The sequence below is a fragment of the Dermacentor albipictus genome, chromosome 7, assembly GCF_038994185.2.
Source record: "Dermacentor albipictus isolate Rhodes 1998 colony chromosome 7, USDA_Dalb.pri_finalv2, whole genome shotgun sequence".
Taxonomy (NCBI): domain Eukaryota; kingdom Metazoa; phylum Arthropoda; class Arachnida; order Ixodida; family Ixodidae; genus Dermacentor; species Dermacentor albipictus.
The window spans coordinates 101,334,817-101,457,163 of record NC_091827.1 but is presented as its reverse complement, the minus strand read 5'-3'; the positions used below and the strand labels follow the sequence as shown (position 1 = coordinate 101,457,163).

At 45.9% G+C, this 122,347-nt stretch overlaps 2 protein-coding genes across 3 annotated transcripts; both read right to left on the bottom strand.

The window, feature by feature from the left end:
- Positions 1 to 18,075: 18,075 nt before the first annotated feature.
- LOC135917195 (uncharacterized) lies at positions 18,076 to 26,855 on the bottom strand. Of its 2 annotated transcripts, none has more exons than XM_065450707.2 (5): positions 26,656 to 26,855; positions 25,369 to 25,430; positions 22,979 to 23,071; positions 19,393 to 19,419; positions 18,076 to 18,248 (listed from the first exon to the last, which is right to left on the bottom strand). In XM_065450707.2, the coding sequence occupies exons 1-5, from the start codon at positions 26,804 to 26,806 to the stop codon at positions 18,141 to 18,143; spliced, it is 441 nt and encodes a 146-aa protein (XP_065306779.1). In that variant the 5' UTR covers positions 26,807 to 26,855; the 3' UTR covers positions 18,076 to 18,140. The 2 variants fall into 2 exon arrangements, with proteins under 2 accessions (XP_065306779.1, XP_065306780.1); XM_065450708.2 differs by having other exon boundaries at positions 25,369 to 25,512; positions 26,656 to 26,852.
- A 13,507-nt stretch (positions 26,856 to 40,362) lies between these two features.
- Positions 40,363 to 108,464, bottom strand: LOC135917198 (AB hydrolase superfamily protein YfhM-like). The gene is made up of 7 exons (XM_065450710.2): positions 108,291 to 108,464; positions 92,861 to 93,089; positions 77,526 to 77,662; positions 72,430 to 72,542; positions 63,459 to 63,636; positions 43,957 to 44,093; positions 40,363 to 41,063 (listed from the first exon to the last, which is right to left on the bottom strand). Exons 2-7 carry the CDS (start codon positions 93,047 to 93,049, stop codon positions 40,645 to 40,647), a joined length of 1,173 nt encoding a protein of 390 aa, XP_065306782.1. The 5' UTR covers positions 93,050 to 93,089; positions 108,291 to 108,464; the 3' UTR covers positions 40,363 to 40,644.
- Between the last annotated feature and the right edge of the window lie 13,883 nt (positions 108,465 to 122,347).

Here is a 122,347-nt window from a genome sequence, read left to right as displayed (position 1 = left end):
ATGTCTTTTTGCTTTTGAACATTGACATGTTTACTTGTCGGGTAGACAGTTCACACTACGAAATAATTACCAAGCTCTTGTTACATTCCTGTCTTCAAAGGGTTCTCGACAGCGTCCATTAGGATTTCACGGTGGAGTGTAAGATTACTGTATTACAATTTCACCATTGAGTACTGGAAAGTTGACAAAAACGTCATAGCGGACGCATCGTCACGCCCACTTGTTCCTCCCGAATCTGAACCAGGACTAGATGAGGAAATAGTGTCTTGTTTCAACATGCCCCACAAACGAAGAGTGCCAAGCCGCTACAAAGCCTAATTCAGTTCGGCAAGCGTTAAAGAAATAGTCAAACGATGGACAAATGTGGCAGATTTTCCGTCAGATATACAGCGATATTCTTCCGTACAGACTCAATTATGCGATGGGGATAATCTGCTTCTCCAAGGCGAACGTATCGTTCCTCCTGCGTCCTTGCGTCAGAAACTCCTGTCCATTGCTGATTTGGGTAATTTAGGTATCACTAAAACAACGCTCAGACTTAGAGTCATCTACTGGTGGCCTCACATCGGTAGACAAGTTGAGAAGCTTCTGCGAAACTGCTTTGGGTGTTAATAAGCAGATAAATCTGCCCAACCTTCTCTTGCTCCACTACGACCTGTAGAATGGCCGTTAGGGCCATGGAAAAATTATCCATAAACGTAATAGACCTTCTAGTGCTCCACAGTATGCACGTTTTATTTTAGTCATTGTTGACTATAATTTAATACGGTCCAAAGTTTCTTTTATGCCTTCAGTCACATCCGAAGCTGTCATAGGTGGTTGTCGTGGATGCAGTCTAAAAAGAAGCCCGAAAATTAGAAACGTGCCAATGAAAACAAAAATTTAATGGCACGTAACCCAAGGCCTTTTTCTAGGCATACTATGAAACAGGACAAGCAAAAGAAGTGCCAGAGATCGCACGCTTTGTAGTGCAACCTTTAATTAGGTAAAATTACGCTAGTTTATGAAGCCGATAAAATAACATATGCGTACCATTCTCTGCCTCCTCTAAGGTGAATCATTTGTGCATCTTGTCAAAGACAGCGAAATACCTCATCAAGGTATAGTTCTGATTGGTTTCAGGGTGCTGAAACGGCCGCATAGACCTGGGATAAAGTCACTTGTTTTTAAGGCGCTATTTCTCATAAATCTATTATTCAGTCTCGTAGCTAGCTTTTTAATATTTCACATAGGTCTCTCACGCCTCCATGTCTGCTCGTTAGAAGTGGAGTTACTGTAATGACTCTTGAAGAAATGCTGTGGGAAAATAGGGGCAACCGCAAGGACGCCCCCATGTTACTTCCTCTTAAATTTGTAAACTTAAAAATTATCATTATATGATGAAAAATCAAACATTTGCGCAGGTAGGTACGCATAGACAATGGGTAAAATTAATTCCGCGTCGACTTCTAGAAATATATAATGACTATGTATAAAATTTTGCGTAAAATTTACTGTGCGTGAAAGGTTGCGTGTGGAGGCAGTTGAACTATAAATGGCGCCACAATACCGGGGTAGGCACGGGATTGCATTGATTACGTGTCCTGCCTGAATTGTATCTCGCTGTGTGCGCCTCCGCAAATGGCAACATGCTGGCTCCTTTGTGGTTGCTGATCTAAATAGATGGGCGCTACAGAAGCTTTTCCTCTAGTGTTGGTTATATGAACTGATTCAGTACGAGAATACAGAATAATATTCCTTAGGCGGCGCTGGCCGCTAAGCATGATATCACGGGATTGAGTCCCGGCCACGGTGGCCGCATTTCGACAGGGGCGAAATGATACGACACCCGTGTACTTAGATATAGGTGCACGTTAAAGAACGTCAGGTGGATCAAAATATTCCGCAGGCCCCCACTGCGGTATGTCCCATAATCAGATCGTGGTGTTGCAGCGTAATAACCCATAATTTTGATCATCAGGCGACGTGCAAATATTTTCTAGCCACAGACTCTTTCGCAAGTGTCGATGTCATCATAAACAACAGGTGAGGCAGGGGCACGACATCGCATCCAAGATGTCGCACTCACGCTGGTTATTATTACAGGCTACGATAACGCTCATGGTATCGTCCATGTGTCTTCGCCCCGGATCGACAACCGCCTGCCGACCTGCTGCTGCCGCCTGGCAATCCGCATCAACGATTGCTAACTTCAGCACATCACCCGCCAGTTACAGATGAATCCAAGTGGTCCACCTGGCAACCTGGGATTATACGCGCGTTCACGGCGGCCGAGGCAGGATATAAAGGACAGCAGGCTGGCTCCCACTTCGGGCACGACATCGCATCCAAGATGTCGCACTCACGCTGGTTATTATTACAGGCTACGATAACGCTCGTGGTATCGTTCATGTGTCATCGCCCGGATCGACAACCGCCTGCCGACCAACTGCTGCCGCCTGCCAATCCGCATCAACGATTGCTAACTTTAGCACATCACCCGCCAGTTACAGATGAATCCAAGTGGTCCAGCTGGCAACCTGGGATTAAACGTGCGTTCACGGTGGCCGAGGCAGGATATAAAGGACAGCTGGCTGGCTCCCACTTCGGGCACGACATCGCATCCAAGATGTCGCGCTCACGCTGGTTATTATTACAGGTTAGTTACCTGAAAGCTGTGCATTGTTTTAGAAGTAGTAATTGCTCTTTGTTGGCGGTGTCGTGCCCACCACAGTCTGTTGAAAGATTGAAGTTTTTGATGGCTCTGTTTACTTGCAAATTTCGTTCCTTGTCTGCTATTTTACTATTGCTTTCGGGAGATATAGAATCTAATCCTGGCCCTATGACAAAAGGTGAGGCAGATTCACTTGCCCAAGCTATAGATGCTATCCGGTGGCTTGAAGAGGGTCAAGCTTCCCTGATAGCCGATTTGAAGTCTGCCAGGGAGAAGCAAGTGGAAGCTGACGACAAAATTAAAATTTTAAGTGATAAGATTGTGTCTTTGGAAAAGGCAATGGAGTTAAATTGCACAATTAAAGCTGGGACAGATTCCGACGCCGTACGCGTGGTGTCTGAGCAGGTGGCGGTTATTAAGGCACGCTGTAACGACTCCGAGAATAGGCTGCGACGTTTGAATCTGCTTTTCTTCGGTTTGGAAGATAACCCTAGAGAAGACTGGATAAAGTCGGAGCAAAAAATAATTGACTTCTGTGGGGATAAGCTAGGCATCAAAATAAGTGAACAACAATTTGAGCGGGTGCATCGGTTGGGAAGATACAGCGAGAACAAACGGAGACCAATCATAACCAAGCTCACCGTCTTTAAGGACAAAGATCGCATTCTCTCTTCGGCACACAAACTGAAGGGAACGTCATATTCCATTCGTGAAGATTTTTCACCGAAAACTCGACGTGCGAGACAAAAGCTAATTGAATTTGCGAAAACCCAGAATAAGGCTTTCAAGCTTTCAGTGGACAAGCTGCGTATTGAATCAAGAACTTATATCTACGATGGTTCTGCAAGTGCAGTTGTCCCGCTGAATAGATAGCTACGGTTCGGAGCATGCGCACAGAGTCACCAAGTACTAAAGCTAACCCCTACTTCACCCTCGCTATCATTATCGTACGCCAACATACGAAGCATATTATCAAAGCGCGATGTCATCTCTTCCTTCTTGGAAGACAGTAAATCGGACATTATCGCTTTCAAAGAGACATGGCTGCATTCTGCAGTAACAAATAATGAAATCTTTTCATCTTCAAACTTGTACGACATATATAGGTGGGACCGCTCTATTAAAAGAGGAGGTGGTGTCTTGATTGGTGTAAAGAAAACCATTACGTCATTTTTAGTCAACACTAATTCTGATCTCGAGATTGTTTGGGTGGCCTACACGATGTCATCTTCTAGAATACTAATAGGTAATTGTTACCATGCACCAGATTCTAACAATTCTTTCATTAATGCCCTCCGCGACACAATCAACAAAGCCATTGAACTCTTCCCGGCTGATTTAATTTATCTTCTTGGGGATTTCAATTATCCACTAATCGATTGGACGAATTTATGATCTCCTTGTCATATATCGTCTGAACTCATCAACTTGTCTTTAGACTTTAATCTCTTTCAAGCTGTCACGAAACCCACACGTGGTGCCAATGTTCTAGATCTCATTCTTAGTACAGCACCTGAAACAATAGGTCACATAGAATATTTGGATGGTTTCAGCGACCACCATTTGCTCCAAATAACGATAAACACAACGCCACCAGTTACGGGTAAAACGACAAAACAAATTCGTGATTACAATAAAGGCAATTATAAAACAATAATCTCAGAATTTGAAACTTTCTTCGAAAACACAATGTGGCCATCATTTTACGATAGATCCGTTGAAGAAAACTGGCTCATGTTTAAAAATACACTGTGCGCATTAGTAGACAAGTATGTTCCACTCGTTAATATAACTAATGATAAGTTGCACCCTTGGTTTACTAAAAAGCTTCATCGCATGAGGAACAAGAAGAAACGCTTGTATAATATCGCTAATCTAGATCGCACATCAGCAGCGTGGCAGAATTACAAAACGTGCCTTAAATCGTACTGCTCAGCTTTAGGCGAAGCTAAAGATAAATATTTTTCTAATGATCTTCCTGAGCTGCTTAAGAACAATCCTGCCAAGTTTTGGAAAATAATAAAGCCTAACAATGAATCAGATCAATCATCATTACATAACAGCAGCAATATTTCTATTCCAGTCAGCGAATGTTCGGAGGTCTTTATTTCATTCTTCAGCTCTGTATTTACACAAGAGAACACTTCAAATATACCTTTTGTTTCAGAATTAGGCCACCAATACATGGAACCTATTGAAGTCACTTTGGAGGGCCTCTCTTCTCTCATAAATAACCTTAAAATGTCTTCTTCATGTGGCATAGATGGTATAAACTCAAAGATTTTAAAAAATAGGGTAGAAATATCTAGCAAAATTCTTTTTTACATATTCAGACAATCACTTGCGACAGGCCACCTTCCCGCAGATTGGAAGATGGCGAAAGTTATACCTGTATTTAAAAATGGCAACAGGAACTCCTGTGAGAATTATCGTCCCATTTCATTGACATGCATTCCCTGCATGTTGCTTGAACACATTATCGCTTCGCAGATTTACCGACATCTTGAGACTAACAACTTTCGTTTTCATAATCAGCATGGCTTTAGGAAGGGCCTCTCGTGCGATACACAATTATTTGAATTTACAACAGACCTACACACTAACTTAAATTATAACTTACAAATTGATTGCTTGTTCCTTGATTTTTCGAAGGCATTCGACCGTGTCGCACATTGTCGCCTAATATCAAAACTCTCCGCACTTAAATTAGACTGTCTTACCTTGTCATGGCTCCGAAATTTCCTGTCTAATCGTCAGCAGTTTACTATTGCAAATAACTACTCTTCCTCCGTAACAGACGTTTCTTCTGGTGTACCACAGGGTAGCGTCCTCGGTCCCTTGCTTTTTATAATATTTATTAACGACTTGCCTCAAAATTTGTCCTCCACCATCAGAATATTCGCCGACGACTGCATAATTTATCGCCCAATTAAAAACTCAGATGATCTTCTCGTTCTTCAGCAAGACCTTCAACAAATCAATAACTGGTGCAATAAATGGCTAATGACTTTAAATACCACAAAATGCAAAGTAATGTCTTTTACCCGGAAGTCGGCAACCTCACAGTATCCCTACCATATTAACCATTACACTGTTACAACAGCTACACAATATAAGTATTTAGGGGTTCTATTCACATCAAATCTTTCTTGGACAGAGCATATCACGTCCATTTCAGCTAATGCCTCCCAATCGTTGGGGTACTTGCGACGCAACTTAAAAAATGTTCCTTCCAATGTTCGCAAGCTAGCTTACCTAACTCTCGTTCGTCCCAAACTCGAGTATGCATCCCCCATTTGGTCCCCTCACCAGAAATACCTAATTGAAACGCTAGAACGGATCCAGAATAGAGCAAGCCGCTTCATCATAAACGATTACAGCTACCAGTCTAGTGTTACACAAATAAAACTTAAGCTTTCATTACAATCCTTGAGCACTCGCCGAGACATTGCCCTTTTAACACTGTTCCACAAATTCCTTCACTCCACTCGAACACCCGCATGCTTGAAACGACCCTACTCCACGTCACATAGGCTTCATAATCATTTCAGCTATGCCCGCCTTTACGGGTCTACAAAGGCATTCCATTTCTCTGCTCTTCCTCGTGCTATCAGAATATGGAATTCGCTCCCTGACAGCATTGCAAGCCAATCTAACTACGATTCATTCCGTGATGCCTTGACTGAATACATGACTAAAGAAAAGTGAAGTTTGACGTTTGTCGCACAATGCTTTCTATACTTGCAGTATATTTACAGCTTATTTTCGCATTATTACTGTTATGTCGCTATGTTTACCGTTTCGTTGGAATGTCGCGTCTGTAACTTTTCTGTCATTGTTTTTCATCATTACTGTTGTTATTAATTACACGACTTCATTGAAAACAATCTGTGTGATTTATTACTTGTTATTATATTAGGTTTTTTATGTTTATTCTTTTCCCTAGTGAATCGTGATCTAAATAATTCTTTAGTCATCTCAGTTGTACTTTGGTTGTAGGTTGTAAACAGATACGGTTTATAGATGTCTTGTATTCAATGTATTTTCTATGTACTGCCCCCCTTACTCAATGCCTCACTTTGAGGCCTGTAAGGTATTTTTAAATAAATAAATAAATAAATAAATATGTATTGAAACGTGCGAGCAGAGTTTGGAGGAGTTTGCTTTGGCTGAGCGATACCTTTGAATTCTTCATCTTCTAAACGCCCGCGATCCATAGTCACATTGTTGTGGAGGTGCTAGGTAAGCCAGCAACTATCTAGGGCTACCTAGGTAGTAGCTGCATGACAGGAGCCCAAGAGCTTCGCCACACCCGTCGACTTTCGGGCTTGGCACTGCTACCTGAAGAAATGAGCTTAAACAGAGACACCCAGCCACCGTCCGTGAGGGCATCTCGTTACCTCTACAGGGAACCGCGGCCCTTCACAGGAAAACTCTACGACGACGTGGATGAGTGGCTCAGCCACTATCAGCGGGTGAGCCGATGCAATGGTTGGAATGACGCTAGCAAGTTGTCTAGCATTAGGTGGTTGCTTCATTTCACTGCATCGATATGGTTTGAGAACCATGAAGACACTGTGACAACCCGTGAACTATTAGTGGAGGAAATTAGGAATGCTTTGGAGTCCCAGCAACGAAGAAGAAAAGTGCGGAGTAGACGTTATCGCAGAAGGATCAAGTCATCGGGAGACTTGAAGAACATGCATTGAAGAGATACTGAAGTTGTGCAAGTCGATGGACGCCCATATCGTGGAAGACAAGGTGGGTCATATTCTCAAAGGTATTGCCGAGGATCACTTCCTCATCGCCAAGGAGCGTTGTAATCCGTGGCTGACGTGATTTCTCCCGCCGAACTTTCGAGGCCCTTAAAACACGTAGCATCACGTCGAATTTCGGACGTCTCGCCAACGTTACGATGGTCGCCGTCGTCAGTGTGGTCCAGGGTTCCCTAACTTCCGAACTTTCGTCCAGCATTCTCCTCATCGTACGCTTGAAATACGTCGCTATGCTTCACTTCCTTTGCAAGCTAGTGACACGAAGTGTGATATGCCATCCGTAACTATGAATGCTGCAAGTTTCGACGAGCGCACGTACTTCAACAGCGGGTCCCGGCTGAGGGCTCCACTACCAATGGCGTGTAACGTCGAGCCGCCTTGTACGCGCCGTGACAGTGACAGCCACAACAGCAGACCGTTTCCTTTCATTCCAGAGTGGGAACAGTGTGCCGAGTACACTCACAATGCTACCACTTTTGGTATGCCGCGTGAACGCCCCGTGTGCTACCAGTGCGGTGGTCGTAGACGCATCGCCCGGATCTGGCCTCCGCCAGGTCACCCGCGTACATTTTCCGTGTGATCTGCGGCATTCCCATTGCGAGGTCAATAGCCCTATTACACCTACTATCCTTCGAATACAACTGCCCAGCAGCCCCAGTACAGGTAGAAGGTCCTTAGTGATTTTCCCGCCTTTCTGAGAATCATGACGCCGCCTACATCTCGCCAGCGACGGTCAACATCTCGACGGCCCCGGTCAAGGCTTTCATCTCAGCTACCAGGAAACTAGCCTTGGCGGCCGATGGAGGTGGCGTTCCCCATTGCACACAAGTATGCCTCCACCACTTTCAATGTTTCAGAACAAGGTTCATGTGCCTGTTGACGATCCTCCCACTTGATAGACACCGGAGGAACTGTTTCTGTGAAGTGCTTAGTTTTCAAGGAAGGACTTGGCCGCAAGGTTTTATTGTGACAAACCTACTACGGGTCCGGCAGTGAGCTGCGCGTCTTTGCGTCCAATCGGTGTATGCATCGTGCCTGTTTCCGTCGCTGGCAAGGCCTTCAAGGCAGTATTTCAGGACTTGCTCATTCCATGCATGACGTTATCCTTGGCATCGACTTGTTGCAAGGCTGTCGTGCGAATGTGGACTGCGGAGCAGGTGAACTTCTGTTGCCCACTCTCGCCAGCATCCTCCCTATTAAAGCGGTCACCTTCTTGTAGTAAAAGATTGTGTTCTTTCGGCCAGGTCGACGTCCAGCATGCTAGCTAATTCTTGGACAACCGACCCGAGTACATGTTTATTTGACATTGTGATTGAACCGTTCCGTTTGCCTAGTGCCAAGAAAAACATGTTTGTGCCTGGCTGCCTTGTATAACTGAGCACGTGCTGGTGGGCGAGTTGGTTATACATGATTGCAGCGAAGGCACCAAATAAAACAACGGACGAAGGAAGATGACACGGGGCACCAGCACGACAGCGCCTGCGTGGTTGTCCCGCATCGTATCGCTTACTGGTGGCAAAACAAAGTTAAGGGTGGCGAACTGTACAGCTGAGTTACTAATGCTCCCGGAGGGTATGCGCCTTGGCCTGCTTAAAAGGGGTGTGCCATCTGCATTGGAGCCCTAAGCGACTGCGCTAAGTCTGACCCTGCTGATGTCTATGTTACAGAATCAGAGTACTTAAAAATGATTACCCAGTCTCTTCCCTCGCAAAAAAGAAGAGCCTTAGATACATTGTTGGTTAGACACGCTTAACTATTTCATTTTGCACGGAAGGCGCACATAGCTCAGGTACCGAGCTCACGCACTCGTCACAAGGTTGACACCGGATCTGCGCATCCTCTCTGACAGAAGCCTCACCGAGTTGCCGCGTCGGAGCGCAATGTAATTTCAGAGCAGGTGAGCGAGATGTTAACCACTGGTGTTATTGAAGAGTCGTCGAGTCCTTGGGCTACGCCTGTTATCTTCGTAAGAAAAAGGACGAGTCATGGAGGTTGTGTGTTGACGACAGATTTCTCAACTCCATAACAAACAAAGAGACCTGTCCACATCCTCGCATCAATGTTTGTTATCGATTGCTTGCATTGGGCATCTTATTTTCCTCGGTAGAGTTGCGATCCGGGTATTGGCAAATTCCTATAGATCCAGTTGACAAGAAAAATAGAGCTTTTGTAACGCCAGACGGCTTGTTTTAATTTGATGTCCTGGTTTTGTAATTCCTCCGCATCGTTCGAAGGATATATGGACACAATTTAGTGGGGCTCAAATGGGAAATCAGGTTATGTTACCTGGACGATGAGGGGATGTTTGGCCCAACATTACAGGAAACATAACCATCGCCTTGGTGTTGTTCTAACGTGCCTGGAGAAAGCTGCATTGACATTGAACTCCAAAAAATGTAGTTTTGGAGAACACGAAGCACTGGTTCTGGGACACCTTGTGGACAACAAATGGCGTTAGATCGGATCTGCAAGAAGGTCATCGCTATCAGAAACTTCAAGAAGCCTCAATCTCTCCCTGGTCTACGAGGTTTTCTGTGTTTAGGCTCATACTTCCTCCGCTTTGTTCCATACTTTGCTGATAAGGCGCAACCACTGGCTGACTTGCTAAAAAAAGATGTGGCTTTCCACTGCACACCTGATTGTGACTGCATTTCTGCAGCTAAAGTTCATACTAATATCGGGGCCCGGGCTGTGCTACTTTGATTCTGCTGCTACAGAAATTCGTACCGATGGCAGCGGAATCGGCCTCGGCGCTGTGCTCGTCCAAGATCATGACAACGCAGAACACATGCGTTGACATGATCTGCAAGCTATTCATTGAGCAAGGCACAGCGTAACCACACAATGACAGGAGTGCCTAGCAGTCGTTTTCTTCGTTAATAGGTTTCGCCCGCACTTCTACCGCCCTCGTTTCTCAGTCATCGCCTACCACCCATCTCACATGCTTGTGCGATGGGCCCCGTGCTTACAAGAGTGACATTGTTGTACGCTACAAAAGCGGTAAGCGCCACGCAGATGATGACTGCCTATCGCGCCTACCAGTACCTGCGACTGAATGCGAAGCCGACAACTTCGATCAGTATATCGATGCTATGGACAAATCTCTAGCGACATTCCGGAAAGCCCAATGTGACGACCGTGGTTTAGATCCTCTGTTCGCCTCTGCGAATGAGTATGCCAAGCCAATATATTTTGTGGTCCTCGACGACATACTCTACAAGAAATAATATACAAACAAAGGAGCCCGCCTGCTTCCCGTCGTTGCAGGCACTTTACGTTCGGACGTTTTTCGCTTCATGCACGCCGGCGCTACCTGCTGCTACATGGACTTTTCCCAAACCTTTCACCACATCCAGCAAAGGTTCTACCGGGCCAGGATACGACACGACGCGGAAAAATACGTGTCGGCTTGCTAACAATGCCAACGTCAGAAGTGTCCGGTGATTACGCCGCCCGTACTTCTTCATCCCGTATCACCTCCTAACTCTCCCTTCGAGGCTGTTGGTGCCGATCATCTTGGCCCATTTCCGCGATCAAACAGTGCCGATCGATAGGTAGTCTGTGTCGACCTACTGATGTGCTATGGAGAAACTGTGGCAGTACCTGCAGCAAAGGCTTTCCACGGATCACAGTTTAAGCTTCGCTTTGTAACTCCGCCTCAACTGTGGTTGCGGCGCACGCGAGCTCTCCTTTTCAATGCTTCGACATGTTATCAGGCATGCGACGCAGCTGGTGAAGCGAGCGGAGGCGAACGCAACGACGAGGAACGCGGTGTGACGAGGAACACGGTGTGACGTCGTGTGCCTCCTCGGAGCGCGGCCATGGCGAAATCGCAAGTTCGCGGCCAGTAAAGCTTTCGCTTTAAAAATAATTATTTCTAATTAGACGCCTTTCTGGTCATGGTACTATGCCATTGATCAAATGTTTCCGTGCTGCGCCCACTTCGCCTGTCTGTCACCCCAGATAACAAAACCGCCAGAACTCACCTCGTCAAAGTGACGTGTACGTATTAAATAGGCATGAATATGCCGAACAAAACGGAATTTTTTTCTTAATAGCCAGAGGCTGCTCCGTTCCGAAAGGAATAGAAAATGGCTGCCCACCGATTGCTCTGGCACTAGCTACTCGGAGTGGCCTGGCAGCATGGATCTATTTGCGTATAATAAACATTTGTTCCGTGGCCGTGTAACATTATCGAGCTCTTTCGGCACATATACGACGCCACTTTGCCAACTCTTCTTTGCTGAGGATCCGTTCAAGTGGTATTTTTAACGCTCCGTTCCTCGGCGCCGCGATTTTCCACTAGCCACCGCAAGCTAAGTAAGGGGAAACGGGTAAATCACAGACGCCGGAACCACCTTCCTTATCCGGTTATTTACTTTCATTGGGCTGGCTCTGCCCTATCGAACCCCTCCCCACTTCAGCGTAATCCTCGCCTGTTTTCAGCCAGTTGTATAAGAAAATCTGCTGAATATAGACGATTTTATTCGCTTTTAAAGAAAAGAAAAAAATCCCCTTCTATAAACAAGGAGCTCGTTTGATTGGGCTTTTCAAGTAACGCTGCGGGTTACCGCCCGATGGTTGCGTAGGTGGCAACGTAAACTTGACATCAGGAAATTGCAATAAAAACAGATTGGAATCGTTTTACGCTACATAAGGCCCTATAACGTAAAACTATTCCAATATGTTTTTATTCCAATCTGCAGACGTCAAATGTGCGTAATCGCCGACGCCAGCACCGGGCGGTCACCCGCAGGCTTGTCTGAACAGACAAATCAAGCGCTCTCCACTTTCATAGGAGGTCACTTTTGTTTGCTTGAAAAATGAATAACATATTGCCTACACTGAGCAGCTTGTCTTATCTAATTGGCCGACAAGAAGCGAGGAGCATGCTCAAGTGGAGAGGGATTCGATGGGGCAGCGCCAGTGCGCTGATAGTCGATAACCGGATGAAGAGGGTGGTGCCGGCGTATGCGATTGGTACGCTTTCCTTTGCTTAGCTTGCAGTGGCTGGTCGAAAATCGCGGCGGCATGCAACGGAAGCTTAAGAATGACGCTAAAACGGATTCTCAGCAAAGAAGAGTTAGCACAATGAGGTCTTAAACGTGCCGAAAGTGCGCGAAAACGTTACACGGCCACGCATGAAGATTTATTATACGCAAATAAACCCATGCTCTCCGGCATCTGCGGGTGGTCAGCGCCTGAGCGATTGGCGGCAGCCATCTTTTATTCCTTTCGGAATGAGGCAGCCTGCGGATATTCAGAAGAAAATTCATTTTTGTTCGGCATATTAATGCATCTTTAATGTGTACACGTCACTATGACGCGGGAGTTTTTTCGGTTTTGTGACGTCGCGTGACAGGCACGTGAAGTGGGAGCAGCCCGAATACGTTTGACCAATAGCCCGGGGCTAATGGCGAAAAGGCCTCAAATCAGAAATATCTATCTATCTATCTATCTATCTATCTATCTATCTATCTATCTATCTATCTATCTATCTATCTATCTATCTATCTATCTATCTATCTATCTATCTATCTATCTATCTATCTATCTATCTATCTATCTATCTATCTATCTATCTATCTATCTATCTATCTATCTATCTATCTATCTATCTATCTATCTATCTATCTATCTATCTATCTATCTATCTATCTATCTATCTATCTATCTATCTATCTATCTATCTATCTATCTATCTATCTATCTATCTATCTATCTATCTATCTATCTGTCTATCTATCTAGGGCGAACCAGAATGGCTTTGCCCCTATTTTTTCTTAGCCAAAATAAAGTACATACAGGCGAATATCACTATATGAAATATTCTACCTACCTTACAATGTGTTTCTACATAGTCCCCACACCGGTTTAGGCATTTGCCCCATCGTAGCACTAAATTTGGGATACGCTTGTGCTAGAACTCATTCGGCTGACTGTGGAGCTACCGCCGGACTGCTGTCTTGATTTGACCGTTGCATGTGAATCGTTGTACTGCCATGAACTATTTCATCATCATCATCATCATCCTGGTTACGACCACTGCAGGGCAAAGGCTTCTCCCATACTTCTCCAACTACCCGGTCATGTACTAATTGTGGCCATGTTCTCCCTGCAAACTTCTTAATCTCATCCACCCACCTAACTTTCTGCCGCCCCCTGCTACGCTTCCCTTCCCTTGGAATCCAGTCCGTAACCCTTAATGACCATCGGTTATCTTCTCCCCTGATGTCCTGCCCATGCCCATTTATTTTTCCTGATTTCAACTAAGATATCATTTACTCGTGTTTGTTCTCTCACCCAATCTGCTCTTTTCTTATCCCTTAACGTTACACCTATCATTCTTCTTTCCATAGCTCGTTGCGTCGTCCTCAATTTAAGTAGAACTCTCTTCGTAAGCCTCCAGGTATCTGCCCCGTAGCTTTGTACTGATAAGACATAGCTATTATGTACTTTTCTCTTGAGGGATAATGGCAGCCTGCTGTTCATGATCTGACAATGCCTGCCAAACGCACGCCAGCCCATTCTTATTCTTCAGTGGATCCAAACGTGGAAATCACTAGGGGTGAAGACCGTACTATGTGGTTGGTGGTCTAGACTCTTCCAGTGAAACAGCCGGTGCTTGTCGGCGGATCTCATAGCCCCATCTGTCCTCGTATTGTAATGGAGGGTAACCGCGTCGTTCCCATCGAGCATCCCTCGGCGTTTTCGCCTAATTGGCTGCCCGCAGACCTGACGGTCTGGAACAATAACTGTCAGCCAGGATCGTAGCCAGTGGGTGGGGGGGGGGTGCATGGGGCTTCAGCCACTTCGCGCCCCCCCCCCCCCTAAATAGTTTCGTGCTGTCATGCGCCACCATCCAAAACAACCTAAGGCGCCAGAAATCATCCTGGATTTTGTCTAGAATGGAATTCTCACGCTCAAAAAGACATTTCAGCGTGAACGTTGCGAGCTCGGGCTGGATTTCGTGGCAACGCCCATGCATCGGAGTCATATAACGCAAGGAGCCCCATCCGAGCCCGAGCACAAAGTTTCAAGGCCGTTGTGATGGCGAGCGGGCTAGTCGTGGCATCTCGCAGAGGCCGCGAAATCGATACGGAGCGCATGAATTTCTATTACGAATCTATATGGACATAAAGTTCTCATAAACTTTTGATGCGAAAGGTGCATTGATGTTTCCAAACTAGTGCGTTAGATTTTCAATTCCGGAAATTAGTGGGTTTATTGTTGCTATAAAAATTTGATGCCAAAGGTGCATTGACTTGTCTGAAGCCATACATCAGACCATACAACGAGACAAGCCAAATCAACACACTTTCAAACAAGTTGACAAAACACGCAGCGAAATCCGATGAGCCGAAGCGTTGTGGTGGTTCATATGTGCCTACATGTGACAGAAAAGAATGTCAAATTTTTTTTTCACCTATGCGAAAGCATCCATGTCAAGGCGCTAAAGCCAGCAAAGGTAAGTGCATTCTTATCTATTTTTCTACGTTGACTTTTCTTCGCGAGGACGCGTTGAGCCTCTTCAATTTTCTTATTCTCGCTACCCGCGGGCTGCCAGAGCCAGCGAAAGCACATGCGTTTTTCTCGTGTTGCCCCGGCCACCACGCAGCGCACTTTGGTGCGCGCTCGTTTTTATTTATTTGTTCATTTATTTCCAATACTGTTAGCCCTTGCGGGCTGTTACAGCATGGTGTCCTGTACCGGTGAGCGACAATCCACCAGGCCGAGTGCATTTTCGCCTGGTAGTTTTGGACGCTTTCTGGCTAGCAGTCGAGAAAAAGAAACATTGGTCACACGACGGCATCACTCTGGGGACTCGACGGATTGAAACGCGTTCGCTTGAGCGTACCGACTACGGAAAGTCTTGTCTCACCGGTGTAAGATACCGAGCAGTATGCGTATGCTTTTCTGTGGACCAAACGTTTAACGTTTTCTTCGATATTCTTTCGGTAGCCACATTAGCTGCCAAAAGTAGGCGTTCGATTGTGGGCAATTTGCTTTTCGGGTTTTTTTTCATTTCGGTGTTCCCGTCCCACAAAAGACAAAAAGACATAGTTGCGGGGCAGCGAACTGTCGCATGATGAAAGTTTGATTTGGTTACTTCTTTTTTTAAGGTTACTTCTTTTTACGCTTCAATTGCCGGATACTATTATTGTATTATTGCGATAGCGACTCTATGGACACTCCAGGTGCATTCCTGCCGTTGCCGTCGCCCTCATATTGCGTATAAAGTCCTATGCGATAACGTCGTGACCACGTGCCGCATGCTGTATGTGCGAGTAAAAGCGTAGGAGGGTGATGGTGGCGTGGGTGAACCGACGATGGTGCCTCACTATTGTGTGCGCAAGGAAGAAAAGCGGGGAGGAAGCGCGCCGCCTTCTATCGCGCGCGATACAGCAGGGGGAGTGGAGGGAGAGGTGGCGGGCCTTAGGATTTCGTGATCTGCGAATCTTTGATTGCGCAACATGTTTACTGGCCCTGTTTGACGCATTATACACAGTGACTTTTTCTTAGATGATTAGATTTATTGGAGACTTATACGTATATTTAAATATCTTGATGCGTGGTTTTGTATATACCTGCAGTGAACTTTGTTTTCAGTTACACTTCTTGCCCTTTATCAAGCTATATCTTCGCATTTGTATATTCCATTGCAACTTCGGGTTTCTAATGCATGAAGGCGAGTCAAGTCAAAGTGACTGAACGCACCCCGCGCAATAATGGTTCGGTTTTTCATGTGCGAGGCGTGCGCGAAGTACACAGGCATCTCTCATTTACAAAACTGACACGCCGGTGTGAGGATAAATGTTCTTGAATGCGCTCATACACTGGGTTGAATATGATTGTGTGACATAGTGGACGCTCCAAAAGTTGAATAGCGTGGTGTCGTGAGGTTTTTGACAGCTGAAGGTGTTTCCCTAAAAGAAATTAGTAGGCGCATGGCTGCCGTGTACGTGGAACATTGCATTTCATTGGCCACTGTGAAGAGTTGGAGCAAACTGTTAAAGCAAGCACGTGGAACCTGCGAGGACTATCCAAGACCGGGCTAAAGCCACCGCGGAATCACATCCAACGCAATTGCTAAGGTTGAAGAGATGATAAGACAAGAGCGGTGGATAAGCATCGATGAACTGGCAGAGCGTGTGATGACATCAGTCGCGTTTATTTTCGCAGGCTAATGCATGAATGTCTCTGTTTTCGGTTCTTGTGTGCGCAATGGCGGCCCAATATTTTGAACCACCGCCAGAAGGCGGAGAGGTTCGGACTCATCTCATTCGATGTCACAACGAGGGTGGCGACTTCTTGTCTGCAGCTGTGAGGGCGCGAATCACGGTGCCACTACTACGAGCCTGAAACAGGACGACAAAGCTCACTGCGGAAACATTTGAATTCCCCACCCCCAAAGAAAGCAAAGGCCGTCGTTTCCGCCGGAAATGTGGTGTTGACTTTTCCTTTTCGATCGTCAGGGGACATTACTGATCGAATTTGCTAAACCTGGAGAGATTATCAATCGCTTGCAATATTGTGAAACGCTGGATCGGCTGCGTGTCGCAATCAAGAACAAACGGCGTGGAAAATTGACGAACGGGGTCATATTGCCCCACGACAACGCCCGTCCGCCCGTCGCTGTTGTGGTTAGCGCGAAACCGGCAAAGTTTATATGTGGCAGAACTGCTTTTTATATGGGCTTGCGGCTGTTACTTTCAGTGCAATTGCACAACCGGCGACAGCTTCTCCAGCGAAATACGCTGGAACAAAGGACAACGCGATTGAGATTTTTTCCCTGGCGGTTGCATATGTACAAAAATGTAAACGAAGTTCTTGAATGAGAGAGCTTCATCAAAATATTTGTCCTCAACTTGTTCAATTAATGGCCTTTACATTTTTCATATCAGCTGCATGCACTGCTTTGCTGTTTTCGAACTGATACGGTTCTAAAGTTCGTGTGATATTTTCTTAACTTATTAAATAGACAAAACATGGTAGCATTGATATCAGTTATTTCGGGTACAATTTTTGGGACATACGAGTGCATTCTTTCATAAAAAATACATATGTTATTTGCCTTGACAGCGGACAGCGTTTAAGAATTCGTTTGCAGCATCTGTGGCAATGGCAGTGCAGTTATTATTTATGTACTTGATCCCTTGACAAATTTTATGAAGAGGCCGAACTGCAACGTGAGATTCCCCCCTCCTCCCCCCCCCCCCCCCCCCCCCGAGCGCTATTTGTGGACTGCTGTCGGCATTGATGAGTGCACCTTGTGGCAGGAAATCCAGCATTAGTGGTTCTCGGCGATTCCAGAAGACCCTTAGCATCCCTTTCCCAACAGATGGCATTGAACGGTTCTTTTTTTTTTGTCACAGGCGAACCTGGATACTTCACCACTATGGTCTGCTGCTTCGATTCCGGCGTGAAAGGCACTATCCAGGTTTCATTGCAAGTAACAATGTGATCCAGGAAACTTTCACCCTCCTCGGTATGCCGTTTCAGATGATTCAGTGAAGCATTAATTCGCTTGCATTTCAAGATGTCATCCAACTTGCTAGGCACCCGCCAACATGAAACCTTCCGGTTTCTTATGTTCATGATGGTGCGTCCGGAACAGAACACAAGCATGCTAAGAAACGCATGGGATGCGCGTTCTCGTATTTATTTGAGCTTTAAATAAACGCGTGTTGGTTCAACGTTATTTACAGAATTCAGGCTTCAGATGTGACTTCGCTGACCTCCTGGGGTGCTTCACTGGTGACCACTTGCTGGGGCCGACAGCCATAGAAGGCTACACGGAGCTCCTGGTTCTGCTCAGTCTGAAAGCAGAAAAAAGCAGAAAATTATGTATTACAACATTTGGGAATCAATGCCGAATTACGACCTTCATGCAGCTTTTACTACTTTGAACTGTAATTTTTTCACGATTAAATTTGTCACTCGCGGCATAAACCACCTTGCACGTCTTCCAGCCATTTCAATGTTTAAGTAGAAAGAAAAAAATTGCTTTTATAGCAAATCGAAAATCTTGAAGCAGGTGTTCTGATAACGACACTCCAGCGTTTAGCAAAATTTAATGGAACAGCCGCGTATTTCGTCACGGCAGGCCGCATCACCTAAATTTCTTCTAACGGGCCCCTGCAACACTTTAGCTAATCACAAGATGACCTCACTATTAAAAAACGTTGTCTCATGAATCTCACACCACAAAAATTTTTCGAATCCTTCAACTAATGTGGAGCTATCGCACCAATACGTGGCTTTCTCTCTATTTTCGTCTCGGCTAGCGCGCTTGAAGCTACACAGCGGATAAGCCAAGAGGGCAAAGCCCCGGCCAAAAGTTGAGTGTCACGGTGGCAGCCGCAGTGGATTGCGCAGCGCAGCACGTCCCTGCCATCTCGGAGACCACATCCAGCTGACGCAGCTACGCGCAGTGCAAAGATTAACTGATCGTCTGTTCTTTTTTTCTTTCTTTTTTTGAAATCACATACACAGATATTTTTTCATTTATTTAGCTCAAGTTTAGCAGTTACTTATTAATAACAATGCTCTCGCGATCACAAGATAAGCCAATAGCGTTGGCGCACCTGATTCTTTCGATAACGCGGCCTGACGGCATTGCGGAATGCGAGAGCAAGCGATTGTTAGTTGCTTTTGACACGAGATTGTAAATTACCTGCTCGATGCAGTGCAACAATATTTGGCTCACATGTTCACAGTAGCCTCATTAACGGATCGGCAGCGTCTTTTGGTATGCTAAAGAAGGTTTTCCAGGTACCCTTTAATATAACATCGGGTTGGCCTTTGTAATTTCAAGTGATACATAATCTTCATCGAATATTACTTTTACAACCCCTAATACACAGCGACTTATTTAAAGGTGAAAGTAAACATGTAAACGTGCGAGGTATCCTTCACGCAAAAGAAAATAGGTTATTCTTTGTTCAGATTAAACAAACTCACCGTGAAAATGTCGGTTCGGTTGTTTTCCTGCAAAATGTGAAGAAAAAGTATTCAGTTTCTTTTCACTTGCATTGATTAGAGGTACTTTAGTATTTATCGGTGGCAACCGTAGCCCTAAGCAACCTTCCGCATTATACAACATTGAGACACACTTTCAAGCTTAAGAGGAAGCTTTAGCTCGGGTACTCCTATCTAAATACACGTAAACGGAGGGTTCGTTTTTCTCGGCAACCACTGCACCAAATTTGACCAAGTTTATTGCATTTAAAAGAAAAACTTAAAATCTAGTGACTGTTGGTTTCAAATTTTCGATTTAGGCTGTCAAGTTTTTTTAAATATTAGTAAAAATCGCAAATTTTCAGAAAACGAAACTTTCAAGTTTACAACTCCGTAACTCAGCAAGAAAAAATGATATCGAAATTCTGTGAATTGTACCTAACAGCACATCTAATGCGGACAAATTTGACATTTTACACATGAATCTAGAAAAATTGATTATTATGTAATTACAACTTTTGCAGAACCCTCGTAAACAACGTAACAAATTCACGTAAGATGTAAAATGACTTATGAAATTTGTCCGCTTTGAATGATATAATGGATTCCGTTTACAGAACCACGATATCTGTTCTTGATGCAGAGCTAGTAGTTTGTAAGCTTCGTGTTCTATTTTTTTCAGACTTCTGAATTTTTGAAAATCTTTTTAGCAAAATTCAAGCCCTAAATAAAAATTCCACTTCCAACAATCACACGAATTTAGCTTTCTCTCTCAAATGCGACAAAATTCATTAAAATCGGTGCAGGGGTTGTTTCAGAAAAACGCTTTTGCGTTTTACATGTGTTTGAACAGGCCGCGTTGGAGTTGGGCCCGAGCTGAAGCTTCCTCTTAAGCTCGCATGCAATCAATGATCTATACTAGTCTTTTAGGCCGCTGTTACGAAGTGGGATTTTATTTAATGAATTCATCAACGTAGAGTGAGGATGCCCTTTTTATTCGCTGTTAGCTTAGTATGTGTCCTGGTGATGACTCAGATTCCAAGGCAGCGGCAACGTAGTCGCTTATAGTATTCTCGTTGGCTCCAAAAATGTTTGTTCCTCGCAAACCGCGGCATCATGCGGCGCTGATATATTTTTTTTCAGACATAGGTGTGAGGCGTACGCTGCGAGCTGCCATAGGTGGTGTTCAAAAGACACGTGCCATTTCGCCATTAGTGGTACCCTCCCTCACTGTCTCGCATTGCCACGATACGCTGGTAGCAACGAGTGCATGGGAGTTGGCTGTTAAGTGTACACTCCTCTGACGACCTGAATTTATTGCAATGAAACGAACTCCGTTTTTATTGTTTGTTCCACCTCGCACGCCGCGCAGCTGGTACTCAGTCGAGCGGCAACACTGCAGTGCATCAAAAGCGTGGCCATCGATGTCGTGGCGGAACAGGGGAACGCCAGAGTTTCGAAAGTAATGCAAAAGCCTGATGCACATACAGATCTTTGTCGCAGTGTTGTGAAGTTGCACAGAGCTTAATAAAAAATGTAACACTTGCATATCACATACCTGTCTAAGTAATTTGTGGCGACAAAGCAAAGCCAACCCTACATTTATTTCTCCCGACTTTCAGTGCTACGTACTTTTGGTGAACATTACTGAAAGCATAGTGATTTCCTCCTTACCCTAAGGCTCCCAGGAAGCCTTAGCTCCCGACTGGCAGAAAATAGAGAGAGGTTAATGATGGTGCGATGTGGACACCACATGTTGGTTAGGCGCGCAGTCGGTTTGTGCGTCTTTTATACTGAACAAAGAAGTAAACAATCAATTTCCTTAAATTTTGCACCAGTTTCATGTAACAAAAAAGCAAGCACCAAAAAATAAAATGTCAAAATATACGAAAGATTCAATTGTCACACGGATGGAGCTACGGCTGGCACTGCCGACGACTTCAAGTGATATCGAACGAGATTTCGCTTTCTCTGGAAGGACTAAACCTAGCTTGCTTATCGAAGCACGTTTCATCCTGACTCCATCGTTCAAAGCGCACACACGTGCTCGGATAGTTTAGTGGGCGCAATGAATTTCATAATTTTTAAAAAACTCATACTGTTATACCAGTTAGGCTTGAGGGTGTCAAATAAAGCACGCTGCAGGGGGGTCGAACTAGAGGGCAGTTAAAATGCCATTAGTGCCATCTTGTAATTGCTCAGGATTGGACGTCTTCGGGACGCTTAGTGCAGGATGACCTCTTTTGGCGCCACTGGTTGCCGTTTCATTTGATTTTCTTGACTACCAACGGGGCCGCACGCGTGTTTTTGCGCACCCTCAACTTTATTTACGCTGATCTTTCTGTCTCTATTCCCCGATCATCAGTGCAAGGTTGCAAACCTGATTTTTTATTCTGGTAGATCTTTAGTTGTTTCTTGAACATGCATGATTAGGCTAACTTGAATTGACCTGTCCTCCTTTAGTCTATTTTTCCCTCTCCTAGGGTGAATTATAAAAAGAATGTAACGTTCTATTAGTTTTTTTTTTCGTGCAATGCCACGGGTTTGTTCAAAGACTTACGTACATGCTTGAATAATTCTACATGTTGCATTAAACAGCTAAGAAAAAAATTATTGACGCCAGTGGCATTGTAGGCAGCTATTAGGATTGCCTCTTCTAAGAATGCCTACTAAGTAAAAAAAAAAGGTTTCGTTCATATTGGTGTACTGTCTTTTTTTGTGGTAAAGAAGTGTCGGTTGGCATAGGCAGAAATGTTTTTTTTTCGGGGCAGGGGGCGCGAACATGATAGGTGTCCCTCCCCAGCTATTTCGCAATGCTGCTTTGAAAGCTTCCCTGAACATACTTATGCTTTTTCGTTATTGTTGTAATGTCCATTTGTGTGTAATAAGTACTTCAACCTCATTTTGCTACTCAAGGTATGTGCGTAAGTATGGGTAACTATGTATACGATACTATTTGTTCATGAAAAAAATAGTAACCGTGGTCGTACTTGTGGGCCACCATCACCTTTCTTTTGTTATGTCTACGAAAAATAGGCGCTTTCGACTGTATCTTGAAGAAAAAAATCGTTTTTGTATTATTTTCGGCTAATTTAAAAACGCCTGACGCTTTGGCCAGGTGCTTTTGAGATACAACAGTCAATATTCAATGTGCTCTGGTCGAACTCCATGTCGTCGGATGGCGCCGGCGCCGCTGCTGGTCATGTCTACGTTCTCGGTTATTTGGTGTTCCGTAAATGGTAATACTTTGGCCTCACGTGAGAGTATAGATGCCCACTGGGACATCGTACTTGAAGGATACGTTGTACCTACTGACGCAAAAGGCTTGTGTTTACCACCACACATTTATATAGCGTACAATTTTTGTGGTTGCCACAGCTCCCTCAAAGGCGGACATATTTTCCTGTCCTTTGCGTTAGGTGTCAGGATAACCACAAGCCCAAAAATATATATAAAAACCTGTGCTATAGGTAGTTCCTTAGAGGTATGCTTCTTCCGACAGTATAACAATTTCCTTGCCAAACCATATTTTGTATCTACGAAGTACAACATGTAGATAACGGTAGTAAAGAACAAATAGAAGACTTACCAGAGTGCCGTCTCTCTCACAAAACTTCCTGATTCCACAGAGGATGGTGTCGCACTCAACGCTCTCGCTCACTCGGTTCAGCTTCTGCAGGACCTGCATAGTATTGCTCACCCATACTAATTGCCCCAGTAATTTCACTTTGCATACGTACTACGTGCGTTGAGCAAGCAACAGCATTATGTTTCATTGCTCACTAGTTGACTCAAGCCTAGGGGCCGTATTGTTTGTTTGAAAACGTCCTTTTGTTTAGAGGGATACTTCCGCTCTCTATTATTCATCTTCCACTGGAAGCGAATGGGAAGGGATGCGTACAGGTGCCCTAAGCACCAGGAGGGGGACGTAGGAGTTTGGCTTCTTTGTGCTTGCTTGATGGTGATAGCACTGTTTTCTCCATTGGAAACCTAGGGCCCATATTTTATACCAATTCTTTTGATTTTCTATTCTTTTCACCCATGAAATCGACATGGACAATGCCGCGCCTCCGCTATCACATTACTAACATAAAATATTGCTCTGTGTGCCAAATTGCACATTCGCGACGCTCCAGTCTCTGATGGTACTTAGTATATAGCTTGTTTTATAATCAGAAGTAGACTGACATGGCCCATGCATATTGCTCGTGTTTGTTGTCCACGTGTCGCAAGCTTTGTATCCTGAAGCACGAACTGTGCTTCAGAATACAAACTGTATTAATTTGCTAATGTTAAAATACGGTCTTAAAGCACCTTATCAAGTCACGACTGGAATGTTCATGCAATACATGGGACCCCTACACAAAGGAGGACGTTAAGAAGCATCAATATAGAGAAAGACTATCAGATCGCTTTATATTTAACAGTGATAACCGAAGGTCATACCCTAGCAACCTCATGAATACTAATAATATTGTAATAATATGGCAATAATAATGTAACTCTACGAAGAAACTAAAATCATTGCCAACCATGGCATCATCCGCTCACTCCTGCATCTTCTGTGCAAGTGTTGCCGACTAGAAACACCCGGTATACTCTACACTCTAAAAACAGTTGCACCGTTTGGGGTGTATATTTGCCACACAACGATAATCGTCGTCTGTCTTGTCTTCATTTCCTTTCTTTAACGATGCGAGCCCGGTACTTTCCAGTAACGAACGGCATGCGCGTTATCAGCATGACATAGCATTCCCGACAGGAAAGTAAGGAGCGCAGCGTTTTCAAGAAGGGAAATGCGGGGAAGATAGATGACGATTATCGTTGTATGGCAAATATACACTCCAAAGGGTTTAAGCGTTTCTTACACTCTTAAAACGATTGCACCCATTGGGGTGTATATTTGCCCCATAACGATAATCGTTATTTGCCTTGCTTGCGTTTCCTTTCTTGAAAACTCGGCGCTCGCTACTTTCCTGTCGAGAATGCTGCGTCACACTGATAACGCGCATGGCGTTCGTGACTGGGAAGTACCGGGCTCGCCGCGTTAAAACAAGGAAACGTGGGCAAGACAGATGACGATTATTGTTTTGGGACAAGATAAGCCCCGAAGGGTGTAAATTTTTCTAAGAGTGTAGACTGTAAGAAAAGTTTCATCCTTATATGGCGCGCGAGATTGAGCCGCCATTGTCAGTTCCCTTTGCGGCCGATCGCGATATGCGCAGTTCACGCCGGAACAAACGCGACTGCCCCCCCCCCCCCCTACCGCTTATAGCGCGACGGAAGACGCGGCGCGTCTGTTATGCGCTTTCTTCGCGCGCGCCAGCTTGCGCTGCGATCGTCGGCTGCATGCGCATGATTTTACTCGCCCATACGGCATACGATGAGCGGTGACGGTGTTATCGCCCTTGGGCTCCGTGCCGAATATCGCGGCGGTGGCGAAGGCGACGCCAATGGTGACGGCAAGAATGCACCTGAAGTGTCCATAGAACTGATATCGCAACAAAATAAATATATAAAATATGGGCATGCGTTCAGAAAGCGGTACGTGCTCTAGAAGGTTCTTTGAAACCAGGCGCTGGCCAATCGCGATAGCGAACATGCTATTAGTGGAGACAAGTTGACGAATGACGAGCAGTATTTAAGAAGAAAAAGCGCTCTGAATTCGCCCCTCATCTTTTGCAAGCGCGCACCTCACTCATAGCAGCTTATGGCGTCGTTGTCAGAACAGCAGTCCGATGGCTCGTCGCACGCGCGCATTGACGCCAGTACCGTAGCTTGGGTGCCTGTGTGACGCAATTGCACGCGGGCTAGAATAGTCTTCCGTCATAAAGCGAAAGCGAAAATCCGCTGAAAGCGTATGGAGTACAAGTGAGTATTTTAGAATAGCGTGCAGATGGTGTGTGACTTGTCTTCAACAACTTCATACTAGCCAACGGCCGACTAGGAATACGAAAAAAATAAAACTGGAAAGCGTACCTCCTGAGTGACGTTTTGTTGAACGCACTCCACCACAGCAGCAAGCGACTCCGCTGGCAGGTCTGAAGAGAGAGAGAGATGAAGAGGAACAGCAGGGAGGTTAACTGCAGACGTTGGTCTCCGGTTTGCTACCTTACACAGGAGCTGGGAGATGGGATTAAAAAGAGAACAGAGATGAAACGGTTAAAAAACTTCACACACAGGGACACACACATGAAGGGAGTTCCAGTTAGAGACGTTCACAAAGGCCGGTAGATCGCAAGAAATGCAGTAGCACTTGCGCGGCGTTCTTCTGTGACGTCAGCTCCTCTCGGTGGTGTAGAACTCCTTCTTCCTATAGGGCTGGCCAAGAAGACATTACAGTTATCGCGCAGAATTATCGTGCAGCTTAGTCATGGTTGCAGGTTCACATTCGTAGTTACAGTGTACTTAAGAACACAGGCAATAAAGAATATAAATAAATAAATAAACAATATAAATTAATAAATTAATAAATTATTAGAACTACCTTGCTAAATCGCGTTCTAAAAGCTTCCATGATGCTGTGTCTCCTAGACATAGCTTCATTGTAGCGCTTACGTTTCTCACAGTGATTACAGATACAGTAACTACTTTCCCGGGCAAAAGAATCATCTTCCGCGATGGAGTCCTTGAAGCGGAGAAATGTAATTTGAAAACTTCAGAATATATTATTCTTATGATTGTATAACATTGAAATGGCAGAGATCAAGAGCAGGAAACTACCTGAGAGTGATACTTTATTTTGATGAACGAAATTTAGAGTTATCCGCAAAGTTCGGGCACATAATCTTGGGAACTTCTGTGTGTCTAAGATGGAAACTGTATTGAGCTGAAATAAAAGAGGTCATTGCTGGTTATTCGAAGCAAATCAAATAAGATATCCTAATATCGCAGGCATAAAATGACGATGCTCAAAAAGGTACTGAAGAAAAAAAATACTTAATGAAAATATTCCCTGATATTATTGATGCTTCGACCTGCGCAATCTTCTTGAGGTACTCTCTGAGAATGAGTCAAGTTGATTTTTTGTTTACATTGTATGCGCAGTGCGCTACTGCATGACAGTGCAAGTGCACTCATTGTGTGCATTGTGCATTTCGCTAAAGAAGCCAGAAGGCTGGGTTCTTCCTTTTTTTCCACAAAGACGACTAACGGACTGAAATAACACCGCAGCTATTTTACATTATTCGAGGGATATACTTTGCATACGTTGCACCTTTCAATTTGGCAACTGAAGTGCACTAGCAAAACCACGACGAGACTCACTGCAGACAGATCCATGGTGTCCATGATGGTGGCCATGGTGGTGTGCATGGTGGTGGCCATGGTGGCCTTCGTGCTGCTCTTCGTTGTGGCCTTCCTCGTGATCGGCGTAGGCAACGACGCAAAGTATGGCGAGGAACAGAACTACCTTCATGTTGGCTTAGTCTCAAGACGTTTCCGAAAGAAAGACTACTCAACGCTTCCTACACCTCGCCTAAATAGGGCTAACCCTTGCCATTTGTTTCAAGTCTTTCCCTTTCTCTTTCCTGCCGGCAGAAAAGATAAAGGGTATATGATAGGGCGTGAGCTTGCACCACTGACGTGGCGTGCTCATCATGGTGGGCCTCACGCCATACTTGCATCACAACGGACATTACGGGCGCGATAAAGATATTCGAGCACGAAAGTGAAACATTCCCTTAGGCCGTGTCAAGGCTCCCTAGTATATTCTTTTCAACTGTTAGCTATCAACTTCTGTGCAATCTCTCTGACATGTCCTCTTTATCGTTCCTTCTTGTCATCTTGCGTTTTTCGTGTTTCTTTCGTATGGCATTCAGCAATTCTGGCAGGCTTGATAAGCGTCTCGCTTTCCCCCGCTGATCTCTGAAGTTGACACCGCTGGCCTCCGTGGATACGGCCCTCGCATGGCGCATAAAGCCTTGCCATGATTCTAAGTTAGACCTGCGATAGTGTTTCCCAAGTCACAGAAGAAGCCGCAAGAGCGAAAAGATATAACCGTGTCAGAAGCTCGTGGCCCTGATAATGCAGCCTAAATTCCAAATAATTTGGTGTAACCCACATTGCGCCATGATATACAACACGTACAATACACTAATAACTGCTACAGTGCGTACAATAGATTGGCACTTCATACAGGATTAATGTCCGTTCCCCAAATCGTAGTTCACCCGCAGTAGCAACTATGAGTATATGAACAAAATGAAAGCATTTACAATATATATATATATATATATATATATATATATATATATATATATATATATATATATATATATATATATATATATATATATATATATATATATATATATGTAAACACATCTAAAAGGTGCTGTTCGGTGCAATGCCAATTGAAAGTTGTAGCTCCTTTGTTTCTCTCTTTGTCTTGTTTTTTTGGTGACAGTAGGGGGGCACTACTGAACGGATCTTCTCTAACTCACCCGCTCGTATTTCAACAGACGCGCCACTTTGGTATCATTGCAGGTTTCCATTTATTTATTTCTAGCATGCAGACTGACTACATTACAAGAAATTTACCTCGACACCAACAAACCGTCTTCCCTCCTTCCGACACTTCGAAATATGCGTAATTTTCAACAAGATCTGAATTACATCGACGAATACAAATCTGTTTATCGAATGCGTTAAGAGGGCGTTTCAGGAAAAGTTAAGTAGAGCTTCAAAGAAGCAATGGAGTACGTTAGTTTCAGGGATCATTTAAGTGCTTCAGGTGGGACCTCTATAATTGAGTCTGTGCTTGACTCAGGGCTGCCATGAGCGGTTTTTTATTTTTACTATTGTATTTATTACACAAGGTAAAAAAACTTTTCAAGACGCGGTATTCTTGCCCGCGAGCATGACAAACTGTGCCGTAATCGATGATGAATTTTTTATAAATTATATCCCTTATTTTTATGGTAGGCTAACATTATTTACGCCAGAAAACTTGCGATTAGGAAAACGAGGTCCGTCAATACTCAAGGTGTGAACACTTAATGAGTATTCGGAGGTTAGCCGTACTTCCAAGATTTTAGTTCATTACTTTAGGGTAAAATGTGGTGGCAATCTACTTATTGCGTTTTCAAGAGGGGGCTTCTTTAAGCACTGAGGGACTATCCGCCATAGTGGCTCAGTGCCAACGGCATTGTGCTGATGAACACAAGTCGCGTGGTTCTGTGTCCCGGCCACGAAGCAATACTTCGACAGCGACAGACTGAGCGCTCGTGTACCGTGAGCTTGGTGCACGTCGGAGACTCCCAGGTACGTAGTCAAATTTAACCGGTACCCTCCACCCTTCCAACACAGCATCTGTTGTTGCCCTCATGTCGCTTTATGACGTTAAACCCGATAAACCAACCCGTCAACTGCGGCAAACAATTAGGCAGAACACCCTGTTGAAGAATTTTGTGGTCCTTACGAGTAAAGTGCTCGCAGTCACTGGTTTGAAACGGAATAGACGTTATTCCAGTACGTTTCAGCTTCAATTACGCAACTGCAAGCCCTATATAAGGAAATATGGACATTTTAGTTGAAAGGAAGGTGAACCGGGTACCACATAATTCACGATGCTCACTGAGACGTGGCTGCAGCCAGCCTGGCCAACGACCAAGGTTCCCACGCTGTCCTAACGGCGCATATTGTGTTTGCATGGTTTTGAACACACCATTTCCATGCTCACGTTAACCAAAATAGTATGCCGAGCGTTATACGGAAGAAGTAAAACCGCATTGCAAAATGTTTTTCAGAAATGTATTTTTGGTAAAAAGAAAAAAAAATCTTACAGAGTTCAATATAATTTCTACGGCAACAAAGACGCAAGCACCAATCTGATCCACAGCGTTCGAACAAAGGATGTCTCAGGCTAGAGCCAGCGTTTTGAGACATCCCTTGTGCGACCACTGTTTATGACTTCGAACTCTTAGCTTTATGAGGACTTCTGTCTTGTTTATGTTCGACATTATAAGTTACTGCTCGGGGTACTCTAGTGCCAGTAGCCGCTCACTCACGCGATAAGTATTCGAGATAAACTGTTGCTGATTCTATGAGTATTTTATTAAAGATCTCGTTATACTGACCACACCTATCATTATACGCGGTAAAGTCTGTCGGCAGCCTGTAGCTCCGTCACCCTGCGAACGCTGTCGCCACGAAGGATCATCGCAACCATCGTTGATTCAATAGGGCTGTGATCTCTATGTAGAATGGGATAGCGTACAGATATATCTGGGCTCAAGGGGCTGCCATGATTGTGCACGTGATAGTTTAAGGCAGCCGGATAAAGCCCCCCCCCCCCCCCCCCCGACATGCATTCGAACAGCGCAATCTCTGTGACGCCCGCATAGCCCTTATGCGTCACAGCCGACACCATTGCGAGTAACCGGAGAAGCCACAGTCTGGAGGGCATCGCGGCTGGCCTTCGGCTTGTTGATTCACGCGACTATCTAATTCCGGGAATAACTGGAACAAAATACAGCCTTGCCAAACGACGTAACCCTCTCGGGAAATGTCTCGCATATCGAGATAAGGCTACCAGTACCGCAATAGAAGTGAGCCCAGCTATACGCGTGTCTTGTCTGAGTCTATAGGGGTACTTCGCTCAGTATGTCACCTTCACACCAGCTTTTTTTTAAACCGACTGTTCTCTTTAAACGCAGTCAGATATCATTAATAGTATTGCTGAATGAGAGAGTTGGCGCATCATATCATTGTCTTGCTTCAGCGAAACTCAGTTCGAGTATGAAGGTAAAGAACAGCGCTCATCCTGTAACCTGTCCTTTTTTGTACTTGAACTCAATAGCGCTAGAGCAAGGGAAGAACTCATTAGTAGCCTACTGGTGTCCGCCCTCGACTTTCTCGTTGAAATCAGCGTTGAAACTCCGTTCAGAAACGGTTGCTTCCTGGACAACTTGCCACCGCGGATCAGTGGCTGTCTGTGGCGTTCCAGTGCTGAGCAACGAGTGCGCAATTTACATTCTCTGCCGAGGAAGTAGCATTCTAACGGCACGGAATGCACGAACGCTCGTTTACCGCGCATCGGTTACGAGTCGAGCAATCTCGAATGGTCAGAATCAGAACACCCACATTACGGCGTGTTGCCTGATCGGTGTTTAAAGGGACACTAAAGATAAACTCTAAGTTAGTTTAAACTGACAAATGATTCTTTCAAGAGTCTATTTTTGTCAATATTGTGATAATAGGTTGATTGTGAGACGAGAAAATGAAGGTCACAATTTGATTTTTTTTTGTTGTTGTGCGCCGAAACTCGTGGTGCCGGCAGGATGTTGTGAAGTCACAGATCTCATTTTTTTCCACATCTGCTCGGCAAAAGTTCCCGAAACGGGCCAGGTTCAATCTCTTGCTTATGTAGAACATAGTGTAGCATGTTTTTTTTTACCGATAAACAACTGATTAGGCCCCAGCAGATGTCATCAAAATTTATGACACGGCCTACAGCTGCCACGAGTTCAGTGCTCGGTGACACCGGACGCATTTACAGGCAGCGTCATGAGCTCAACTTTGGGTAGACAGGCACATAGTCAAAACTACTCCAGAACCAGCACCACGCCAAGCGCCCGATGCTCCGGAAAATACCACGATGTATGCTTTTCTTCTTTGTTGATACAGACTTTAAAAAGCGAAGCCTTGTCACTCGTACTAGAGCCTATAAATGAATCATTAAGATACATAATGAATCTGGTCGGGGTGAGAGGGCGTCCTGTTCAGCAAGGCTCTAAATTTTGGCACTTCTTTGCGTCCGGTTGCAGAGGTAGGCGCTTATCACGGCGGTAATAAGTCCTTTGCATAATTTCACTCAGACCTTTCTTATGAGCTTTTTTATATGACAGCAGATCACTCACTTTCGGAAAGTCAGGTAAAATAAGAACTTTCTGCTACTGATGATCGACTGCTAATTAAATATAATGTATCTCATGATAATGTATCTCATTATATATCTATATTATAGATTCATATCTCAATATCTCAACATAATGTATCTCATAAATGATATCCAAATTTCTTGTCATAATTTTCCGTGCAAGCCTATCAACTAGCAGTGTTCCTTCGGATTGGAGAGTTAAGAAAAGTACTGCAATACTTAAGAAAGGTACCGCATCATCTGTTACAAATTTTCGTCTAATATCGCTTACATCTTCTTCTTGTAAACTTCTTGAGCACATTGTAGCAGCATATATAACTACCTTTTTAAGTGACAGAGACATTATATCTCCATTTCAACGCGGATTTAGAAAGGGACTTTGTACAGTCACCCAACTAACATCTGTAGTTCATAGCTTTGCTGATACACTAAACGGGTCTGGGCAGATTGACGTTATTTTTCTAGATTTTAAGAAAGCGTTTGACCTTGTTCCACATGACAAACTAATATATAAGCTTGAAGCTACTGGGCGTCCTTCTTTCCTATTTAACTGGGTGTCTGCTTACCTTTCTAACTGCACACAGTTCGTCAGTATCGAGTCTCATTTTTCGAGCCACCTCCGAGTCACTTTTGGCGTACGCAGGGAAGTGTGCTGGGACCATTACTCTTCCTAATATACATAAATGACATTGTTGATATGATTATTGAACCAATTCAGATTAGTCCTTTTTCCGACGACTGTGTATTGGTTAATGATATAAGGTCTTCTGAAGATCAAGTCATCCTTAATTCTAACCTTCGGAACATTCATTCTTGGTGCAATCGATGGGACATGAAGCCTAACAATGGCAAAACAGTGTTCATGAAAGTTACCAATAAAAAGAGTAGCTTATCATTTTCGTATAACCTTCAATCTCACCCGCTCGAGGAAGGTAATGAATGCACTTACGTAGGTGTTAATATAACCAATAATCTTGGTTGGAATAAACATATATCAAACATATTCACGTCAGCTTTTAAGAAACTTTGCCTCCTCAGGCACAAATTAAAAACTGCCCCTACTAGCGCAAAGCTCTTAGCCTACACCTCAATCATCAGACCTAAACTCGAGTACGCATGCACCGTCTGGAACCCTTACACAAAACATGACATTGAGGTGTTGGAAATGATCCAGAGAAAATATGTTCTATTTATCTTTAACAAATACCGCTCTACTGACTCCCCCACCACTCTCACGGCACAACATAACATACAGACACTGGAAATACGAAGAAAAATTCAAAGATTGAAGTTACTTTTCTTAATCAAAAATAACAAACTCTCCATGAATCCTGGTGCATTTATTAAGTCCACCACAACACGCCTAAGAAGAAATCATCACGCGGAACCCCTAACACCGTACAACGCTAGAGTCAATGTTTTTAAATACTCTTTCCTTCCGCGCACAATAACTCAATGGAATTCACTACCGACTGGTCCACTAACCAGTATTGATGCCATTGACAAAATTACTTATCCACAGTTGCACAGTTATTGCTTTGTGTTCCTGCTATGTGTCTTTGTTTATATATTCTTAACTGCAATGAGTTTTTGCTGGGTTTTTTTTGCAGTTGTTATTGTCATTCTCTTCTTGTTTTGCCCCTCCTGCGAGGACCCATCTAAGGTCTGTAGTATGCTGTAAATGAAATAAATAAATACAGATGTAACTAGGTGCTGCAGCGCAAGCTGCACGAAAAAAAAGTAAAGGTGTAAGTTTTCTAATTTTCCATAGGTCGTTACGAAAACCGTGTTAAAATAGCGGCAGGATGCATTCCTTCCTAAGGAAGCGTAACATCATCGAGGTATTTTGCCAAAGGGCACTTTAGTGACGATGGGCGAAAGTTAAACACCTTGAGGGTTTAGCTCAATTTCGTAACTGCAATTACCCTTGCCACCTTCCATTCTTCAGAAACGCAAGCCGTTAGCGCTTTATGAACGAGTATCGTGCTGCAAATTGAGTTTAGCGCGTTAGACATTCTTTCGGTATAAATCTCCTGCTCATATTTCAGATAATGACAAAACAAGCTTATTTTGTATAAAAGTCAATGGAACCAGAGAAACGGGGAAACACTAGCATGATGATCTGCCGATGCTATCGTGACAAAAGGCAGGCCGTCACCATCTGCCGGAATACGTAACCTTCTAGAGAGTATGCTGAGGCGTGCCGTGGATGGGACGCCACTACACTGGTTCATCCAGTCCCTTCTGTGGATTTCTGGACCTTTCGCTTCTTTCTGTTTCACCACAGTTGAGTGTTTTTGCCTGTAAGCTAAGCAGACCCGCTTATCTCTTGGAGACACCCTTTCTCAGAGCTGATTGTAGCCCTATACCCCCCAGTGCGCGTTTTCGTCTTTTTGTTCACTTGTAAGCAGAAGTGGACATTGTGTTCAGCATGACTAGCTTGTTTGCGGACGAGTAGTTACCCTCGTCACACCACGTGATAAGGAAAGCAGCTGTAGCTGGATAGAGGCTTCACCGATGGTGACGTTTCGAGAGGATATTGATGGTGGCCCCCAACGATCTTGATAAAAGCCTTCCACAATGTAACGGTGTTGTAAGGCTTCGTAGCATGTGTTTGCAGATATTTAGAAAGGTTTCTAAATTACAGCGCCTCCTGTGGAATTGTCCCCGACTGCACTTATCAAGGCGTCACTACCTGTCAAAAGGGAGGCTACACCCAAGCCGCCCACCTCTATGGCCCGCACCATAATCTTTGTGAAATTTCATGCAACAGAACCAACTACAAGTATATATATATATATATATATATATATAACTGCTATGCCTCAGGGCTATCTTTAGAATAAAAAAAATGATCTAAGCGATATCCGCGGTGTACATGCAACCAACACTTCGCGATTTCAGTGCCTTGCACCCTCATTGAAATATTGTACATATGGGGTAATAAAAGAAACGCACACACGCAATCAAAACAAACCCGCCTTATTCCCATGGCCCAGTCGTACGAAGGATGAATATTACGAATCCTCAAAAGTGTGTGTGTTTGTCGACTTGGTGTATAGAGTGGCCATACGAATAAATTCTTCATGGAGTTGACAAACATTTCGAATACTAGGCAGACCATTAGGTTCCACGATACATCGACATCATCTTAGAAGGATCGACATTTGGGCGAGTTGGCACTGGTTGAACATCTTGAAGGGGCAACGCAAAAAGACGATGACAGAAGGCAGGAACACACAGGACAGCGCTGAACTCACAACTAATTTTATTCGAAGTCATACATACACTTACGTAGACAACCCATGGCCACGTGCTATCCCATCTATGGCGTCATTATCAGTGCGCAGGCAAAAAAACATGCAAAACCATTTGATATAATGGTACGTTATGAACCGGCTTAAAAATTCAAATTCACTATCATGCAAGTTAATCGACGGCATGCTTACACAACGCGACCCTTTTTTCCTGATCAGACTACGAGGGAGAAGATTGAGGCCTTCTATATCAGGATATCTCGACCGGGTGAAGGGGGTCTTCAGCGCAAGAATAAGGAAACGGCGACAAAGGCGGGAATGGTGATGAAAAAAAAAATTATAGAAAAGATTGTATTCTCTTTATGGGTACATGGTTGTGTCTCTATGCGAGTTTGCAGCTGTTCTGATTAACTCGTAGGCCAGGAAGGCCTTACACAACCCCTTGCGGTCTTGTGTCGTCGATGCCTTCTTGGGAAACTTGGGAAGCCTGTAGAAATATCAGTGCCTTCGTCAGGTTCTGCCGTCGGCGAGCTCCTGCCCTTGGGGTTTTCTTCTCTTCATCCTTCCCTTTGTGTATGCTCAGGGTGCAAAGGGGTGACGCTTTTTCGGGGAAGAAGGCAATTATCCCGTCATGGGAACGCACGTCTATACATTTCTCGCACTTGACAGGTCAATATCCAAGCTTATCCTAACCCAACTTTTCTGGAACGAGGCAAATCATCTTGTTTCATCATCTTTTTTCAGCAAATCATCTTGTCATCTATCGCTACTTGTTTAAGTAACGATAATCGACGCCAAAACGCCAGGTACCACCTTTCTTTTTCCCAAGGACGACAGGCGAAGCCCAAGGAATGGCTGATGGCTCGATGACCCCTTTGCGGAGCATTTTGCTCACTTCTGATTGGATGACTCGACGTTCAGCATGCAATACCTGACGAGGGCGCCGACAAATACGATTCGTGTGTCCAGTGTTTATATGGTGGTGAACAACAGATGTTTGGCCTAAAGGCTTGTCAGCCAAATAAAAAATGGGCCTGTATGATTCAAGCAGGAGATATATGTCCATGGCGTGTGCAGAGGTAAGGTCAAATGCAATAATTTTCGCGAATTCTTAGGTTAAGGAAGCAGAGCTGTGAGCTGCAATTGGTCCTAATAAACCACTCTCGGCATTCAGACTCTCAATGCCAAATTCGGAAGTATTAGAAACGCTCGCCAAGAACATGCCGACCGCAATCACTTGAGGGCACAGGCTGAAATTCAGAAGCGGTAGAACGACGTCGTTATTAGTAACCGTGACCAACAACGTTCCGGTTCAAAAGCACGTCGATGATGGGGAAGCACATATTCACCGTCAGGATGCTGTGGCTGGGTGGCCAAAATGACGTAAGTAACTGCCTCGGGTGACTGACGCACATCGTGAAACGAGCAAAAGTGTGGTGGGGCGGTGCTCGAGCATGGGCGAGTCTAGGGGGTTCTAACTGGAGAACGCCGGTTGCGCAGTCGATGAGAACAGAATCAGTGGATAAAAAGTCCAATCCAAGGATAACGTCGTGAGGGCCGGCAGTTCTCGTTCACAGCAAAAGAGAAGAGAAGTAGGACGGCCGGCTATAATTAAACGTGCTGTACACGTTCCAAGAACAACCAGCACGCCACTGTCGGCCACACGAAGCACCCGGGTAGCTGCTGGGGTAACGACCTTCTTTAAACGACTACGTAGGCAAGCACTCATCACAGAAACGTGGGCTCCAGTGTCGATGAGTGCTTGGACAGTACGCCGTCTATTTTAACGTCTATTAGCCTTCTTGCGGGCACAGACGGAAGATTTGCTGCAGTAGTAGGCAATGCAGCATCACCTCCGAGGGCTGCATTTCTTACTTTTCCGAAAGGGTGCGGCCAAACGCCAGAGGGGGCGAAAGGCTACAAGGCTGCGGCGAACGGGAAGATGGACGATGTGTTTGCGGTGAACGAGACTGGTGTGTGCGCGGCGATGGGGAGCGGCTGTACTACGTGTTCCTAGCTGAGTTGTCGGCACTGTTAGACTCGGCGGTGGGCGAAACATTGCGAGCATTTGCATCAAAACGGCTCAGGTTGGTCGGCGTGCGTGGTGCTGAGGGCCACGAGTAGCGACAGTATCGGGTGACATGACCAATGCGGTGACAGGTGAAACAGATCGGCTGATCATCTATAGTTCTCCACTCAGACGGGTTGCAATAACGCAGAGAGAAACGTCGGAGTGGAGCGAAAATAGCAGAAGGGCGTTCGTTAGGTCTGGGATTGGCGACAGCAGATGCAGAATGTAAACCAATGTTTTCAAGTTCCAGGGCAACGATGGCTTGTATGCGAGGAACGGAAAATGTGGTAGCATCAGGGCTACGTGAACAGAAAGCTGCGGGCGCCATCGCTTCCAGTTCACGTCGAACGATTCGCACCACGTCCTCTGATGACGATGCATGCCGTTGGGCCGGTTGATCTTCACACGTCGACGTTGCGGCAGTATTCGGAAGTCTGGCGAATAGGTGCAAGACGCATCGGCTTTCTGCCTGCTCGAATTGTCGGCACTCTTTAACGATTGCATCAACTGTTGAGCAGCTTTCGCCCATGAGTAGATTAAAGGCATCGTCAGCACTGCCCTTTAGCACGTGCCCGACCTTCTAAGCTTCTGTCATGTCGTGGTCGGCTTTACGACAAAGTTCCAGCATGTCCTGGATGTAGGAGACATAGGACTCCATGACGGATTCAGCACGGGAGGCAAGTTCGTGCTTTGCGGCAATTTTACGCCCGGCTGCTTGCCAAAGAACTCTGTCAACTTCTGTTTGCATTGGCCCCAGCTGGTTAGCTCCTCTTCGTGGTTTTCGTACCGCACCTTTGCCGTGGCTCTTATGTAGATCAACAGGTTAGCTAGCATTAGCGTTGGGTGCCATCTGTTGATTCCACTCACGCGTTCGTACATAGCCACCCACTCTACGATGTCGGCGCCATCGTTCCCGCAGAAATTCCAGGATTCTTGGCTTGCACAACCACAACCGAAGGTGACAGCGATGTAGCTGGCGACAGTGACGTTGGAGGCGGCTACGATGTTGATCCCGCGTGCTCATCGTCATTCATGTTGCGGACGGTGATGCGACGTCCACTGCGGAGCTCCTTTTCCAGCCCTGGTACCCCACACCTCCCGCCAATATGTTACGGAGATGTTGCGAGTATAGAAGGACTATATATATATATATATATATATATATATATATATATATATATATATATATATATATATATATATATATATATATATATATATATATATATATATACAATCGGAATCAGACTAACAACACGCAGCAGCCAGCGTCTCCGATCCGTCTTCGTCCACTCTCTTCTTTCATCCTTCTGTAAGAAATAGCTGGTGTGCGTTTTCTGAAAAGCGTTTTATTATCTATGAAAAGAGGTTACTCATTTTATAGACAATAAACGACAGATTGGAGGGTGCCACCGCGAAAATGCATTTAATGTTAGGCTAAAAGGCTACTTCCTAAGGCATATAAAAATTTATATATACGCAATAGTTTGCACAACACAACGCCAAGAACAAGCTGATCTATATGCCCTGCCATGGCACAATAATGAAACAGTTATGCAATCGAAGGCACACATCCCAACCAGAAAGGCCCATTAAGACCCACTTCTTTCTTTCCGCAATGCTGTCGAGAATTCAACCGGTCACATGGACGAATGTAGAGCTAATCCAGCTGCTTATATACGTCGGTCTGTTATGTATGTATGTTGCCGTGTGTGCAGCAACTCTGCAAGTCAGCAGAAGCAACGGTCAGCAAAGTTGTGGAAGATTCACAATGAAGGCTTCCTTTTGAAGCTTTTTTATAAACATGTCGTCATGTCACATTACCGGTGCGCAGGACAAAGTGCTGAGTGTCACAGGGATGTTGCCGAGCGCTGGATGTGCAGCCTGCCGCAGAGTGCAGCAGGCTTCAAACTCGTCGGGCTACAGAAATTCTTAAACTGGCACAGCGCAACACAGAAAGGAAAGAAGAAACAAGCTGAGCCAGCCAGGTGAAATGATGTTCTTTTGTCTGGCTGGATCGGATAGTTCCTTTCTTTCTGTGTTGCGCTGTACCAGTCTTAGAATACAATACCAACTTACCCAATCCTCAACCCTAGTGGGCTAAAGAAAGCTATTTGTGTCTCCCATCACAGCGCTTATTAAATAAAATATTTCTTTGACTCTTCTCCCGACCTTCCGGGTGCTGCTGCTGTTGTAAGGTGGATAGCGCGGGCCACTGGGTTTCTTGCAACGCCACCAGATGGCGCTGGCCTCCGCGCAACCCTAAACGCAAACCGGCTGGTGCCGCCGCGGTAGCGTTGCATACTATGGCACATACTGTGCTTGCTTTTCCATGCGACAAAAATGGAGGTGATGGACTGTGGGGTTCGCGTGCTGGGCTGTGATAGTGCAAACGTTACAATCGTCGAAACCCTGAAGAGCTTGGAGCTGGCGTCACAAAAGCGTGCAGACCACGTATGCAGAGGGAGTACGCAAACACGCGCCAGAAAAATGGCTCTAGAGCGCGCACTTAGCGTCGACGATAACCAGCCCCGAATGAAGCGTCGCGCGGAACGGGAGCGACTTCGCTACGCAGAGAAACGTTGTGCAGACCACTGCTGCCCCGATGCGACATCCCATGTGTGGCAATGATAATGATCTACCGTCTAAGACAGTATAAGCAATGGCGCAGAACAACGCCTGAAGCAAACACCTCTTCCTGTGTGTTCTGTGAAGTACGCCGAAGAACAACAGTGGTTCACGCAAGGTAACGTTCAACATCAACTCACCACTCTCGTATTGGACTAAACGGTCTCGTCAATCAAAGCAAATAGCATAGAAAGCTTCGGTTACATCAATTACTTCAATGCGTGCCATCCATAGATTTTCTTAAAATCTATGTGAATCAAAGCTTTCGTGAAGTGGGTATTTAGCTGCGATAAATTTTCATCTATATGCCGAAGGTTTCGCAGCATAGGGATTACATGCCAGACTGGCAAGACGTGGAGACGCCTCCAAGTGACCCACACGTGATCCTCACGTCACGCACATGAAACACGTCACCTATGCAAGCGTGTGATACACTTTCTCCTGGATCAGTTCACTTTAGCCGGCTAGAAACCTACCGAGCAAATGAGCTAGTTTTCGGACGTGGAGGCATAAATGTTTTACTTTAAATCAATTGCTATGTGCTTCAAAGGGTATAATTGTAGTAGTGAGAATATAAATGCAGGTCCGCTTAGTTATTTCATTGCGTAATTCTTTGGAGAACGCAGGCGCTCACTGCCACCTATGTGGGAAGTGCAAATTGCTGTAGATCATCAGTTTTGTTTTGCGAGGGTTCGCTTGCTTTGAGTCATTCGGGCAGACAGCAGAAGGCACAGTCTGAAAACTTTGAGAAGATTCGGAAAAAAAACTTCGGTTTAAGGTTACGTCCTGCTGTGATCGTTATATAACTAAGTAAATGTTCTTCAAACGTTTCGTAATAACAGTAGTTCTAAACCTGCTTACAGATGCATAAAATCATTTCAACTTGGATCACTTCATGTTTAGAGGGCTAATCAAGACAGCGCTTGACAATTGGGATCCCAAAGTTATGAAAAATGGCACTTAAAAAGCAGAAGCGAAACTCGGGGTATACATACCTTAGCCAGCATTTCACAGAATAAAACGTTTCCTATAACAACCTCTCGACGAAGGCCTACGTCTATGTGACCGATGAGGTAAGCGACTTTCGACTTTTACATCACAAGGTAGGTGGCACACAGAAAGAGCCGTTGTTGTTTTACTTGAAGAGATAATTTTATTGATTTTTCCAGACATGTGTGCTGGCCGAACGCCTTCGTAAACTATAGCTTCATTGGGGCAATTTAGCCAAAGCCAAAATGTTTATTACATAAATGGTAACACGCATATTATATACTTTATTAACATAATGTTTCAATCCTGTAAATTGTCCCATGAATTCTTATATCGCGCGAAATACATTCTGAACACTCTACCAACTCCTTTCTTTACATTAAAGGAAACCAAAACACCGAGAAAGAGAGCTCGCGGTGAAGGTTGTATTAATGCGCGAAATTGGGGACGAATACACTGCTTGGAAGAAACGCAAACGAAGGTTCTTTTTTCTTCTTGCCCGATTTCATGGACACGGCGCATGGATTGTCAGCTGGTTTCCATGCCTGCAGGCTCCTTTCCTCTGGTGCTACATCCTCCCATTCGTCCATCGCGAAATTGCGAATGTGCTCGTTGACCTCGGTGGCGCACTCCCGGAGCACCCAGTGACTTGCCCGCGTGTAGTAAACTACCTTGGAATTTCTCAACCACTTCTGGTTGTACGTCGCAATGCGTGTGGTGAGAAACTGGTCGTTCTCTCCCCATAGAATAATGGTGGTAACGTTGATCTTGCGGTACGGTAGTTTCTTGAGTTGGTCTTGGTCTTTGTTGAAGGCCCGATAGTAGTTGAGGGCGGCAGTCAGCGAGCCTGTGCAGTGAAGCCAAAGGAATAGACAAGCGACAAAAAACACATTTAGCAAGTTTGCTATACGCATGACGTAAACAGCATGCTAATGCTTGATATTTCTCATCGCACGGTCGCTCGGTCAGAAAACACTGTGTGACTACTCGAGTGTTCGGGCCTTGCCACCCGGTTGGTCTACGTTACCTCTAACTGATAAACACAATAGCGTGCTCCTTCTAAACAAGCACACAATTGCTAGCCGTTTGAGCGCCTATCATGGCGTTTTCTCGAGCGCATATGACTGTGCGCCTTTACGTCACCAGCAAATGGGCATAAATAAACCCCTTATCCTGACCAACATATTACTGCCGATAAGCGCACTTCTATTCTTTTTGTCAGTTTTAAAGCATTTGTACGGCACATCAACCGCATTTATTTGCACACAGCGCAAATAAATGTGCAGTTCTTTATCTTGCTCCGGTGACCGCCTTTCACCGGCTAACAAAGTTTAAACCTTATCGCTCGACGCAGGAGGCACCTGCATGTGTCGGAAGTGACTCGAATGTTATCGATGGCTCTGTCCGTTGCCTCTTGTCACCGAAGCTTTCGTAATCTGATTGTGTGAGCTGCGAGAATTGTTTAGTACTTCCTTGAAGGGACGCGGGCAAAAGTGATTACGCTGGACGATCGCCGTCTGCGTTCGCCGCTATCGTTGCTGTTCGAGTTTCACTTGCTTTTGTGAGCACAAAACCGCCCAATAAATAGTTTCGCGATTCACAGTTTTGATATGTCGCTCAACACCACTTTGCCGAAGCGATCTTCGGCCTGTGGCGTCGGGTGCGTCTGCTATGTGCAAGGGCACAGGCGCTGCTGCGTTTTTTGAAACGCGCCAGCCTGAATGACCACCTGTGAGTAACCCAGCGATGAGTGCTTGTCTGTATACCTGAGGAAAGCGTGAACTGTTCTCTTCCTTCTCGTACTTCAATTCATTCTCCCCGTTTCCCAGTGCAGAGTAGCCTACCGGGTTCAGCCTGGTTAACGATCTGTCTCTCCCGTATAAGTTCTCTCTATCTCTCCCTATTAATCATTTTGTTTAACCATTCGGTGTCTACAACTGTGGGTGTGCCTATTCGTGGGCAATACTGCAGAGGGCGAATCTGTCACTCTGACAATAGAGGTACACAGTACCTAAATGTAGCTGAACAGGTGTCGTACATAGCTCTACGTACACTTATAGCCGCCATTTTCCCTTCGACAAACATAATAAACCACCTCTGTCCTGGTGTCATCTCTCCGTAGAGGTACACAGGGTATCCACATGATTCGGTGTTTGCATGTCGCCATATATTTGAGCGATTTAAAGCCGAGACATAAAAGTAGCACGAGATTGACGGTGTGTTCGACACAAACATAAATGCATAATATTACACATTCACAGGATAAAAATAAACACCATTGTGTTGCTCGCTGTTACTTGCATAGCGTTGATCAGCTTCAATAAAACTTCGCCTCGCATACATCCAAACTTGTGGGTTGTATCTGCATAAGGTTTTTTAATGCGAAACCACCGAGACCCTAAGAGATATTATTAGAAACGCTTAAGAGACTTCGCAGAAACACCCAGTGTTTGTATTCTGTTTTAATCTGATTTATATTTATTACATGTACCTAAATGTTACGTTTATATATCGTGCTTCTCTCGATTTTCCTCTTCTGCCTCAGCCAATGGTAACTAAAGTATCGTGGGAATAAAGAAATTTTCAATTGACATGCTTCTTTTTAATTAATATGAAACTGCACAAGGACTTTCAGCAATAGAATTGTTCGAAACAGTGCACAAAGTTTGCTTCGCTAGCTCTATACTTACTTAATTGCTGCCAGGTATATAATTATGAGCGGTGGGCAAGAAATACTCGTTGCTTATTTATGTAGTTATCGCTTCGGCGGCTGTGTATTTCAGATGTTACATAATTGATCTGCATATGGCAGCATTTGCTACCGAAATTTTGTAAATATACTCATTTATTGGTGGGAAACAAAATATCGCGTGCATGCACCAATAGCACAGATAGAGGTCGTGTTACTGACCTTCATTATCTTTAAGCGCTGTGGGGTACACTGAAAGGTTCACTGAAGACGTCGCTAATATGTTTCGCATTACTGCTTATTTGTTGAAATGCTTTCTGCAAATATAAACTTTTTTAAACAGGGTTGAAGTACCTCAGACAGGCTGGCCGGCTGGCAGGCTGGACAGGCTTGCAAATATGTAACGTACGCTTTATGGCATGGCTACGGGTTGAAAAATGTTAAAGTTTTGTCGTTTAAGCCTGTATTAATGATTTCGTTGGTAAGCAACCTGCAATCCATAGAAAATTGAGCAAACGTGGTACTGAGGGTGACCACTCAGTAGAGGCGACCGCCCGATGCCTCAGTAAGAGCGGCCCGAGCCCGATTTCACACTCTTTTGTTCTTAAGTGCACTTCGTCGTTAACAGGTCTCCTGTGCTAATAATATGTTTACCATCAGGACTGGCTCAAATTTCGTCTTACGAATAATTCTAACTAAAGAGAATTTTGTGAATACCGGTACCAAGTTTTATATAAAACTCAATAAAGTGTTGTAAATCAAGGGTGCATAACAGTGCCTTCTGCGATCTTGAGTAGATTGTAAACGCCACTGATTACAGAATAAGCAATAAATTACATTGTTCTGGACCCAGTCTAAAAAGTACCCCGAAAACTAGGAACTTGCCATTGAAAACAAAAATTTCATGGCACTTAAGTCAACGCCGTTTTCGAGGCATCCTACGAAACAAGAGAAGCAAAAGCAGCGCTAGCGATAGTACGCTCTGTAGTTCGACATTTGTCGTGGTCAAAATCCGCTGGCTTATGAAGCCGATAAAATAACATATGCGTACCATTCTGTGAGAACATGTACTTGTGGGCCTCTTCCTCCTCAAATGTGAATCCTTTGTGCAACTTGTCAAAGAGAGCGAAATCTTTCATCATGATATACTTCTCAGGGATTTCAGGGTGCTGGAACGGCCGCATAAACCTGCAATAAGATCACTTGTTTTTAAAAGCACTGTTGCTCATAAATCTATTCAGTCGTGAATCTTTTTAATATTTCACTAAGGTCTCTCAAGCCTCAATGTCTCGTCGTTATCGGTGAAGTTACTATAATGATTCTAGAGGAAATGCTATGCGAACATAGGGGCAACCACATGGATGTCCCCATGTTGCTACATCTCATATTTGTAAGCATAAAACTAATCATTATATGATGCAAAATCAAACATTTACGCTGGAAAGTACGCATGGAGAATATGTAAAATTCATTCCTTGTCTATGTTTAGAAATATCTGATGACTATGTATAAAATTTTGAGTAACATTTACGGTGCATAAAAGGGTGCGTTTTGCAGGCCGTTCAACTACATGGCGCCCCAATGCTGAGGTAGGCTCGGGATTGTATTGATTGCGCGTGTTGTCTCAATCGCATCTCGTCGTCTGTGCACCTGCGCAGAGTGGCCACATGTTGGCTCCGTTGTGGTTGCTGATTTAAATATATGGACGCTACGGGAGCTTTTCCTCTAGTGTTGGTTATATGAACTGATTCAGTACGAGAATATTGAATACTCATCTTTAGGCGGCGCTGGGTTGCTAAGAGCGAGGTCGAGGAATCGAATCTCGGCCATGGCGGCCACATTTCGACGGAGTGAAATGCGAGAACACCCGTGTACTTATATATAGACGTACGTTGCCGAAAGCCAGGTGGTTCAGATTATTCCGCATTCCCGAACTACGGCATGTACCCTAATAAGCTCTTGGTGTTACCACGTAAAACCCCTACTTTTTATCCTTAAGCGGCCTGAAAATATTTTCTAGCCACAGGTTCTTTCGTAAGTGTCGATGTCATGATGGCCAACATATATACTGAAACGTGCGAGCGAAGTTCGGAGGAGTTTTCTTTCGCTGAGCGACACCTTTGCATTCTTCATCTTCTAAATAAACGCGGTCCATCGTAACATTTGTGATGGAGGTGCTGGGCAAGCCAGCTACTACCTAGGGTTACCTAGGTAGTAGCTGCACGACGGCAGCCCAACACTACGAGCTTCGCAACAGCCGTGAGACTTGCGGGCTTGGCGCCACTACCTCAAGAAATGATCTCAAACGAAGACATCCAGCAAGTGTCTGCGAGGGCATCATCTTACTTCTACAGGATGCTGCGGACCTTTATTAGAAAACCCGGCGATGACTGGGATGAATGGTTTAGCCACTACACCTGGTGAGCGATCCAGTGGTTGGAATGACGCTAGCTAGTTGTCTAACGTTGGGTTGTTCGTTCATTTCACTGCGTCGGCATTGTTTGATAACCATGAAGACATTTTGACAACCTGTGAAAAAGTTTGGAGTAAATTAGGAATCCTTTGGAGACCCAGCAATGAAGAAGAAACGTGCGGAGCTGACGTTGTCGCAGAGGGCTCGTCACCGGGGAGATTTGCCGAACGTAGGAGTACATTGAACGGTTACTGAAGTGGTGCAAGTCAGTTGACGCCCAGAGGGTGAAAGGAGACAAGGTGGGCCATGTTTTGAAAGGTATTGCCGAGCATGTTTATCACTTCCTTATCAGCAAGGAGAGCCTGTACTGAGTGGCTGACGTGATTAGTGCCGTCGAACCCTCGAGACCCTTAAAAGACATCACTTGGAAGTTTGGACGTCCGGCACACGTCACGGCGGTCATCACCGTCGATGTATACCATGATTCACTAACTGCCGGCGTTTCTTCCACCATTCTTCACAACTTACGCTAGGAACTACGTCGACATACTTCTGTTCCTGTGCAAGCTAGAAACACGCAGTGTGATATAACAGCTATCAAAACTGCAAGTTTCGACGAGCGCAGCTTCTCCAACCGCGGGCCCCGGCTGAGGGCTCCACCACCAATGGCGTTAACGTCGAACTGCCTTGTGCGCGCCGTGACAGTTACACCTGCAACAGCCGACCGTTTCCTTTCGGTCCAGAGTGGAAGCAGCGTGCCAAGTACAGTCGCAATACCGCGACTTTTGGTATGCCGCGTGAACGCCCCATGTGCTACCAGAGTGGTGTTCGCTGTCAGGATTGAGGGCTCAATACCATCGCTCGTGATCCGTTGTCAAGATTGGAGTCGGGCGTGAATTAGAAGGTAGCTGGCCCATGCCGACGTCCAACTTATCCACGCTGAGGACGTTGATGAAGGGAAGGACTGCTTCTCACCGAGAACGAGGAATATGGGTTTATTTACAGTATTTATATCGGTCTAACATTACTGTTTGGGAAAGTACATCAGTCTAACATGACTGCTTGAGAGAGAGTGTCCTGAGCAGCCGCACAACAGCGGTTTTTAAACACTCGGTCCTCTCCCAATACAAGGTGATGCGAACGTTCGTTTCGTCATCGCAAACTAGCCGCCCCCCCCGCAGGACGGCCCACACACACAAATGCACACACGTTCGAATGTCCGGAGCCGACGTCAGAGGGGCCCCGTAGAACTCGGAGCCGTTCCGGGTAGCGCGTTGGGGAGTTTGGGAACAATAGTTGGCCCGCCGAACTCATTCCGTCACAACGGCGAAGAGGCTAGAGGTTGGTGGGGGTTTCAGCACAAAGCCTGCTTCATCGAACGCATCCTAGCTGAAGCGACGGAGAGTGGGGGATGCCCTCATTGTTCCCCGACACAAAGTTGATTTAGTCACGCTGTGGCTAGAAGTTGGCGGCGACGCGCCCAGAAAGTTGCCGCCATAGTTGAAACTGGGTGGCAAACTTGCACTGCAGCTGGCCATTCTTAACATCGTGGACACATCGCCCGGCTCTGCCCTCCACGACGTGGTCCACATACATTTTCTGAGTGATATGCGGCATTCCCACGGTGAAGCCAATTGCTCGATTACGACTACTGGTCTTCGGATACAACTTCCCAGCAGCCGCTGTGCAGGCAGAACGTGCATAGTGATTGTTTCGCCTTTGTGAGAAGCCTGACGCCGCCTACAACCCGCCAGCGATGGTAACCATCTCCACGGCCCTGGCCGCTGTTTTCGTCTCCGCTACCCGGAATCTAGCCGGCGCGACCGATGGAGGTGAGGCCGCTGGACGTACCGCAGTGCATACAAGTATGCCTGCACCAGTTTCAACGCTTCAGAACAAGGTCCGTATGCCTGTTGACGATGGTCCCGCTTGATAGACACCGGAGCAACTGTTTCTGTAATCTGTTTAGTTCTGAAGAAACGACTTGGCCGTAAAGTTATGTTTTATTGTGACAAACCTACTACGGGCAGTGAGTAGCGCATCTTTCCGTCCAGTCGGTGTATGCATCCTGTCTGTTTCTGTCGCGGCAAGGCCTTCAATGCAGAATTTCAGTACTTGCTTCTTCCATGCACGACGGTATCCTTGGCATCGACTTTTTGCAAGACTGCCGTGCGACTGTGGACTGCAGAGCAGGCGAAGTTCCGTTGCCCGCTCTCATCAACAGCCTCCCTTTGAAGCGACGACCTGGTTGTAATAAAAGATTCTGTTCTTCCGGTCTCGTCCACGTCCAGCGTGCTAGTTAAAGCATCGACAACCGACCCGAGTACACGTTTAGTTGACATTGTGACTGAGCCGTTCCGCTTGCCTAGCGTGAAGAAAAAACATGTTTATGCATTGCTGCCTTGTATCACTTACTGGCGGAAAAACACAGTTATGGGCGGTGAACTCTACAGCCGTGTCACTTATGCTACCGGAGCATATGCGCCTTGCCTTGTTTGAAAAGAAGTGTGCCATCTGCACTGGAGCCCTAAGCGACTGCGCTGAGTCTGACCCTGCTGATGTCTATGTTACAGAATCGGAGTACTTAAAATTGATTAGTAAGTCTCTTCCCTCACAGAAAAGGAGAGCCTTAGTTACAATGTTGGCCAGACATGCTAAACTGATTCATTTTGCACGGAAGGCGCACGTAACTCAGGTGCCGAGCTCACGCACTTGTCACAAGGTTGACACCGTATCTGCGTATCTTCTCTGACAGAAGCCTTACCGAGCTTCCAGTCGAGACGCAAAGTCATTTCAGAGCAAGCCAGCGAGATGCTAACCACCGGCGTTATTCAAGAGTCGTCGAGTCCCTGGGCTATGACTGTTATCTTCGTTAAGAAAAAGGACGAGTCATGGAGGTTGTGTGCTGACAATCGACGTCTCAACTCCATAACCAACAAGGAGGTCTACCCACTTCCGCGCATTGATGACGTTATCGATTGCTTGCATTGATAACGTGTATTGTCTTATTTTCCTCGGTAGACTTGCAATCCGGGTATTGACAAATTCCTATGGATACAACTGACAACGAAGAGACAGCTTTTCTAACGCCAGACGGTTAGTTTTAATTTAATTTTATGTCGTTCGCGTTTGGTAATGCCCACGCATCGTTTGAAGGATAAATGGACAACATTTAGTGGCGCTTCAAATGGGAAATCAGCATATGTTACTTGGACGATGCGGTGATGTTTGGCCCAACATTACTGGCACATAACCATCGCCTTGCTCTTGTTCTAACTTGCCTGGAGAAAGCTGCACTGACATTGAACTCCAAGAAATGTCGCTTTGGAGAACGCGAAGCACTGCTTCTGGGACACCTTGTGGACAGAAAATGGCGGTAGATCGGATCTTCCAGAAGGCTGCCGTTGTAAGAAACTTCAAGAAGCCTCAATCTCTCCGTGGCCTACGAAATTTTCTTTGCCTAGGCTCATACTTCCGCCGCTTTGTTCCATACTTTGCTGATAAGGCGCAACCACTGCCTGACTTGCTGATAAAAGATGTGCCTTTCTCCAGGCCGCCGGATTGTGACTCTGCACCCAGGCAGCTAAAGTTCGTGCTGACATTGGGGTCCGGGCTGTGCAACTTTGATTCTTCTGCTCCTACAGAAATTCATACCGATGGCAGCGGAATCGGCCTTGGCGCGGTGGCCATCCAACGTCATCGCAATGCTGAACGCGTGGTTGCAAGCCGTTCATTGAACAAGGCAGAGTGCAACCACACACTGACAGAACAGGAGTATGGTATGGTATGAATAACTTTATTCAGGTGCTGAGGGATTAGTCTGGGACTGATGCGGGCCGCCCCCACGTCGGTACAGAGAGGCCGAGCCCCTCTGCCGTCACATGGGCCCTCTGGACAGCCCTGAGTTGGTCCGCCAGCACTTCACTGTGCAGCATCCGCTGCCACCACTGTTCACCTCGAGAACCATCACTGGCCAACGCCAAGCAGCGCCAAAGCACGTGTTCTAAATCGAGCGAACCCCCACACTTACTACAATAGAGTGAAACCCCGCACTCCGGATTAATTTTGTTCATGATGACCGGGTTAGTGTACGTACGTGTCTGCAGAAGCCTTAATGTAATCGCCTGTGGCCTATTTAATTTAGAATGTGGCAGGGGGAATGCCCTGCGCCCTAGGTAATAGTGCTTGGTGATTTCGTTGTAGGTTAACAGCTGGTCCCTGTACTCAGGAGCGGGAGATCCAGCCCCTTCAGGGAGCACACGGCACACTAATCCTCGTGCCTCCCTGTGCGCCACGTCGTTGAGGTTACGCGGGGCTCCCTCCACTGTCCCCATGTGCGCGGGGAACCAAGTAACGGTATGCGAAGTGATATCCCTACCCTGCAGCAGTCTGTTAGCCGGTTCCGCAACAAGTCCTCTCGAGAAGGCTTTAATCGCAGATCGCGAGTCACTAAACACCAAAACTCTTCTTGAATCTATTAGTGCTGGAGCAATAGCCACCTGTTCGGCAACCCCCGGATCTTTGGTATAAATGGAAGCAGCATTTCTAACGCTCCCTTTGCCATCTACCACCACCACCGAATAAGCATTTTTACCATTAATCCATGCGGCGTCAACAAAAGCAGACTCCTCCTCCTGATCCTTTGCCTCTCGCAACAAAGCCCTAGCTCTCGCGACCCGCCTCCCTACATTGTGCACGGGGCGCACATTCCGCGGAAACGCACGAACCATGATATTTGCCCTAAGGTTCACGTTCAACTCGTGTAGCGGCGCCCTATCGTGTGACACAGCCACCGATTCTTCAATCGACTCTAAAATATACCTACCCGCGGGTGTACCTAGCAACCGCTCCCTCTGTGCAGTACGCTGAGCCTCGGCAATTTCATCTAAAGTACTATGCAAACCGAGTCGTAACAACATATCGTTCGACGTAGTCATAGGCAGACCAAGCGCAGCCTTGGCGGCTTTTCTGATTAATGCTTCCAATTTATTTTTCTCCACCCTATTCCAATTTAGCATAGCTGCCACATACGAGAAATGACACATAATAAATGCGTGAACTAAGCGCATCGCACCTTCTTCTCCTAAACCCCTATGCCTATTAGAAATCCTTCTTATAAGTCTTATCGCCTCCTCCGTCTCCTTGGTAATACGCTGAATGGTTCTAATGTTCGACCCGTTCGCTTCAAGTACAAAACCTAGGACCCTGATTGCTTCAACTTTGGGTATCACCGACCTTCCCCTAATATGAATTCTAATGCAAGGCTCAACTTCCGGTATCCGACCCTTCGGCATACGACATAGCTTCTTAGATTTTAAGATCAACAACTCCGACTTTTTAGTGGAGCACTTGAGCCCCATGAGACCCAGATACTCCTCCGCAAGCGTTACCACCTTCTGCAGCCTAGCCTCAAGCTCTCCATCACTACCACCGACACTCCATATAGTAATGTCATCCGCGTAGATAGAATAGCCAATATTCTGGACAGTGTCCAGTGTATTTGTCAACTTCGACATCGCCAGATTGAATAACATAGGCGAGAGTACGGATCCCTGCGGAGTACCACAGCAACCCAATTTAAAGACTTCCGACTTTATCTCCCCAAACTTCAGACATGTGCTTCTATCCATGAGGAGAGCCTTGACAAAATGGAAAAGCCGCTGCCCCATGTTCAAGTCCGATAGCGCCTGTAGAATGAAAGAATGTCGGATTTTATCGAAAGCTTTTTCCACATCAAGTCCAATTAGTGCCTTAGTATCCCTAGTCCGCCAGTCAAGTAGCTGATGCTTAATCCTGATCATAGCATCCTGAGTCGAGAGGCCGGGCCAAAATCCTATCATCGAGTGCGGAAAGACCCAATTGCCCTCAACATAACGCGTTAGCCTATTTAAAATGACATGCTCAGCGACTTTCCCCAAACTCGATGTCAGGGAAATGCGTCTGAGATTTTCAAACCCTATGGCCTTCCCCGGTTTGGGTATCAGAACAGTAGTTGCAAGTTTCCACTCTTCCGGGAAAGAGCCTTCCTTCCATCGGTAATTGATCTCCCGCGTAAGGAACTCAACTCAATTCCGTAACATTTTATTCGTAATGCCATCCGGCCCTAATGCCGATCGATCATTAAGATTCTGCAGCGCCATCCTGATATCGCTTTCAGTAAATTCCTCATCCATAGCTGCATTTTCGTCCCCGCCATATTCCAACATCACGTCAGGTGTATCGTGCCAGGTCTCCAACGGAAGGTATCTCTCAGCCAAATCCTTCAGCAACTCCTGCTCCGTGGAGTCCCTACACGCCTGATCGACCAGCTTACCTATCACAGTCCTCTGATTAGATTTAGTGTTTGTCTCATCTAGCAAATGTCTGATCAGACTCCATGCGCCTCCCCTCTTAATGCGACCATCAATAGAATTGCATACTTCATCCCATTGCTGCTTGCACAGTACCCGACAATGGTCTTCAATTTCCTGATTAACCAGTGATGTACGCTTTCTAAGCATTCTATTCAATCTCTGACCCTTCCATCTGGCTAACATCGACTGCTTCGCTTCCAACAAATGCGCCAAGCGACTATCCATGTGTTCCGTGTCAATATCGGTCTGAACCTCTCTAGTGGACGCCTCAACGTCACTTTTAAGCTGACTGGTCCACTGCTCCAAGGTCAACTCATTTCCCTCATCGTCGATCCTCTACGCTCTTCGTTTCCTAAATGCATCCCAGTCCACCATTCTGAATGTGCGCTCCTTTTTATTAGCCACTACCAAAGTAATCATAAGTATGTAATGATCGCTACCAAAATCTATATTAGAATTGGACCAGGACGAATCCACCACCCCCCGAACAAAAGTGAGATCAGGTGTCGAATCTCTACATGTCGACGTGCCACATCTGGTGGGATACGAAGGGTCTGTAATCAGAGTTAAATTCAAGTCTAGTGCCTGCTTCCATAGTCTCTCCCCCTTAATAGTGCTATAAGCATACTTCCACACATGATACGGTGCATTGAAGTCCCCTCCAATAAGCAACGGTGCATCCTTAGCCAGATTGGTTGCCTTGGTCAAGAGAGATTTCAAACTCTGCTTCGTGTCCCGGGGGCTACTTACAGGTTAAGCAGGTAAACGCTCCTCTGACATGACCTTTGCCGACCTAAAATTACCTTCACCACAATATATTCAATCTTGCGATCCGCCATGTGAAGATTATGTCTAATATACGGCAACCTCCTATTAATGAGAGTAGCGAGTCCTCTGCCCTGTTCATTATCCTTAACCTCCGCTTTGAAATCCGTTAAGGTCCCGTTAGACGTCAGTGTTTCCTGTAACATGATAACTTGAGGTTTCACACCATGCGTTCTAACAAACTGCTGCAGAGACGCCTTCTTATGATTGAACCCCCTACAATTCCACTGCCAAATACTAAATGAACTATTTAATACAGCCATCTTGACCACGGAAATTTGGTGAACTAGTTTTGAGCTCAAGTCCACTCGGAGACTTACCCTGCTGGGCTAGCGGCCGAGTGCACTCCTGCTCCATAACAGGGACCACCGTCTCGTTTAGATATATTTCAATTTTGCCTAATCTTTGATCTGTGATATTTTCCCGTTCTTCTATCCACTCCAGTCTACGAATGATCTCATTTACATTTTCTTGCAATGCCGCCATCATTGCTTTAAGCTCGGAACCGACTTTGCCCTGAATCCGCGCGGTCGAGGATAAGGCCCCCTTTTTCGGAGCAGGCGTCTCCTCGTCCGCCATGGTCTCTTCTGCGACCTCCACAGACCTTGGTACCTCAACCGAGTCATCATGTTTCCTAGCCTGTCCTAAGCTACCGCTGTTACCGGAAGGCGAGCCGTTCCTAAGTTCAGCTATCTCTTTGATAAGCCCGTCAGTGTCTGCTTTTAAGCTAAGATTCTATATCTCCAATTGCGCGATCCTATCCCTATCCCTATTACCATTCACATGCTCCTGGCGCTGCTCGCGCACTTGGCCGGCGCTGATGCCACCCTTGACCTTGTCAGCCCAGGTGGTCTGGCTTCCAGCTGCGCCGCCTTCTCCACCAGCTGCAGGAAAGCGCATCCGCGCCTCCCTAGAAACCGATCGGCTCCTGGTCGTTGGAGTCCCAGTGGATGGCCGCTGTCGAGACCTGGAGCGGCTCCTAGAGCGCGAGCGTCCCTTAGAGCGTTGGTTGGACGCTCACCAGCTGCACCATCTCGGCTGCCTCCTGTACCACCGTTAGCTCCGCCCTGGCTCTGTCCTGTCGTCGAACACGCACGACATAGGGAAGCTGGTATCGTTGTCTGCATTGTTTATCCGCGGTCAGGTGTCGTCCGTCACAAAGCTTGCAATAAGGCACACAGTTGTGATCCTCTTCAGGGTTCCGAGCACCGCATCCTCGGCATTCAAAACAATCGGGCGCCGGGCAGACATCCGCCCGATGTCCAAGCTTGCCACACACATAACACACATCCAACTGCTTTCGATACAGGAAGCACCGGACCAGAGTTGGCCCATATGTGACGAAATTGGGCACTTTTAACCCGTCGAAAACAATGATGACTGATCCTGCGTTTTTTTATTCGTTTGGCCGCCATAGCCAGCGGGTTGAGATCGTTAACAATGTTCCGCTCAAGTGTCGCGGGGCCATCCGTAACGTCTACATTGCGAATGACCCCTTTACACGTAGTGTGTGGGGCCGTCTCGTACGCACTGACTTCAAAATCCTTGTCTGCCACTCTGATTGACCTGAGTCTCACATATCGTTCAGCGTTGCTCCTTTCTGGCGTACTAGCCACCAAGATATTTTGCATAAAGTTAGGGCAAATAACATCTTCCCTAATCTGCTCAATACTGAGGCCTGCCGCCTCTACAATTGCCTTGCCCACCACTGTAGAGCTAACTTTCTCCAAATTCAGTCCACCCCGTGGGCAAATGACTATTTTGATGTGTTCTTGTGGCATCGGTGGCATGCGCGACGCCTTCACAAAGCGATTCTTGATTGCCGAGCCTCCGCGCCGTTCACCTGCACCCCGTCGTTCAGGCATTTCGCTTGGCGAACCGCCGTCACCTAATCCAGGCCTCGTCATAGCTCTAGATTTTCGGCTAGACACTGTCCGCCATCCCAGGTCTTCAGAAAAGTCCTCGGCCGGGAGCACTTCCCCTTCAACGTACATTGCTGCCATGCCGCGCCAGGTCTACCAGACGCTAGCTCTCGGCCAGCGTGGCGTGAGCACAAAAGTTCCAATAAAGTCCAAAAAAATGGGTGGCCCACCCCAAGGTCAGGTATGCGCTGACTCTTCTCGTCTTCACGGATCCGATGATATCAAGTTTGCACCACTGGATGACCAAAAAAAGGCTCGAAAGCTTTGAAAAAGACGGACCCATAAAAGCCCGCAAGCCTCCTTCCACAGAACAGGATAGCCTGGCGTTCTTTTTTGCCGTTCACAAGTTTCGCCGTCAACGGCCGTTGTTTCTCAGTCAGGATCGACCATCATTCCCTTTGTTGGTTGGGGGCCCTACGTGACTCATCAGGCTGACTTGCGGGATGGGCAGCGCGCTTTGAAGGGTTTGACCTTATGGTACGCTTAAAAGGCGGTAACCGCCACGCAGACGTTGACTGCCTCTTGCGCCTACCCCTACCTACGACTGACTGCGACGCCGACAACTTCGAGCAGTGTATCGAGGTTATCGACGCCCCGTTCCCTGATGTCACGATATTCCGGAAAGCCCAACATGACGACCGGGGCTTATAGCCTATGTTCGCCTCTGAGAATGAGTAGGCCAATCCCAGATATTTCATGGTCCTCGACGACATCCCCTAGAAGAAAAATTATTCAAGCCAAGGAGCCCACCTGCTTCCCGCTGTTTCATGCACTTTGCGTTCGGACTTTCTTCGCTTCATGCACGACGACGCTACCTGCTGCTACACGGGCTTTGCCCGAATGTTTCACCACATCCAGCAAAGGTTCTACTGCGCCAAGATACGACACGACACGGAAAGATACGTGTTGGCTTGGGAACAATGCTAGCGTCACAAGTGTCTGACGGCTACGCCACCCGTACTCCATCCTGTATTGCCTCCTAACTCTCCCTTCGAGGCTTTTGATGTCGATTTCCTCAGCCCATTTCCGCGATTAAACAAATCGATGCGTAGTCTGTGTCGACCATCTGACGCGTTACGCAGAAACTGCGGCATTACATGCAGCAAAGGCCTTCTACACATCACTGTTTATGCTTCGCTATGTAATTCTACGCCATGGTCCTCCACGAGTCATCATCAGTGATCGCGGGCGCCGTTGAGACAATCTTGCGTCTGTCTGCCTGCTGATTCCGCCATGCCACTCCGTATCACCCGCTTGGTAATGAACTCTAGAGCGCAGGAACAAGACTCGTGCGAACATGTCATCCTAAATGGATACCATTGTCCATTGATTCCAGATACAAATACTGGGACGAAGTGCTACCTTATGTCACTTACGCTTACAACACCCCGAAGCCCGAGACCACAGGGTGCGCAACATTTTATCGGCTCTACGCTCGCTCTCCTCGCAGCTGTCTCGACAGGATTCTTCGTATTATGCTAGGCGTGGAAATTTGGGTTGCAGAAACATTGTACGGAGAAGGAGGAGCCCGCCGGTTTCCATGCTCCATACTGTTATACTACAGACGCTTTTGTTTATTCCCTTTACTGTATAGAAAAAAACACACAATACCTATTTACAAGCAATATGTACACACATAGTAACCCGGTAGGTAAGCACATGCATCTAACAAAGACATCAACTCAGGCTGCCGCTCTTGAACTGAACACGCTACGCACCATTGCGCTCAGTGTGAGCTACAACGCGCGACCCCTTTGCCACGCGATAACGCGTTGTAGCTCATTCTAGTACATAAGCTACTGTCTCCCTCAAGAAAAGGAAAAAAAAATTATTTCGATCTTCGAGGTATTTCTCCATGTCTACGCACAACCTACTTTTCCAGAGTCTGTGTAATCCAATTATTACGCACATGTCCTATGAGGAATCTTCCCGAATTTTGTAAGGCAAGAATAGAATGCAGATTGGTGTTAGGTCAACTCGCTTCTTCAGCTTTCCTTGAATGGCATCGCAGGAAAACATGCCTCGCTGCAGTCTATGAAGCAATGCTCTATAGCATATTCACGTGGACATAGACCACACACATGCTTGGAAAGGTGGCATAGACTCGTGCAATCTAGTGCGTCGCATAGCAACAATTTGCATATAGTGATCACGTGTATCTTCTAGCTGACGACGAATAACTAAGTTACAAGACGCGCTCATTCGTGAAATTCGCTGCGCGTCTCTGATGGCACTGTGGCGTAGCTATACCAGGTCAAGCACGGCATGTGTTGTGATTGAACAGGCTTTAATCCCGAATAAAATTATTGCTATATTCTGCAAGGTCCTCCATATGGCCAAGGAACCAGCCCGTCACTGAAATGTATAGTGTGTTTCTTGTAACAATGGGGCAAGCTATTGCTTGCATAAATTGCAACCCGACTGATTCTCACGGTACATTTTTTTTACAATCTGCTCACTTCATGGGACATCCAGTTTACAACGGCAATTCTTTCTTCAAATAATCTAAATAGGCCTTTTCAAGGAAATGGCCTCCCCAGCATCCTTCTATTTTACTTTCTTTATAAATGCGAAATTGGTGAGCATTGGATTAGATATCTTAAGGTAATTATTTTCCTCAAACATCGTTAGTGCAGCACACTCAGAAGCTTTGAAATTTCAACGCCCTTAATTTAATCTAGTTTGAAGACGAGCGCAGACATTGAAATATATGATGACGTCTAAAGCTTGTCGATTAATTCATGGCCAATCCATCCTAATGACTAACTGTTCAGCCCACAAGGATATTTAAGTCTGCGCCATATTGTGTGGAAAATTGCAGGAAATCACGCTCTCAATTTTTTTTTGTGCCTTTGCATGGCTTCGCCTTCAAGGATTGTCCGTATAACGGGCAACATTGAGCATAAGACACGGAAGAGAATCCGTGCTAATCGTTAGTGTATTGCACTGATGGATACTGACTCACGTCACACTATCGCCAGAGTATTTTAGAGCGCAGGTCTTCGGCGCCCGTTCCTGCGTTTCGCGATGAGACCGTTCCTCGCCGTAACCAGCTTCGTAGCCGGGGCCAGCACGCTGCTCTAGCTACGCGCGCCCCTGGCGCCATCTCTCGCACACGGCGTGAGCTTTGCTCTCTTCACTCCTCCTCCAAGGCCACACTTGTGCAGCGGCAATCGGACTTCCGGCTCGGTGGCGGCTGATCTCGATGATGTGCTGTGCTCTATGATGTACCTTCCCCCCGCCGGCTCCGAGGCGGCGACTGTGCGAGAGTGCGCGGTGTTCTCCGGTTTCCGAAGCGCCAGTTCGGTATAAGCGGAATGGTGAGCGCTTCCCAAGCCGAAACGCAGAGCCACCTTCAGTTGACTCGCTACCAGCGTCAGTGGCGTCAGTCAGTCGCTGCCATCACTTCACCGCTCAACGTTCCTATGCGCCTACGCGCTGCCTCCCGTGACCTCCCGATAAGCGAGGTTTTGAGCCAAGCTACGCCCCGTTTGCGGCGGTTGGTGCGCACGAGACGGATTGTCCGAGGCTGAAAGTTGGTTTATATCACAACACAATCTGTCTGCCTATATAACTAGCTTATTTTCAGCCAGTTTTTTCGGAGCCATAAGCGGGGCAGCGGGTGGAAGTCCTTCGCCTGCCGCTGCTGCTAAATGAGCTGCCCGAGCAGAGCCCCAGCGCCGTCGCCGCCAGAATCCAGAGGTGCGCTACGCCTTACTAGGCATTGGGGCAGCAAGTCGAGCACATATCAGTCTATCACAAGGCTTCCTTCATGACGATCAAGAAGTGGGAGTGGACTGTTTCTTGAAGCAGCACTATGTGTGAAGAATAAACGTTGTCTGTAACTGTACGTACATGTCTTGCTCGCATTATTTGCCTCGATATACCGAAAACCCGAAACAGCTGAGGAGCTGCGCTGAAATTTCTTTTTAGGCAGTAACGTAATCGTCTGCTATTTTTTTTTCTCTTGAGAAAGTCACGAATAGTAAAATAACCTCTCGAATTAAAGGTGTGAGACATTGAGCTCATATGACCTCGTGCTAACGAGCAGAATTAAGTAACGATTGAGCCTCCGGGGTGGTTACTAAATTAGAAATTAGAAATAAGGAAATTATATATATATATATATATATATATATATATATATATATATATATATATATATATATATATATATATATATATATATATATTATATATATATATATTAGGGGCGTAGCCAGGGGGGGGTGCTTATGGGGCTTCAGCCCCCCCCCCCCGAAATTTTTTCGCGCTGTCCATGCGCCGCCGACCAAAGCAACCCCCGGCGCAGAAAATCATTCTGGATTTTGTCTACAACGTACTTTTCATGTTCGAAAAGCCATCTCACCGCAAAAATTGCGAACTCGGGCTGGATTTCGCGGCAACGCCCATGCACCGGGAGTCACATAACGCAAGCAGCCCCATCCGAGCACTAAGTTTCAAGGATGTTTTGATGGCGAACGGGCTCGCCGCGGCATCTCGCGGAGGCTACGGAATCTACACTCTATCATGGAATCTACGGAGCGCGTGGATGTGAATTCCGAAACTTTATGGGTATAAAGTTCTCATAAACTTTTGATCTGGAATGTGCATTGACATTTCCAAACGTGTGCTTTAGATTTTCAATTGCGTAACTTTGTAAGTTTAATGTTCCCTTAAATATTTGACGCCAAAGCTGCATTAACTTTTCCAAAGTCGCACATCGGGCCATACAACGAGACTAGCCAAATCAACGCACTATCAGACAAGTTGACAAAGCCCGCAGCGAGGCCCGATGAGACGAGGCGTTGTGGTGGTTCATTCGTGCCGTCATGTTACATAAAAAATGTCTTCTTTTTTTCACCTGCGCCAAAGCATCCAGTGAAGACACTAAAGCCAGCCAAGGTAACTACGTTCTTATTTATTTTTTCTACTATGACTTTTAATGGCGAAGACCACGTTGAGCCTCTTCAATTTTGTTGTTCTCGCTCCCCTACCCGGGGGATGCCAGAGCCAGCCAGAGCGCATGCGTTTTTCTCGTGTTGCCCCGAGCACCGCGCGGCGCACTTCTGTGCGCCTTCGGTTTTCTCTGGCCGAGTGCATTTTCGCCTGGCAGAGTTTTTGGACGCTTTCTAGCTAGCAGACGAGAAAAAGAAACAATGGTCGCTCGCCGCCATCAATGTGGGGACTCGACGGATTGCACCGCGTTCGCTTGAGCGCAACCTCTCCAGAAAGTCTGGTCTCGCCAGTGTAGGATACCGAGCAGTATTCACATGGTTCTTGGTGAACCAAGCGTCTCGTGTTTTCTTCGATATTCATTTAATAGCCACATTAGTTGCCCGAAGTGGGCATTCGATTGTCACCAACATACTTTCCTTTGCGTATTTTTTTTTTTCGTAACGGTTCCCCCGCCCCACAAAAGGAAAAAAAATGTTGCGGCGCAGCGAATTGTCGCATGGTGAAAGTTCTATTTTGTTACTTCTTTTGAGGAAAGTAACGGACCATGGGACGCTTCAGCTGCCGGATGCTCATAATAATATTGCGATAGCAATTATATGGAGACTCTAGGCGCATTCCTGCCGTCGCCGTCGCCCTCATGTTCCGCATAAAGTCTAAGGGCCATAACATCGTGAACGCGCGCCGCATGCTGTATGTGCGAGTGAAAGCGTGTGTGTGTGGTGAGGGGGGGGATGGGTGAGCCGATGATGATGGCGCAGTCTTGTGTGCGCAAAGAAGAAAAGCGGGGAGCAAGCGCGCCGCGCCTTCCGTCGCGGGTGATACATCGGGGGGAGTGGATGGAATTGGGGCGGGATCTAGGATTCTGTGAATCTGTGATAGCGCAACATGTTTATTTGCCTTGTTTGACCCATTATATACCATGACGTTTTTTAGATACGTAGATTTGTGGGAAACTTATACGTATGTTTAGATATATTGTTGCGAGGTTTTGTGTATACGTGCAGTGAACTTTGTTTCCAGTGGCGATTTTTTGCCCTCTATCAAGCTGTATCTTAGCATTTGTATATTCCATTCCTTCGTATTTCTAATGTACGAGGGCGAGTCAAATGAAAGTGAGCCTACCCACCCCGCGCAATGATGGTTCTGTTCATTATCTGCAAGACCTGCGCGTAGCACGCAGGCATCTCTCATTTACAAAAGTGGCACGCAGGTGTGAGCGTAAATGTTATTTAATGAGCTCATAAACTTGGTTGAACATGGTTGCGTGACGTAATGGACGCTCCAGAAGTTGAGCAGGGTGGTGCCGTGAGCTTTTTGACAGCTGAAGGTGTTTCCCGAAAAGAAATTACTCATCGTATGGCTGCCGTGTAGATTGAACATTGCATTTCATTGGCCACTGCGAAGCGTTAGAACAAACGGTTCAAAGAAGGACGTGAAAGCTGCAAACACGATCCCAGACTGGGACAAAGCCATCGTGCAATCACCCCTAACAAAATTTCAAACGTTGATGAGCTGGTGACACAAGAACGGAGAATAAGCATCGATGAACTGGCAGAGCGTGTGAACATCAGTCACGGTTCGGTTCACCGTCACCGTTGACGCCATAATTCATGAACATCTCGGTTATCGGCTCTTGTGTGCGCAATGGATGCCCAAGATTTTGAATCTCCGCCAGAATACGGAGAAGTTCGGCGCTGCCTTTACTCATCTGATCCGGTATTACAATAAGGGTGACGATTTCTTGTCTGCAAGTGTGATCGAGGACGAACCATGGTGCCACTACTACGAGCCTGAAACACGACGGCAAAGCTTACAATGGAAACACTTGAATTCACCCCCCCCCCCCCAAAGAAAGCAAAGGTCACCATTTCCGCCGGAAAGGTGTTGACTTTTATTTCTCGATCGTCAGGGGCCATTACTGATAGAATTTACTGAATCTTGAGGGACTATCACTTGTTTACGATATTGTGAAACGCCGGATCGCCTGCGTGTCGCAGTCAAGAACAAACTACGTGAAAAATTCACGAATGGATTCATCATGTTCCACGACAATGCCCATCTCCAAGTCGCTGATGTGGTTAATATAAAACTGGCGAAGTTCAAGTGGGAAATGCTGCAATATCCGCCATACAACTCAGATCTGTCGCCTTGCGGCTTCCACATTTTGGGGCAACCGAAAAAAAGCTCATGGGAACCAGATTCGTCTCGGACGATGACGTGAAAGTCAGTTGCAGACGTTTTGAAGCAGCAACCCAAGGAGCTTTATGAGACGGGAATTACGCGACTCGTTAGTCAATGAGAGAAATGTCTAAATGTCTAAATGCTCATCGAGGCTACTTTAAATAAAGTACCCCGTTTGTCATATATTTGCATTGGCTCACTTTCATTTGACCCGCTCTCGTATACTCTGCAGAACTCCTGCTTCTGATAAGCGCTCTCTACTGCCAGTATAATTTCGGTGCAATTACTCACGATACACGACCGGTGATAGATGTTTCTGCGTAATACATTGGAACAAATGACAGCGTTATTGAGATTTTTTACTGGCCGTTGCATATGTACAAGGATGTAAACAAGGACCTTGAATGACATAGTTTCATTAACATATTTGTCCTCAACTTGTTCATTTCATGGCCTTTACATTTTTCATATCAGCGACATGCACTGCTTTGCTGATTTCGAACTGATGTAGTTCTAAAGTTCATGTGATATTTTCTTTATTATTAAATAGACAAAAACATGGAAGCATTGACATCAGTTACGTTGGGCACGAGTTTTGGCACATATGAATTTAATATTTTATGAAAAAATACGTATTTTACTTGTATTGACAGTGCGTAGCGTTCTAGAATTCGTTTGCAGCATCTTTGGCAATGGCAATGAGGTTATTATTCATGTATTTGATCCCTAGGCAAATTATTTAAGAGGAAGCTTAGCTTGGGCGCAACTCCGACGCGGCCTATATTCAGATACATGTAAAACGCAGAAACGCTTTTATGAGATAACTCCTGAATCGCTTTTAATGAAATTTGTTGCATTTGAGAGAGTAAGTTAAGTTCTAGTGTCTGTTGGAAGCGGAATTTCGATTTAGGGCCGGAACTTTGTTTAAAATATTGGGAAAAATTCGAAACCTCGAAAAAAAAATAGGACGAAGTTTACAAATTAAGAGCTCTGCATCAAGAACAGATATCGCGGTTCTGTACACGGCACCCACTACACCATTATGTCTATTTGTATTTGTATTTGTCTACACAGGATATGTCTATTTGTATCTTACATGAATTGGTTATGTTATGTACAAGGGTTCTGCAAGAGCCGCATTTCCATAATACTTAATTTTTTGAGACTCATGTGAACATATCAATTTTGTCCGCTGTAGACTTACTATTATGTGCAATTCACGGAATTGTGACATCAATTTTCATTGCTGATTTACAGATTTATAAACTTAATTCTTTCGTTTTCTGAAACTTTTCGATTTGTGCCACTTTTCAATAAAATATTGACGACATAAATCGAAAATTCGAAACAAACAGGCACTAGAATGTAAGTTTGTCTTTTAAATGCAACAAATATAATCACATTTGGTACAGTGGTTGCCCAGAAAAACGAATTTTCCTTCTACGTGTATTTAGATAGGAGCATCCGACCTAATTTTTCCGCTTAGGAGGAGGCCGAGCTGCAATGTGAGCCCCCCCCCGAACGAAATTTCTGGCTACGCCACTGATATATATATATATATTCAAATGCTATGTAGGTGGGCTAAGAGAGACAGAAGAATTACGACTGTCTGAAAGAGATTGGGTCTGCTAAAGCACCGACTGGAGCACGTCACGAGCAAACAAAAATACGTTACCTTCCCCATCCCTGATACCCAAGGCTCTCGAAGTACACATGCAATCTTATTTCAATCGTACCCAAGACGCTGCCGATGCTGTGATTGGAAAACCAACCACCGAATTCATGCAAAAGAGCTAATGCACCTTGACAAAGAACCAGCCAGGGTTGTGTAGTTAGGTTACATCACATTGTTTAAACAAATTGAGTTGTGTTGATACATTGATAAATGCAATGATCTCACCAGCTCTTTCTTATTTGTTTCAGACTTCGCTCTTGCTGCTTATAAAAGGCCATAGGGTGTACTGCATTGATGATTATGAGACCATCTATTAACTTTTCATGCATGGTTGCGAAGCAGAAGGCAGTCATTCCACCCCAGTCGTGTCCAATAAGCACAATATCTCTCTTGATCGCCATCACTGCAGTCGAAAAGAAAAAAAAGTTAAGCCTCAAGAGTAAGATGATCACTCGTGGGCATTATAAATGGCATCAATAGTATAGGTAATAGCGTGCAGGCGCCTACATGTGCGCTCAAATAATTCTCTATTAGGCATTAAAAATATTTCCTCTCTCACACATTAACATATTTAACATGAAATAAACTTCCAACTTAAAACTAAAGAACTAAATTTTCTCGCATATTTGCGAATACACATCAAGCTTATTTGACGTTCAAATATTTAAGAACACCAGGAAACTGCAGAAAAGGTGCTTTGCCTCTTCAAAAATTAAAATCCGGGCACAGTCTTCCGATGACTGTTGACGGCAATTAGATTAGCACTGAGAAAATGTAGTGGCAAATCCTGTTGCTGAAGACACGTTCATTTGGAATCTGTGGTGTTCATTTTGCGAGTTCTATTGGTTCAGCTATATTTGACAATGCCCTGTTTCCGTTATCGACCTGCTTTACTATCACGCTCCCTGGCCATGGTCACCCATGAGCATGACGGCATGAAGACGACTGTTTAAAAACGACGCAGTGACGACGATTGAATCACGCAGAAAGAATGACGTCGACAGAATATTGACGCCGGTATGACGATGAAGGCCGGATGAATAAAAGATGATTCCGAAATGATGACCATGGCATAAAGATGATAGCATGATGACGGCTAGAGCGCAATGAGAAGGTAATAAGTGTATACGGACGATGGTGTGGCGACGATAGTACGACATATTTTTGTGGCGACAACCTAATGACGAGGATGGAATGATCCCAATGGAATGAAGGCGATGGTGTAATAACGAATGCATGATGACAGCGAAATGCTGACGATGGCATGACAATAGTAACATGAACACGATTGAACGACGAGAACATGATTACAATAGAATTACGAAGAAGGAATTACATCGATGGACCCACGAACGTGGTATGGCGACGATGGCATGAAGACAACGCGATAACGTTTCTCAAGTGATGGCAGTGGTAACGCGACAAACTGACGACGATGCCATGGCGACATAGGTATGATGACAACTGCGTAATGGTGATGGCGTGTCAAGAGTCGGAAGGGATCGTTCACGGCGATTGTGAATTGCCTGAAATAATGTGTGCATGTGAACGACCATGAAATTGAGGAGAAGCCACAGCATGCGATTGCCTTGCCTGTGAAATTTCCTGTTGAAACTTTCATGTTTGAATTGCCATGTTTGCCACTGCTACGGTCTCTTTGCTGCACAGCATCTTCTCTGGCTAGTAGGCGTTGCTGCAATAATCATTTCTGCTGTTCTACTGCCATTTAGCCTGGAAGGGAATCTTCACCAGCCACAATAGCCCCATTTATACTCCTCACCAGAGCTTTGCTAGTGCAAAACGTGAGAAAGAAAGCTCAAGGCATTCGCCACCTAGCATCCCAGTCCGGAGTTGTATTTGCACAACGTTCCTGCCAAATACATTTGCAGAATTTACTATAACACACAGATCCGCCTTACATGCTTGTGAGTGCAACATCTGACATTCCGTGTTTTTGTATTGCGAACAATTTTACGGCACCTCCATAGGAGCTGCATCGATGTGGTTACCGTACACCTATGTAAATTACTATTGCTTCACGTAATGAAATATTTAGAGAAAATATAAGCATCGTCAGCATTATCATGAGCCTATGTTATGCCAGCTGCAGGACAAAGGTCTCTTCCAGTAATCTCGTAAAACCTTATCTTGCACTAGGTGATTCCAACTTGCGCCGGTAAATTTACTAATTTCATCACCCCACCTAATTTTCTGCCATCTCAACTGCATTGCGCTTCATCTGAAACCCCTTCTGTAACTGTAATAGTCCACCAGTTATCTGCCCTACGCACAACATGGCCTGCCCAGCTCCATTTATATTTCTTAATGTCGTTTGTTCTCTGATGCACACCACGCTGTTCCTTTTTCTTGCACCGTTGCTTGCGCGTGCGCCGCTGCACCCAACATGTTTCGTCACATCGCTCTTTGCGGAGTCCTTAACTTGTCCTTGAGCTTCATTGTTAGCCTCTAAATTTCTACCCCTTATGCTAGCACCAGAAGAAGGTAATGATTGTATCCTTTAATTTCTGATGACCGTGGTAAGCTACCAGTAGAGAATGGAAGCATATGAGAATGTTTTCAGAAAAATACGCTGCACTCCTTAAGACTTGGCGCTATTATATTGCGGGTCCCTGATAAATAGTATGAATCCCTGAGTGCCTGAGAAATAACGTGGCCCATAAGAACTGCATCCCTCATAGATAACTGACGAAAGCACCTTGCTTCATTGATTTCAATTGTATGTACATAGGCAATTTGTAGCAATTGAGCAAGGGCCTCATTGTAAATACAGTGAGCCAGGTGCTATTGTTCAACCATAGAGGCATGCCTGTGACAGGCATGTAGTCAATATTATAGTAGGCTGAAGGGATAAAGAAGGAAAAAAAGGAGTGGTGGAGGGGTAGGGGCACAGCCAAGACATGTGCTCGGAGCTGGTTATCACCCGCACTCAAACAAAGCGAGGGACGGGAATTTGTCAGCAGAAGCGTGGTGAACGGGGACAGGGTTGTGAGATACTTTGACTGAGCCAATCATACTAAGACGGCCATGTTGACGTGGGCGAATCGGCTGAGGCAGGGAGGGAGAGGAAACGACGCATCAGAGGACACGAGAAGCTGAAATGTGCCGCCGACACGTTGGTGTGGCGCAAAAAGCGCGAAATAAGGTGCGCAGGGCGAATGGCTTGTATTGGCTACCGGACTTCGCTACATGCGTTTGCACATTTTCCCTTCCTTCTTTTTTTGGTTGCGGCTAAAGATACGTCTTATGTATCCCTTACATTTTTTACAGGTATGTTAGACAGATCAGGGAATGTTTCTGTAAAAGCACTTTTGATGCATTTGGTAGGTTGTGGTATGTTTCACTTTAGGATACGTCTACCACAAGCCCACTGAAAAGCTAAATGCTTGCTTGCCGCACGTCAACGATTATTTTGCGTGTGCTGTGGTGAAGCATCCCTAAATCGGTGCAGCCCGCGAAGATCGACGTGCTGATCAGTGCTGTAATAACTGCCACATCTCTTTGCCATAGCTTTGATATGAGCGTTCACAAAAAGAATTGTATTCCCTTCAGTGCCTCTCTGCGGGATACTATGAAAACGGTGCTTGGAAATGTACGAATGATGTAATTAGGATCTACTAAAGCAATTGGTGCAAATGCGTCAATTGGCGGAAGTTAGCAAGTACGAGGATGCGGAAGTGGAAACTGTGATCAAGAAAAAAAATACAGAAACGTTAACTAACCAAAGCCGAGTACAGCAACCCCCTTAGGTACGTACCTGGAGTGGCTCTTGTCGTACCATTTACTTTGTCTCTCAGAGCAGTTCTTTCTCGACACTTTTTCAGGAGTGTGTTTTAGTTATACTATTATGCAGACCAGTAACGTCAACTTAACAATGATAGCTCCCTTCATTGGTAATTAGTGACAATGTGGCTGAGGGCTGGATTTTCTGACGAAATATGCAGTGAGTGCTTGCGTTCAGTTGGTTATGGATAAAAGGTTGGAGTAGAACGTAGGGAATACGCACAATCGGTTTATAACAACTTCGTAATTAACAAAAAGAGTTGAGGCAAAAACCTGTCGAGGGGATAGTGAGTGGTTCATACAACAAATGCAGAAACGATCGCAAGTAGGCCGTTTTGCAAACCCTTACGATAACATCTTTGATTGCTGCGCTCGGTACCTTGGTAGGATACCAATTCGTCTTTTTTGTGTCTTTTTTGTCGCCGGTTAATGCTCTGGCGTGGCGAAAGCGATAACCTTCTTCGCCACCTACACCTCGCAAGCCAAGATGACAGAAGCTGTGCGTGCTCGGCACTTCCAGACAGCCACAAACACCGGACCATCTGCTGACACTTTCAGATATGTCTATTACGTCGGTCTTATGTGCACTGCAGTGCGCATTCAAAAACAGCGGAATAAACGGTACTGTAGAAAAAGCGCAGTAAACGCACTTATACGCATGATTTGACATCGCAGTATGTGTGCCTGTCGAGCAGCAGTGAGACGCACCGGTTGTTGTCATGTTGCCACTATCAGAACTAAGTCTTCTCCATGACAAAAAGCTGTCACAACACAGAGGAAGATCCAGAAAGAGCGGCAGGGGAGAGAACTCCAGACTGCAACGTGGAAGACGGAGACGCTACCTATGCGCTACCTCTATGCTTGTGAAGAAATTTCGCTGTTTGGACCTACGTCGCACTATGTTTGTTGATTTCAGCATTCAGAAGGACACTTCTAGTGCAACTTCACGTGCGTTTTGCACTAACCTATAACTCTCTAACCAATTTATTGCCTACAGACACTTCTACACGTGCCTTTCCTTTGAATGGCAAGACCTCCGCCGCGCTACCACTGATCGTCGCCAAAGTTTGCTACGGCTTGTAGATTATCCAGCTTGTTTGTGCAGGATTTCGCCAACACATGCGATGGTGGGAAGGTATGTATGTATGTTAAGCTCTTTATGAGAAGCTCCGCGTACGTATTCTAGCCACTGCACACTGAAGGTAGCGCAAAAATTAGTGGAATGCTGTTGTGGAAGTGGTTTCTCCTGATGGATCCCCTGCATCTTTAAGACGACAAAGTAAACTATTTGCCCCTAGGTCCGACGCAGACTGCGACACATTGCTTTTTCTTTCTTTTCTTTGGGTGGGGGTGGGGGCTTTTTCTTGCTTAAATAAACATACAGCTCACAAGAAGCTACGTACGTGAATTGGACTATAGCAAGAACTAAGCTTTGTAACTTGTATCATCCCCAGATTATCAGGAACCGCCTATTTGCGTCCACTGCAGAACGAGAGCCTCTCCCAGTCATCACCAATAATGCCTGTCTTACACCAGCCGACTTCATCTTACGCCAGCAAATCTTCACATTTATTGACACCACCTTGCTTCCTGCCGGAGCTCTCCTATTATCTGCGATGAATGTAGTGTTATCGGTTATCTCGGTTCTGGCCAAGCACGAGTGTGCACGGACTAGGGGATGTCACTGATAAAAAAGGGATAAAAAATGGTTGTATGATAAACACGGGGCTTTTTGGGTACGTGGATTTATCGGAGTGGCGTCAGTCTTTCGCTCGCATCACCGCACTACAGGAGCAGACACGACAATAATGGCCAGATTGAATTTCTTTCTTCCTCCTATTCTCAACTGTAATGTCCGATGGTCCTGTTCTTGCTCTTTAGTTCACACCACGATCCACTTGCCTCCTAACATTACGCTAACATGTTTTGCTGCATAACTCGTTGCGTTGCTCTAAACCTGTCTAGCGCCTTTGCTTTTACAGGTAGGGCAGTCTGCAAGAAACACGCATAAAGAAATGACAAGTAAAACAGGACCGGCTCACGTGTGCCTTCTTTGTATTCGCGCACATATGGCTGACCCGTCCCTCCCTTGTTCGCATTTCTTTGGCGCTTTTTTCGCGCTGCCATGCGTATGCATAAAATATGAACGAAATAATGAAAACCGAAGTTTTCCACACAGGAAATGTATTTACGTAGCTAGACGGGAAATCTATTTACATTATTCACGCAATTCACACAGTCCACAGCAGACCAGTTACTGAAGCGTCATCATCTTCAGCACCAAACTCACGCTCCTGTTCCTCAATGTTGTGCAGTGTTGGGTGAGAATGCATTATTACCGGTTGAATGCTATATTAAATGGTTTTCAAGAGTAGGCAAACTGCAAGTCATGACTTTTTAATGCCTGCCGTATTCGCAGCAACTAATCTTTATTGTATTGTAAATTTATTTCTCATGATTAGTATTCTTCGTAATTCTGCAAATGTACTTGCCGAAATTGAATGTTAATAAGCATTAATTTATATCGACACTGTGATGCAGAAGCCAGTTTAATGCATCACATATATAGAGAACAGCGGTGTCACAAGCGTGAAAGGATGGCATTATGGTATGTGCACCGCTTCTGTTACAAGTGGCATCTCGCTTAAACGTTGACTGCGTACAGCTAACCATCAATCATAAAAACTTCATTCGGTGCATTTCAGGGAGGAATCGAATGCATTTGGCTATTTTTGTGGAAGTTTCCATAAGAACAGCTGGTAGAAGATGCGTGTTCTCCTCGCTGTATAAGTGCCATTTACGAGCACGTAGTGCCATCTGTGTGCACACCTCTCATTTGAAAGGCACAGTTGTGCACGACAAAGCAGGGACTTCTAGATTTCCGCACCTCCTTCGGATTCCCGCAGGTGTGAGCCAGTTGTGGATGGCGATGCGAATCTCGGAAGGATTGTGAGGCCGTTCCACTGCGACATTGTCTTAAACTATGTCGTCTCCTGACTTAGACCAAACATACTGATATATGTAAATAGCACTCGAAAAACGCAGACCGATTGACTGCTAGCGTTTGAGCGTGACACCATGAAGTTCCGCACCTTTTCGTAAACATTGGTTCATTTTCTTCCCAGGAAAGCTGTTTTCCACCATAGAGATGCGTTTTTTTATTTCTTGTGACTAAATCTGAGAGAACGCTTTCTTTACACAGAAACTTAATCTTGGGCAACATGGTATGTGTTTTGCTGTAACGACATGTGTAGTAAATTGCTTCTTTGCGCACGAGATTTTTTAAAGGTGCTATGCCGCTTTTTTTTCTTTTATGTATGTCTCCAACGTCAAGCACTTCAATTTTTGATATGTCATGCGGTCACTTCAAATCTGCAGCCAGTCACTGTGATTCAGTGCAGCAACCAGAAATTTGGAGGGGGAGGGTCAGGAGCATGCACAGAGCCGAGAGGGGGGGAGCGAGCAGGTGGTCATTGGTACACATTCTTCTCTGCCACGTATGCTGGTACACAGAAATTTCGGAGGCCCACGGGCTTGGTCTGCCACCTCAAGGCTACACCCCCTACAGTGATTACCTTTAGTGCAGTCATTCACTGGCCGTAAACGTGCCAAAAAGGTTAAATATCGCTCGCCTCAGCTAATCCCGCTTCCAAGAAACTCACCAGAGCCGTACACATTGGAAGTGTTTTTCGAGGTGCCTTCGCTACGTCTCCTTTCGCTTTTGATTTTTGGCTGCTAAACAAAGCTTATGGCTTTTGCTTCCGTACACATTTGGTACTCCGTTTTGCAATGTGCCAATTAACTTTATTAAACGGCGTTGTTCGATGACCGTTTTAATTTTTGCGGAACTACAAAATTGGTCATTGTCGTGAGGTGCACCACTAATCATAATTTTAAGCACCAAGAAAGCGTTATTGCTTTCAGTATTAGCACCGTAGCACTGCTCCGAAACCTTTGAAGATGCATACACGCAGACCAAACTATTCGTCACTAGCATAATTTTGTCTTCACAATATTATTTATTGGAGACTCAACGTTGTACTAAAACCTTGACAGAATAACGAACGTAGCAGTGCAACCAAATTGTCTCAAATGCTATCAATTTCTGCTTATTGCTTCACTGCATCAAGGATAGGCTAAACTTTAAATCGTCCTGAAGTGCTTATATTAACTCGAACACTGGAAAATATAAGCTATTAGTCAACACATAAATATTTACTGCAGTTTGATATGGCAATTAAACGACAGAACATAAATGTTTCTCTGGGCATTTTGGGACCAAGCGTTGTGTTGAAATGTTCCCATTACCAGCGGTTTGTGGTTTAAGGCATAGAGTAGCGCAATTCTTAACGCTAACTAATGAGGTAATGACGAACTTCAGAAAAATCGTACTTCAAAATAGAGCGTTGATTACTGGGCTTTTGTGGCATGGCATATGCGAATTATCTTGCCTGTTGTCTTCAGTTTGACTGCACAACTCCATTTCTCAACAGAAGAAGAGATAAGTTGGAGAGACAGAAAGAGCGAGAGAGAGAGTGATTGCGAAGAGGAAGATGTGCCATTTTCTGCAGCCCTTTAGGGTGCACAAGCTGAGAAACAAGAAGCCGAAAACTTCGATGGGGGGCGACATGCGAAAAGACCCGTGTACTTATATTGAGGTGCACGTTGAAGAACCCCATATGATCCAAATTTTCAGTCCCCCACTACGGCTTGCCTTCTAATCAGATCATGTTTTTGGCACGCTAAACCCCATAAATTAATTGATCACATTGCCCAAGAAAGGAGGGCTCAGCCTAATTGACAGCTTAACATAGTGAGAATTTAATGGCTAGAGAAAATGAAATAATATGTCCACATATTTAGACCTAGTCCCATAGGTTTCGGCACGCTATTAAACAATGTCAATCACATGTGATGGTCTTTGAGTTTTTCATGGTGTGTGTGAGTGTGCTTGTTCCCGGATATTCTTGATATTTCCACTATTTTCCAGGTTTTACTAATTGCGTGCTATGTCTTCGTTCGCGCTTAGCGCTGGAGGCTGTCTGTCACGGTACTGCAAAGGCTGTTGGGCCATTAACAGATTCTGGAATTTGACCGCATTTGTGCACAGATATCGCAGTATAAAAGCAGTGGTCATAAACGCAGAATGCATCGCGACTTTTGCATTAGTGTATTTCTAATGTCGTCTATTACAAATGATCCGCGTTATCAACTGAAACACTAAAAGAAAACATTTAAAGCGGTATTGTATGATGCAGTAAATAGTTATTTCTTTTTTTTGCTATGTGCATTTTGCCATCCGCTCTAACATACAATAATAGTCTGCAGATGAGGCGGCTACATAGTAATTTAGCATCACAACATGTGTAAAGCTTTACACGAAGCTCCTACTCACATAAAACTTCGATTAGTTCTCTCAGATCTTCTATCAGATTTGTCATCATGTAGTCTTCTGGATTTTTGGGCTTGGTGGTAAGGCCATATCCGCGCAAATCCGGAGCCACGACGCTGAAATAAACGAAAAAACAACATAGAAGCGACAGTACTGTACAAGAATCGAATGTAATAGAGAGAGGAAAGGACCTGATGAGGTGACCTTAAATAGGTACTTTTGCGTCACATACCTCAAGGGTAATAAAGGAAATTAATACAACTGATTCACCAGAAATGCGTCCTCCATCAAAACAGTCAGTTTTTTAACATGACAAGGAAATGATTGCTAAAGTAAGAGACACCCACTATGAGAGTAAAATGTGTGCGAAAAAGCCCTTCATTTTCTGGAGGCAAAGTTAAATAATAGCTTCCAAAAGGAAGTACATGCCGATAATTTTTATCTTCTAACTGAAAGTACGAAACACCAATCACATGTTTTTGTGATAACCGTGCTGAGTTGCTTTAGAACGTTCACTTATACGTCAGTATGCCAGTACTGCATGATAAAGCGGGTTTCGAAAATCGTCGTTTATGCTGCAAAGGACACAGTTAATTTACCGTAGCTCCGAGCTGCTTTCGCGAATAAAACACATACATATGTGTATTTACTTGAGCTTCTCATCCCCTAACATTTATCCCACTTCCGTTTACTTTTCACTAAATGAATGTTTAACACTTGTTTTAACGTTTTTATAGCACGGTGTTTGCATAATGCTGCGCTTTGGTCCTTACGTATAGATTGAAATAGTTCTGCTTCTTAAGCTTTAGCGTCTTACGTTGCACGGGAAGGTGGGGTTTGCAAAAACTGGTGTGGATGTACATTCTAACATGTTAGAACCTTCTTTATATAGTGTAAATCTGTCGAGATTCATTAGGTACAGTTTACTTCGCAGTTTAGGGTGTTCCTTACTCAACGCTGTTTCAACTGCCAAAATGTAGAGCAACGCACCTGCCTAAATAATAACTGCTCCTGACAGTCATCGGTGAATCCGGGCTAAAATATTGTCACCAACCGCTAACGGAGAATACACGGATACACTAGACTGAAGAACCGTTTTTCATGCGACTCGTCGTCACCGTATAACAGCCACTGAGGAGCGTTTCTGAAGAGCAGCACCTCCTTCTGAGAGGCAGCGCTTGTGCTCCATATGTCGGTGTCTAGATGCATCTTCAAGTCGAAGCTTGCTTGAGAATTCGGCGGCTGATCTCTACCTGGTTTCTATACATATGCGCCCTAAAAGGGCCTTTTTCTATTGCATTTTGGATATGAAAATTCGCTCAACCAAGGTTTCAAAATAGCTCTGAATATTTTCACTGAATGAAAGGCAGATTTTCTTTTTTTTTACGTGGCTGGCAAAAGTGTCGAGTTAAGCTTTCTCGGCATTGCGTACATCGTAAAAGCTTGTTCGGGTAGAAAGAAACGATACATTCTTACGCTCAATTTCTTTACGTGACATTCATTACGTGCTCAAAGAGAAGTTGTCCCCGTTGTTTTTGATATAGGGCTTAGCGGTAAACGTTAGACAACTGATAATATAGTCGAAATCTGCCTGGAGATACCCTATAGTTACCTGCAAGCTAAACAATTGTACATGTAGGGATTGATGACAGCTTCTAACTTACGCGTGTCGACAGTGCAAGTTAACACGCATGTACTAGTTTGTCAGAGTTTCGCTTCTCTCTCCTTGTGCATTGAAAGGACGTGTACAGATCAGCAGTTGCAAAAACGTTCCTGTTTTGAAGATAAATATTTCTTTGGCGCTTCCCCGGAGTTTGATGTTCTTCGTTTTGCCGCCGCGTATATTTCTGGACATATATAGACCATTTCACCAATTGCGTATGTACTGGCTGCTGTACTTCCGAATTGGCAATCTGGCCCGCGGCGTATCTGCAACTGGGTATGTGGCAGTTGTGCCGAATCTTGGCTGATACCCCAGAATGAATGTGGCACTGTGACACGAGGAGTGTGAAGGCTGAGTTCTATTAAAACGAAGTTTTCTTTCCACCTTTCGCGGAATTTGACGTTCATGGTTTTCTCGCCTAATAGACCACGTGACTGAGGAGAAAAGCTGCGTCTACGTGTGAATTGTTGAATGAGGGTTTATTAGTGGGCGTGTTTCATTGGAACGAAGTGCATTTCAAGGGCAGAAGAAGTGGGCGCCAACTAGAAGCATCTCGTTGAACAAGCGCGTAAACGTTATGCCGCAAAAACCAAACGTGTACTTGCGCGTAAACGAAGGCAGTGTTCAAGTTTTGGAAGCAAATAGCACAGCGTCCGTCTCGCCGAGATAAAGGGGTTGTAGACGTGGAGCTGTCCCCTCATCTATAATGACACCTGCCAGCGTTAATGTTGGGAGGAGCAATGGATCACGTCTTTCTGACAGATGTAAAACTTACAACCTTACGTCCTGTAATTCACCTTGCACAGACCTCTGGTTAATATTATTCCAGCGTCTCTTCCGAAAAGGCGCCACATCGCTTTAGAGTACCTCATAAGGGGAACGTTCATTGCGTCGTTTAGTCCAATGAGAACGGCTGTGCTCTTCTTGAACGCGAAGATCTAAAATGAGCACGAACACGACGCGTCATAATTGAGAGAGAAACGAATGACACAGATAACCTGCCCACTCATTTCGCAAGCACATGTCCCTACATAAGCGCGAACATAGATAAGCTTGTGCACAAACATAAAGAGTGTCATTTCACAAGAACTGCAAGATTCCCGTCGTATTGTTGAATTTATTTGTAAAGTTTGCCAAAGTTCTTCAACAATGGCTCTTCCAACCCATCCGTATTTTTGAACACTGATATGTAAAAAGTAAAAAAGGAGAACATAATAAATTAGACCCAATGCAATGCCCCAGTTTAAATTACGCGAAGTTTGTTTGAGTTAGCGAAGTAGCAGCGCTTAGTAGCGGGTGACAGCCTTGCCACCTGAAGCTGTTAGCCGTCGACGTCACGACGACGAAGGCGATGTATAATGCTTGTCAATGGAAGAAGCTTGATGAGAGGTGTACACACAGAGAAGTACGACACACATCTAAATGCATCTAAAGCTTCATACCGCTTGTGTCACAGAGGGGCATACACTTTCGGGGATTCGCCAAGAATTGTCATATACCGTGTGACCCAAGTTTTCTACTAAGCTACCCAGCAGCAAGTAGTCCCTTCGGGCACATGCCTAATGATCCAATGACCCAAGTTGCCTATATAGTAGATATATCCACAAATATATCCGACACGCCAGCGTAGAAAAATGCCCAAACCGGAGAAAGAGCCGAAGAAAGGTTTGCTTTAATACTCTCTTCAAAGAAAAGGAATGGGAAAATAGCTGAAAAAGACGGTGAACCCTTTTGCATTTTCTAACAGGTACGTAGTCGGAGAATACTTCATTCTAATCCTCAATATTTGGTGCATTCTTGGTTTCGGGCAAAAAAAATAAACGATATTCGCAATGGACTGCCGTCTCGATAGTAATTGGTTCAATGCTAAAGAAAATACTGATAAATAAAAGCTTCTGTTATTGCCATTGATTCATAAATTTTTTTGAGTCAGTATGCAAAAACTTGTGAAGCGTTCATTCGCTAATTCTTTTGGTACTATACAGTGCGGGTCAGAAAGGCTAACAAGTTCCAGAAATAGACAGGCTTACCAAGAAAAATACAGTTCACGTAATGAGAAGGGCAAATATTGCAGCTGCCACATAGTCAACTCCCCTATTTCTTGCCTCGCAGTTTCATAGTCATTCGTATCAAATTTTGCTGCTGGACAGACGCGAAGTTTGCGCGAATACCTCAAGGTCAAGCCTCTATCGGTCCAAGTATTGCTGCTTTTGTCATTTTGTAGCTCCGCCGAAGCAGACAGTGCAAACCTGTTCGTGTAGATCGTGGCGCGACACACTATAAAAAAGTACCAAACAAATGGAAGGATGGCTGTATTGAAAATAAGTTTGGGCGTTCAACCAGTAGAACATATCGCGTTGCCTAAGCAGCTAGCGGTCCTGCAGACATCGTGTTGCGGTCGTCAAGTTTGCTTTCGTATTTTGTCACCTACTACACGTATGTGGCACATTCTTCTCACTCTTAAGGACGTTTACCTCCTCTTCCAAGTAGTATTGATTGCCTTGCAAAAATATTTCAGAAATTTCTAAAATATTGGCACATCTTCAAAAGCCTCACCCTTTACAAACCACATGCATGCATCCGTTCAGTGATCTTACTTTTTCTTGAAAATTGGGAGCGTACACAAAAATATAATGCAGGTCGCGCGCTTTACGTAGCATAATACTGGCAATCCAGACAGACAACACAGACAAGAAGCAAGAGATGCGCAAAAGTTAAAGTGTGTAATTCCCTGTGAAGAAGAGTTCAGTGAATAAAGGTTTGGTTAAACATTCTACGGTACGTGTTACAGGTTTTCAAACGAAGTCGCTCATTACTACGGACTTGTCCTGTGCCGCAAATCTCAGAAAAGCACTAGGCTCTTTCCTTGCTTTTATGTGTCCGTGACATTTACTTTGCATAAGCCTTCATGAGGCATGACCGTAAAAATGTACTGGCACCACTTTTCTATATCGTGGCAGATTTCGGGCTGTGAATATCACAACAGGTGTTTGTATCACTTCTGAAGGAGTTCGCTGTTTTAATGCCCCGACTGTAACATGCACAATATTGTCCCCGTTATATGAAATAGTGTTAGTGTATGAAAAATAGTAGTTAGGTGAATACCTATACCTTCTGTATTTGCAACAATTATGCGTCTTAGCAAGTGCAACACCTGATTATTTTACACGTTACGCCAAAGTTGATTAATATGCATCTTTGTTTCAGGAAATTTCTAGTCTGCATTGCCAAAATAAGAACCCTAATTAGCTGAAGGCCTTACACTATTCCTATATTTTTTTTCTATTGGAGAATGGTAACTGATTATTCGAGAAGAGCAGTTACTCGGAAGGCAAAACGTTCTATGTTAGCTACTACCGATTACAGTCGCTAGTAGCAACCTGCGTATTATTCGCTCATTCTAATGTAAATTTTACTAGTGGAGGCGCAGGCTTACCAGAATTGTTCTGCAAGGACTGGTATCTGCCTGTTCCAAATGTACCAGAAATCCAAGAATCCATGCAGCATAAGCAACATAGGACGGTCTGGACGAGTGTCTTCACAGCCTTTAGTCACGTAATGCATTGTTATGTTCTAGGCAAAATAACAGAATGACGATATGTAAAACATTCTAAGTAGTCAACTCAAGAGGTTATAGTTGCCTCGAGAAAAGGAAAAAAAAACAGTGTGCTTTATTTCAGTTAGCAAATGGAGCCCCGGGCAATAGTATGGCGTGCTTAAAATTACAGGATAATTCTAATATTTTTTTTAAACATACATTATTACTGTGCAGTTCGGAATCAGGGTTCATCGCACTTATTTGTGCCAAACAATTCAAGTTGATAAATACCCAAACGCTAAAGTTAACACAGTAGAGGTGATAAAGCATACATACCGCTGCAGCAAAAACGCTAAAGCGGGGAACTGACGAAAGCGAGCACCTAACAACTATTTGGCAAACCTTATGGAATGTCCCACATGTTTAAAGGAACACAGAATAAAACAATGCACGTGTATTTTTTCTAGGCGCGGTACTTATAAAAGGAACCAACATTCGAAAAATAGGCAGACGTTGGAAAACCCTTCCCTTTGGGCCCAGCAGCTGGACCTCGAGCCTCGCCTGCCTGACACTGTCAATGCCCTGTTTATGTCGTCCACATAATGGCGCTGTCTGCAAATGTGCCCAATCCTGGCGCCTGAGCCCTACACTTCATTGTGAAGACAACGGGTATAGTTTGCCGTCTTACGTGAAGTCCTTCCATCACGATGGCGCTTCGGCGATGGCGACGACTCGAGAACATAATCTAAAATGTGCCACACCATCTTATGATCTCAGCAGCCAGCACTGTGGACAGCCCAAGACAGTTGGAATCTCCCAGTTCTCTTGGGCTCAATAGTTGGCGCTGTACGAGATGCAGTGACCGACCGCCAAGGAAGGTTAAATGCGGTAACGTCGATCTCTTTGGCGATATCTTTAATTTCATTTCAATTTTTCTAGTTTGGCATCATGCTTGCTAGTTTAAGTAGTACGCGAATGTTTACTGCAATTTACACAGCCGATAAAACTACGGACCTTACTTATTGTTTTGTCAAACACTTCACTATGACTATCAATTCTTCGCCATCCGGGCGAAACTGCCACGTTTTTTATTTGACGCGTAAAAACGGGCTTGGCTGCGGCACTCTTAAGCATTATGAGAAACTTGGGAAGCTCGAATTGATGCAGGCGCCTAGAGCTATTGCTTTGAAACAAGGTCAAGGATAAACTGGTTTCCGGTCAATATCAAAGAGGTATAACCAAGTAGAACTTGGAACGGTAGGTGGGTAGTAAATACTGAACAACTGTTGTAAAATACGGCTACAAATCAGACAAACAATGAAGTTCCTACATGATGCTCATTTTGGAAATTTGTGGGAGAGCATGATGTTTCTCCGACTGGTTTAAGTGTGCTGCCTTGAAAATAACACAGAGCGGTTGCGAGCCATCATTCTCTAAAGCAGCCCGGGAAAACTAACTTTAATTCCTGCACTGGCCATGTAGTTCAGAATCTGAAACAGCTGGCGAGCAGCGAGGGAAATGTAGAAAAAAAGGTAAGATTTTTTCTTAGCACAAATTTGTTTTTCAGTAGAGGCTGCACGACATGATTTGCCCTACCATCTCCTGTCGCAATCGCTCTATCAAATTATTGTCTACGGTATATTCAAAGCTACGGACGCTGCTTTTTCTATATAGCGCTGAGCCTCTGCAATTTCGAATTGCCAATTTCAAATTCTGGGGATCAATGCGGCACTCTGGAGGTAATCCAGGACGATGTCGTTTATTCGGGGAGTACTATGGCTTTTTTACGCGTGATGCTGCCAAATCAACTTTCTTCAAAGCAGCATCAGAGCTGCATTTTAAAGCAGAGCCTTCTTGCTGAACTCTCCGGGAGTTTCTTAAACGTGGCTGCTGGCTCACTGGATGCGGCTTTTGTCTTCACGAGTAGCTCATCCTTAAAAAATGGAATTACATGCCCGACGCTGCGATAAAGCATCCGTCCCCCAACACAAAAGCTCAATGCTAAAACCACAAGGTCACAATCGTGCGCATAAGTCTATCGTGTCAACGCCAACTAATGATGCTGATTTCAAGGTTATCGCACATTGGCACAAGGACAAAGGGATCAAGAAGCGGGCGTACATATTGTGCAAACTCCGACTAGCTTTTGGAGATGACCACCGTGTGTAGATGAAGAGGATGGTTATCTATTTCACATTGCTACAACGGGGGATCGGCTAAAAAGCGGGCGATAGATTTAGAATAAGTACCAAAAATGAAGAAATACAAGCCAACGTGAAAGTTGTCACTTTGCGTTGCACAGTTGCGCGCGAGCCGGTTGCCGATACACCTAGACGCAGGAAGGAAAGACTCAAATTTATGGGAATTCAATAAACGCATCACGAAAGCTTGACCTTACATAGGTTTCGAAAAGTTCTTCGCACCTGTGCAATTTTGCTTAGACAGTATCACAGGAAGCGGCCAAGGAGTGCTGGTTGACTCGATGAGTATGCGCCGACGGACGTTCCGTTCTCAATTTTCTCGATTACTACGTGACACGTGCCAAGGTGCCGAGACCTGGTGTCAAAGCTGCGGATGCTTGAAGGCAATAAATGAAGTTTAGCACCCGTGCAGAAATTCAGAGTATGTGCATCTTTAGCTGCGCAGAAGTTGGTGTACATCGAGTGGCGAAAAACACGTGACCTCTTTACCCAGATCTTTATGAAAAGTCCAGCCCTCGCGCCAGTTAAGATGTGGAAAAACGAAACATGAGTTCGACATAGCCATCTTGGGCGTCGCTGATAGCATCACCACAGGGAAACATTACGCAGATCCCACGCACTGTGGATATCAATGCTATGCAAGGCAGTTCACGTGTAGCTGGCACACAGCATCGTTTTGTGCTTTGCAAATAGTTGCCATGTGGACCAACGCGTTTGTGTAAGGCTAGCAGCTATGTGTCAGACGGAAGCGTGTGTTCGACAACCACAGCAAGGCAACGGTGACGACTACGGCATTACTTCTGCGTTTGCTGTTGGATGCCATGTTCAAGACACCGATTCTTGGGTTCTACATAGGCACTGGATCAGCGAATGCGAGAGGAACAAGGATTGTGACGTCATCAGAGACTACGTGGTGTATAATTCAACGTGCCTATCTTTATGTCATGTAGGCTATGCATAACGACGATGGTGTGAGTGAGTGAAGTAATTTTATTGCAGTCCAGAGAAGACGCAGGGGAGACCCCGCGCCACCCGGCTAGTCCCACGTAGGGACCGCCAAGCCGAGCTTGATGGCCCGATCGAGGCACTCTGGACGGCCAGGGTTTGGTGATTGAGTTCGGGGCTGCCCAAGAGCGCAGCCCACCTATCCTCGCTGAAGGAGGAGCCGATGGCTTCACACTCCCACAACACATGGTCCAATGTTGCCCTTAATCCACAGGCAGGGCTGTCCGCACTATGATATCTTTCGGGGTATATGGCATGAAAAACCGCGAGGTTAGGGTACGCACGGGCTTGTAAAAGTCGAAGGGTAACCGCCCGCGCCCTACATAAGGCGGGGTAAAGGAGGGGAAGACCCGTCTTGACAGATAGTAGTGCGTGGTGATTTCATTAAACGTAAGCAAGGGTTCCCCGCGGTGTAAGGGGACTGCTGAGCTGGCGCGGTCAGTGAGTCCTCGGGCGGCCTCGTGTGCGCCCTCGTTATGGTTAGAGGGAGAACCCTCAATCGACCCCAAGTGAGCGGGAAACCAAATGAGAGAATGCGGAGAGATACTTTTGGCGCTTTGGAGAATGCGGAGGGCCTGGGGGTAGACCATACCGGTTTAGTAGGCCTTAATGGCTGCCTTGGAATCACTATATATTGCCTCTCTGCAACCATCGAGCACAGCCAGCGCGATTGCAACCTGTTCGGCTACCACGGGCCTCGAAGTGCGTACCATAGCGCAGCAAGTGAGCCTTGAATTGGAGTCTACGATGGAGACGGCGAGTCCTTCTTGTTTGACATATGCCGCGGCCTCCACGAAGCTTGCCTCAATGTGGTTATTGCGGACATGCTCGAGTAGAGCTGTACCCATGGCCCGACGTCTGCAGACGTTGTTTGCGGGGTGCATATTGCGGGGAAGGGGCGCGATGTGCAGTTGAGACCCGATGTCGCTAGGAATCCGCACGGCGTCAGGGCACTGGTCGGCAGGATTGAGGCCCATCTCGTCCAGTATCTTGCGGCCCGTCGGGGTGCCGGATAGCCTGAGCAGCTGTGAGTGCTCTTGTGCCTCGATAATCTCTTCGAGCGTGTTGTGGACTCCGAGCGTCAACAGGTTTTCGGTGTGGGTGCTTGCAGGCAAGCCGAGGGCAAGCTTAAAAACCTTTCTGATGAGTGAATTGAGCTTGTTCTTCTCAGCCACATGGCAATTATCCATGGCCACCGAGTATGAAATGTGGCAGAGAACAAAAGCATGTATAATGCGGATGAGATTGTCTTCCTTGATTCCCCGGTGCCTGTTGTCGATCCTCCGAATGAGGCCGAGCTCTACTCTCCGTCTTGGCGGTGATCTGTCTGAGTGCGGTTCCATTAGAACCGTTAGACTCGATATACATCCCCAATATTTGGAGCGAGTCCACTCTACGCACCGGAGACCCGTCACCAGTGAAAAGCCGTATTTCGCTTTCAGACGCCAGTTTCCAGTCACGATGGCCGCCACCTCTGGGTCTTTTCTTGTAGAGAAGTAGCTCAGATTTTGATGGAGAACATCTGAGCTCAGTGGGGCGGAGGAAGCGCTCGGTCGCATCGATGGCGCTCTGCATGGCGGCTTCAACTTGGCCGTCGCTCCCGCCGACGCGCCAGATGGTGATGTCATCTGAGTAGATGGTATGGTTGATTCCTTGAATCTTCGCGAGCTCCTTAGAAAGCCCGATCATTGCGATGTTAAATAATGTTGGCGAGATGACTGAGCCCTGAGGTGTGCCGCGTGAACCGAGGGTGATCTCTTGCGAAAGGTATCCTTCGATCTTGAGCTTGGCAGTTCTCTGGCTAAGGAAGGATCGGACGAAGTCGTAGGCCCTCTTCCCGAGCCCGAGGCCGGTAATAGACTGGAGAATGAACTCGTGTGAGATATTGTCGAACGCCTTCTGCAGGTCTAGTCCAACGATGGCTCTGGTATCTCCCGTGCTCCGGTCGATGATCTGATGCTTTATCAGCTTCATGGCGTCCTGTGTCGAGAGGCCGGCTCTGAAACCAATCATATTGTGGGTGTACATGCCATTGGTCTCAATGTGTACCTTGAGCCGGTTGAGCAGGGCATGCTCTGCAACCTTACCAACGCAGGACGTCAGGAAAATTGGTCTTAGATTCTCTATTCCTGGTGCTTTACCGGGTTTGGGGATGAATACCGTGCAGGCAGCCTTCCACTGTGTGGGGACCTGTCTACTGCGCCAGACTTCATTAATCATTTCAGTGAGGAAGTCGATCGACTCATCATCGAGATTCCTCAGCATCCTGTTAGTGACGCCATCTGGACCAGGGGCAGATTTGACGTTGAGTGAGAAGAGGACATCTCGGATCTCGGCCGCGGTAAAGTCCTGGTCCAACTCCGGCACCGCACACCCCGCGTAGTCCGGGAACTGGGTAGAGGCAGAGCTATCCGCGACCGGCAGGTACTTGTCTCTGAGCGCGTCGACAATCAACTCGTCCAGGGTAGAGTCCGTAGCGAGGTGGATGGCTCGCGCGAGGGATCGTCTCCGGCTGGATCTGGTGCTGCCCTCATCGAGAAGGTGTTTGAGCAGACCCCAGCTCTTGCCTGATCCGAACTGACCTTCGACGGATTCGCAGAGCTCATCCCATTGTTGCTTACACAGGCTCTTGCAGTGTTGTTCGATCTCCCTGTTAACCTCCGAAACCTTTTGCCAAGCCTCCTGTTATGCTTCTGCCACTTCCATCTTGTGAGGAGGGCTTGCTTGGCTTCCAGCAGGTGCGCCAATCTTCTATCCATCTTGTCAACGTCGAGCTCCGTGACGACCTCCTTGGTTGCCGCCGCGGCGTCATCCCTGATCCCTTTGCATCAACCTTCAAGATCTGTCTCCGCCATCGGTGCGCGCTCGGCTCTGATCTTGCGGAAAACGTCCCGGTCGATCAGCTTGAATTTCCTCGTCTTATAGCGGGCTATCGGGAGGGAGACTTCGATGACGTAGTGGTAACTTCCGAGGTCTAGAGCCGTGTTGACCCACTTGACCTCCCCTACATTCTTGACAAAAGAGGGGTCTGGCGTAGTGTCCCGGCATGCGGAGTTGCCTCTCCTAGTGGGGAAGTCCTTATCTGTGATAAGGGTCAAGTCCAGTTCCATCGCAGTCTGCCACAGTTCGCGTCCCTTGGGCCACACATGGGTGTACCCCCACACCCTATGTGGAGCGCTGAAATCCCCGACGACGACAAGGGGGTGCCCCCCGGCAAGGCTCATGGCCCTCTTGAGGAGAGAGTTTGCCCTCGCCCTGCGGTAGCTGGAACTGCAGTATACGTTGAGGATAAAGAGGCTGTTTCTTCTGAGGCCCTTTCTGGGTGGGTTCATGAGGATTTCAGTCATGACGTACTCGATGCCATCACCAACTGCGCTGAGGTCGCGAGAGAGGCAATTGTACCTTTTGTTGACAAGGGTAGCAACTCCCCTACATCCTGAATGTGAGGATACTACCAGGTAACCTGCGAGTTTGATAGGAGTACTAGTTGCAACTTCCTGAATAGCGATGATTTGGGGCTTAACCGTAGGAGTTCTTAAATATTGCTGCAGAAGCGGCTTCTTGTTGGGAAACCCTCCGCAATTCCATTGCCAAATACTAAAGTTCTCGTCCGCACTATCTATGGCTAGGCTGAGAGGAGGTTTGAACGACCCTGAGAATCGCGCCCTCCGTCGGTGGTGCTAGTACATGACGTCGTGATGCGACCTGCAAAGGAGCGGGGCTGAGTTCTCTCCTGGCATCGACCTCCTCTAATTTGCTTATCCGTTCACTGAGTGCACCTAAGCCCATTTTTGGGTGCGATATAGCTTTCTAGACCTTTGCTAAGCTACCCTGCATGCTGGCGAAGGCATTCTTCGGTTCTGAGAGCAATCTTATAGTCTCGTCGTCCTCTCTGTTCTCTACCGCTCGACGCTTGGGTGCGCGCGCCGCGTTGGGAGGTCTCGGATGTATCTATGGGGACCGGGGCCAAATGGGGTTGCGGCGAGGAGGGTGAAAGCGCGAGCTTCCTAATCTACGCCATCTCCGCAGCTAGCCTGCGCATTTCTTGTTTAACCTGCGCGTTTTCTTTCCTCAACTGCTCGTTAACTCGTCGCAACTCCTCGAGCCCGTGCGTGTGGTGCGAATCGCGAGGTGGGTCGTCACCTCTTGGACCCTCACGTCCCCCTCGAACCTTGTCGGCCCAAGAGAGCGTGAACTTGCTTCTAAGGGCGGTGGGCGTGCGGGAGCGGGACCTGATCCGCCTCGACGTGTCGCGCCCCGGCCTGGAGCTGGAGCGAGGCCGAGAACCGGAGCGTCCCCGGGAACAGGCCCGTCCTCTGGACCCACGGCGGGAGCCGGAACGTGCCCTGGAGGCGGAGTGGCCCCTGGATACGGAACGGACTCTCGAGCGGCCCCTGGAACCGGAGCGTCCTCTGCGCTGAGCACCCGGAGTGGACGAAGCCTGGACGAGTTCCGCAGTGTCCGAGCGCCGATGAGGCGACGGTGACGCGGCACCGGCCATTTTGGCGCGCTCACTGCGACGACGACGCACGATGTATGGAATCTTGAATCTTTGAGCACAGTCCTTATTAGCCCTGAGATGCTGGCCACCACAGAGTTTACACTTGGGGGTACACTGATGCTGCTCATCGGGACTAGGGGCACCACAGGCACGGCAAATAACGTCACCTGGATTGGGACAGACGTCGGCGCGATGACCGAGGCGGCCGCACGTATAGCACACGTCGATTTGCTTGCCGTGAAGTGAGCACTGCATGAGTAATGGTCCATACCTGACAAAGTTCGGTACACGATGCCCGTCGAACGCGACGATTACCGTGCCGGTTTGAGCTATTCTCTTCGGTGCTAAGGCGAGTGGATTATTGGTGTTGACAATATTGGCATCGATGGCGTCAGGGCCGTCTTGAAGAGGGATGTTGCGGATCACTCCCTTGCACGTGGAGTGCGGGGCCGTCTCGTAGGCACTGAGCTCATATTCCTTGCCCGAGATGAGCATCTGCCTCATCCGGACGTAGCGGTTCGCGTTCTCGCGCTTGGGAGTACTGGCAACCATATTATTTTGCTGTAGATTCGGGCATAGCGTATCTTGTGATAGATCTTCCTGACTGATGCCAGCGGCCGCAAGTATTGCGTCAGCCACCGTAACAACGCCAATCTTGGAGATATTGAGTCCACCTCGCGGCCTGATCACAATCTTGATATCATCTCGAGGAAGTGAGGGCATTCGTCCCGCTCGTATCACTCTGGATTTTAGCGCAGCACCGCCTGATTTGCCACGGCGCGCTCCCGGCTGGGGCGATAGCGCATTAGTGTCAGCCGTGCGCGTTTTAGCGCTAACTCTTCTGGCCCCCGCAGACGGCAAGCCTCGATCTTGGGTAACCTGTTCCGGGAGATATCTTCCCCCGCCACTTGATATTCCATCTTAAGTATGAAGCGTACCCCGCCTTCAAAGGGCCAGTACGCGGCGGGCAGATGGTTCACGAAGCGAAAAGCTCGGTCTCAAAGCTCAGGCACGCGCAGGAGGCTCGTGGCCGAGGCGCGAGGCGCATGGCCTCGGGGAGCAAAGCTTGGCAATCGTCCGTAGGCTTAGCTTGGCGGCCGCCGCCTTGCTGCCGTCAAAGCGTGTAAATATGTGAAAAATGAACTCACAGCGCTGCGGATGGTCTCTCCTAATGCCGCTTTTCGAGCTGCGTTGAATAATGCAGACGTTCTGGCGCTTCCTGGTTGCAGTCCGCAGGGAGTACGCGTTGAGTCGGGAGCTCATGTGGAACAAGTCCGCTGAGTCGGCCCCCTTGCGGAGGAAAAAAAACCTGTTTGGAGCTGGCCCAATCATGAAGGCGGTACAACGTCGCACAGCTCCTTCGTAGCTCCTGCTACGAGGAAAGGAATGGGGAATATGGACAGATCCCAAAGCTAGCATATTTTAACACAGCGTCGCAAAGCACGAGGGGACACTAGATAAGAGTGCGACAAGCTGGTACGAGATTCGCACGCCCATACGTCGGATAGAGGTTGTCGACTTTGGCATGAGAAGAGTACGCGCGCGATCGTGGCGTAATGATTATAGCTTCGGTCTGCTGTGTCGGAAGTCAGCAGTTTCATTCCCCCATCGGCCACGCATTTCTTTTTATTCAGGAGGTTCAAAATGGGGTGACAAAGGAACCTACCTGCCTACCACAAAATGGGTGAAATGAGGCAAACGATGCTTCTCAATTATAATACAATCTGGTAGCAGATGGGAGGAAAAACCAGGGAGCTTTAACGAGTTGTAGAAAACAATCGGCAGTGGCAACATAGGGGAATGCAGAGGTGAGTGAACGGTGCTAACAGAATCTGTGAGCGTGGGATAATCATTGCAGAGACTTTGGCCATGTGAACTGTTAGTAGTGCAGAACCGCTATCGTCACGTGACGGACGTATAATACACAACATACGTATACGGAACCCGAAGAAGTGGGTTATCTATTCTACAAGCTGTTGCAACTTATATTTATTTTTGCAGAAAGACCGTGGATAGCATTTAGCGGGGGTGCTGCACAAGAGCTGCACTCGAATATTGAAAGAGGAATATGAAACAAGCTTCTGGAAACCTGCTTTCAATACCGGACCTGCCAACCTAAAGTGAAGAATTCGAAATTAAAAAGAAAAGAAAAGCATAGGTGGTGATTTTCTATTGAAAGAGAAAACCAAACAGTTTCACTGCAGCATGCATGTGCGCGACATATTGGACTGCAGAGAACAGCTCGAGATCGAGAAGATGCCCGGGCTTTACAAGCAGATTGTTTGCGTCCAGAAGGGAATATTTACTCTGCACACGAAACAATGCTATTATTCTAGTGCACAATGTTGGGCTGACTTCCACCGTGGCTGCTTCGAACTTCGAGAGAAAGCGCACACAATTCCTTTTTTTCTTTTAATTTCGTACTGCTGCCGCGGTGCGCAGTTTCTATCCAGAAGTTTCGAATAATTGCTCTTACTATGCAGTGGCAGCCTAGGTGCGCAAACCGCTACGTCGGTGACTCGACAGAGTGTGGCCCGCATGTGCGGTCTCGGCGCAATAAGGTTTAGCAAAAGGAAACTGAGCTCATTGTGGTTACACTAGATTGTGAACTGCTTTGGAAAGCTACGATTTCTGCCTAGCTGTTGTAGCTTATCTCATGAAAACCGATAAACTCCACAGGAAAGAAAAAGAAAAGCAGGCTTCAAATTTGGTTGTGAAAGAAACACCGCACGGACCATCCTAAAGAGGATAGAGATCAGATAGAAGGGGAAGCGGAAGAAGAGCTCAGCACATCATGCCACAAACGACACACGAAGCTCGCAACTTGTGAGCGCGGAGGCCCGTGATTGGGAAAAAGATTCTTCAGCAACTTTGTGGTCTTCTTATCGACTTGAAGCGGGAACTTTCCGAAAGTAATTAGTCAGCAAAAGTTGTTTAACGATAAAGGTAAACGGACTTGCTCTGCAGCGCAGAGAGGAGACTGCACGAAGTTGAAAATTTCCTAATCAAGTGCTCGAACGATTCTCTGTATTAACCACGAGCGGGATATGAAAAGCGCTTCAGCGCATGTCCTTGCCGGCGGCCGTGTTGGGCCAACGCCACCTAGATAGCACAAGGCCTTTTCACTCCGATCCATGTCGTCATGCTACCTGGCCCGACTGCCATAGAATTTAATGGCGACGCTCCGGACTAGGCAACGGTGACTTTGAGGTCTTCGCTTTCATCACGCCAACCCTGTCAATGGAAATTTGGCGCCATGGAGTGTGGCGTCATGCATCAGAGTAAACAGGCCTTGTGCTATCTAGGTGGTGTTGGTTGGGCCATGTTACCGCAAGTGAATGCATATCTGAATCAGAAGGGAGCCAGGCGGTGGTTTTAAGCCTGACAACGGTTTGGTGTACAGATCGGGTGCCCTGGCGACAGAATCATCTGCCTTCAATTTTGTGGGAGATAAGGCGTTCGGGCATCGTCTAATTTGCGTCATTATCATCATCATCAGCCTGGTTGCGCCCACTGCAGGGCAGAGGCCTCTCCCATACTTCTCCAACAACCCCGGTCATGTACTAATTGTGGCCATGTCGTCCCTGCAAACTTTTTAATCTCATCCGCCCACCTAACTTTCTGCCACCTCCTGCTACGCTTCCCTTCCCTTAGAGTCCAGTCCGTATCCCTTAATGACCACCGGTTATCTTCCTTCCTCATTACATGTCCTACCCATGCCCATTTCGTTTTCTTGATTTCAACTAAGATGTCCTTAACTCGCGTTTGTTCTCTCACCCAATCTGCTCTCTTATTATCCCTTAACGTTGCACTCATCATTCTTCTTTCCATAGCTCAATGCGTCGTCCTGAATTTAAGTAGAACCCTTTTAGTAAGCCTCCAGGATTCTGCCCCGTAGGTGAGTACTGGTAAGACTAGCTATTATACACTTTTCTCTCAAGGGATAATGGCAACCTGCTGTTCATGATCTGAGAATCCCTGCCAAACGCACCCCAGCCCATTCTTATTCTTCTGATTATTTCCGTCTCATGATCCGCATCCGCCGTCGCTACCTACCCTAATTAGATGTAGTCCCTTACCACTTCTAGTGCCTCACTACCTATTGTAAATTCTTTATTCTTTATTCAGTGAGTGCCCCGCTTTTGCCAGTAAAGCGTTACAGCAGGGGGGGGGGGGTTACAGACTTAAATAGAACACTTCTTCATCTATACAGCACACTTGCGTCTCTTGCAGCCGGTTCCAATCTCTGATGGTCATCACAAAGAAGGAATTGTAATACATAGTTGTTCTTGCACGGTACTCTTTCACTTTGTGTCGGTGATCATTTCTACTGGATATGTAATTGGGTTGATACAAGTAGTTATTATAAGCAATTCCAGTGTTACCATGAAAAATACAAAAGAAAAACTTCAACCGCAGTTTTTTTCTGCGTAAAGAAAGCGATTCCCAACCCAATTCCGTTTTCATAGCGGTACAGCTATCTGTCCGCTTGTACCGCCCTAAAACAAACCGCGCAGCTCTATTCTGAATTTTTTCAAGTTTATCTATAGACCTGGCCTGCATCGGGTCCCATACAGGGCATGCGTACTCTAAAATCGGTCTAATACAGGTGAGGTAGGCTGTGTTCTTTAAATTCTGGGGTGCCCATCTTAGGTTCCGTTGGATAAAGTTAAGAGCCCTTGCTGCTTTACCAACAACATAATCAATATTAGCATTCCATGAGCAATCATGCGATAAAACAACACCAAGATATTTGCATGTCGGTTCAGTAGCAATGACATACATATTCAGGCTGTAAGATGTCTCAATTGGTTTCTTTTTTTTTGGAAACACGCATGTGCACACACTTTTTCGGGTTCAACGACATTTGCCACTTCTGGCACCACCTTGTAATACGATCCAAATCCTCCTGCAAAGAAACGCCATCACTTGCGTCCCTAATCTGCCGATATAAAACACAATCGTCGGCAAATAAACGCATGCGCGATGAAATACCCACAGAAATATCATTAACAAAAATGAGAAATAAAAGCGGCCCAAGGACGGAGCCTTGTGGCACGCCTGACGTTACACCAACATAGGATGAACACCTCCCATTTAAAAGCACGCATTGACGCCTGTCGAACAAGTAATTGGTTATCGAAGTTAGTACATTCTGGTCAAAATTTAGAATCTGCAGTTTGACGAGGAGAAGGGAGTGCGACACGGTGTCGAAGGCCTTTCGAAAATCTAAAAAGACACAATCTGTTTGCCCACCCTCGTCAACGTTGGAAGCCAACTCATGAAAGAACTCTATAAGTTGCGTGGTACAAGAAAATCCTTTGCGAAAACCGTGCTGCTCATTTATCAGAACATTATTATCTGTAAGATGGGTCAATATGTGCTTAAATAGGATATGTTCAAAGAGTTTACATGATATCGATGTTAATGAAATGGGCCGGTAATTTGTTACATCCTTTTTTGAGCCACCCTTATGAACCGGAACAACATGGGAAATTTTCCAATCATCGGGTAAAGTGCCTGTTGAAAGGGACTTAGTGTAAATTATGTAAAGGTAAAGCGAAATGGGCGCAGCACATCGCTTCAGTACACGAGGAGAGATACCATCAGGACCAACTGCTTTGGATTCGTCTTGGCTTTCAAGAAGAGAGCGGATACCACGAACACTCAGTTCCACCGGCGGCATCAGTGGAAACGTGCTTGGGTGCCGTTGGGAAGGAGCGTCATGCTTAGGCAAAAACACGGATTGGAAATACGTATTTAAACATGTGGCTTTAGCTTCCTCATCGACTATAACCGTATCGTTAAAATTCAGTTCGCTGACTCCAACATTATCAGATCCGCACTCCTTGATATAATGCCAGAACGACTTGGGATTAGTTTTCATTTTATTATTGAGCCCTTCAAAATATCTCACTTTTGCTTTTCTCTTCCGAGACTGTTAAATATTACTTTAATATTCTGCAGATTAATTTTTAGACCCACTCTTCTGCTTTGCCTCTCCAGGTCAGTGAGCATGCATTGCGATTGGTCCCCTGACTTACTACGCAAGTTACTAAGGTATTCTCCATTAACTTTTATCCCCAATTCTTCCCAACCCAGGTCTATGAATACCTCCTGTAAACACGCTGTGAATAGCATTGGAGAGATCGCATCTCCCTGCCTGACGCCTTTCTTTATTGGGATTTTGTTGCTTGCAATACAGATTGTAAGATTGTAAGCGTAAGTGTGTAACAGTAGGAGGCTAAAAACCTCCAACTGGCACTCTGTGGGCCTGGAACTCAAATACACTTTCAGCAGTACCCATTTTTTAATTTCTTTTGGTTTCTCTCAAAACAGTTTCAGGTTCTAGCCTCGGACACTGGTGGACACGGGCGCCCGCCACAGACACCAAAGCGACTATAGGAGATCACACATAACAGATATCGCTGCAAAATATTTAAGCACAATCTTGACGTTGAGCAGTTCCACATATGCTGATATCATCGTTTATTGTACTCTGGAAATATGGTGTGCTTCCATCTCTGGACAATGAAAACGGTTGCTTGTGCAGTCAACGCGAACGAAACGTCTTTAACCGCACGTTATAAAACTTCCGGCAGGGAGTCTCAGCTTGCATGTTCCTCGAGGGCATATTGTTTTTTTTTTCAATCTCTTCCATTGCCAAATTGAACAGCAGTCGCTAGCAGTGGTCGGGAGCAGTGTGAAGGCAAACGATTTTATTGCTATACATTCGATCGAAAGTCGGATACGTAAGAGGCCTTGGATGAACATCCATCTAACAAGCGTTGCGCCTTTTTTCGGATATTATAGAAGGCGGTGAATGGCCTGTGTGTTGCAGAAAGAGAATTTTTAATTGATTAGGCGTCTTAAGCGAGAATACTCTTTTGACATCATGGCGTAAAAGAAGAACTTGACAAGCGATATTATACACCGTCACATAACAAGTTGAATATCTGATCACTTTAAAGTATTAGTGCCATAATATTTTCGACTTTTCATGTTCAGAGCAAATTAAGGTACTGGACATCATTCCCCACGCAGAAGAACAAGTGTACCCAAGAGCACCGTAAACGATTTATTAAAATTGATATTTTTAGCCAGTTTCAGATTCGTTACTCAGGAGTATGCGTCACGACGTTCCGACGCAGAGGGTGACGAGAAGCGAAGGGAACATCGCGACATTTTGACACTCGCTCTGCCTCGCTCAGTCGTCTATTGTGTGACTCTGGGGCCTCACAATGAGCAGCAGCAGAGGAGGCGACCGATCGAGAGAGAGCTAGGACCAAAACGTCGTGATATCCTGCTCGCATGTGACCACCTTCGACGACATTAAATAACCAACTCTGGCGAAACGAAACGTAAACTCGCCGGAGAAAAGGATTTATATTAAAATATTGAACGCGCGCGTATTTGTGGTATTTGTTCTAGAACTTCCAGGTCCTTGCCCTTCGTTTCCCACAAAAAATTGGGAGCCGGAAATGTCATGACAGTACTCATTTACCAGTAAAATGAGCGTAACTTACGGTCAGGTTTGCGTATTCATGCCTTCCAAACGTTTCATTCGTTAACTGTGGTGGTTCTTTCCGAGGTTTAGGCGTGAGGATAGATTTTCCGTGCAAAACAACTTGAACCTTGACGTAAGCTTGCATCCACACCCACATGCTAGTTCCGATAGCGACGATCATTATTTTTGCAAGCGATGCAGCCACCATGTTTAAAGAATGGGAATAAGCCTTCCTGAAAAAAAGTGACCTGAAAATAAAGACACAAAACATCTTAAAAATGCAATTTAGAGGCACGTACAGCATGAAATGTTTTTTGTATTAGTGAGAATAAACTATAATCCTTTTTATTATACATGTCTCAATGTGCTGACTGCTCAATCGGTGCGCATTAGAGCTGTACTGAGCATCAGTAGTTATGTGGGCCCAACTGATATAAGAGTGAATCGCTTCATAAAGTATGCTTGTTTGCGTGTGGCGACCCCGCCTCGGACTTCAGTTACAATCGGCTGGCAGCGTCGTCACGAATAACGCTGGTGTTACTTTGCCATCAAAACAGGACTAGTGTGCTCTGCGAAGTCTAAAACTTAGAGTAATATAGTATTCTGTCAAATTACTCAAGCTGTCTTTTGGTTTCAATTTGTTTGTAACTGCGTAATGCTTTTTTTTTGCTTCCACAGCGCCTGTGCCTTTATTTTAAGAAAATCTTGTACTACTACTTTAGTAAGACGGATATTATACCTTCCGGCCTAACGAAACGTGAACAATGAAAAAAAAACAAGCGTAGAAAGTAAACAACGCAAATTTTCGCTACTAATACTTTATGTAAATGAAATCGAGTGAAGAAGAGTGACGATGATGAGCGATTGTGCGGATACACATGTGTGAAAAAAAGTTGTGTTTTGAGTGTATGGGTGCGCAATGTGCATGAGCCTTTGCATGTCTGTCCTCCCGGCATGCGTGCCACAGGACCTAGCTTTGCTTAAGCGCAGCTGTGTAGACAATAAATGTGTAGACACAGGTGTCAGTAACGAAGTCCTAAAGTGCCGATGGCTCTGCTAAAGCCCTTTTCCTTCGTCATTGTTGCTCTTGGAGGGGAAGTGCGCGTGTAACTCGTTGTTGGTTTACTAAGTTTTACTTTTTACTAATGGCATTCTCTAACATTCTTCAAAACGGTTTTAACTTCGACTGGTTACGCATTCACATAAACTTCCAGCTTGTTTGAATAAATTCCAGGACAAGTTCTTTGCGTGTAAATTATAGAACTATAAGCTAGGAAATAATACCCGTACAAGGTGGAGAATTTTTTTATTCTAGAAAACTGTTTACACTTCCTCGTGAAGAGAGCATGATGCTAGCGAGGGTGCGGCTGGGCCAGGACGCTTAGATTGTGCGCGCCCCATAATCAGACTTAAACATGCCACATAACGCACAACATCTGCTAAGGGCTTGACAGTTGCACACTTCTGCATCTTTGTTTCGAATTTCGGGGTTAAGCTGTTCATACTTTATTACACTGCGGAAATTAGTAGCCTGAGCTTTTTGTAATTCTGGAAACCATTATGAACTTCTCAGATGGCGTGTTAGACGGTCGATGTGTTACAATGAATCGTCTGAGACTTTCTGTTAAAAGTATGTATAGTTTCCGTAATTGTTTTTCCTACTATTTGCCAGAGTCCTTTTAAAATGTTTGCCCTTCTGGGAAAATTACCCTGGATGAAATGCTGAAATAACTCATCTTCGAATCTTTTTTATCATCTTGATCCCGTTGTCTGAAATACCCAGCGACTTCACAGCTTCGCCGCATCAATCAACATTGGTACTTCTTTCTCATGATTTTGTCTACAATACACAGTATGCATAAAACGCACTATAGACCTGACCTTGAGATAGTTCGGACTGGATTATCGCAGTGAACTGTGAGCCCATGTATCACATGGGAGAAACGGCCGTGGTGGCTTAGCTGCTTTGGTGTTGTGCTGCTACACACGAGGCCGTGGGATGGAATGCCGACCGCGGCGGCCACATTTCGATGGGGCGAAATGCAAAAAAAAATCGCCCCTGTGCCGTGCATTGTAGGAACGTTTTCAAAATTATCCCGGAGTCTCCAACTATGGCGTGCATCATAATCAAATGTGGTTTTGGCTCGTAAAACCCCAAAATTAATTTATGGATCACAAGAGAAACAAGTGGAATTAGGCTGTTTAGCGGTTACTTATTATGAACGTCATGAAAGTTCAGTTCGTCGCAAGTGTAGTGATGTCAAAATGTACTCTTTCATTCAAAATATTTACAGGATCAAGTCACATGCACATGATAGTCATTGGGTGCGAGCATTACCGAGAAAGAAAAAACTATTCATTCTCGACCGCTGACGCTAAGTGCACGCCATATACCCTGTCAAGCGCGACAATGCAGCGGGTACAGTAGTCTTGTGCAACCATACTCAGATGACGCAAAACATGTTCAATAAGCAGATGTTCCAGTTTGCCCTTAGACTGTTGTCCGCAGCTTATTTCTTTCACTATCGTGTTGATCTTTCTCTTGCAATACAACATTTTGATGGAGACTATATGAAATTAAAGATCTTCAACGAACATATAAAGATAGGTTCCCAATTTAAAAACGAGAATTATTGCCTTTATACTAGTAGGTTAAATGCAGAAAGTTTTATTTACACTGAAGAGCTGTGCTTAAGAATTGTTTAGGCAGAATTAAAGGAGGTTTAACTAAAGAGTTTGGAAGCGATGCGCCTCGGCGTACTTCGTTTCTTTTCTATGCAAGGTAATAATGAATTTGCTTTAATCTAAATCAATAAAACGGTAATTAAAAACAACAACTTAGCAGGCGCAAACAATCACACGTACATCAGCGCAAGAAAAAGCCGGCGTAACTTCGACAGCGAATGTCGCTTGTTCTATTTGCGTCGGCTTCCACAGTATCTCACTGAAGTTGCCCTTCGCTTTCTTTGTACTCGGTGAGTTAGTTCTAACAAAGGACTACCGGGTTTATTAGGAGTAGCCATGGCAAACACGGCAATTACGCCTTTTTTTAGAGATTTTAGATTGTAACTGTTCTTGCTAAAAATTTTTGTAAATTTGGATAAATTTCTGCCAGACTGATGTGTTTCCACAAATTCTTTATAGGCTCACTGGTTCGGCACAGCGTAAGCAAGTGAACCCCAAGGTATGCACCGTGTGCTAAAGAGTTCCCTGGACACATGCAGTGTTGTTCATTTCGCTAAATAGCCGTGGAGCTTGAAAAGACGAACGTGCTTTAAAAATACATGTGCACACGTTGAGACGAGTACCCACGAATTTTGTGCACTCGGCCGATTATGGTGCTCCGTAGGAGACGCCCCTGCGCCAAGTCCTGTCTCATAGACCGCATCTCTTTGTCCAAGTGTTAGCTGGCTTGAATAGGTAAGTGATAAAGGGAGCAAGCGGAGCAAAGCAAGGTTGAAGCGCAGAAGCACGGCGACAAGGCTGTTTAGCACCATGGTGTTGATTGCAGAAGTAAAGCAAGAAATGTAAGTCATGTGAAGCAGAAAACATCATTTTTCTAATGTGCTATGTGCGATAACCGTAAATTTAGGTAACCAGTAGCAACAGATATTCAGTGACCTGAAATAAAACTTGCTCAAATGTGCTAATTATTATACATTGCCCAACTTTCACGACCATATTCTAAGCAGTTCTTGTTCGATTCGAAAACAATTGCAGATGCGCATTACTCGGCAGAAATGTTCTCGTGGGCGGCTGAGGTTTCGTGAGTGGATGAAAGTTACAGAACTTACATGTCTCAGCATTTTATACTTTGTACTCACAAAACATTGATGCTTACTATAGTTTCAATTGAGGTCGCAGAAGGATGAAGTTTGGAAAATTGATGTTTACTAACGAAAAGCAAGATGCGTGCTTCACTGAATGAAAGCAGGTTTAACCTTCGCTGTCATTCGCCGAAGTTTTCCACGTGGTCGTTTGGCGGAGGATACATTTCACAGGTAACAGTTATTGTTTCTTTCCAGCGATTATAGAGCCGCTCGTCACTGTCGGTGTGTTAAAGCAACTGTTCTGCTTTCCATTTCCGTGTAACTCGTTCGAAAATTTAAGAAATCGAATGGGCGATTGAACACATTCAGGTACTTTCAGAATAGTGACATTCATCATTACGCTATAGCGCATCCCTAAATTTGGAATTTTGGTTAGTCTTCTATCAAGAAATTTAGTGCCCCTAAACCTCCCATGGAGCATGGCAAGAGCCTCCCGCTTCATCACAAATTGGTTATCGTTCTAAAACTGGAGGCGTTTCACGGAAAAGAAATCAACATTCTCAAGGACGTCTGTTTCTCCCATTACCTCCCCTTAAACATTTCTTTAAATAACCATGGTTTGGGCGTGGGGTGCCTTTTCGACATCGATTGCTTTTCTCCTTCAAGGTTCATTGTTATGTGCGATTAGTTTCTGAGACAAGAGTGTGGTTTGACCAATCCAGTATTTGCTGCGAATTGGGCCTTTCGCTTTCGCTATAGAGTTCTGGCACAAGGCTACACAACACCTAAGATTAGCCCCCATTCCCAAGGCATGTGAGTCCAACAGAAAACACACAACGATGGAAACGTGGGAAGTACCACGATGCAAAATTTATCTCAAAATAGGAAATAGACGCTTAGCTTCCTAAAGATGCCTCTAACACACGGACAGAGATGCAGCTGCAAACCACATGGACATCCATGTGACATCTTGTGTCACTGTCTTACTCTAGTGACCACCATGCATTTATACGAGTCATAACTTTAGCAATCGAACGCACGCCATAACATTCACGCCGCTCTTACTAGAAACTCCGGGGAAACATACACACTCTCCTAAAGCGAACACATTGCACAACCTACATCGTCTTCTTCAACGGCCGAGTCTCCTTAGCACCTTCTCAGTGGTCGCTTACACTGCCAGAATGCTCCATAAAACAGCCCGGCTCTACGCTCCGACAGAAAAAGAAGGCCTCTCTCTCACCTCGGCTTGCGAAAAGTTTCAAGAGTACTTACTGGGGATATCTTTTCAACCAGAGACGGATCACAGACCTTTCATCTCTCTTTTTGGATTCGGGCCGAGTAGAAATTTGACTCCACGACTTCAGCGAATGCGCATGCGACTACTACGTGTGATCATGGTCTACGTGTGGGACAAAGACCTCACTGTAGCCTATGCACTTTCAAGGTCACCTTTGTAATGAATGAGTGTAGCGCGATGTGCTGGAGCCCTAAATCCAGGACTGGTGAAAAATGTGGCGACGAAACAATACGGAACAACGGCGGCTCCGAACAACCTCGAGTGACTGGCACAAAGCATGTTGACGGGCTGTGGCACGAGCTGTCGGACGAGGGAGAAACAACGTCACCCAATCAGAAGTTGGCACGAAACCCGGGACTAGAGGTACGAGGTATTAGCAGAGAGAAGAGGCGCTTGAACTGAGAGAGGCAGGGAGCTCGAAGATCACTGGTGTCGAGGTCGGTGTCTTCGGGATCCCGTCCAGATTCAAACAGGCTTATCAAAACCAGGACGACCCCGACTGTCCCTGGAGAGATTCACCGAGCTGAGGGCTCAGCCATTCCTGCCGCAGCTGCTGCTGTTGGGGTTTCTGCTCCTTGTCCTGATCCTGAGGCGCCATACGGTAGGCCGATACCACCTAGGGGCAACCAGAGGCCTTTAGTGGCTCTTGTGAAAGTCGCATATGGAAGGCTTTGGAGTCCGGCAGCCTTTGAGTCTGACGGTCTTGGACTTGGACTTGGGCCTTGGACTCCGACCTCGTAATCAGCTCTATCGTGTGTAGGCGTCCCAAATCTGTCACGGTCCACCATGTCACTACTGCCATCCCCGCAGGTGCCATTGCTGTTGACGCACTGGCACACTAGTATGTGCGAGTAAAAGCATGCGAAGGTGAGCCGAGGACGGTGAATGAATCTCGCGCGTGCAAGGGAGGACGGCGGGGAGGAAGCGCACCGGCTTCTATGAAGACCAAGGCACAGGGAAGGGGGGATGTGGGAGCGTTCTACTCCGGTGGCGGCTGCGTATGGCATGGCTGAGCGTGGCGGCGCGGGCCTTATGTTGAAAACGATTAGACATAGGGACCTCTGCGCCGAAGGCTGATAGCTTCGTGTGCGCTGTGTTCTGGTTGCCTAGTGCGCGTTGAAGCAAGAGGCTTTTCACAGTGGAGCTGTGTATGGCTAGGGTGCCATAAAATATTGTGTCCGCACATAAAAAACTATCATTATCACTGGCTAATACGCCCGCAAGCAAGCAGAAATTCAATGATGTACAGCCCATTAAGGCAGAGGCTACAAATACTCAGCAAAGTGAAGCGAACAGTTCGAACATTCGTTTTAATCACGCATACAACATATAGAACAGCATGCCGACCACTGTCGTCAACAATGGCTCCTAGCCCCGTAAGCAATAGCTCATACCCCCGCAAGCACTGGTTCATACCCCCGCAAGCGCTTGCTCATACATCCATAAGCAAGCAAAAAATGCAGTGGTTCATAGACCCGTAAGGTTCCACGCTACTCTGCGTCGGTTAGTTGCGATGACACTGCTACTGTGGCCGTTGACGGTAATTTCAATGTGGATGTGTCGGAACCGAAGGAGGACTGGTTTGCGCGTTTCGTGTTGGAGAGATTTCGCTTGCGATGGCGCACCGATCCGGCCCAACCTACCACCCAGCGGTGTGCATGCATCTATTTGACATTCTCAGAGAATGTGTATGCAATTTCGAACATACCGATCAGTTTACGTTTATGGCAGCGACCGCACATCTATTGTGACCGTCTTTACTAAGTGACAATGAGCGATGCAATAAAGTTTTTACCACAACCATTCCTACCACGATGGTTTCAGCTCCGCTGATCATGCACCTTCGCAAGGAGGAATGGTCTCGATATTGTTTTTTTGTGCTTTCTACTTGCTGTTTGGTATTATCTTGTTTTTTTTCTGCTGTAATGAATATAAATTCACTTCAAGGAAATAGATGATGATGATGATTATGATGATGATGATTTGGTGTTTTGTTGCGTAAGGCTAAGTATGCCAAAGCGCACCAGGACACACTTAATGATCTGGCAATGGAGTAACGAATTCCCCTATCGGTTGTTAAGTGGCTGTAAAGGAACGTATATAATAGCGACTGCAAAGGCCGCGAAATGTATGCGCAATAAAATAATGAAAATTACTAGTGAAGCTTGCTGTAAAGACAAAAGATACATAACGAAGGGATGATGACATGAACTAGAATATATCATTAGAAGAGCTCCGGTCTAAGGAACATTGCCTGATAGCGAGGAATATGCTCTCTGTAAGCTCATGGAAAGTAGTGCAGCACAATGCCTAGGCGGGCTAGTTGAGAGCTGAGAGTAGCGCCTTGTCCTGTCGTCTCTCTTGTGTCCGTTGTTTTGGGCTAAACAAAGTAATTAATGGAAAGTACTTTTTACGGAGAAGTTATTTCTGGCATTCTAGCAAAACATCAAGGAGGTAGAGCCTCTTACCATATGTGCCACAAGGTGCAGGCTCATCACCAGTCAGCAAGGAATTGTGGCTGCCATACGCATGCCCCATTCTTAGTCGACAGAATAGGCCAATAACGTGACACGTTTCTCTTGAGGAGGTGCAAATGCCTAACTGGTTTTATTACGTAGACCTAATTATTGGTTTCCGCATCGCACAAGCCTTGCCAATGATTTTTTAAGTTTTTTACGCAAGAAATGCTTAAATCTTCAGCAGGGAGAGCCGCGGTAGGATTAACACCTTCTGACGCAATTGAAGTAGCGATTTTGCCGGCTTGGATTTTCCCACTATTTCTCTATGTCCAGGAACACAGCAGACTATAGCATGCTTATGACATGAATAAATTGTGCCCAATAATGAATAATGCTCAAACAGCATAATTGTGCTTTTCTAAAAAGTATAAATCTTTTGCAACACTTAACATCTCGGTAAATACTACTGTCTTTTGCAGTTTGAAAACCTTAATATATCTTACCGCGAAAAGTACAACATAGGCTTTTGTTGTAAAGATACTTCTCTAATGGTGCAGAACGTAGAACTCAGAGAAAGAGGTACGGACAGTTGTGTAAGACGTGACATCACGTGACTTTCTCGCCTGCGCGTAAAATTGGAACCTAGAATATTTTACTGGAATTCTAAAAAAAGTGTATTTGAATTGATTTATGGAGCGCGCTTCGTGACCTCGATAAATGACGTGTCATATTCTACCACCCGCCACTGCCACGGAGGTACCAGCTTTGCTGGTGGCCTTAGGCGTTGTTCGGGGAATGGGATGCCTATTTCATCACTTAGCCTTTTGACACGCAGTGATCGGGTTCTCTTACGGTAAGTCGATTACGAAACAGTATGGCAGATGTGGTTTTGGCTATGGTCGCGTAACACAAGTGGTCAGGGTTTGAATTCACTGTCAGAGAATAAGTAAAACTGGAGCATGACCTTTTCAAATTAGGTGACCATTATTTCCACGTAGCAGCTTTGCGCCAGACACTTGACCCGAAGGCGCCTGTGGCCAATCGGACGCCTTATATTATTAATTGGATCCGGCATCTTTAACGCAGTTGGTGCCGCAGAATGGTCCACCATGGCACCATTCATCTAAACGTGATCGTATGAACCTCTTGTAGAGGCTCAGTCAAGACTTCCTGTCGCTGTCTCATGCTGTGTCTGACAATATTTGGAGAATATTCATTGTGTTATGCATTCAACTTTGTGATACTTAATGTGAGCAAGGAATGAGAGCGTAGTGACAAGTATCACACCTAAACATTTGTGCTCCGCCATCAAAGATAAGCGCAAAGATAAGCGCAAGATAAACGACTAAAACCCAATTTACACATCACTGACATACGCAGAAAAAACACACTCCACGGAATAATTGAGCACTAAGAATTAACTTTTTTGAATAAAAAACGTTACACGTAGTTACGTCACCCTGCGGTATGCCCGTTTCCTGGATAATAGACCTGGACGAAGCAGTACGCATTCGAACAGGGAATGTCTGGTTTGGTAAGTAGCTTTCACTAACGTTTAATATGTTCTCTCGGATACCAATTCCTGACAGATCCCACAAAATTCTGTAGCGACACGTAATGTCGTCTGCTTTTTCCATGAGAGGAAGAACCGAAAAAAAGTACTGTTTATGTGCTAGTGCGTCACGAATGTTAGCCTAGTACGAGGTGGTCGGTTGTCGACCGCCCTTCCTTGAAATCACAATGATGTGGGTCGGGCAACTCGTGGGATTCCAGAAAGTGCAACAGACGGCGATTAATCATCTTTTGAAACAGCTTTTATAGCCAGCTGGTCAGTACGATTGGGCGGTAACTTCTTGCCGAGGATCGGTCTTTGCCCTGCTTCAAAACTGGGGCAACTGTAACATCCTTTCAGGTAGCTGGAAGGTATGCGGCGGTTCAAATTGTGTTAACAAGTGTGAGCAGCGTCATTAATGTGTCAGTGTGCAACTATTTGAGCATGTCGTACATGATCCTGTCAGCTCTCGGAGCAAAGCTTTTGCATGCGATCAAGGCAGCTTTCAGTTCGGCGATGTCGAAGGGACGGTTGTGTGGTTCGTGTTGTCTCCATCCGCGTTCTAGTGTCTTATGTCCTTCTGTTTCTTTAAAATCAAGGAATGATTCGCAATAATGGTAGAAGCCAGACAACATTCGAGATATTTCCCAAGCGCATCAGCTTGGTCTTTTATATTGTTTCCGTCGTCGTTTACCAGCCATAATAGATCTCCTTGGTGAACGTTAAAATCTACTACGAGTGTGCAGGACTCGGAAAGTTGATCGATGAGGCTATAGAAATCTGTTTCCGCGAGATGCATTGGAGGTATATAAATGGAACACCAGTTACCAACTTAAATAGAATTGTCCAAACTGGCTTACCTCAAAGGACGTCTGAAGGTCGACTTGTTTACAAGCTACTGACTTGTCGCTAACTACTGCCGCATCGCCGGGCTAGGGGGTTTGCCTCGTCACGATCTTTACGATATGTGGTGTATTGAGGGAGAATGTTTGTGCATCGTGGTTTCATATGTGTCTTCCGAACACACGGCAACTTTGGGTTATGTTTGTGTAATAGTTCTATAATATCGTCTAGCTCATGAAGTTCTCTAACATTACATTCTTATTCGTGTCTGCATAATGAGAAAATTGTTTATGCTATATGTTCAATAGACGAAGATTAGCTCATGCGGCCCTTTCCAGGCGCCTTGACTCGAGGATTGGCTTTTCTGGTGCGGTCGACAGAATGCCGCTGCTCCTTAGGCACTGACTGTGCCGCCTGAGTAGGTGTTGTGTCTTTTGCTTCTTGTGGGGCGCGGGACGCGCACTTTTGTGAGCGATGTGTTCGCTTTGTGAGCTTCGCCTCGAGAGACGAGACCCTGGAACCGACGGACAGCAAAGCGGCCCTGCCTGCGTTCACCAAGGGGGCTGGTGGCACAGCCACAGCTGCACCCTTTGTGGGCCGATGTAGGAGTCGGCTCCAGCCTTGCCCCGTTGCACCCCCCGTCAGCATATCCCGTGGTACATTCCCGCGCTTCTCGAAACTAAATATTTTGTTTTAGTTTTAATGTGAATATGTATTTTTCCATTCGGGGCAAGTTGGAAAGCATGCTGTGTGTCCACCGTCACAGCTGGGACAGTGAAGCGCACCGCTACATTTGTCGGCGCCTTAGTGTTTGCCACATTTTCTGTAGGTCGGTGGGCACAGGCAGCTTTACGAACGATGCCCATATCTGTGACACTTGAAAGATCTTCGGGTATTTCAGATCTAAAGCCTGACTGAAATTTTGAGGTATCCTGTTTATAGGGTTGCCGGTAGCACACTCGGCGCAAAGGTGAGGATCAGATGTTTAGTTGGAATATCCTGGTCGTCCCACTTGATCTCAATCCTTTGTACTTCAATAACCTTGCGTTCTTTCCACCTCTCCAGGAGCTCTTCTTCACTCAGGCTCAAGAGATCTTCATCAGAGGTAACAACTCCACTTGTATTCAGTGATGGATGTGGGGTAACATTCAATGGTACATTAGGAAAAGCTACAAGATTCGAGAGCTTACGGTGCTGTTGAGTGTCGCGAACCTCAAAACAAAAATCGCCCCTGCTCATTTTAGTCACTTTGTAGCCAGCGCCTTCCTAGTCGCTGAGACATTTAGCCAAAATGACAGGTAAAGTGGTTCTGACTGACTTTTGGGGATCTTGACTATGTGCACATGGAAGCGTGGGAACGTTTCTTTGCGCTGACTCAACAGTTGAAAAGTTTCTTTGGTGAGTCCTCTATTGGAAAGAGGATGGTCAGAAATTGGGAAAATGATGCCTTAGCCACGCAGACCTCATTTTATTTCGGCAGCTACGCCAGCCGCCCACCACCGAGCCCAACATATGGACGCTACGAGAACTTGAGGAACTCAGACGCCAGCTGTACCTAGCAATTGTAGCCTGACGTAACATAACCAAGTCTGCCTAAAATAAACCAGGTTAACCCTTGCCGCCGGCAAATTTGGAAGTAAAAGGAAGTGAGGAAAAGACAGGAAGCATGGAAAGTAAGAGAGAAAGCCAAAGGTTGGAGAGGTGAATTGGAAAAGGCAACTACTATTTTCTGCCAGGTGGGCCGTTCCGAGGGTGTCGACTGACCGAAGCGGAGGCCGAAGGGGTGTGTTCGTCTGCCGAGGGGTTTTAGCAGTTCAAACACTCACCATAGGCATAACCCCCAGGATTCCGTTTCTCTGCACGTGGCTAGGCCGTGCACGCTTAGGCGCGGGAGGGTCCAACCTTCGTGTTCTCGGGTGCGTGGAATCGCACCACACCAAACGCCTGCATATGTAGACGTTCCTGCGGGGGAGTGGCCAAGATGGCCTTGTCGTTCCTGAACTGAGGCTCTACCTCAGTTTAACAGCTCACAATCGAGGAACCCATAATCACAACTTTTGAAAGACTCGACAGCGTCCGCCTTGGCACAAGACATCGAAGGTTCTATTGCGCACGTGATCTCCGCAATTCTGTTCCCAATTCATTTAGCCTGTTAGCTGTTAAGAGAGGAGTCCGACGCGATTTATTGCCAACTAAGCAGACTCACTAGCTCCAGTAGACTAGTACCTCACTACTTCAATCCGATACTCAAAGAGCACTGGCTTCACAACGATAGGTAAACGCTTCTTGATGTTTGGTTTGCGCACCCCAGTACCAGCCAAATCACAGAGCCCAATTCTACGTCTGCTATGTGGGGCGTACTTTGGTATCGACAAGCACAAAGCAACTTCCAGAAACTTGTTGTGGCCAGCAAATGAAGCCGACTTAAAAAAGCAGATTAAAGCTTTCCGTATGGGATGCCTGTGTATACCACTGAGTTCCTTGCAGAGCCCGGGCAAAAAGTCGCAATATACCTGTTCTGCCTTGACTGACGCTGGCGCCTCATCATCTCGGAGATCATTTGAGATTTCCTACCATGATCCGACTTGGTACTCTGACAGCAGCAGCGGTGGTTGCTCCCTGCAAATCTCTCTCGGTATACGGGATACCAGAAGTGTTGGTCGCTTAGAATAGGCCACAATTCCAGGAAGCTCCAGGCTTCGTTTTTGCGAGCTTCATCCGCAATTACCACTTCTAGTACGTGACATGGGGTTCTAAGTACCCATAAGGAAATTGTTTAGCAGAAGCTATCGTAGAGACCCTGAAGCAGTCTCTGAAGAAAACAGAAGACTCCATATGTGACTTCGGTTATCGGCCGTTCAAGTCCTTTCAAGAATTGTTGCTTTCTGCAAAACTTCTGATGTGCAGAAAATTGCGCACATCATGTCCAGTAGCTCCCGTGACACCTCTTCCACGACTCCCTAACTACACATTGCGCACGTTTGAAGATAAGCACCTTCAGAAGCAAAAGAAAAAGATGCACTATGAGGGTCCCCAAGGGGCATGGATTATGCGAGCCTCGTGGGACCATCTGGAAGTATTGATCGTTTACTAGGTCAGATCACAGAACCTAGGTCATAGTGGGTCGAAACGTATGGCACATGTGTAAGATGCCACAGAACTCATCTTGTACCGTTACCCAATACGCCTGAAGACGTTGGAAGAGAGTGCGATGAGGAGCTCCTCCGAGCCAGCCAGACGGCGAGGAAACCCCTACGTCCCTGGCAGATTCGTCAAAACGTGCATCCGTGACATCTCCGGAAGTTTCTTCGCCATCTGCATGCGCCAATCCGACGCAATACCACGAAGGAAGCGCAAAAAAAAGCAGCATGACTGCCGACTCCTTCCAAGACAGGGAAATATGTGTGACCTACGTAATCTTTTTTGACGGCCCAGTCGCCAACTCTCAGAAGAAGTTGAAGTAAATAAAGCTCACGCGCCAGGGGCCTCGCGCCCGGAAGGCATTCTGCCTAACACACGTTGCAATAAACATTGCCACTCGTATTCAGGCCAAGCCTAACTTGCTCACAGAAGTCCTGTAGTTTCCAGAATGCGCAGGCAAATTGGGTCATGAAACCTAAAACAGATAGCCCGCAATGAGCTATTCCAGAAACCCTGCACTGTGAATGAGCCCATAATTCCGACAACACAAGCACAGTGTCAACTACACGGCTTTTTGGGCACGGCACTAAACTACTGAATGCAGTTCAACATCGCTGCGACTCATGATGTCGGAGCTGTCATGGCGCCCTAACTGCCATTGCTCACTCACTGCGCTTTGCGAATGCTTATTTTTTTTTTATATCTGCTTAAGGCTTCATTTTTCAGTCATGGCCTGTGACATTGCCAAAACCAACAAAAGACCATTTCAGTTCCAATAAAAAAGGTATTTCTTTATGTCTAATCTGTTGCTACAGAGATGAAATGCTGGAAATCAAAGCGGTTTATTAGGGATGGCATCGTGCAGCGCTAGGTTCACGGTGACTTTTTTCCATGCATGTTCTGCCACTCATTCGAGATCTCCAGTACTCCTGGCGTTATATGCTCTAGCTCAGAAAGAAAAAGCTGTGAATTGCGGCAAGAACTACAGCCTGAAAAAATCTAGGCAAGAAAATCACCGCACATTGAGAGGCTCCAGTAGGCGACTGGCACTATTCACTAATTCGGAACGTGTGCTACCGTGTAGGCTACACGAAGAATAATTTATAAACGATATTCTATGCAACGCAGCCCAAAAGAAGAACCGCCTCGCTACATGATCGAGAAGCTATCATACCTTCAAGTGCAGAAATATGGTAGGCTGCAAAAATATAGACAGATAAAAGTTTCGCAAGTGTTCACGACGAGATCACCGTTGACGTGGAACCTGCCGCACACCATAAAAACAAGCACTGTATTGAGCACAATTGCGGCCTTAATCTAAGAAATGTTTCTTTTTTTATCTGTTATTACTTTCTCGTGACAAACGTAGCCACTCGCACCGTCCGAAAAGGGATGATACACTATGGAGCTGTTGCAAACTGCGACATTTGATACTCCTTAAATATAAAATACAGCAATAGAGGCATTGTATGGCTGTTGTATAAAGAAGTTAGCGATTTCTGGGCGGAAGTACAGAAATCGGCAATAAACGTGACGTCTACTTTCTCTCTTGCAGTACAGCTTGCACGGCAGTTCCTCTTGTCGAGTGAGGCATCTCCTAAGGCCTTTAACATTGTGAGAGGCAATATATTACAATATATACGAAAAAAGGTGAATCCATTACGCGCATATTCTGCACATGTGCGCATGATGTATTTGAGCTCCTTCGAATTTCCTTTTTACAAATGAAAACAGGTGCCAGGAAGGCTCCAACCTACGTAGACAAATAAAAAAAAGATATATCGAAAGTGGACTACAGCGTGTGCACGACTTGTAAGTCAAACAGGAGCTTTTCTTAAATTGGCTGCTTGCCTAGATAACTTGCCTATTCCTGCGAACAACTGTCCTTTCTCCCCCACTTAGGATATCGGTGACTAGAAATCTACTGATAACTGATAACAGTGCAGCGTTCAGTACGTAACACCGTTAAAAACTACAGACAGCTGTAGTCTTCCTTCTAATCTTCGTTCTTAACAACATTCGTGCGCATATGATATTCATGCGTGTTTTTTGTTGATTCGTAAAATCACCACTGCCCACGGCGTTTCGATGAATTGTGTTGCGCAGCTACGTATTTCACAGAAGCCTTAATATGTGGCAACGACCGGTACTTGAATCTTCGTTTCCAAAAAAACATGTTTGGACCTATACCTCATGGCCAAGAGGCAACAGGATGTATAACTCAGCATCTTCATTTAATCTGTTATTAGGCAAGACAAAGGTAAAAATAATAAATAAGGTACTCGGAAGCCTACACGCGGGGTCGTAGCGTTCAACTTTCTTCCAGCTTTAAATTGATTGATCTAAATAGGAAAAAAAAGTTGAGGTGCCGTACGGCGCTTTACCTTGGACGATGCAATCTATGCTGAGATATGAAGCCGTTTCAAGTTTTAGGCCGAGGCAGTGAACAGGTCACTTCGAATTGCCTTATGAGACGGAAACATCGAGAACGAGGCCAACCCAGGCCTTTTTGCGTTCTTTGTTGGCTGCTTGCATACTCAGTAGAAAGAGACGTAAGAAAGCCACAGTATCCCTTGCTTGAAAAAATGTGACAAGTAAGCAAATAAGAGAAAATCAAGCACAAAGGTCTCTCAATTTTTCACCACAACGAGAACAGCACCGTCGACGCAGCTGCATGCGCAAGCCCTTGGTATTTCTGGCAGCAAAATGCCTCTCAGGACTAGAGCCAGGTGTGCAGCTTTTTTCTGCACGGCTCCTCTATTGTCCTCACTGCGTTACCTCTGCTCTCAATGCTCTCAACTGTGAAATGCGCTTGGTTGTTTGTTATGGCCACCAGGATATATGTATATAAATATATATAATATGAGACGACTAATAACAAATGGGGCCCTCGGTGTTCCTTCTTGCGCAATCATGTGCCCTCGAAGTGTGAACGTGTAACGCGAGCTAAACAAAAGAAATAACTAGTGCACTTATAGCCTATGTAGTTCTTTCCGTGCATGTCTTTTATGCTCTTGATCGCAGCAACTGCTGCGCTGTTACGAGCGCACGTGAACACCTCGAAAATTTCAATGTGCAGTGTAGAGCCGCGCGATGAAACCAGTGGAAAAAAAAAGCGCAATCGGAGCAGAAAATTTAGCTAGTTGATGCGTGCTTCAGAATGATACATGGCTTTTTACCTTAACAATGTTCAATTAGAATCAGTCATCTCGTACAAATACCTTGGCATTCACATTACCACTAATTTAACCTGGAACATTCATATTGAACATATAGTTAGCAACGCAAACCGCATGTTAGGTTACCTACGTCGTAACTTTCTTAGAGCGCCATCGTCACTTAAACTATTGCTGTATAAAACACTAATACGTTCCAAGCTGGAATACGCATGCTCGATATGGGATCCAAGTCAGGACAAGCTTGTAACGGCACTAGAACTTGTTCAAAATAACTCCGTTAGGTTTATTTTGTGCAACTATAATAGAACTGCTAGTATTACTGCCATGAAGTCTAATCTTGCTCTCCCATCCCTTTCTGCGCGCCGCCAAATTTCCAGACTAACTCTTTTTCATAAGTTTTACTATCATCCTGTTTTGCGCGACCAATTTATCTCTAGGCCTCATTACCGATCCCATCGCATCGATCACAGCCACAAAGTTGGTATTGACATTTGCAACACTAAGCATTTCTTTCACTCCTTTTTGCCCAGGACTAGTCGCGATTGGAATCACCTTCCTTCTGATGCTGTATCTATCACTGATAACCATCACTTCCGAAATCTTCTAGCCAACAATGTATAAACAAGGTATTTGTAATGTTGTTTTTTCATGTTATTGTGCTAATATTTTACGTAATTTTTCCAATGATATAGCTAACATTGTATAATGAGCGAATATTGTATTTTTCTTGTACGTTTTGCTTGTATATTAACACCACTCCCCTCTGTAATGCCTTTGGCCCTGAGGGTATCATAAATAAATAAATAAATAAATAAATAAATAAAGTAGCGCCAGAAAGATGCAAGACGACAACAAGGAGCACCCACCACGCGACGCTTGTCTTGGATTGGATGTTTACTTCACTGGAAAGGGGTGAATTCACGGTGTGACTAGAACTGAGACCAAAACAGCCGTTCTTGTTCATTGATAAACAAGCCGCCGTAACAGGTTATCCACAGCTCATTTTCCAATAATCATATTGAAGGGAGAGTGACCTGGAACCATCAGGAAAATGACCTGCTTATTGACGTATTCTTCGCATCCGATGTATTTTGTAAATAAACATTCAGTGGAAGTCTTTTGTCTTGTCCTGTGTGTTTCTGGTTCTCGTCTAGCGTGTTTTCTCGGCTAGTAAACAGAGCTCAAACTTGAAAGTAAAACACTTCCGAAAGTGATGGCCGACTTATCGAAATCGTATTCAGTCACCTGCGTTCGCGTAGGTATACAGATTCAACGAAGCCAAGGTAGCGCGATACTAGCGAAAGAGAAAATGGAAGGAACTTCTGCCAACGTACATATCCCGGTATGTTTCTGGTCAGTGTGCGAACCGCTCTGATGGGGTTGACTGCAATCGAAAGCGTGTGCGGAGCAACAACGATGTAACTCCGCATCTTGCAAAGGCGCCTGTCTTCACCGCGATCAGGCCAACAGTCTGGAATGGCATTCTAAGATATGTAAGCCTGCAAAAACCCAAATGGCGGAGTCAGAGATGTTCGCTGACAGAAATCGCTAAAGGTGACTGGCTGTTTCTGAAAGAGCTAACAAGATTACGCCATCTGTTGTTGCTCTGCGACACAGACGCTGTATCCTTCAATTCGCCAGCGATTCGTTGCACCTGTGGCATAGAACACATGTTTATTTTGCCCTTTGTAATACACTGTAGGTTCTAAAGCACCTTGCAGAGTGTGTTCGTTAAATTAATTTGTTAAAATGGCATAGTGATACGAGAGACAGAACTAAGTGAAATGGGAAGCATTGGTGCGAGCAAGTCTAGCCACCTATTCTTGGGTTGTCTCAATATTGTCAACACAGGTCCCCCGAAATAACATTCTTTCCCAGCCATCAGCACTTCCGCATCTGGGAGGTTGCGCAACAATTTCATAACGAAGCCGACACCTTCTTTTTTGTCCCGTAGGTACTTCAGTGCTGCCTAGTACAAGTTAGAGCATTAAACAGCGCTTACATAAGAATCCTCCATTTGTTGGCGCTTCTGTTGGCTCCTACACCACGTTCTTATCACTGACGGCGCGGATGTGTCCCACGAGGTATCAAAGAAAGGCTGCAGCGTCACTTGCGCCGGTGACAACATTGACTGCTCTTATACTAAAGGCGTCCGGCGTTGGTTTGAATTTTGAGTTGTTTCGGAACAAACATTAGACTAACACTTTGCTAATATGATGGTCTCGGGATCATGTATACAGACGGGTTGTTTGTATATAATGCCGAAATTTGCTTAGGACCCTTTTGAAGCTTATTAACGGCCCACTCTCTAATAAAGCGTGTCTGTTGCTCTGATCATGGACAGGGCATCCCAGTAAAATAAACCTGAGCCAGGCCAAAGTTTCCGTAACATTACGCTAAAGATTTGTCTGCACGTTCATCGATGATAGCCTACAATGATGTGTTGTGCCTACGAATACTGGAGATATTTAGCAATCATAGGCGCCTATCTGCCCACATCTTTCCTTAGTGGAGCCATCGCATCATCAAGAGTTGAAGGCAAAAGAAGTAATGACATGCAAGGAAGGTAACCAGAGGTGAGTTCCGGTTTGCGATCCTGAACTGGGGAAGCAAGTGAAGTGAAGAAAAAGAAAGAGGGAGTGAGTGGGTAATTGATGCAGGATGTAACAGTGTGCGAAAGCAATTTCAGCTGTGATTGTAGTTTTATGAGTGAGCCTGTGACGCACGAAGATCATGGTGCAGAAACTTTTGGGCCTCGACACTGTATCCAGTCCAGCCGGTTTCGATGTTCGATGTCATATCAAATACAGAAACACAACAGGTGGTTGTATCTTCAGAGGTTCCCAAGATGCAAATGTCTGCCTTTCCAACCTGGAAATAGGAAGCTTTCACAAAAGCCACAACTAGGAAGAGTTTGCACATTAGCCTAGCATCGGGAAACAGGTGCGTTGGAATGTGCAGTGTGAACTGAAAACAGAAAAAAGTACGAACTGGACACAGGTGTTCATTGGGATGACCAATATGTCCAAACTGCCACGCCTGTCTCTGAGACGAGATCATTGTCTGTCCTTAGTGTGTCCATTCCCTGTTAGCGCACGGTGCCGCGCGCTTCTTTTCGGCTAAGCTGTCCGCAGCAAAAGCGGCAGTCTGTTTCAGAAGAGTGCTCAAGGAAGGCGACGTGAGCATCACGATGAAATAAAAGACGAGAGGGTCACATCGTTGAGAGATCAGTAGCTTATACTTGAAGTGGACGTGTTATTGTCATTCTTATACTCTTGAAATGTAAATATGTGAACGTTCTTCTCGTAACGTCCTGGATGTCAGACCAAGGGATACGATCCCTACGGCTCTACGGTGAGTGAATTCTTTACCTCTTCGGACCCCCTTGCGCAACATCGCGCATCATTACGAGGAAGGTTGTTGCTGACAGCGTCAGAGTCCTCTGGCAGCCATAAGAATATGACCTCATCTTCTTTAGAAAGAGCTTGATGGGAAAATTTTAAAATAGTCGCTTCGTATGTGTGCTGCATGGTAGGACCAGCTGCAAACTTGGAGAGCGGCCTTCAAATAAATACAAACACGACAAACTTTCAAGGTTGTGCTTGCAGAACGTGCGATCACATGGACACGTTGCTGTGAACATTGTCATATAGGGGATCTTAAACTTCAGTATGAGATGCATGGCTGGAACGACAGTGGCGCGCGTAGAGCTGGTGCAGAAACCTCATCTTCTGGTGTGAGTGTACGACAACTTACTGCATACTTTGTTCAGTAATAACGGTGCCTTCAATTGCAAGGTCATTGATTATTGACCAGTGTTCTTCGTACTTTACAGACTACTGAAGGGCACTTTTCGTCGAAGGCACTGTCGGAGTGACAGCAGTCTCACTTCTGGCATAAAGTTTGACGCCCTGGTGACTCATACCTTGACCATCCAGTCTTAAAAGGAAGGTTTAGCTCGGGCCCTATTCCTATGTCTTCTATTCAGATAGATGATAGACGACGACGAAGTGTCTTTTGATACAGCGCTGTTCTTTCTAGCTCCTGGTTATTTCTGTGAAAACCTCGTTTCATCCGCTGGTCCTCGCTCCCTGCTCATTCGTAATGGAAGTGGACGACCCCGCACGTCTGCCGGCGACGGCGGCGTCAGCGGCGGCCGCCTCCAGGAAGCGGATCGGTCAGCAGAGCGACACCGACAGCGAGGACACCCATGTCTACTCTCTCAGCAGTGAGGACACTTCCGATGACGACTTCCAGCTTGTGCAGAGCCGCAGAGCGAAGAGACGGAACACCAGGACGTCCTCATCGTCAAGCACGCAAACAGTGAGACAAAACACAGAAGCCGGACGCCAATACCATCATATTTGTGCCCCTGCTTCCCAACGTCAACATGAAGCTACTTAACAGGCAATCTGTGTCAATGTCACTGGAAGCCTTGGTGCCAAATGAAATATCGGACATTCGAGTGAACACCCGAAAAAATCTTCTGGCGGTTGATGTCCAGCATGCGGCTGCTTTGACCACTCTACGCAGCGTAACGGACCTCGATGGCATTCAGGTGCGCTCTTACATCCCTCTGGGATCTGACGTAGTCACCGGCGTTATCTACGACGTGGACGTCGCTATCCTTAATAACGACTTGCCGATTCTTATCAAGCCAGCCAATGATGAGGTCATCGTTGATGTTAAGCGGCTAGGCAGTTCACGCTGCGTAAAAATAGCATTCAAGGGCAAATATATACCCTCGCATGTCAAGGTTGGACACTTCAGACATGCAGTGCGGCCCTTCATTGCGAAACCTCTTCAGTGCCGCAAATGCATGAAACTGGGACACGTGAGCAGCGTCTGCGAAAATCAGGCAGCATGCCACCGCTGCGGAGAGCCCCACGCTGCAGATAAATGTGGCGCGACTGTGGTGAAGTGTTCAAACTGCGGAGGATCACATGAAGCTTCATCGAAGGAATGCCCACATATTAAGAAGGAAATGGCCATCTTGAAAGAGATGGCGAGAGATCATTCATCTCATCGCGAAGCCGCCGAAAAAATCAGGAAGCGACGTTCACGTCACCGGCGCTCCTCAAGAATGGCTTCTCAAGGAAGGCGCATGCCACTTCCTACAACACCACCTCCTCCTCCACCGCCTAGGCCAGACAATGTGGAAAGGACCGCGAAGAGCAAGTCCACTGAGAAGGCCACATCTGCCGAACCTTGGCCGGCTCTACCAAAACGACAACATTCACCAACAGAATCACAGCAAACTTTCGCTGGACAACCCCCGACGTCTACTGTCGGCGATGTGTGCGACCAAGACAGGCAGGTGGCTGATATGCTGCAATCGCTAATTAATACAATGCGCATTATACTGAACAAGCTGCAAACACCAGCAGCTCGAAGTGCTCTGCAAATACTGGATGCACTAAATCCAGTGCTTGCTAGCATCGTTTAAGCACCATGGCTCGACCAATAGTCCCCTTCCGCACTGAACTTAAAGGTGCGTCGATCTTTCAATGGAATGCCAGGGGTCTAAGGACCCGTATATCAGACATTCGCCAATTCATTTTCACAAATCGCTTCCCCATACTGGTCATTTGCGAACCGAATACTTCAACTCCACTCAGACTGTCCGGTTATGAATCTTTCGTCTCGTCCACATGCGGTGCGAGCACGAAAGTGATCATCTACATCCGCACGGACTCCACATATGTCGCTAACGCGATAGAGCCTCATGACGACAACCAATATGTCTGCCTAAACGTCCGAAAGAAGAATGTCTCATTTACACTAATTGGTGCCTACATATCCCCAGCGGGTCACTTTGACGGCGAACGACTTAAGAAAGTATTACTAATGAACAATGGTCCCTGGGTTATCACAGGTGACTTCAACGCGCATCACCAGCTATGGGGAAGCACTAAAATGGACTCCAAAGGCAGGAGCCTTGCCTCCTTTGCTGCCGACCATGATTTGTGCTGTGTGAATGACGGCAGCCCTACATTTCTGCGAGGCACGACCTACAGTAGCTGCTTGGACTTGACTTTGGTGTCACGGTGCTTTGCCTCGAGCGTCCAATGGTTTACAGACGTAGAAACACATGGAAGCGACCATATTCCAACATACATAAAGATTAGAGGAATTGAGCAACGCTCTTCTACTATGTTGCGTACAGTTGATTGGACAAAATTTAAGAAGGATATGGATGACACTTGTCGGGAAGGCCTCTCACACACTATCGAAGAAACAATCGCAGATGCATTGAAAACGTCCATGTGCTCGCTTACAAGGTCATCAAGGCGAACAGACTTGGACGTGGAACTGGATAGGCTGCGTGCGGCACGCCGACAGGCGGAGAGGAGGTATCGGCGCACGAAGTCCGTCTTGGATCTGAGGGCTTCACGACGCATACAAAAGAAAATCCGGCGTCGCATGGATAAATTGGAAGATAAGCGATGGAAAACATTCTGTCAGTCGCTTGATCCCCGAAAATCGCTCTCGCACATATGGACAACGGTTAGGGGTCTTCGCTCATCTCCGCATCAAAGGAAGCCCTTCGCTGCTCTGGCCCTCTACCAACTCCGCTCGGAACTTCAATTGGCTGAAGAGTTCTGTGCACGGATTGCTGGGTCCGTGGCCATCATTACTGACGCAGCATTGAATGACATCCCTGAGGCACGTGTACCAGAAATCAACGTGCTCTTTTCACTCGAAGAGCTCGACGCTGCGTTGGCGACTTGCAGGCGTTCTTCGTCACCAGGACCTGATGGCATCACGTATGCTGCCCTATGCCACCTTGGACATGACGCACGTGATGAGCTTCTCAACTACTACAATGAGTCTTGGCAGAACGGCGCCGTTCCTAAACAATGGAAATCAAGCCGCTTGATCCCCATTCTGAAACCTGGAAAGTCACCGCTTGAGATCTCATCATATCGTCCGATTGCGCTTTCGAGCTGCGTCGGCAAAGTGATGGAAAGAATGATTCTTGCCCGATTGGAATGGTACCTAGAACGATTCAACATCTATCCTAACGCCATGACAGGCTTCCGTCGAGGTCGCACGTCCATAGACAACGTCATTGACATCGTAACATGGGTCCAAAATCAAAAAAGCCTCAAGCGCCTGTCTGCGGCACTTTTTCTGGATATAAAAGGAGCCTACGATAACGTCGCCCATGAGGCCATACTAAACTCACTTGAGGCTGTTGGAGTTGGTGGCCGGATGTATCAGTGGATTCAAGACTATTTGACTGAAAGGCGTTTTTTCTTACAGACCGAAGACGGCCCAACTTCAGACCATTACATCTGCCGTGGTGTGCCGCAGGGTGGAGTGTTGAGCCCTATTTTGTTCAACCTCGTCCTGGTAGGACTAGCGGAATACCTACCGCAGACAGTTCATGTCTCCATATACGCCGACGACATTTGCATCTGGGCCTCTGCGGTGACTCGCCCTCAGCTAAGAGCCAGGCTTCAGCGGGCGGCAACCATGACGGCTTCTTATCTCCGAGAACAAGGCCTCAGTGTCTCTACTGAGAAGTGCGCATTACTTGGTTTTACGCGGAAACAAATGTCATCGTATCCTGTTACCATCAATGGTGAAGCTGTATTCTATGTTAAGACACATCGCTTTCTGGGCGTCATCATTGACCGCAACCTCTCGTGGAGCCCTCACTGCGTCTATCTGAAGAAGAAGCTAGTCGCCATTGCTCAGGTCTTCAAATTTCTATGCGGGAAAACCTGGGGTACACCAGTCCATTCTATGTTGCAGCTGTACAGGGTTTTGTTTCTTGGACTCCTACGTTACAGCCTACCAGTGTTGTCAAGTGCATGCAAGACGAACTTTCGCGCCTTGGAGAGCATACAAGGTCAAGCCCTACGCATGTGTTTGGGGCTGCCTCGGTGCACGTCAACAGCAGCAACAATTGCCATCGCAGGAGACCATACAATCAAGACACATGTAGCTGTCGACTCTCTCAGAGCGCACATTCGCCATCTGTCAAGGATCCCCGACCACCATTTGGCCTCCCTACCAGCCGAGAGACCTCAAGCGACCTTTTCACGAGTGATTAACGCTCATCAAGAGTACCTACCAGCAAGTTTTATACCGGCGGCGAAGCCTTCCTCCCCCCTGTGGTGCCTGCGACAGCCTCAAGTGAATTTTGATATTCCTGGAATTACAAAAAAGTCCAATCTTCCATCGCCGGCTCTGAAGCAACTTACACTCCTATTACTGCACCAGACGTATCATGACCGCATACACATATATACCGATGGTTCAACCTCACCTACCAGCTCAACTGCCGCATTCGTCGTTCCAGCCAAGAACGTTACAGTTAAATTCAAACTGTCGCACACGACTACATCTACATCGGCAGAACTTGCAGCTCTCCATGCCGCTATGATGTACATCACCGAAGAGCCAACAGAGAAATGGGTCGTATTTTGTGACTCTAAGGCAGCCCTTCATAGCATCAAGTCCGCGTTACGTGACAGAACTTACGAGCAAATGACATCTGAAATCAGAGAACTGCACCACCATGCTCTGGAAAGAGGACACCACATTGTATTTCAGTGGATTCCTGCTCACTGTGGCATCGTCGGCAACGACCTAGCTGACAAGGCTGCCCGGTGTGCCCACGACGATACAAAGACGCGTCCAACACCTTTGGCGAGGTCGGACGCTGCCAGAGAACTTCGCCTACTTGCGCGCAAGAAGTCCCAAGATCTCTGGACATCAAGTGGCTTCAATTGCAGACTACGTACACTGGACCCCACGCTACGGCTACAACTGCCATCTAGCCTTTGCCGCGGCGAAGCAACCTTGTTGTGTCGCTTGTGGTTGGGAGTGGCGTTCACGAACGCATACGCCTACCGTATGGGAATGGCCGAGAGCCCGATGTGCGACTCCTGTGGGTGCGAGGAGTCCATCGAGCACGTATTGTGTACCTGCCCTCGCTACGATGTCCAACGCCTCTCTCTGCGGGCGACTTTACACAGACTAGACTCGAGACCGTTCACCGAGTCAAAGATACTCGGACCGTGGCCACAACCATCACTGGCTCGAAAAGCAATTCGTGCACTAGTGCGGTACCTGAAGTGCACGGGCTTAAGAGACCGCTTATAGTGTCATAGTGTACGGTGTCCCTCCCACATGTACTCAGTGCTGACTCTCTCTTTTTCTTCCTCTTTCAATTCCCCTTTCCCCCACCCCCAGTGTAGGGTAGCAAACCGGATGCTGTTCTGGTTGACCTCCCTGCCTTCCCTACCCTTGCTTTCTCTCTCTTCTCTTCTATTCAGATACGCGTAAAACGCGCAAATGTTTTTTTCAAGGATAACTGCTTGGTGTATTTAATTGAAATTTCTTGCGTTTTAAAGCGAAATTTGAATTCTAGTGACTTGAAACAAAATTTTGATTGAAGGCCTGAAATATTTTAAAAGGATTTTTAAATATTTGTGAGAGAAAAAAATGGAAACCCGCATTTTGTAAGTTTGTCCCTTTGTATCAAGAACAGTTATGCGCCTTCTGTAAATTACATCCGTTAGAGCATCTAAAGCGGATAAATTTCATATAAAAATAAAATATATATATATGAAATATAAAAATCTAAGAAAATATTGAAGAGTTTGAGCGATAATTATTGTAACAATTCCGCTTGTTGTCAGGGAAATGACTTGATTACTTTTTGCTAGTGAAACAGGCTTTACTGGCATGCGACCTAATATTGGTTTCTTGTGTCTGCGTTCTTGTGTCTGCGATTTACGTGGGATTTTTTCGTTTCAGGTATTCCTCTTCATTTGCTTCCTCATGTGTGACAAGACTAGATGAGGTATATACTACGTTGTCACCGCAATAATTATACCGAAGGCTATTTACGAGCTATACTTAAAAGGACAATTGCCGCACTAACCAATGTAGTTGGCCACTGGAACAAAGGTGGTACTTAGTAGTCGTCATGGTTAAGGCAACCGCTGTCTTTCTACGTCTCTTTCAAGAGACGCACACACAATGCACGTAGAAATATGAAAACGTGCCCTTCAGAGAGCGATGCCATCGACGGCGGTACTGCGCATGTCACAGCTGTTTAAAGTTTGCATGCGTGCTGTCGGGAACGGGTTATTGGAAGCTAGCATTGTGCAGTTAGCTTTAATTTGTATTGATTTTTATTGCTCACAGTGCCTCACATTGCCCCACCCATCTTTCTCCGCTAATCGGTTCTCACTTACTCTTGTACAGGCAATCTCAATGGTGTCTTCATTTAACAAATTCGTATAGGTATGCTGCAAAAACCTCATTGTCAGCTTGGTTGTTTGTCGTTTTACCAGCAAGAGGCAAAATACCGTTGCATCATCAGTTCAGCATGGCATGCGTACAAGGAAATGCGATCAACTAGCAAAGCTCAGCGAACTATTCTCTGCCAACTTGAATGCAAATAGTACACAAGTGCTGAAAGTAAGCGCCATGCTAGAAAGAGAAAAAGCAATACTAAAATGCAGAAAAGCGATTATTTGCAATAACAACTCCATAAAAGAAGGATCACTATGAAAAAGTAAAGAACTGGACGGTCGACGAAGCACGACTTAGACAGCCCCAGAAACGTATGCTAAGAACTTTTGTTCTTTGGGTTTCAAAATACCTGCAGTGGTATTTTGCCTAGACCATGAATTGGAAAAGGCTTCGGATGTGGCGACCAATCAAAATTAATATTGTCTATTCCTTAAGCTTTAAGTGCAAGATATATATATATATATATATATATATATATATATATATATATATATATATATATATATATATATATATATATATATTCTTATGATAGGATATACTACTCTTTTTACGATTACAAAACAACGAGCACCTCGGTTGACATCCGTTCTTCTCGTTCATTGCATAACGAGAGCCGTGAATCCAGCAACATTGATGCGTTCAGATAGCACGTGTGAGCTTATTGAACAGTTGCATTAACCCAAAAAGTTCACGTAATCGTTACACTTGCGGCAGAAACGATGTTTCACATCCAAAGCCAAGGTTTGTGAGTGGTGGCGCTGGCGAACACTCCCAGGTTTAGTTCTAGTAGTAACACGTAAATACACCAGAAACGTCGCGGTACAACACTCTTAAACAAAATTACACCCTTTGGGTAGCATCTTGGCACACAACAATAATCGTCATCTGTGCCAGCATTTCCTTTCTTTAATGCTGCAAGCCCCGCACTTCCAAGTCACGAATGGCATGCGAATTATCAGCATGACAGAGCCCGCTCGACAGGAGAGTAGCGAGCGCAGCGTTTTCAAGGAAGGAAACGCATGCAAGACAGATGACGATTATAGTTGTGTGGCAAATATGGGACCGAAGAAGTTTAAACATTTTGAGAGTGTGGCTCCATTGGTTGAGCATTGCGCGGGTAAAGCGAAGACGTGGGATCCTTCCCCACCTGCGGCAAGTTGTTTTTTATTCACTTTCAGTTCCATTAATTTAAAATTGCTTTATTTTCGATTAGTAAGGACAAGTAATCTCCCTTGTGTTGTCATTGGTGTCTTTGTACGCATATTATGCTATATATATATATATATATATATATATATATATATATATATATATATATATATATATATATATATATATATATAAGAACCATAAGAAGCCAACGAAGAGACACCGAGGACAGCAACAGCGTAGGGAAATTTACGTGCAGAACATAATTCAATACAGAATGTGCGCAAATAATGGTTATGAAAGTGGATCAAAAACCCTGTGCCCCTCCACTCTGCGAAGAAAGATCAGCAGCAAAGCTTGGTATGTACGCTGCTTAATGGCGAACTCCACCTCCACCGCGTGCCGACCCGGCATAGCGCTATCTTCGGGATCGACGCATGTATGGGGAGTGCTTGACACCTGCTTAACCTTCGCCGCAGGTCTGCCCGGTATTGGACTGTGCTCGAGATCGACCCACATATGGGGAGTGGTGATTTCCAACTTTGCCTCAGCCGCGGGTCGGCCTGGTATTGCACTCTTTTCGGGATGGGCATACGTATGGGGTGTGCTTAACGCGTGCTTCACCTCCGCTGCGGGTTGGCCCATCATTGCACTATATTCTAGGTCTGCCCACGTAATGGCGTTTTATTCTACTAGGGCTGCGCCAATCATGGCGTGTACTCTACGGCATGAACGCATGCGGCGTCTCACGCGGACGCCGGATGAGAAGGCTCGAGTTTTGTGTCGACACACGGAGATGATCCCGGAAAATGCTGGATCGTGGGTCGTTACAGCTTCGCTGTGGAAACCACTGGCCGCAGGTTGGATACCAAACCACGTCTTCCCATTAGGGCTTTGATGTTCTTAACAACTAAGCTACCACGCCTCAATCCACTTTCTGAGGTATATATTTTTATCTACTAGAACTAACCCTTGAAGTGTTAGCCAGTGTCATCACTCACAAGCCTTGTAGGCGGTTGTGGAACTTCAATGGATGCTTCACACCCAGCATGGTCCATTGTTTATTTGTGAGGTTTGAAACCCTGCAGGGCCTGTGGGTATGCGAGGCTACAGAGACATTTACTTGCGGTAGAGCTGCATCACCTCCATGCCCCAGCGCAGGAAATTGTCCTGCAGATCGGACTCATAGCTGCCTAGGGAAGCCCCCAACAGCTGCACGCTATTTAGGTGGGGAGGAGGGTGCTCTGGGCATTCTAGAAGGATGTGGTTATAGTCAGTATAAGTGGCTTCGTAACGATAACAGCCGAGATCGAGAGATTAATCGGGGTACAGTTTGTACACGAGCGACGGAGTAGTGGTGGTCTGCAGTTGTCTCCATAGGATTTCTAATTCCCTCGAGCGGCGACGATTGAGAGGAGGTAAAGTGTGTCGAGATGTCTTGTAGTGTTGGCAAATGTCGTTATATATAATCAAGCCATCACGCGGGGCGCGGTTCTTGGTATCCCCTTGTGTCATCTGTGTCCGGTTCGTGAAACCTCGGGCACAGGCATAGGTGGTTTTGTCGTCTGGCAGGGCCTCGTGCGGAGGAGCCCAAACGATACACTCGTTTGAATTACAATTTATGCGAGTTACGAGTTAAAATAGGATTGAATTACGGATTCGCGTGCGATGATTCTATCCAGTCTGCCGATACACACAGCTCCAGAGTAATACAGGGGTGATTTAGAATTAGTGGTGAGAGTGGTGGCCGAGGGTATAGTGAGAGCCATCGCTATAGTTTTCCCTTCGGCCTCCTCTAATTAGGGGGTCCTTGGACTCCTTTCATTCAAGTT

Bases quoted from the DNA above. Each gene is read 5' to 3' on its own strand.
- LOC135917195 (XM_065450707.2), bottom strand. From the start codon at position 26,806: ATGAAGGTAGTTCTGTTCCTCGCCATACTTTGCGTCGTTGCCTACGCC. The intron at 25,431-26,655 runs GTGAGTCTCGTC...CTCTCTCTTCAG, and splicing joins ACACCATGGATCTGTCTGCA to ACCTGCCAGCGGAGTCGCTT. The intron at 18,249-19,392 runs GTGAGTTTGTTT...TTCTGCTTTCAG, and splicing joins ACCGAACCGACATTTTCACG to ACTGAGCAGAACCAGGAGCT.
- LOC135917198 (XM_065450710.2), bottom strand. From the start codon at position 93,049: ATGGTGGCTGCATCGCTTGCAAAAATAATGATCGTCGCTATCGGAACT. The intron at 77,663-92,860 runs GTAAGTTACGCT...TATTTTGCCTAG, and splicing joins ATGAATACGCAAACCTGACC to AACATAACAATGCATTACGT. The intron at 63,637-72,429 runs GTGAGTAGGAGC...TTTCGACTGCAG, and splicing joins AGAACTAATCGAAGTTTTAT to TGATGGCGATCAAGAGAGAT.